Source organism: Pristis pectinata, chromosome 2, assembly GCF_009764475.1.
Source record: "Pristis pectinata isolate sPriPec2 chromosome 2, sPriPec2.1.pri, whole genome shotgun sequence".
In the NCBI taxonomy this organism is placed as follows: Eukaryota; Metazoa; Chordata; class Chondrichthyes; order Rhinopristiformes; family Pristidae; genus Pristis; species Pristis pectinata.
In genome coordinates this window covers 105,962,471-106,106,649 of record NC_067406.1, presented here as the reverse complement: position 1 = coordinate 106,106,649, position 144,179 = coordinate 105,962,471, and the positions used below count along the sequence as shown (strand labels likewise).

At 40.9% G+C, this 144,179-nt stretch overlaps 2 protein-coding genes across 2 annotated transcripts in view; both read right to left on the bottom strand.

Moving 5' to 3' along the window:
* gria2b (glutamate receptor, ionotropic, AMPA 2b) overlaps nt 1-1,826 on the bottom strand; it is a 110,583-nt gene extending 108,757 nt beyond the window's left edge. Inside the window, 2 exon segments of the mRNA XM_052033943.1 lie at nt 866-1,006; nt 1,344-1,826. Of these exon segments, the coding sequence (XP_051889903.1) occupies nt 866-1,006; nt 1,344-1,437 (235 nt within the window). The 5' untranslated portion in view covers nt 1,438-1,826.
* Nucleotides 1,827-29,571: 27,745 nt separating this feature from the next.
* glrbb (glycine receptor, beta b) lies at nt 29,572-143,741 on the bottom strand. Its single transcript, XM_052037880.1, has 10 exons — nt 143,508-143,741; nt 141,738-141,891; nt 102,866-102,972; nt 91,112-91,179; nt 81,159-81,388; nt 80,964-81,046; nt 76,857-76,997; nt 62,721-62,873; nt 60,152-60,477; nt 29,572-30,751 (listed from the first exon to the last, which is right to left on the bottom strand). The coding sequence occupies exons 2-10, from the start codon at nt 141,857-141,859 to the stop codon at nt 30,455-30,457; spliced, it is 1,527 nt and encodes a 508-aa protein (XP_051893840.1). The 5' UTR covers nt 141,860-141,891; nt 143,508-143,741; the 3' UTR covers nt 29,572-30,454.
* Between the last annotated feature and the right edge of the window lie 438 nt (nt 143,742-144,179).

The window sequence follows — 144,179 nt, the reverse complement described above, 5'->3', positions numbered from 1 at the left end:
CTGTCACTACCAATTTCAGCAATGTATAAAATATATAGTCATTTACTGTGAATATTAATGCTGTATGCTTCAGTCGTTCCTTTTCCAGTGAAACTAATAATCACGGCCCGCGTATTACAATGATCCAACCAGGGTGTGAATTAGTATGTTTTTAATTGATAGATATCTCCTCACTATTATTGCTTTTATGTCATGTGTGTATTCTGCACTGTTTCGGTGTTATACCACTGCAGTGGCGTGACGTCAGCGTTATATCACCCACTTTGTGACCTATCTTTGTGACATCAGAAATAATAATGACCGACGTTAGTTTCTTTACTGTGGTATAACCAGGATGCATCGTCTGGGACCCGACCTAATAACCCACTGGTGTCTCCCCGGCTCGTTAGTTATTGCGAAGGTCCTCTCTTTGGGTGCACCTCATTCAAAATATAAAACGGTGCAGGAGACGGTGCCCCTGCCCCCACCCATCCTCACCATCTTTATCCTTCCCCTCTACAGCCCGCTCCTTGTCTGTGGACAGTGAGCCAACTGCCATTGAAATGGTCGTGCCACAAAATATGAACGATGCCTGGGGAAAAAAAATAGTTCAGCACATAGACACATCATGCCAACATCCAAACAATTAGAACGACTATATGATTTTTCTATGGATGACTTTCAACGCTCACGATACGTTATCACCCCAGACATACACAGTACAACAGCCTTGGCACGGAGAAATACAACATCGCATTCAACCGGTCCCCAAGTTGAAGCAGATTGATAATTAACACTGAGCCAGCCGCCCCTGTCGCTCATGCTGAGGGACTCAAACATTCCAATGCATTTCGCATCGCCCGCCTTGGTCGACAAGATTACTTACATGCGTTGGTTATGGCGAAACTGTTTGCTACTTCCAAATTGTCAACATGGGGTGTCAGCCTCAGTTCGTGTGAATTATGCTGGAAAATTCCTAAACGAAATGCACTGTATTCCTGATCTGCTCCTCTTGGGAATAACCCCCCTATTAAGAACAAAACAATATATGTAACTAGTTTTACCCTCACCACTTCAAATAAAGCTCATCAATGTATTATTGGTTTGTGGCCATAATAAGATTACGAAGATCTTGAAAGTATATGTAATTTGAAATTACTGATACTAAAATTGATTGATAATCTCCTCGACAAGTAAACAGCCATTAAAAAAAATCCATGTTAGTCACTCGTTCTTGGTCTAATGCTTTATGACAGAAAATGCAGAGAGGCAAGTACGATCGATAGAATTGGGGTATTTCAGTCAAAAAATAAAATAAAGATTTTATTTGGTAATTAAAATAATTTTACTGAAAGGTAACTCACCGATTTGTACGCTGGTGGGGGAAGAGGCACTGAACGCCAGTCCGCATAACCAAGAAGCCAGGAAGACCGATATATGCTGCATAATCTTTTGCATTTCCGAAAAAAAATACTGCAACCGCGTTATAATCCTTTCCTTTTCAGGATCTGTTGTAAGGTTCAGGTCCTTTACATAACGCCGTTTCAAGAAAGGGGATAGAAAAAAAAGAAAACAGCAAACACCTGGTTGACAAACGCTGCCTTTCTCGGTTGGAAAAAAGCAGCAGCAGGAACAGGAACAGTGGGAAAATGTGAAAAGCAGTTTTAGCACTGCGCTTTACCCAGCAACACCTCTCAGCACAGCCACGCTGCCAGAGACATGTCCTGATTCTTAATAAATCCGAACACACGAAAAAAAACGATCAGCGACCGAACACATGCACGTTTCTCCCTACCAATCCAGAGAGGACTTCACTCGGAAACATGAGGCGTCCATGTTATTCTGAATGTTCTTTCCTTCACCTATTCATTTTAACACTGTCACTTGCGATCTACATATAACACCGCTATCAGAATGACTTATTTCATCTTACCTGCCTGACGTGACTCATGTCGAATTACAGAGAATCGTATCAGTTTGGGGTGGGGGTGGGGGTGAAGAAGCAAATCGTCCATACGCTTCATTGTCCCGCTAATACAATTCAGGTTTATATTGGTAACACACAGTTTAATAATAAATAATCTTCAATTGATACAAATTCACGAAGCTCATATTAATTCCCGTTTTGTTATTGATTTTGCGCAATTAATAATTCATATTTTAATGCCAACGTGAAACACAAATTGTCCGACAGCAATCGTCCAACATTTTCATTCATTCATTCATTAAACATCAACCTCACGGGCGTTCGGATCTATTCCTACGGGCAGCACACCTCTTCAAAATATTAGTCATATAGCCGAGTATGATTTTGTTTTTAATCACACTTCCAAGATGACTTTTCGGAATCCCACTTAATTATTAATATAATTTTAATCATCCATGTTAGCACGGCTTTAATATTGCAACAGTCTATTTGTAACGCTTAGGTAAGATAAGTTATTTGGTAAATAATCAATGTTAGTATAACAGAATTTTTCAAACGCATATTTCTAGTAATTGCGATATACAAAAGTAAAACTAATGAAGATGCTTCTTTTTGCGGATCATTAGTTCAACAGTGGATTAAATCTATTTTTGCAACATTAGAAACAGATTTGATCAACCAGTGATAACATTCATTCTTGCTTATTCAGGTCTCCGTAATGCAGCTATTATAACATATAAATTTTGAACGAAAGAAGGAATAGTAATTGACCAACGTTTGACATTTTCATCGTTCAACATCTCTGCTTAATTTGATCCTTTTAGGAATCTGATATTAACGTAAATTAAAGTCAGATAAAAAGAAAGGCATCGCATAAAGGGCACCGCACCATCATGGTACACGGTTGGGTACTTACTAAGGTGTTGTGTTATGGTATTGAAAGCTTATGGTCACATAGCTAATAACCTAAGAAAAGTGACACACGCATGTGTTTGCCTTTTCCAAAGTGCTATCGCAAGCAGCTATTATAATTTTTTTTTTGCGGAGTCACCAAATTATATGTCTACTCGGAAAACAAATGCAGAGATCCTCTCTTTTTCATGGCTGTGATTTTTATAGTTAAATACAATCAATGTGTGATTGGCACACTGACGTGTTAAGCAAGATAAACCAGATTTCAGATAAAACATGTTTTAAAGTAGCTTTCACCTTTTGACTCGTCAAATGATAGATGTTTAAATAATTGCGGCAATTTCCTAATCAAATAATTGATTGAAAGGGCTCGCAATTCTAACCATGTATTTCTCCTTAAACTTGAATACGGCCCATTTCACTTTACAGTCGCAGCGCATCAAACGTTTCTAATTGTCTGAATGTAGTAGACAGAACCCAGGGGAAGCTCGTTGGGAGGGGACACTCACTGGGAGTGCCCAACGCCCCTCCTTCTTTCCGGATAATCAAGTGCTTTGGTGTATAAAATGCTCCGAACCCCACGCTGACGATTGTAAATGGTGTAAATAACAGCCCTCCAGGCAACAAATGTAAATAATCCAACTAAAATTGAAAAATCCACGCCACACCCAGATTCATTCTTGGCTAAATGCATATTATGGAGTCTAATTAAATTATACCTATTATAAACCGCAAAATGCAATATATATTGACTTTCAAAATATTAACTCATTTCGTGGAAATATACCGTCACATGCCAGGATCACATGTGTAATTGATATTGATCTATTATCATTCATGTTATATCTCTCAGCCAAGATGTTGCGTTAATCAGTAATTTACGGGGCGTTTTTAAGAGTCCTTTACTTATTTGAGGAAACTATTACTGTTTACTTTTCTGATTCATATGACGCATGTTGAGATGTCCTTTCGATGCTATAATATTGTGATGAAAAATTCTGTTTGACAGTTGATGGCCAAAGAGATGCTTCAATGATGTGTTAAGTAATTACTGACTCCAAATAGTGACAGGCCCAGGTTTCAAGTCGGAATTATTTGGTTACAGAAGGCAAGCTAGTGTTTCTCCAGTATTTAGTTTTTGATTAGGTGAGAAGAGAAATCAGGATCTTACCAAAGACAGCCTGGCGTATTTGTCCACTTTCATCAGGTCAGAGCACAAAAAAAATAAAGTTTGCTGGATAAGACCTTCTTAAAATGTCAGTATTAGCCTCTGCTGCATCACAGGTGGCCTTTAAACTGAGTGACTTTCTGATGTTTTGACATATCACCCTCCCCTTGCAAAGATATTTCTCTGGAAGGTTTTTTTTGGGGTGCTAGTATTAATCTCACTCATTTCTGCCAGAACGTTAAAGCAACAGAAGAGGAATCTGACCCAGTGGAACAGAGACAGCTCATCTACATGTTTTACTTTGTCATACTATCCTCCTGGACCAAGCATTCTTGTGGCCTGTTTAGTTATCACAGCAATTTTTCATTCAGTCAATTTTATCTCAAATTTTTCTGCAACAGCAAGATCACTGGTGGTCACCGGCTAATGAGCTTGCTACTCAAGAGATATCACTGGGCTGAAGACAGTTGTGCAGCCTGACTAAGAGGGAGAAGATAGCAGATTCCTTCACATTCAACAGGAGGTGATGAGAGAGATGATAGGATCCAGGCCATCTGCCAACATGTGGAGCTGGTGCTGCCAGTCCCCAGCGATGTCCTGCACTCACCATGCCAGTCTGGATGTAACACTGAGACCCACACCACAGCACGGAGTGGCCACAATCTTCATTCTGGACTGCCCAGTTCCAGCCCTCAGTGACATGGCGGTTCATGCATGTCAAACTATGCAGTGATGAGATCACTATTTCATTGCTGCAGGACTGCCAACAGAGGGAAGGGTTTACACAAGCAGCACACAGCCCAATTGTGTATCTTGATTTTTTTTGAAGGGCAACGTGGTACCTACTTGTGAACATTTGGACTCCAGGACCGAGAGCAGTATAACCCATCAAGGTTCTGGGGAATAGCGCTAAGTGGCACTTGATGCTCCTTTGCAGTACTGAGGGGATCCTGCAATGTCTGCCGAGGTATCTGGGATGTTAAACCAGGCCCCTTCCACTCTCAGAGGAAACAACAAGGGATTCTTTCTCACAATTTTGAAGAAGACCGAGGAAATTAACCGAAGGGTACAGCCAATATTTATCACTCAACAAACATTAATAATAGAACCATTATCTCTTTGGTCTCACATTTCTATTTGTGGGAACTTGTGCAAAAAATGGTTAATGTGTTTCCTGTGTTATAACATTGACAATGTTTCAAAAATGCTTTATTGATTATGAACTGCTTTAGGACATCTGAGATTATGAAAGGCACTGTATGACTTTTGTTAATGATGCACCTCTCCATTAAGTTCAATGTATTAATGAAGTCATTGAACGTTTGCTGTTTTTCTGTCCAGTGAAGCTGCCTCAGCCTTGAACACAGTAGGTAAACCATCTCTTGTCAATTATTCCAACCACTGATTCAGTGGCTACCAGAATTTTTATAAAAGAAATTAACAATATGCACACTGAGCTAAAAGTAATCAACTTATTTTACAAGCCCAAAAATAGAAAGAAGTATTATCTGCAAAATGACAAGATTTATGTTTATCAGAGCCAGAGCCAAAGCATAATGCTGCTTGAAACAACTGGTGGCATTGATGACAGCCCAGATGCACGGTCATTTCATCAGGAATTATATTGGTTTTAATTTGTTGCAACCAGTTTGATTAAATGAGCAGAAAATAGTGGATACATGCCAAGTTTCTAATGCACAGAACTAGTAAGTGATGTTGTTAGCTGAAAGATGATTTTTTTTATATATAAGTGGCACTGCTACGGCTGTGGAAATTTATAAATACTTATCTATAAGTTATCCAAAATGGTTGACCCATTCCACAAGGTAAGTCAGGCAATGCTTTCAAATAAATGCCTGTGACATGAAAGTATTTGAAATGGACATGCAGTGAAAGATTCTTATCCTCAATTTAATTATTGTAACCCAGTCACTACATCACAACGGTGAGTCAGATCTCCAATGGTATGGAGGAGTCTACACACATTTAATTTTGTCAAAGGAGCCAATTAAAAGATTCTGAAAGACACTCTGAGCATTCATTCAGCTATCAACCATGCCCCCCCCCCCATTTTAACCAATACAGTGCAGCAAGTGTTCTAGTTCCTGTAAGCAGTTGGACTGTAGTGAGCTAAGAGTGTGCCATAATGGAGTGATTTTGTTTAAAATTAGCAATTGAAGGGGAAGTACAATTGATATTTATAAATGATGTGGAGATTGATAAAGAATTGGTGCACAGTTTTAGATGCGTTTGCAGATGTAAATGTAGGACTTCCAAACAAATTAATTTCATTAGGCGGAAAGCGCAGTTGAATTAAGTAGTTGCCATGGATAACTATTCGTCTTAATCAGTGGAGTTGACTACATACCAGGATTTATCTTTACATTCCACAGATGTTACATTTTAGCCAGCTAATCTTCAAGCTCAAGAGAGCACTAATCTTTGACACTTTATCTGTATGCTTTGCTTCTAAATTCTTCCTAAATCTAGAACATTCCATAATTTACACATTACTCTTAGTAGATGAGCATGAGGAGGTTGTGGTAAATTTGTCAGCTCTCTTTTGAAGGTGAAAAGAGAATCAAGATTAATTCACCTCATTACCTTTCAGTTTTTTCACTCAGGTAATCCTTATTAACTAGGAATTCCTTCACATCTAAATGAAAGAGTAGATAGACATAAACTGTTTGCTCTGGCAAGTAGGTCAACAAACAAAAGTCTTTGATTGGAAATAAATCTACAGTGGAGATGAGGGACTTTTTAAAGTTAACTTTCTTCATTTAACAAACAACTAACATAATCCTCACTAAGTCATTATGTAAACCAGCATTGTTAATCTCTAATCATTACGAATCCTTGCACATGCTAACTTTCTTTTCTTAAATTCTTTCAGTTTTGGGAGTTTCTTACTTATCCAATTTGCTTTATGCTTATTCGATTAACACTCATGACTCATCTCAGCCACTTTCCTCTATGGAGTGAAAAATCTTCCAAGTCAGCTTGAAGACATCTATTTTCTACCTTCAGTTCAAAATTAGGGTATGTGGGAGGTGGGGGCAGACGAGTTAGAGAAACAATGTGGGCCGAAGGGCCTGTTTTGTGCTGTATGGTTCTAATAGTAACAGAGGAAATGAGACTATATTCCTGACTACATATTGATAAAATCACTCTTTTAATTAAAAAAATCTGCATTATACAAATTAAATTATTTGTGTAGACATTGCAAAATTAATACACTATATTCTCACGATTTGTTGGATTGTTATTGTTTATCAAAAAACTAAAAGATTTGTCTAGTTTTCATTGAAAGGAAATTGTGGACTTGTTTACACACCATCACCTCTCAGAAGATGACACAGTGAGACAACGATGAGGGGATCACAGAGGTGAAGAGAGATTCAAGCTAGTATTAGTGAAAAAAAGCAACAAGAAATTAATTGAATTACTAGGCTGGATAAAGATGAAACTGACAGATTCTTTGAAGCCATTCAAGATGGCAAAGAGATTGTATTGGTGCAGACAATTAAAAGAGAGGCAGATTCTGCTGTAGACATTATATCGGCAAGAACCATGAATCCAGCTAAGTAGAAAGTAAAGTTGATAAATTCATTTTTGTGAAATAGAATATCGCTAAATGGGGAAGGGTAATTCAATAAGTTGGAAGTCATTTTAACATTTAATTAGGTTAAAGAAAAAGGATTCTAATGAAGATAAGTGAATAATAGGCACCAGAATAAGGAGTCCAAGGGATAGGTGAGAAACTGAAATCTTATGGGTTTCTTTTAATCTTTTAATTTGAATTTGGATCCTGTAACAGAAAAGCAGATGCACATATGAAAGATTATGATCTAGAAATTCTTTAACACCTGGACAGGCATGTGAATTTAGTGGTGCTCAGCAATTACAATGGTGTTTCCTGAAAGCTTGCTACTGTAAAATTCTTCTGCACTTGAGGTTTAAGCCATTGTGCTTTCCACACCAGGTTTGTACATTTTATGAATAAAAGCCCTTTCCCTTCAATGGCCTGCCATTGCAAAGCAAAACAGATTGGTCACCAGACTGGGTCAGGCTTGAGTGAGGTGGTGTGGGGTGGGTGGTCACCAGTGAGAGAAGTCTGAAGGGGGAGACTAGCAGCCTCAGTTGGAAGTGTGGCATTTGTATGGGAGCAGAGTAATCTCAAGGGTCAGATCACTGGGAGGGAGGAGTGCAATCAATAGGTGCTGAATGTTAGTTAATCAACACAGAAGTGTCAACGTCAAAGTCAAGTTTATTGTCATATGTACATGTGTGCACATGTGCAATGAAAAACTTACTTGCAGCAGCATCACAGGGCACATAGCTTCATGTTAGGCTGAGAAGTAGTAGGTTTGTGACCCAGTGTTTGGGTTTTGGGGCCTGATGGAAATCTGTGAACCCGTCTGAGGTGAGTTCTCAGCAGCAAATTGAAGATCCTGGGACATGCTTGGATTTGTTCCTTTAGCTGGCACTGAAATAAACTTTACATTCTGTGAAAGCCAGCTCTTAGAACCATAGAACAATAGAACACTACAGCACAGAAAACAGGCCATTCGACCCTTCTAGTCTGTGCTGAAATGTTATACCGCTAGTCCCACTTACCTGCACACAGTCCATAACCCTCCAGACCTCTCCCGTCCATGTACCTATCCAATTTATTCTCAAAACTTAAGAGTGAGCCCGCATTTACTACATCAGATGGCAGCCCGTTCCACACTCCCACCACTCTCTGAGTGAAGAAGTTCCCCTTAATGTTCCCCCTAAGTCTTCCCCTTTCACTCTAAAGCCATGTCCTCTTGTACTTATTTCTCCTAATCTAGGTGGATTTGGAGAGATAAGTCTTGCTTAAATTGCCCATGCTGTCCACAGATCATGGATGTGTGATGAAAAATCACAGAAGAGACTTACAGGTATCCACTGCATGCTTTGAATGCCATTGTGCTTGCCCAGGCACCTTTGTCCATTAACATGTCAGAGGCTTGGAGGAAATGGAAGGAAAATCATGGGCTTTGTGAAACTTGCATTGTCTGGATTTTCTTTAACAAGAGGCTTTCCAGAGAAGTTTAATCACAAACCAGACATTAATATTGCAAAATGCAATAACTTTCTAAGCCCATGAGTTATTTTCTCTGCATTTTAATTTGAATTGTTTGAGACCACATTTTTGTTAGCTTTTACTTCTCTTTTCTAGCAGATGAAAATATAATTTGGACTGAGAGTAATATGTTAAAGCTGTGTCCATTTTTTTTGCTACAATCAACAATTTTAGTTAACTACTTTTACTCATGAAAAAATGTCATATTTGTCTCAGTATCTCCCTTACTCACCCTCAAGGATACTAGAAGATATCAGTAATTGAAACTATGAACAAAAATATTTTATTCATGCAGCATCCTTATATTTTCTTTATATAAATGCTATTGCATTAACTTGCACTGCTCATATGAAGGAATCATTAATGCAGTGACTGCTTTTGAGGTGCAATTTTTATTCAAAGACTTATATAAGACATATATGTAATATTGCTCTTTTAATAAGACAAAATAAATAAACAAAATATCCAAAATAAAGCAGAAAATGCTGCAAACACTCAGCAGGTCAGGCAGATTTAATGGTTTAGGTCCAAGAACTTGCATCGGAACTGCTGCTCGATCTACAGAGTATTTCCAGCATGTTTTATCTTCTGATATCCAGCAGCTGCAGATACTTTGATTTTCAATCCAGAATAACTGTCCAGTCTCTTTGTGCTTTATTTTGGCACAACATCCTCCAGAGATTTGGGTCGGCAGTCTGTTGATACAGATCTGGTGCTTACTGGTTGGTGTTCTCTGGGGCCTGTCGTAGAGCTCTCTCTCTGCAAGGTTAGAGGTGTGTCCTCTGGTATCTCCACATCTGTTTCAAACAAGCCTCCTGATGTGGTACCAGTTCTTTTGCTAAGAGGTGTCCTATTCCACTTACATTTTTCCATCTCCTTCTTCTCAGGCAGTCCCTTGGGATCAAGGACCATTTGCTTCCTCTCTGATTTTGTCTGTTCTGAGGTGAGGAATGTGGCCAATGTGACAACCACAGACTCTTCCACAGATGGGGCTAGAGGTAATTGCTGGAGCAGGTAGGTGGGTAGTTTGTGAGGTGGCGTACTCTTTAGTCATTTACACAGGGCTTTTGTGTGCTCCCTATCTATGGACCTAAAGTTCTCAATACCATCCCGAATGCTCTTTCTCTGTGATAAGGGGTCATAGGACAGGGTTCCCAGGAGTCAGTGGGGATATTGCATTTGCTTCAAGAGGCTTTTGAGCACATCATTGAATATTTTCCTCTGTCTGGCTGGTAATCTCTCATTGTGACAGAGCTCAGAATAAAGTATTTGCTTTGGGAATCTAGAGTCAAGTATACAAATGATGTGGCCTGTCCACTGTGGCTGACTCAGTGTAACTGCAGCCTCAGTGCTGTGGATGTTGTGGGCTGGGAGAGGAATTTGAAGGCCAAAGTGGAGATGAGTTCCATGTGAACAGCAGTTGAGCCTGGGTCAGTGGCAAACGCCATTCCCCAGAGATGGGTGATGGCCTCTGTTGCCCTTGACTAGTTGAATGGAGTGGAGTTCAGATCCCTGAGTCCAGAGCAGAACAGATGAGCACCTCATTGTGCTCCATGTTATGACACAAACAATATTTTTCTGGTTAGGCAAATCAGATCTGACCCAACTATGGTCCTGTATCTATTTAGGACTTTTCTTGAGATCTGCAGGTTTTGTGTCTCTGCACGTCTTCCCTGATCTCCATGTTCACCTCTGGCCAGGAGATACTTCCTCCTATTTTGAAGACAGCTGTTCACACTGTGAGGAGGGAGGCCTTTGTAGCTTGTGGTAATTACCCTTTTGCCTCTGAAGATGAAGTCATCCCGAATGCTTAGCTCCTTTCTCACTTGGAAGTATAGACTAAGGACAGGAATATCCTCTGCTGTGTTTCTTTCTATCCTGTCTGAATCACTTGATTCATCTGCTGGATCTTGTCTGAGAGACTTCTTCAATCTTTGGCATCATTGGCTGAGAGTTTGGAATAGGCCTCTCTACATTCATTAGAACATAGAACAGAAAAATGTACAGCACAGGCTCTTCAGCCCATGATGTCCATGCCCAACACAATGCCAAATTAAAAACAAAATCTCTTTTGCCTGCATACAATCTATATCCTACCATTCCCTGCATATTCGTGTGTCTACCTAAAAGCCTCTTAAACGCCACTATCATATCTGCTTCCAAGCCCATTCCAGGCACCTCCCATTCTCTGTGTAAAAAACTTGCCCTGCGCATCGCTCTTAAATTTTCCCCATCTTACCTTGAATGCATGTCCTCTAGTATTTGACTTTTCTACCCGGGGGAAAAGATTCTGTCAGTCTACCCTACCTATATCTCTCAGAATTTTATAAACTTCAAAGATAAGATCTTCAAAGAAGAACTTCAAAGATAATATATCTTTATTAGTCACATGTACATTGAAAAACACAGTGAAATGCATCTTTTGCGTAGTGTTATGGGGGCAGCCCGCAAGTGTCGCCACGCTTCCGACGCCAACATAGCATGCCCACAACTTCCTAGCCTGTACGCCTTTGGAATGTGGGAGGAAACCGGAGCACACAGAGGAAACCCACGCAGACACGGGGAGAACGACAAACTCCTTACAGACTGTGGCCGGAATTAAACCCGGGTCGCTGGCTCTGTAACAGCATTACGCTAACTGCTACACTACCGAGCCTGCCCCATAAAAATTGTGAGTGCTGCGAGCTATCAGGTCTCCCCTCAGCCTCCAGTGCTCCAGAGAAAACAATCCAAGTTTGTCCAACCTCTCCTTATAGCTCCATACGCTCTAATCCGGGGAATATTCTGGTAAACCCTCCACATCCTTCCTGTAATGGGGCAATCAAAATTGCACACAATCCTCCGTGTGGTCTAACCAAAGTTTTATATAGCTGCAGCATGACTTCCTTACTCAATGCCCCAGGCAATGAAAGCAAGCATTCCACACATTTTCTATTGCATCCTATCTACTTGCATGGCCAATTTTAGGGAGCTATGGACTTAGACCCCCAGATCTCTCTGTACATCAATGCTATTAAGGGTCCTGCCATTAACTGTATATTCTCCCCTTACATTTGACCTACCAAAGTGCAACACCTCACATTTGCACAGATTACACTCCATTTGCTATTCCTCCACCCATATCTACAGTTGATCTATATTCTGCTGTATCCTTTGACAACCTTCTTCACTTTCCACAACTCCATCAATTTTTGTGCACTTACTAACCCACCCGTCTGCATTTTTATCCAAATCATTTATATATATCACAAACAACAGAGGCCCCGACTTCAATCCCTGCAGAACACCATTGGTCACGGACCTCCAGCCAGAATAATACCTTTCCACCACTACCCTCTGTGGGCAAGCCAATCCTAAATCAGAGCTACCAAGTCACCGTGGATACCTTGACAACTTGTGTGCTCTGGAAATAGCTTGACTATGCGAATCAGCAATGTGCAAATGTGACTGAATGATACCAAATATTTATATAGTATGCCTGAACCTTCATAAATATTATCTACAACAATTTTGATTTGGTGAGGCTTAACAGCAATGATCTTGTGGCTTATTATCACTGTGCACATGTGCAGTTCTCCCACTTGTCTGCTGGAGAGACCTCTGCAGTCCAAATATCACAGTGATTAGTTTCTCCTCAGTTTGGGCGTAATTGATATCTGTGACTGTAAGAACTTTGTTTGCATATGCTATTGGCCAACCATCCTGCAAGATTGTTGTTCCAAGCCTCTTTTTTGAGATAAAACAGAAAATGCTGGAAACACTTCGCAGACTAGGCCAGCATCTGCAGATTTTAGATTTTCACCCTTTTCTGAGGAACGTGTTTGTAATGTCGGTTCTCCAATTTTTATGCTTGACACTGCAACTTGTTAACTGATTAATGAACAACCTTAGTTGGTTAGTTTAAACTGCTGACTATTTTCTTGTGTTTGAGATGAGAGACACTGAGACAAACTCCTTATTAAGGTATCACAACACAACCCTGATAGGACTGTCTCCTTGATTTGTTTGACAGATTGCTGATGTACAGCCCACCAACACTATTCCATATCCTCCTTGGTCAGTTGTTTGACTGACCCACACAGCTCACGCAGATGGAGTTTGCCATTTCCCTCATTGCCTTGATGTTGATTGGATCTGGCTCATACCATCTCTGACGATCAACTGAACCATCAAGTTGACTTCATTTTAAACTTTGATCTTTAACTTCGTTTAACTTCAGTTGCTTCTTTTTGCATTTGTTCATCAGAGCTCTCAGTTTTTGATCATGTTCTACCACTGACTCTTCCACTGTTTCTCCTTTTCTAAAGACCTAAATGTTATCTGCTGTGGTCTTTACTCCACCAAGACTTTCAACTGTAACCTGCAGTCTTCACTGAAACTCCTGTGATGCTGTGTTGATTCCGAAAGCCATTCTCCTCCAAGAGGATCAATTAAATGTTGTGCGGAAACAAGTTAAATACGAGCTCTCCTCCTCAAACCCTACATTCTTTGCAGAACTACTCAAGTCTGGCAAAACATAATAGCTCCTCTTCCAATTTAATTAAGGTTTCTCGGGTTGAGACAAATTCTCAATTTGCCACTTGATTTCTCAACACAGGCCAAGTTGTCTACCCAGGGTTAGGTGTATCTATTAGAGCGACTGTCTCTGCCATAGTGAGCCTCTCCAATTCAGCTTTAAGTTTCTTCTTGTGAGCCACTGGAAGACACCTTGGTGAGGGTACTGCCAACTGCTTCCTTTCATCTCTGACAAGGTAGCACTTGCTTCCTGGCTTTGCTGTTCTGTGAAATATAGTTGCATATTCATCTGCAATCTGCATCAGATGTGATTTAGAACCATAGAACCATAGAACCATACAGCACAAAACAGGACCTTTGGCCCACCATGTTGTGCCATCCATCAAACCACCCTCACACTATCTAACCCTTTCCTCCCGCATATCCCTCTATCTCACATTCCTCCATGTGCCTATCCAACAAACTCTTGAACCTGTCCAATGTATCTGCCTCCACCACCACCCCAGGCACCAACCACTCTCTGGGTGAAAAACCTGCCCCTGACATCTCCCCTGAACCTCCCACCCATAACCTTTTGCATTTACTACAATGCAAAAGGATATCATTTGGTCATCAGTTCCATGCTAGCTCCTTGCAGAGCAATCCCACAATTCCTATATATCCTCGCCTTATCTTCCCTGTAGCCCTACAACATATTTTCTCAAATCTCATTTGATTCTTTTGCCACTTACTGACTCTAAGAGATAACTTACTGTGGTCATTTAACCTATCAGAACACCTTGGGTACTAGGGAGGAAAACAGAATACCTAGTGGATACCCTTGCTGTCACAGAAAGAAAGAGCAAACTCCAGACAGACAGACCCAGAGGTCAGGATCGAACCTCAGGCCCCTGGAGCTGTGAAGCAGCAGCACCAACTGGTGCATGACTGTGTAGTGTTGAATCAAACTTCATGTTCTAGTCATGGAATTCCTTTATCAGTTCTATCAACTATAATATACTACTTCCAAATATAAATGTGACATCACTCTGGTTTACTGCAATAAACTCCACGTCATGAGACTCTGAATTCCACCCCTTCAGAGAGCATCTCCCAGTAGCTTCAGAGTAGTCTTGTGTACATCGATATCACATGACACCTTGCTTTTAACTGCACCCTCTCAAGATTGGGAGAGTGTGACACATGACAAGATCAAGTCAATACATCTTGGTGTAGATACACTGAGTGGGTGTTCCTTCCACAGAATTGGCTTTGATTGGCACCAGGTACATCGTCTTCAACTGTTACCCTGAATCTAACTCCGCCTTTGTTCCTGCACAGCTCATCCTATCTAATCCATGGATTTTTAATGTCCTTTTCATTGTGTCACACAACAAAGCAATTGTATCTTTGGCCAACAATGTCAATGGCTTCCATCAGGAATCCATTTATTTTTGTAGAAATTATTTAAAAATCCACATCATTCACTCTCTTTCCTATGTGCAGGACATTTCTATTTCAATTACTTATGTCGTTATTCACAATACTTGCAATATATATGCAAGCTTGGCTGTTTGCTCCCTTTTTATGCGAGTAGTCGCTGATTGGTGTTACAATAGTATTCTAGAAACAGAGTTCTGAGAGGCTGTCAAATAAAAAAACAAATACTCTTCCCAACTAATGGATGGATGTGTGCTGAGAGAGAGGAAGCTGTGTGATTCATTTGGGAGAGTACAGAATGGAACAAACACACATGCCCAAGTCACTGAATTCCAAGAAAAGTAATCTGTCTAAAGAATGGAAAAGTGGTTTTCTGCTGGGTGCTCTGATTTCCTCCCACATTCAATGGTTAGTTAATTGGCAGCTGTAAATTACCATTTAGTGTAGCTCAGTGGCTAAGGAGCAAGCAGAGAGTGAATGGGCATGTGAAAGAGATAAGTTAGAGCAGTGGTTTTCAACCTTTTTCATGCTGCGGACTCCCAGAACATGTCCTTGTTAGATGGCGGACCCCCAAAGCCCACAGAATCAAACAATCGATAATTCATGCATACAACACTTAAATTACTGCACAGAGGCCCTATTGAAATAGTGACTATTTCAATCACCGATAATTACCAGCGGTGTCATTCAGTGTTCAGTTCAATGTGAAGGTTGTGCCTGTTTTGCACTGCAGGGTTTGTCCAAACGTGGTGGTATGTGCGACAAACATACGCGTATGTCATCCTCAATATTCAGTCTTGATCTGTATTTGGCTTTCATGGTAGTGACTGCAGAAAATGCTATTTCGCACAAGTAAGTGGTTGCAAATGGTAACAGAACAGTGACGGCTTTGCCGGACAGCAGTGGATACTCCTGGGAACATGCTATCCAAAACGACAACAGTGACATTCGGTTGAACTGCAAGCGTAAAGTCCTGTCAGATGACAGTTCAGCCGATTCTTCTTGTTCACATCCAGTTAAATCAGTAAGCATGCATTCAAACTGGATTTCGAATTCAATCAAACATGCTCATGTCATCGTCGCTGAAATACTCATGGAAATAATGTGACAGGCTGTTGAATATGGTTCAAAACAGGTGCTCGCAATGGCCTCTGTCTTAGTCTCGTTCACTGTCAGAAAGTCAGCCAGCAACGGAAACATATCATAGATGCCTTGCTCGCATCTTCCCTTCCAGATACGGAGCTTTTTTCTGGAAGGCATTGATTTTGTCATGTGTTTTCAGAACATTTGAGCCAGGTCCTTTCGAATGATAGATTTAAGCTGTTCAAACTGTTGAAAATATCTTGTAAGATAAGCTAATCTGGCGACCCACATCTCATCTGTCAAGAACTGTGCCAATGATCCATTATGCTCATTTAGAAAAATGAGCAGTTCATCTCGCAATTCATGTACACTCTGCACAACGCAGCCTCGTGACAGCCATCTGACTTCTGTATGTAGCAACAAATGCTTATGCTCGGCCTTCCATTTCACGGCATATGTTTTCAAACAAACTGATGATTGAGCGGCCTGGCCTTGATAAAGTTAACTGATTTTAATGCACGTGGAAAACACATCCGCAAGATTTTCATCCATATCCTTCGCAGTCCAAAGCCTCATGGTGAATCACTGCAGTGGGTTGCTGCTACATGTGGAGCTACTACTTTCACTTGTGCGAACTAGACCCGACTTCCGTCCCATCATTGCAGGCAGCACCATCCGTGCATACTCAATACACTGTGTCCATGCCAATGCCGATTGTACAAAAAAAGTGTCAAGCACACGGAAAAGTTCTTCACCGGTTGTATGACCTGGGAGCGCCTTGCAAAACAAAAAGTCTTCCAAAGCCTCTCCTTCTCAGCAATATCAAACGTAAACCAACAACTGCGCAGCACTGGCAAAATCAGTACTTTCATCGAGCTGAATCGCAAATCTGACTTGCTGAAGACGTGCTATCAGCTGGCTCTGTATATCTTCTGCCATATTGCCAATTCTTCTGCTTACTGTGTTATCAGACAGTGGAATGGCTTTCAGTTTTTGACTGGATTCTTTTCCCAGTACATTTCGCACATAGTCTACTGCTGCAGGCTAGTATAAGCTCTTTCTCCAATTGTGTGAGGCTTTCTGGAACATGCTATTCGTAATGCTACCAAATATGATGCACGAAGAGCCTTCTCATTTACAGTGGCGCAGGCTGTCATTTTGCCTTTCTGCTTGAGGTACAGCTCCTTTTGCCGCTCAAAATATTCCTTCAGCTTACTGGCAATATCTGGATGCACTGTTATTAAATGGCGCTTCAATTTCGCTGGTTTCACTTGCACTCGTTGGACAGTGTTTGCAAATACACAACACAGAGAGATTGGTCCTGCATTTGTTCCCACTGCGATGAAGCCATATGAAATGTATCCTGGATCGTACTTGCGTTGTTTTCTCTTTACGGTCACCCTTATCCCCTTCGTCATCAGAATCTTCCTGGTTTCTGGTCAGCTTTTCTCTTCAGAAATTTCTCCATACTCAGCAATACACACTGGACAGTTTAATTACTATTACTGACAAACAAAATTATCAAAACTAATCTAAGATTTACACGCTTGTGCACTTTTTGTTTAACAGTGATGTCACTGTGGCGTAAATGCACGGTAAGTAAGCAATATTATGAAGGCACACCAACAACGTCACTCAGTCTCGCTAACACTACAGTGCACAACAGAATAGTAGTGAGTAGTGAACACTACTGACTACACAAATCGAATATTAAGCGGCAGCTTACCAGAAGGGAACACCGTCTAAGTCTCTAAGATTGTCGCCTATAACAGATAGAATAGATATGGCCAATTTTCTGGGTAGTGGAAAACTGGAGCAAGCAAGTAAGCTACGCCTTTGTAGCAGGTCGCTTTTCCATTTTTTTCTTGGCTTGCTCGCGGACTCCCCAGGTTGAAACCCTCTGAGTTAGAGGGTGACGGGGAATGGGAATGGGAATCAGAATCAGAATCAGGTTTATTATTACTGACATGTGTCGTGAAATTTGTTGTTTTGTGACAGCAGTACAGTGCAAGATATAAAGACATAAAAATTACTGTAAGTTACAACTAGAAATAAATGGTGCAAAAGAGGAATAACGAGGTAGAGTTCATGGGTTCATGGATTGTTCAGAAATCTGAAGGTGGAGGAGAAGAAGCTGTTCCTGAAATGTTGTGTGTGGGTCTTCAGGCTCCTGTACCTATTCCCCGATGGTAGTAATGAGAAGAGGGCATGTCCCGGGTGGTGAGGGTCCTTAGTGATGGATGCTGCCTTCTTGAGGCACCATCTCTTTTAGATGTCCTCAATGGCGGGGAGGGTTGTGCCCATAATGGAGCTGGCTGAGTCCACAATCTCTGCAGCCTCTTTCGATCCTGTGCATTGGATCCTCCATACCAGGCGGTGATGCAACCAGTCAGAATGCTCTCCACCGTACATCTGTGGAAATTTGCAAGAGTCTTTGGTGACATACCGAATCTCCTCAAACTCCTTTCTTTTTCAATCTTTTTATTAGTTTTCAAATTAATACAGATTAATATATCAATGTTTATACATGCAATACAAAGAGGTCAGGAGAACAATCATGACATGGATAATCATAAAGAACAATAAGGTATAAAAAAATCTGTAGATCCAACGATCTGTTAGTGAATGAATATAATACAAAAGAAAAAGATTTATTATAAAATATAAAAGAAAGAAAAAAAATCCCCAAAACAATAAGAAAAAATATGAACAATATATCAAACCAAACTAAGCTAAAGAAAAAAAAATTCAAAAAAAAAACAGAAAAAAAAACTGGACTAAAATTTCTCAATAGAAACAGAGCAATATTATGTCGTCAACTCCGTTCCTCTAAATTGAAAGGTTATTATAAGGGGATCTATATCATGTGTAAATATTGAATAAATGGACTCCAAACTTCCTCAAATTTAAGCGAAGGGTCAACAGTATTACTCCTAACTTTTTCCAAGTTTAAACATGATATAGTTTGAGAGAACCATTGAAAAGTAGTAGGGGGTATTGGATCCTTCCATTTAAGCAAAATGGATCGTTTGGCCATTAATGTAACAAAGGCAATCATATGGTTAGTGGAGGCAGATAGATGGCCAGATTCTATCCTTGGTAAACCAAAAATTGCAGTGATAGGATGAAGTTGTAAATCAATCTTCAATACATTTGAAATAATGTTAAAAATATCTTTCCAATATTTTTCCAGTAGAGGACAGGACCAAAACATATGTGTCAAAGAAGCCACATTCGATTTACATCTGTTACATATTGAATAAATGGACTCCAAACTTCCTCAAATTTAAGCGAAGGGTCAACAGTATTACTCCTAACTTTTTCCAAGTTTAAACATGATATAGTTTGAGAGAACCATTGAAAAGTAGTAGGGGGTATTGGATCCTTCCATTTAAGCAAAATGGATCGTTTGGCCATTAATGTAACAAAGGCAATCATATGGTTAGTGGAGGCAGATAGATGGCCAGATTCTATCCTTGGTAAACCAAAAATTGCAGTGATAGGATGAAGTTGTAAATCAATCTTCAATACATTTGAAATAATGTTAAAAATATCTTTCCAATATTTTTCCAGTAGAGGACAGAACCAAAACATGTGTCAAAGAAGCCACATTCGATTTACATCTGTCACATATAGGATTTATATGGTGATAAAGAATCTCCTCAAACTCCTAATGAAGTAGAGGCGCTGGCATGCCTTCTGCATGATTGCATCATGAAGTGGATTGTTGTGCTGAAAGTCTTCTGCGCCCTAATGAGTTTGTAAGTTAAAAGGCAGGACATGTGATGAAGCCCAATGTTTGGCTCTTCAGTTCAGCACTGAGTCTTAATTTCATCAGCTGGCATGTGGTGTCAGTGGCTTCCTTATTCACTCTCTAAGATAGTGGAAGATGGTCAGTAATTGACATTAACAGCAAGGTTGCTTATTCATGAAACAGATGGCAGAGCCAGCAGACATCCTTAAATTTGTTTTTTTTCCTTCAGCCGCATTCTAGAAGTTTCTACCCCCGGAACATCATTGAAATACAAGCCAGCAGTTACTCATGTGATACAATTCTTAAAGGAGTGACTATATTGAAGGAACAGTTATTGTCCATGGAGCAAAATCATGTATGACACATATATTACAATTTTATCACAAACAGAATACATAAATATGCTTTTTGGATGTGCTGTGTAGCACCTTGTGACTGGGATTGTACTTGAAAAAAATATGGTTGTGGTCTCAAGACTTCAGGAAATGTATGTTCAAAATATATACAAATATATGTCATACGTTATATAAGATAATGTATTTATAACTGCAATATTTGTGTGACTAGGATTATGTCACTCCCACTAACAAAATGTTTTATTGCGAGTATCTCACAGGCTATTTTCCAAGCCTACAATGAAAGCAAAATGATAGATGTTACCAGGAGGCACTTTCCAACTGAACTTGCATGTCAAGACAGGAACTGTCCATGCTTTTGAGTCTCCATGTGTATACCCTGTAGGAATGTGTGAAAAAGGAACGTGATACAAAATCCTGATAGTACTCGCCTTTGGTCGTATGAGAACTTATATCTTCACAGTATCTCAGTCCTCTTCACTTTTATCAGAAATGTTATTAAAATGACTTAATCCAATAGAGTCATTGACACTTCCTCCAGATTTTCTTTTTCATTCATTCACAGAAACTGAGTGCTGGAATTAAGGCATCTGTTGCCGATCCTTAATTGACTTGACAACTTTTCCATCATTTTGGAGAGTAATGAAGAGCCATCGACATTGTTGTGAGTCATACATAGGTCAGATTGGGTAAGGATGGCAGATATTCCCTGCCAAAGAATGTTAATAAACCAATTGTAATTTTTAATTCATTTTTCAGGTTCTGGCATTGTTGGCAAGGCCAACATTTATTGCCCAGCCCTAACTGTCTTGAGAAGGTGGTGGTGACTGCTTTCGTGAATCAATGCAGTATTTCTGGTGAAGATACCCTCACAGTGCTCTTCAGCAGGTAATCCAGGGGGCAGCCTGCAGGCTGGCCTATGCTGAGACATCTCAGCCTTTTATTGCTGATCAGGTAAACCCTGTAAGCACTCTGCAGGCAGCAACTTAAAATTAATATCTTTATACACTTACCTCTTCAGACATAAGAGTACTATAATAGAATTCAGCTAAGTGAAGCTCAGTGGTCTAATAACCCTAAGACAAGTTGCAGATTCAGCATGTCTGTTACTGTGCCTTTTTTTGCAATTCAAACTATGTCAACACTGCTTCATTTCTAACATGACAAATCTGCTAATTCAAGACAACAGGCTAAGCTAAATAAGGGTAAGTTAATACTGTAGTTGCTTGTCTGGAATATCATCGAGAGGTTTTAGCTAAAGACGTCAGGTACATAAATTAAAATCTCACCAATGAAACTAAATGCAAATAACTAAATATTTTAGATTAACAAGTAGTTGTCTATAAATTCTATGGTAAGCCTTTTTATGTGTCAAGTGATAGACTTCTTTGTACAAAGTCTGGTCCAGAATGTCAATCCAGGAACCTCATACACATGCTATGACGCCACTGGGTAGACACAGCAACATCAAATTGTATACAACACTTGTTTAGGTATTTCTTTCTTGAAATTCTAACATATATATACAAGGCTTGCAAACTTCACAGCTTTTCTAAACTAAAGCAGTTTTTAACAAGATGATGAGGCCTGTTTTAACATTATTTAAAGGGTCTGAATCTACCTAATTAGCTACTGGCAGCTGAAGCCTCCATCTGACCCTGATCAGATACTGGTTTAATTCTTCATTGTCAATGACTGTTGTGTGTCCATCTTTTCACTTCCATGTCAATGAATTAAGGCTTCCCTACAACTGTCTCCTTATCTCCCCACTGCACACTCCATCTTGTCACCTCATATCTTCCAGCCTTCCAATCCAATCTCTCCTATCACAACAATCTGCTAATTATGGTGGCATCGTGGGCAAGAATATTATAGGGAAGCAGGTGGAGAAGAATGCAACAATTAAGCATTGAAGGAAGTAACAGCTGATTACTTTGCTGTTCAGCTACTCACAGACTAATGTGTTTCCATGCAGGTTCTAAAAAAAAATTAAATAAGAAAAGTGTCGGGCAAGCTGATGAAAGGAGTAGTTACTGATTTATCTCACTTGGAATGAGCTGTTATGTAAATAAATTCAGCAACATCACCAGCATTGCTAGTGAACATTAAAGTCACAGCAGTTCACAATTTCTGTGTCATTGGAAAACACAAGAGCCTTGGCTGGGGTCAATCATTATGCTGACAACTGCATTATTTGCACTAGGGTAAAAACCTTCTTGCACAAGGCTCACTATGAGGTTCAGTTTGGAAACTGAGCACGGAAACCAAGAAAAACTGACCCAAACTGCATGACCATATAGATCACTTGTGCATAGTTACACTCATAACACTGAGCGCCACATATTCAGAAAAAAATCTTTTAATCATGAATGCCAGTACTAACCAGGGACATGGTGTAAGTCAAATATGATAAAGCAATTTGGAAACGAAAGTCCCATGAAAGATAAATCTTCACAAAAGATCTGTGGGAGCTCTAATCACAACTAAAATGTTCATGGAGCTGGTTTCTGGAATTCCCCTGCAACATTTATATGCTTTCAGTATAGAAATTTCGTTATATTACTTTGAAGAAGTTGGCAGAATCGTTTTTCAATGTGCTACAGTTTGGGCGGTGTGGCCATTTATTCACAGAGACCTTACAATGTTGGCATTTCAGAAGCAATAATGGGTCAACGAGTGCCAGGAGAAGATAGTGAATAGCAGAACAAGGATTATAAAATCAGACAATCTGGACTGGTTTCAGAGATTAGGTTCCAGAGTAAAAAAGGCAGAATTGGCCAGCTGACAGAAGTTGTTGGGTACAAATCCTTCACGAAAATGGTCAGTGATGCATGAAAATGATTCATGCGTAAAGCTGATTTGTAGCCAGCAATGTAATTTTTGAACAAGTTAATTATCATTTTTAACCAACGTGTTTAGCCCTTCCCAGGCTCCTACTGGAGATATAAGCAATATTTCATAGTTTGATATACAATGTTTTGGAAGGGTCACCAGGACACTCAATACACAGAAAAGCAATCTCATTTCCTCTTCCAAGAAGCAAAGAAGGATGTGGCTTTGCTGGATTGCATACTTGCCCATGTACTGAATACATTGGTCTTGCATGCGCCTCAAGTCTGCACCTATGGTCAGCTCATTCTGAAGAAGAATGCCAGTTATTGTGGTAGCATTCATGATTCCTTATTTCTTCTGCAGTTCCCAATGTCACCTGGTATTTGATCCACCATGAGAGGTCAAAGGCTGCCTACTGATCAAAGGTTGTTCATTATTGACTCCACTTTCGGACAAATGCTCACTTATGCAGCAGACACACTATAAGAGGCTCAATGCCACAAGCAACATTACAGAACAAAAATTGTACCAAATCATTACAACAAAACAATAAAAATAAAATTGGATGGGCCACCCAACATTTCCCTAGGTATTGAACTAGGATGTGAATAGGCTAAAGCTGTGGTGCAGTTGTTAATTTATCAGGCTAGAAATCCAAACACCAGGACTAATACTCCAGAGATCTGAGTTCAAATCTCATTTAGCAGCTGTGGTATTTAAATTCATTTAATAATATGGAATTTGGAAAAGTTAATCATGGTAATGATGATAACAAAAATTACCCATTTGTTGTAACGATCCATCTCATTCACTTCAATCTTTACCTGCTCTGGCCTACATGTGACTCCAGACTGTGTGGTTTACTCTTAAATCCCTTCCAAAATGATATAGCAAGCCACTTAGTTCAGACAGACACCTGGGATTGACCTAGGCACTAAATTCTGAGTTCAGTAGACCTTATGTAAAATCTAGACTGATATTTGGGGATTGATGCATTAATTGGGAGAGCCATCCCACAAGCTTGACAAGCAAGGGAAGAATCATAGCTTACAAACAATGTGCTAGACTCCTCCATCACAATCCCTGAGCACATCCTGTCCCATTTGCAGGATAGACTGACCAGGGATGGTATCACAGGCAAAGGCAGGAAGGAGTAACTCTTGGAAACATCAACATTGATACCAGATCTTATGAAATCTCATGGCATAAGACCCAACGTGGGCAAGGGAACCTCTTCTTGATTACCAACTATCATCCCCTGTTAGCTGATGAATCAGTGCTTCTCCTTCATGTTGAACAACATTTGGAAGAAGTACTGAAAGCAGAGAGGGCAAGGACGTACTTTGGGTGAGCTTAGGTGGTGCTACCAAGCCACTCTTGGTACTGTCAGCACTGACTGAGTTGGTCAAGTTTTGAATAACTTAGTGACCAGACAGGGATTCTGACAGGTTCTGAGTAAACAAACATGAGGGATTAATTTATTTTACCTTGTCCTCACCAGACTATCTGTGGAAAATGCAATTATCCACAATAGCATTGGAAAAGGTGATTACTGCAGTACAATTCTTATAGAGACAAGCCCTGCCTCCACACTGAGGACATCCTCCATAGTGTGTGGCACTACATGTTGGAAGATGTTGAACTTTTTAAATGGGAGAACATATTTAGCAACTCAGAACTGGACATCCATGGTGGACTACAGACCATCAGCAGCAGCAGAAATGTATGCCACACAATCCACACTGCCCTACCACATCTGGCCATGAATGGTAATGGACAGCTAAACAGTTAATGGGAGGAGGTGTCTCCAAGAGTATCAACATCCTTGACAAAGGTGGGACCCAACATGGGAGTACTAAAGATAAGGCTGAAGCATTTTCACAACCATGTTCAACTGGATGATTCATCTTGGCTTTCACCCTGAGATTCCCCAGTATCAAATAATTCAGGCTCCTTTCGATTCAATTCACCATGCATTATCAAGAAATGGCTGAAAGCATTTGAATGCATCAAAGGCTACTGCTATGGTACCAGACAATATCCCACAGTACTGAAAACTTTGACACTCAGTCAAATGCTTCCTCTAGCCAAGCCATTCTAGTACAGTTACAACACTGGCATCTACCTGACAATGTGGAAAATTGCCCAGATACATCCAGACTACAAAATGCAGGATGTTCAATTCAGCTAATTACTACCCAATCAGTCTACTCTCAATCATCAGCAGCCTGATGGAAGGTATCATCGACAATCATATTGTGGCATAACATGCTCACCGATGCCCAGTTTGGGTTTTGCCAGGACCACTCAGCTCCAGACCTTATCGCAGCTTTGCTCCAAATATTGAACAGAAATCCAGAGGTGAGGTGAGACTGACTGTCCTTGATAAAACTGAAATCAATCCGTATCAAGTGGATAACAACCCAATGCTTAGGGTTATAACTTACATAAAAGAAAGTAGTTTAGGTTGTCAGAAGTCAATTGCACCAGCCTAGGAGATCATGGACAAGAAACGAAGGAGATCAGTCTGGCCTGAAAAAAATCAGCATCGAGGAAAAAACGATCTGATCTCATCCTCACAAAATTAGCTGTTGCAAATGATATCATTGTATGATAGCATTGATAGCCGTGATCACTGCTCAGTATTTGTGCAGACAAGATTTCAATTTCACTCTGAAGACACCTTCCATTATGCTATGTGGTACTGCCATTGTCTGAATGGGTTAGATTCAGAATGAATCTTGCAGTTCAAAACTGGCCACTGTATAAGGTGCTGTGGGCCAAAGCAGGAACAAAACTGGATTCCCTATAATCACTGAGTTCAGGGACTAGCACATCCCTTATTCCACTATTACCAGTAAACCTGTGACCAATCGTGGTTCAATAAGGAATGCTGAAAAGCATAGTAGGAACAGCACCAGACACAATCAGCATTGAGTTACCACCCTGCTGAGGGTACAACACAGGAGGAAGTGCATGCTGAAGAGTGCAGATAGCATGCAATAATAATCCCAAAGCAAAATCAGATCAAAACTCTGTAGACCTTCCATAACTGATTGTAAATGGTGGTGGACAGTTATAGGAGGAGGAGATTCCATGAACATTTCCATTCTTAACAATGGCTGAGCCCAGCATATGATTGCAAAAAGACAAGGTTGAGGCAATTGCGATGTTCTTCAACCAGAAGTGGCAACTGGATTCACTTCATCCTCCATCTTCACATGTCAGTGTTGAGCCAATTTGATTCACTTCATCCGATATCAAGAAATAGCTGAAACCAATGAATGAAACAAAGGCTATTGGATCCAACAACTTCATATTCATATGTCTGACAACATGAACTTTAGAACAAGTTGTGCTTCTAGTCTGGTCCCATAATAAACAGCCCTGGCATTTATCCAAAATTACTCAAGTATATCCAACCAATTAAGACAGTTCAATCTGTCAAATTATGGCTTCATTACTCAACAATCAATCACTAGAGGAGTGATGGAATGTTGTCAACAGTGCTAGAAAGCAGCAAATAACTTTCTTCTGGACGGTTGGCTCACTTCTGTAAGGACCACTCTCCCTGCTCCCTCTTAAGAGCTCAGTCCAACCTTGTGCAGAAGAGATGAAGTCCTGAGATGAGGGCACAGAGACTATACTCACCCTACACCAGCTTGGTTATCAGTAGGTGTTGATGAAAGGAGCTCATCACTGCCTCCTTCTGAAAGGCAAATATTAAAGGGAAGGATATTAAATACTGGGCTTTCCAGCAATGCCCAAGCCCATGAATGGTGATAGAAAATACCACTGGAGTCTTCATGCTTTCATTGTCTCAAGAGTTCCAGAGGCCTGAGAAGCTCAGTTGAACAAAATATGCTGGAAAGCCCTTTGAATTGTGGTATCCACATCTATGATGACTGCAGTACTCAGATCTTTGCTTAAACTCCTTAAATTAGAATCACGGAAAATTTATGGCCATTTAGCTCTTTGAGTCTTAACCAGTTGAAAAATAAGCTATCTAACTAAATTCCACCTTCCAACACTTGCTCCAGTTCTGAGATCACAGTTCTTCCAGTTCAATTCCAGGTATTTGATGAGGGTTTCTGCCTCTACCACTTTCTCAGGCAGTGAGTTCCAGATTCCTACCACCTACTGGGTGAAAATATTTTTTCACCATCTGCACTTTTACCCAATTACTTCAGATCTGATATTTAACCCTTCTTATAAAGGAAATAGGTCCTTCCTGTTTACTCTATCTAGATCCCTCACAATTTTATACATCTTAATCAACTCTCCCTTCAGCCTACTCTATTTCAATGAAAATAACCCTGAAGTATTAAGTTTTCTTCGAGGTTAACATTTTCTGGAGTGGGCACAGAGAAAATTTATGAGGAAGTTGCAAAGTGTAGAAAATATGTTCACTCAGAAGATGCAAGGGTCTTGAACTCACTTCCAGAAAGGGAGAGGCAGAAACCTTCATCTTATTTAAAAAAGAATTTGGATTTGTTCTTGAAGAAGAGTAACCTGCAGGTCTGCGGCCCTGGTGATGAAAGATGGGATTAGCTTGAATACTGTTTTTACAACCAACAGAGGCACAATAGGCTGTGTGTCCTCCTTCTGTACCACAGAATTTCCAGGTTGCTCTTACTCTCTTTAGAGGGAATAGGGTGATGCTGTCAAGACTTCCATTGCTTATTTCTAATTGTCCTCGAGAAGTTGGTGGTGAGCCATCTTCTTGAACTGCTACGCCCTATCTGATTCTAATGAGTTGTTGTAGCATGGCTGATGCTATTCAAGACCATTGAGGCTCTGTGACTCTCTGTCTGAGCAAATGAGTTAATCCTGCTCCCGGGTTCTCTCTACACAGAATTTCTTTCTCCCTAAGATAATTCTTAATTCTGGAGTTCAGTGAATGCATGGACCATACTCTTTTTACTAATCTTTTTTTTACAGCTCCAAGTGGTGACATCACATCTGCTTGCATAGTGCTCCGTTTTCCACAGTTTTGCCCACTTGCTCAATCTGTTGATAATCCATTGGTAATATAATGCTACCATCTGCACTGCTTAAATTGTCCCATATCTTTGCGTCAATAAATGTTGTGGAACTAAAACGTTCTTTCCCATCATGGAGTAATTTATAATTATGGTGAATAATTGAAGATCCAGCACAAGTCATTGCAGGGCACCTCTGTTACACCCTGTATCTGCCCATTATCCCAACTCTCAGCCTTAAACTAGTGTCTTAATCTTATCGGTAATTTACCTTAAATTCCATAAACTTCAATTTCAGCCTACCATTTCTTAAGGTCTCAATAACTTCTCAAAGACAAGTAGAGTCCTGATCATTGGTGGGAGAGGTGGAGTGGGTGGGATGGTAGAAATTGGAGTACATCATATTAAATCCTGTTTTTAGCAGATTCTACTACTCCACTATTGTTTTGCCAATTAGCTAGATCCAATATCACCATCATAATCCTTTGCAGCAACATTTAACTATACAACTCACACACTGGCTTTGTCCAGTTGACCATGGGCCCTTACTATCTCTTTGCTTCGAAGTCAGTCTTTTTCAAATCTAAAATCATAGTGACTGTTTTACATTTCTCCCTTTTAAACACAGCATTAAGCATGTGATTGATTTTAGATGGCCTGCCTTCTGATGCCCAATTTGATCCATGTTTGATGTGGAGTTGTGCTGTCATTGTGAAACCCAAACTGGCATTGGTAATTAGGCTATTGATGACAAATGGCTTCCATTATTTTGCTGATGATTGAGAGTAGATGATTGGGCAGATGAGTTTTTATAAGGACCCCAGTAGACTGTGTAGTAATCATTCCTTCTGAAAATAAAAATCCAGCTTATGAACTGAATGCTGAATGCTGACAATCCATGTCCCTGCATCAGTAACCAGGTAACTCAACCACTGCCATTGCAGCATCGAGGAGAGGGTAGGCTGGCTAATACTTAGCCATTATACTACCCTGGTCATAGTCTTGCTTTTCAGATATTAGACAAGCATTATTCAGTATATAAGCTTCTTGCTATAGTTTTACCTCTGGAATAAAAGTGGAGCAGCGTATCAGCTTGGTAATTTTGCAGCTAATATTGTCCGGAGTTAATTTACTCCACCTGGAGTCAGTCGGAGTTGCAGTTTGTAGCTCAAAATCTACATAACCCCATAAGTGACAAGTGTACTTCCCCTCACCACGCCGCCCCCCCCCCCTTCCCTGCATCCCCTGGTGACCTTGGTGTCCATTGTAACAACAGCATATTGGGTGCCAGTGATACCCAGGCAGCTTTTTAGGTGAACTACTATTGTACTGTATTCTTTTGGTAATGTGGTATCAAATACTACAATTCCTTGAAGGGATCATCAGAGGAACTTAGTGCTAAATGTGGAATTTCTGGAACAAATCATGTTTATTATACAAAGTAGGTATATTTTGGATAGAATCCTGCAGTATTATATCTTACAGATCACCAACAGCACTTTGCATTGTATGTGTAACTGTGTGTGGCCTGCAATGTGCACAATAAATACATCAATGTCATCAAAACTAATAGAACCTGTTACAAGGTGCACTGACATTATACAGTAGCTAATATATTTTGTCTCAGTGTATGAAATGAAAGCATCAAGTACACAATTTGTGCACATTTATTTACTTCTCTATAACCTCTACTATAAGGACATAATTCATACACTGATACCATCTAACTGCTTTATTTGATTTCAGACAGGTATTGCTGAAGTTGTATATATGATATATGTGTATTTATATTATTCACTGTTAAAACAAAAACCATCACTGATATATATTTTATATTTAACAATACAGCATCTCAATATACTTGGCAATTTAAATATCAAACTTTGACAAATGGAGAAGTCTATACTTTTTTTTCCATTTACAAATGGAAGTGGTATGAACTAAAGCTCACTTTTGATTAAGAACTGAAGGACTGGTTCTGGAAACATAATTTCAAGACAAAACAAACTCCATATACGATTTGAAAGATGTAAAATTTCTCATAAATTTATACCTTTGAAACATTAAGCATGCTCTCTATATATATATATATTATATATAAAAGTATCATCAAACCCGCAACACATTTTAAATGATCTATCACAACATCATAAACATGTTATTCTTAGAATAGGAGAATGATTACAATGTGGTTCACTTTTTATGAACTCCAGAGCAGCCTGGATGCTGTACAACAACATACAGCATTGTTTGGTTAGAATATATGCATTGCAATTTCATGCTTTCATTCAAATTTGACATAAATACGTTTGGTTTCAAATCAGCTTTTAATCACAAAGCATTTAGAATGAAAAATGATGCATGAGAGATTCCATGGTTTGATATTTCTTATACAATGAAAAATAATGACAGAATGTTCATAGATAAGCAGACCAGTATATGACATTAAAAAAGAGGAAACAGAATGGAAACAGAGCTCTTGCATAGAGGTCAATCCGCTTTGCTTCAGTTGGAATGACAGGTTTTGGAGGTGGAGGCTTCTTATTATTTTTTAACTGAAGCTTCCCAAGACCATTGTTAACTTCAATGGGTTTTCCATAGCAATCATAGTTAGACAATTCAAAGTCACGAGGCAAGCTTCCAACAATGCTGAAGTCATTGGATCTCAGGTCAGATTTGGAAGTACAAACCTTTTTGCATCTTGTTTCGGCGACCTAGCAAAACATAAAATGTAACTGTTGATGTTTGGCATCAATGTAACCAATATCACCGTAATCATAATTCTTAGTACCAACATTTAATTATACAATTCACACAACAATACTTTTGTTTAAATTGTGGTAGTAATTTGTAAGAAAGTAAAATATGACAGTGATGCAGTACACTAGCAGACCAACATGTGGCGCCATAGGGTAGTAAAATACAGCTACCATTCTCAGCCAGGCTATTTAGAAACTAAAACATTATTTGAACAGATTTCAGTATAAACTTTTACAGTTTCAAGCTTTCCAAAGTATTGTGCTTAAAGGATAAGACACCGTCTTTAAGCTTAGCGTGCAAAATAATTTGCAAAATTACAGCAAAAAGTTTGGGCAGTTCCCTGAAAAAATATAAACTTTAATTTTCTTACAAAGTGATAACTAACTTTGGGTTTTATTTGGGGTGATTTATTTTTGGAGACGAAACAAGAAAAGAGCAGAGTATTAAAAAAGACATTGTAATAAACAGCAGAATTTATTTCCCGCAAGATTTATGTACATAGAACAGTACAGCACAGGAACAGGACCTTCAGCCCACGATGTCTGCATCAGACATGATGCCTAATTAAACTAAACTGCTTCTGCCTGTATATGATCCATAATCCCTCCATTCCCTGCACAGTCACGTGTCTTTCTGACAGCCTCTTAAACACCACTATTGAATCTACTTCTATCACTTCCCCCAGCAGCCTGTTCCAGGCACCTACCACTCTCTGTGTAAATAAAACTTGCCTCGCTCATCTCCTTTGAACTTTCCCCCTCTCATCTTAAATGCATGTCCTCAAGTAGTTTACATTTCTAGCCTGGGAAATAGATTCTGACAATCTACCTCTCATAATTATATGAACTTCCATCAGATCTCCCCTCAGCCTCTGACTTCCCAGAGAAAACAACCCAAGTTTGTCCAACCTCTCCTTATATCTCAAAGCCTCTCATCCAGGCAGCATCCTGGTAAACCTCTTCCGCACCCTATAAAGGAACAAATCAGAATGTCCCTGTAAAGACACTCTTAAAACACTTAATAATATAAGACGTACAATTTTCATGACAAAAGCTTAGGAGGTGGAATATTGCACAGTATCAGAGCAAAGGAAATTGCAAACACAAACATGTTAGAAATGAGGATCTGCAGATTCTGATCTACATTTTTCAGGATGCAAAATTGATAATTAATTCATTAGCAATATATTACAAAAAGACTCATTGCTAATAATCTTAACTTAGATCATTTCACTTGCAATTAGTTTTTCCATAGTTATTGCTGGTCTTATTTAAATGTCATTTTTAAAAAAATACAACTTATTCAAAAGTTTATACTAATTTAATGGAACCGTGAAACTTTCATGCAATTGTTTTCATGTCTTACAATTACAAATTACTTAAAATCCAGTGATGTTTAGGTTACTCTACCGGTTAGTTATGGAACTTGCTGCAAAGTCCTGAATGCCATTCCACGATAGGACATTTGAAAGAAGTATGTTAAGTCAATGCTTCAGGGTAGGGGGTAATGACAATCTATCTGACTGCTCCTGCAATGGCATGACATCACTCGACACATCCAAACTGTTGAATCCAGTTGAAGCAATCTCACTTAAATCTGCCTACCATTAAGGAACATCACAGATGCTGTATGATAATGACAGTCTATTCATGCTGTACTGGATGCAAATATGAGTACTGCCTTCTGCCTACCATCTCTGGATGCTCCATTGGCTCCATTTAAAAATAGTAAATATCAGACCAGGATTGGGTCCCACATTTCTCAGTAAAATATTTGCATGTTTCCACTTGCCATTACCTAATCTCTATTGTTTCGGCAGGGCAGGGGCAAACATTTGACCTTGGAGAAATTTCTCCTGGGCATCCCTCTGCCTTGTTTGATTAGGATGGAACCTCCAGCCCCAAACAAAACCCTGAGGAAAATGACAGCAGTTTCTTGGGTTTGGCTTAATGAGGGGGTGGAGGAAGTAGATAAGGGGGGGGAGAGGAGTTAGGATCCCCTTTTTATTTTAAACAGTTATATAATTTCTAATCTCATCTGATTTCACATTCACTTAAATCCTGAATTACTTAATATCCTAGCAATTCTACAGCTGAAGCCAGTAATGTTATTCTATCTGTCCCCTAATTGCTCTATTCCTATTGCTGCCTTTCATTATTTTAACTTTGTGCCTATTCTGTGTTCTCTGATCATTTAAATTCATAGTCTCCCTTAGCCTTTCTAATTGCTTTTTTGGCCTATCTTTGCTTCTGCCTTGTCATTCTCTCCCCAAGATCCACCTGCCTGGCAGATTCTTCCACTTTGTCTTTATTCACCTTAAGTGTCTCTACAGCTTTTTATTAGAATACATTCCTCTGGACGCTGAAGAGCACTATTTAGATGTTTCCCATTCCTTTTCCATCTCATTGTTTGCCACTAGTGTTATCTGTTTTACTGTTGCAGGCCGTACCTCAAACAGCGATGAGTCGGAGTACAGGAAGGAGATAGAGACCTTAGTGGGATGGTGTCATGACAACAACCTCAATATCAACAAAACTAAAGAGCTGGTCATTGACTTCAGGAAAGGGGGTGGTGTACATACACCTCTCTACCTCAATGGTGCTGAGGTCGAGAGGATTGACAGCTTCAAGTTCCTGGGAGTGAACATCACCAATAACCTGTCCTGGTCAGATCACGTAGATGCCGCGGCCAAGAAAGCTCACCAGCGCCTCTACTTCCTCAGGAGGCTAAAGAAATTTGGTTTGTCCCCTTTGACTCTCACCAACTTTTACCAATGCACCATAGAAAGCATCCTGTCTGGATGTATCACGGCTTGGTACAGCAACTGCTCTGCCCGAGACCGCAAGAAGCTGCAGAGAGTTGTGGACACAGCCCAGCCTATCACGGACACCAGCCTCCCCTCCTTGGACTCTGTCTTTACCTCTCGTTGTCTTGGTGTAGCAGCCAGCATAATCAAAGACCCCACCCACCCGGAACATTCTCTCTTCTCTCCTCTTCCATCAGGTAGAAGATACAGGAGCCTGAGGGCACGTACCACCAGACTTAAGGCTAGCTTCTACCCCACTGTGATAAGACTATTGAACGGTTCCCTTATGCAATGAGATAGACTATGACCTCACGATCTACCTTGTTGTGACCTTGCACCTTATTGCACTGCACTTTTTTCTGTAGCTGTGACACTTTACTCTGTACTGTTATTGTTTTTTAACTGTACTACATCAATGCACTCTGTACTAACTCAATGTAACTGCACTGTGTAATGAATTGACCTGTATGATCGGCTTGTAAGACAAGCTTTTCACTGTTACTTCGGTACAAGTGACAATAATAAACCAATACCAATACCAATACTCTCACAAGCTTTACTCTCAAACTCCAAAATTACTTTTTCTCCAATCACATACTTCATCACACTTAGGTCATTTTCAATTATTTCTTAATGTTTTGTATGTTATGGTCACTGTTGCCTAGATGCTCTCCTATTTTTACTTCTCCTGTCTGGTCCATAAAGTTTACAATTTCTGGATCCACAGTGATTACTCTCTTATTTATATACTGGATAGAAAGAAGTCTTTTGGAAACACCACTCCATTGCCTTACTTCCCTCTATTAGTTAATTAATCTTGAGATGGGTGAAATCATTAAAATGTTACAGTTGTAATTTCATTAAAGTTTTTGTTGTTTCTCACTCCAACTCCTTTCCACTGTTAGATGGGCAGTGGACAACCCCTATTTATGTGATACATTCTTAATTAACTTTAATTATTTTCCAGTCTTACTGACAGCAGTATGTTTTCTTGCTCTCTCTAATAAAGTCAGCTAACCGCTTCCCTTTCATTCTTTTGAAATGTATTGTATCTTGTGATGTTTCCTTTCCGATCCTGACTTTTCTGAAGCCAGGTCACAGTAATCCCAACAAATCAAGTTTCTGTAATGTATTATTCCCTCCTGTTCCCTTGCTTTATTAAAGTTACATTGTGCATGTCAGAATTATTCAGGAGTTAAGGAATTATGTGGATAACAAGCAGTAATACAAACGAGAACCAGTCTTCAACAAAAAACCTGTTCAAGTGTAAAACCACATGCAGTAATCAGTTTTGAAAATAAAAGAACATCTATGTAAGCAAACAGTATCGTCTGCAGAGCAAAGGTTACTGGCCTACAGTAGGAGGCTCTTCAAGAGACATGATTTGTAAACTGACATGACTGTGGCACATTTTCCTAAGTATCAGCCAAATGTAAGACAACGGGGCTATGTTACTTGGCCTGCATCAAACCAGGCATAAGACACCTTCAGTTAAGTTATTTTGCACCATTGTGACTGAGATCAAGGAAGCTCCCAGACCAGACTTACTTTGTTACTTAGCACAACAAAAATGGTCATAGGCGTATTTGCTCTATCTGTCAATAATTGGAATATTCGTGCACTCAGAGAGTCAGCCCTCACAACATCAATTTTGGGTGTCTGTGCTTCCTGTCCTCAGAAGCTTTTAGACATCCATGTGAATTATTTTGTACCAGCAAAGGTGTTTGAACAAAGGTGCAGGAACATTGAAGGTGTTTGAAGAGTAGTCAGTTACAGTGTGCTCCCATTGTAAATATGTAATTCAATGGGTCCATTTGTCAGACACAAAATATTGAAGTGAACAATGTCACTGCAGCTCCTGAAATTGTATTGAATCACCTGCTGTTATCTTTGTTCTTAAGGGTATAAAAACTTGATGTACTTTGAGTTCGGTGAGACTCTACTGAAAGGGTCTCCAAAAGGAGGCCTGCTTATCATGATGGATAAAGGCCTATTGCATTTATCAGCTTCAGTCTCCAGTGACTTAGTCACAGGATAACTATTTTATTAGCAGTTCCTTTTGGAAATTGGTTTAGTTAGTTTTTTGAGCTTTAAAAAAAAGTTGTATGATTTGGCTATGCCTATTTGGGTCCCTCTGAAAAGACTGTGATATCAGTTCCTTACATTGTATGCCTGACATCAAATGCTTCCTCATAATTTAACCATCCTCAATGCAGGGTCAAATATCAAGACGTCACAAGTTACGCTAAAGTGAGCTTGACTGCACCACTGAGGCACTGCTGAGTTCCTCCAGTAGATTGTTTGTTACTATTAAATATTACTCATTTATACCGCTATTAATTAAAACACACACAATCCAATACAATCCTACACTAAAGGCCCTCACTCTCTTACTCCCTCTTTTACAGTGAGCCATCACTTGACATTGACACATAGTCTCATCTCCATATTCCAGGCAAAGGCCAATAGCAATTAGATGAAGGCCACCAGAATGGATGAAGGCCCCTTTTGTGTTCAATATCTTAAGGCTTGAGGCAAACATCCTCCTCCTCCACATGGGCAAGGGCCACTGAGGCCGAGACTTACTCAAGAACAAGGCTGCCAGAGATCTACCTGGTATGCATGTCTAACCCCCTCATCGATCTCATGAAACCTACTGAATATTGAAAGGCCTGGACAGAGTGGACATTGGAGGGGATGTTTCCATTAGCAGGAGAGTCCAGGATCTGAGGGTACAGCCTCTGAATAAAGGGTCGTCCCTTTAAAATTGAGATGAGGAAGAATTTCTTCAGCCAGAGGGTGGTGAAGCTGTGGGATTTGTTGCCACAGAGGGCGGGGGAGGACAAGTCATCGGGTGTATTTAAGGTAGAGATTGATGGTTCTTGATTGGTAAAGGGGTTAAGGATTACAGGGAGAAGGCAGGATAACGGGGCTGAAAAAAGTGATTGAATGGCGGAGCAGACTCGATGGGCCGATAGCCTAATTCTGCTCCTATATCTTATGGTCTTAGATGAGTTATCTATTCTGATTCTGAAGATTCTGCTTTGGTCCATTCTGCCTTGGACCCAGCTTACATGTACAACTCTATTGTTTTACTCTTTATAGGCTATCAGAAGAGGCCTCCTGCTTCCCCACCCCCACATCCACCAGTGGCAGAGGAAAATCAGGATGAGAAGAAAAGCAGCAGCAAGGACAAGGAGGACAACAATGAAAACAATAACAATGTGTTATTTTACTCAACATTGGCCAAGCAACACCTCAGATCATGGTAATATGGGGGAAGATCATGGCCGGTTAGAAGGACACATGCATGGGGAGAAGCAGCAGGCTGCAGACAGGCAGGAGGCAAAGACAATCTGGTGCGAGAGCTTTCTTGAGGAGAGGTAGGGTGTCCATATCTGTATTGCCCAGGAGGACTCAGATAACGACTGCAAGCAGAATGTGTGGGTTGGATAATTGCCCGCTATAAGTTGTCTCAAGTGTCTGGGGGGAGTTGATGGGTATGTGGGAGAACAACATTCAGTTAATGTAGGATTAAAGTGCAGACTCGATGGACTGAATGGCCTGTTTCGGTGCTGTATGATTCTTTGACGTCTATCTTTCTTAGTGTGGCACAGTGGAGCAGCTGACAGAGCCGCTGCCTCAGAACACCAGCACATGAGGCGCGATCCTTACCTTGGGTGCTGTCTGTGTGGAGTTTGCTCATTTTCACTGTGAGCATGTGGGTTTCTTCCAGGTGCTCTGAATTCTTCCCACATCCTAAAGATGTGCAGATTGGTGGGTTAATTAGAGAAACAAAGGACTGCAGATGCTGGAATCTAGATGAAAAAAACTATGGTGCTGGAGGAACAGCAGGCCAGGCAGCATCCGTGGAGAAAAGCAGGCGGTCAACGTTTCGGGTCAGGACCCTTCTTTAGGACTGAAGATAGGAAAAGGGGAAGCCCAATATATAAAGAGGGCATTTTTTCTCTCCTTACCTTTGACCCATCCTCTGGTGGATCTGTTCTCCCCTCCTCCCCCGCACATACCAATCACTATCTCTTACCTGCATCTACCTATCACCACCTTGTGCCCATCCCGCCTCCCCTCTTTTGTCCACCTATCACTGGTCTGCTTTTCCCTCCTATATATTGGACTTGTACCGGTTAGTGTAACGCTATTAGAATGCTACGTTCTCCCTGTGTGTCTGCGTGGGTTTCCTCCAGGTGCTACGGTTTCTTCCCACATTCCAAAAGGTGTATGGGTTAGGAAGTTGTGGGCATGCTATGTTGGCACAGGAAGAGTGGCGACACTTGTGGGCTGCCCCAGAACACTCTATGCAAAGAGATGCATTTCATTGTGTGTTTCGATGTACATGTAACTAACAAAGATATTTTATCTTCAGTCCTGAAGAAGGGTCCTGACCTGAAACGTTGACCGCCTGCTTTTCTCCACGGATGCTGTCTGGCCTGCTGAGTTCCTCCAGCATCATAGTGTTTTTTATTTGGTTGGTTAATTGGCTACTGTAAATTGCCACTAGGTATGTGGTAGAATATGGGGGGAGTTGATGGGATGTGGGCAGAATAAAATGGGATTAGGAGCAAGTGGGTGTTGGTGGCACAGACTCAGCGGGCCAAAGGGCCTACTTCCACGCTCTATGATGCTATGACACAGGAGGCTCTCACCAGAAGGCCAATAAAGTTCATACTGCTGTAGCTGGCATGCTGTAGGTAGATGATGCAGTGGCGCAGCAGTCAGGGCTGGTTGCACACAGTTACAGTGGCACTGTAAGTCCGACTCTTGCATCTCACAGGAAATTGTTCAGAACCAGGAGAACACAACTTCCGCTCTGGAGGTGATACGCACTTCCCTGCAGCGTCTGGCAAGTACCCAGTCATTTAGTGGATTCTGTCGGAGCAGAGCCTATCAATGTCCCACCACACATCTAGCCAGTTTTACAGAGGTCCAAATTGCCAACTAGGAAGAGGTTACTGCTGTTCAGGAACAGGAAGATGATTATATTAAAGTCCTAATTGAGCTTCCAACTCCTGATAGCTCCTCCAGCATGTCCTCCACTTTATTCCTATTAATACAGATTGTTCCAATATAGAGCACAACAACTGGATTTTTCCTTCCCTTTCTAAATTCCTCTCCAGCTACATTGAGATACTCCTTCCTCCTGCATCATGCAGGTGATGCACCCCTTAGGGTTGTCATTCTTGACTTCATAGGATGCTGCCTCTCCCTGAGTGCCAACCAATATCACAGTCGCGGTGCAGTTGAAGTCTTCAAAAGTTTTGAGCGCATTCCATGGAGGAAAATCCCACAGTATGATAGATTAGTGTTTAGTGGGTGTGAACGAATGATAGGGTATGAAAGAATGAAAGAGATTTGCAGAGTGCAGGAGTTTAGCAGTTTAATTGCATAAAGTTGGGCTGATGTCACTAAAAGATGAGTGAGGGGAATCCACAAAACCCCAGAGTTCCAAATGATGTAAATGTGATACAGGTTTAGAGCAATAGGGGGTCCTCAGAGGTTAGCCAGGGCACACAGCACATCAAGGAAAACTGAGTGGAAGAAATCATGCACTCTTCATGAAGCCTCTCAAGTCCATGGGTTTGGCAAATCAGGAACATCCTTTTAGAGGAATGTGATTCTCGCCACATGAATCTCTCTGTGCTCAATGCCCAAGCAATTCTTTATACCCAAGCACAATAAGAAGTAAATTTGCTTGGCATGTCATTTGGTCCACTGAAAACGGTACAGAAGCAAAGTTTAACTGTTGAGTGATGCGGAGCCTGAAACATAGTTGAGGTTTATTTTCTTGCTTTAATTTTCCACTTTTCCCCACTGAAAGCCAACCCCTGCCTCACTCTGTTATATTTTTACTCCACTTTCACTTTCCTGGCATGTCCAGAAACTTTGCTCTCTCGGGTACAAAAGCAGAGGCTTTGATGGAGCAGAAGAGCTCTCGGAAATGCACCAGGAGTTTGGAATATAGTGTGGGATGCTCCCTTCAGAGACTGCAAGGTTGGAATTAATGAAAAGAGTGTTTGAGGTAGCAAGGTCAGGGGGGGGAAAGGGGGTTGGCCACAGCAAAGCTGGAGTAGAGAAAAGAGTTGTCGGAGACAGTGAGACAAATTTGGCGGAAAGGAATGCTGGAAGCAGTTCAGGCTGAAGTGGAGAGTAGAAAAGTCAGAGACAGTGAGACCAGAGAGGTGATTGAATCAGTAAGGTTGGAGTGGAAGGAAGGAATGTCAGAGGCAGCAAGGTCAGAGGGGAGGGAATGGATGTTGGAGACAAGGAGGATGAAGGAGAAAGAGAGGATGAGACAGGAGGGAAGGTGTCAGAGACGGTAAAGTGGGTGTGGACACAAGGATTGTTGGAGACATGATGGCTGCAGAGGCAGGAAGGGGTGTTGGAGGCAGTGAGCCTGGATTATGGGGCAGGACTATTAGAAACAGCCAAGCTAGGGAGCACAGGAAGAAATACTGCTTTGCTGGAGGGTAGGAGTGAATATATGCTTAAGTTCCAGTGCCAATGGAACTCAACATTGAGAGGCATTATGACATCAAGTGTCCCCATTTTTAATCAATCTACAGAATAATTGTGCAAACAAAAAAAGCTCAGACAACTGTCTAGCTAAACATCTTCCATAGCATAGAAAGAATCAGAAACTCTCAGTAACACAAGTTACAAAATTGCTTCATTAATTGCAGGACACCTGTGCTTTTTCTGAAAGACTGCTTGTTAATAAAATTTTCAAACTGTATCCTAGTAGTGAAGTTCTAAACTTTAAAACATTAGTTTGAATTATATGGGTGTTCAGTGCATTCTCAAATTTGTGAAATATTTCATCATCTATGAGGTGCAACAAAAACATTATTTACTTTTATTAGTCTGGTGAAACTACTAAATGCTTAGTCACTGTTCAAATAGCAGTAATTTTGTGTGGTGCGACAAATGATTTTATGGTTTATAAAGAGCCAATGGGACTCACATCACAGTATGGACAAACAATGATATCAAGCTTATCAATCTCATCCTTTGTTTATCAATGTCAAGGATAAAACTGAGTTGTTAGCTTTGTAATGAGTAAAAACGGCTTGACAGTTAATATACTAGCAACGACATTGACCATAGTGAAATGATCCGATATCTCAAGGGTCATCTGGGCAATCAAGAGAAGCAACTCATTCTGTATCACTGTATCAAACAACAAAAAGATCCTTGTGGTAAAGATCATGGTTTTCAACAGGTTTATTTAGACAACTTCAAATCTGTTAGATTCAACCACAGTGAATTTCAAACCTATCAACAGAAATTGAGGCTCAGTATATTAACGAGATTTATCACAGAAGTGAGGTAGAATTATAGAATAGATACAACACAGAGGAGGCCATTTGGTCTACTGGAGCTCTGCTGTTGAAAAGGAAGCACTCCTGCTAATCTTACCTTCCAGCTTCTGGTCCACAGCCCTGTAGTTCACAGCTCTTCACTTAATTCTTGCAAATGTTATGATGGTTTTTGTCATTGGCAATGAGGGTATTCTGAATAGCAACCAGAATATTCTGGGTGGAAAACATCTTTCTATCAATTACTTTAATTCTCTGCCCCTTGGTTTTTGACCCCTCTGCTCAGGGAAAAGGTCCTTTCAATTTACTCTGTCTGGGCCTCTTATTATTTTGGTACATTCCAATTCAATTCCCCCTCAGCCTCCTCTATTCCAAAGTAAGTAACTTCAGCTTATCCAGTTGCTCCACAGAGCTACAATTTTCCAGTCCCGCCAACATCCTTGCAGCTATCACCAGTGTTCTTTGCAGTGCAATCACATCTGTCTTGTAATGTAGTGACCAGAGCCATACACGGTATTCAAGCAGAGATCTAACTAATGTTATACATAGTTCCACTGCAATGACCTTGCTCTTGTATTCTATGCCTCAGCTATCTCATATGTTTTTTTTAACCACTGTATTCATCTGCCCTCTTCCCTTTAAGGATCTGTGGACCTTCCCAAACACACCTCTGGATTAAATTTTACTTGACATTTTTCTGTTCAACTGTCCCTTCTTGCAGTTTAAAGTTTTCCTCCCCATATCAACATTACAAGGTAAAGAAAAAATGAAGCTTATAGCAGATAGAGAGAACTTAAAACAATGGAGGCCCTTCAAGGCAGGCACGGTAGTATAGCGGTTAGCGTAACGCTATTACAGCGCCAGCGACCTGGGTTCAATTCCCGCCGCTGTCTGTAAGGAGTTTGTACGTTCTTCTTGTGTCTACGTGGGTTTCCTCCGGGTGCTCCAGTTTCCTCCCACATTCTAAAGATGTATAGGTTAGGAAGTTGTGGGCATTCTATGTTGGCGCCAGTAGCATGGCGACACTTGCGGGCTGCCCCCAGAACACTTGACACAAAAAGATGCACTTCACTGTGTGTTTCGATGTACATGTGGCTAATAAAGATACCTTCTCTTATAAAAGAATACAGAAAGAGTACAAAAAAGAAATTAGGACAAAGAGATGGCATGAAATATCACTGATGGACAAGGTTAAGGAAAATCGCAAAACATGTTATATAAAGGGAAGAGGGTAACCAGGGTAAGAGTAGAGCTCATTAGGGATTAAAGGGGCATTGTGGGAATAGAGACAGAGGATATTGATGAGATCTTAATCAATACTTCTCATCCCTATTCACTAAGGAGAATAACATTGTAATTGGAGAATTTGGGGGGGTGGGGATGGTAAAAGTCTAGAAAATGTTCTCATTAAAAAAAGCTGAGGCTTTAGATATCTTATCAGACTTAAAGGCAGATAAATCCCCAGGGGCTGATGAAACGTGTCCCAGACTTTTAAAGGAGGCAAGTGGGGAGATCACTGGGACCCTGATGGAGATTTTTAAATCCTTCTTGGCCACACGTGAGGTGCCACATGACTGGAGGACAGCCAATGTGGTTCTCTTATTCAAGAAGGGCAGCAGGGATAGGCCACATAATTCCAGACATATGAGAATAATGTCAGTGGTAGGGAAGATATTGGAAAAAATTCTGAGTGACCCAATTAATCTACACTTGGAAAAGCAGGGAATAATCAAAGTTAGACAGCAAGAGTCTGTGAAGGGAAGATCCTGTCTGACCAATTTAAATGAATTTTTTGAAGAGGTAACAAAATTTACTGATGAGGAGAGTGTGGCTGATCGTCTACATGGACTTCAGTAAGGCTTTTGACAAGGTCCCACATGGGACACTGGAACAAAAGATTACAGCCCATGGGATCCAGGGCAAGATGACAAGTGAGATCCAAATTGGCTTAGTGATAGGAGGCAAGGCATGATGCTGGAGGGTTCCTTTCATTATTAGAAGCCTATAACCAGGGATCAGTGGTATTTGCTGCTTTGATATACATTAAAGATTTTGATGTGAAAGTTTGCAGATATGAAGAAAATCAGTGGTGTTGTTGACAGGAGAAAGGTGGTCTTAGGCTACAGAGCAGCAGCAGATAAAAATTAATCCTGATAAGGGTGAGGTCATGCATTTTGGGAGAGCTAATAATGCTAGGAGATTTATAGTGATTGGCAGGGCCCAAGGGGCTACTGGGCAGAGGGACTTTGGTGTACATATCCAAGGAAGGTGAATGTGGCAGCACAGGTATATAAGGTGGTTAAGAAGGCACACAGAAAAATGATCTTCATTGATGGGGGCGTAAGATATAAGAGCCGGGAAGTTATGGTACAACTATATAAAACATTGGTTAGACCACAACTTGAATACTATGTGCAGTTTTGGTCACCACACTCTGGGAAGGACAGAATTGCATCAGAGAAGAAGCAGAGGGAATTCTCTAGGATGAGGACTGTGATGGAGCATTTCAATTATGAGGAGAGAAGGGATACTTCCTTGGAGTATTAGAGGTGACCTGATGGAGATCAACAAAATTATGAGGGGCAGCAATAGGTAAGAAACTTTTCCCCACAGCAGAGTGTCTAAAACCAGAGCACATGAGTTTAAGAAAAGGGGTAGGAGGTTTAGAGAGGATCTGAGGAAGAGTTCTTTTCACCCAGTGAGTGGTTGAAATTTGGAACTGTCTAGAGAACGCACTGTGGCAGAGGTAGACATGCTCATATTTAAGAAGTATCTTGCTTAGCACCTGAATCGCTAAGGTATAGAAGGCTATGGGCTAAGAGCTAGAAAATGGAATTAATATGGATGGGCACTTGATGGTCAGCATGGACACTTTGTGCTGAAGGGCCAGTTTCTGTGCGGTATGACTCTATAACAACTTTAGTAATATCTACAGCTTCTTTATCATCCTATCCACTTTTAAGTCTAAATTATTACATACTACATAAAGTAAAGGACCATTTACTGAGCCTGTGAAACTTACCTGACAGTTTTCACATGCAAAATATCTTTCAACCATTATCTTTTGCTTCCTGCTATTGGGCCAACATTGGATCTGATTTTCCACACTCTCTCAGATCTTGTGAGCTTTTATATTTTTATGACCAGCCTGCGATGTGATATCATTCTAAAATACATACAGACCACATCAAATGCATTGCCCACATTGGCCCTCCTTGCCATCTTTGCAAAAAATTCAATTAAGTTGGTGAGTCAGAACTTTCCCTCAATAATTTTTGCTGACTTTGCGTGGTTGTCTGTGCCTTTTAAATGAATGCTTGCTCTGGCTTGCTTTTGCTCATTTTATTCCTTCCTCTTTTAAACAACAGTGTGCCATTAGAGGTTCTTCAATCCTCTGATTCTTTGATTCTGTAATACCCTGTTGTGCTTTGTGATCTTGCTTTCCTTATACACTTTACTGCCCATCTTAGTGACCTGAATGTTCCACTTCAGGGTACGAAATAACTTGTGTCTGACCTCACCAGCTAAATCATGTATTTTCAGACTAAACTGAAACTCTTCTACAGACAGCTGCATTCTCTACACATCACCTGCCAACAGATGTTTTCGCTAACAAAATAAGGAAGCTTCTCTATTTATTTGGAAAGCAATTCTCAAAACTTAATAGAGATATTGAAAAATTCAAATTACTTGCTGACCCATTTTCTGTCAATCCTGAAGCAAGGAATCCATTTTGTTTAAATTATTAATGTGCAATGCTTTGATTCACTTTGCAGAAATATTGCAAAGGAAGTCTGCTTGAACTCTACAGTTGTCCTGATCTGGAAAGGTTTCTGAAACTATGATACAGTAACATCAAGAAGGTGGAGCTTATGAGCGGCACTTGTAAGCAGGGTCACAAGCCTGACATGGCGGCACAACATGGTGGGCTGAAGGGCCTGTATTGTGCCATATTGTTCTGTGGTTCTATGGTTCTATAACAGAAGATCCTGAGAGCAGGAGATTGGCATGAAATGATATGAATGGAGAGCTGGCACAGAAGAGGAGATAAGACCTGGGGCACATCAGCCATGATTGTATTGAATTGCAAGGCAGGCTTGTGAGGCCAGATAGCCCACAATTTTCTTGTGTTCTTGTGCCATAAATAGACAAGCTCTTATTCTGAAAACATGCTCTCTAATTGTAGATAGCTCCAGGAGAAGCAACCTCTCAGTATTTCCCTTGTTACGATCCCTTATAAGTCTCATATATTTCAATAGATCATCTTTACCTTGTACTTATTTTCATAGAAAACACACAAATCCTGCCAAATATATTCGAGAATCAGAGGTCGGGTGAGAATAAGAAACTGAAGGAAATAAATCAATAAATCATACCAGGGAGGTTGGTGAGTTTGAAAGATGATGAATCCCAAGAACCTGATGATCTATATCCCAGAGTTCTGAAAATGAATGGCCTGGTTATCATGGTTGCAAAGTTCTGTTTGATTCTAGAATTGATCTTGTGGATTGGAGGGTAGCAAATATGACCTTACTATTTAAGAAAGGAGGGAAAGAGAAAACAGGGAACTACTGACCTGTTAGCCTAATATCAGTGTTAAGGAAAAGGAATACATATATATTGAAGGGTATAATAACAGAACACCTAAAAAAGAACGATTGCATTGAGCAGAATCAATACGGATTCATGAAGCAAAATCATGTTTGACAAAGCTGTTGGAACTCTCTGAGGAGGTGACTGGTAGAATAAATAATCTGGGGCCAGTGAGTATTGTGTACTTGGATTTTTGGAAACCTTGTAATGAGGTCCTGCATGGGAAGTTGGTTAACAAGGTTAGAGCATGTGGAATTAATGGTAATGTACTGACATGGATTAAGAATTAGTTATTGGGCAGAAAACAAAGAATGGGAATAAACAGATCCTTCTCAGATGTGTAGGCTGTTACGTGTGGGTTTCCAGCTATTCATGGTCCAATTCAGTGATTTAGTTGAGGGGGTGAAACAATACAATTCCAAGTCTGCGTAGGATATTAAACTAGGACTGTGTGTATGGAGGGACATGTAGAGGCTTCAAAGAGATATGGACAAGCTGCGTGAGGGGGAGGGAACATGGTAAATGGAATATAATATGCAAACGTGAGGTCATTCATTTTGTTGCACACAACAGAAAGGCAGAGTATTTGTTAAATAGTGAGAGATTAGGCAGCGTTGGTGATCAAAGGGAGCAGGGTATAATTGCACACAGGTCACTGGAAGCGAGCATGCAGGCGCAGCAAATGATTAGGAGGGCAAGTGCCATGTTAGCTTTGATTACAAAGGTCTGATGAGAGAAGAAAGTAAGTTTTATTGTAATTAAATCGGGCCTTGGTGAGACAGCACCTGGACTATTATGTACTATTTTGTCTCCTTATCTACCTATGATAGAGGAAATGCAGAGAAGTTTCACCGAACTGGTTCCAGGGATAGCAGGTCTGCTGTATGGGGAGGGATTGAATAAACTGGAAATGTATTTTTAGAATTTAGGAAAATAAGAGGAGATCTCATCAAAACTTACAAAAGTTTAAGAAGCTTGACAGGCTAGATGGAGGAAGGATATTTCTCTGACCAAAAAATCTGAGAAAAGGGGGCTCAATTTAAATAATTTGAAATAACAGATAGGCCATTTGGGATATAAATGAAGAGAAATGTCTACACTCAAGAAGGTGGTGAACCTTTGGAATTCTTTAACCTAAACGGTTCAGTCACTGTGTTCATTCAAAACAAGGATTAAAAAGATTTCTGGATATTCAGAGATATGATAATAGTATTGAAAAATAGCTCTGAGGTGGAAGACCAGCCATGATCTTGAGGAATAGTGGAGCAGACTCAAAAGGCCTACTCCAGCTTCTGTTTCTTACGTTCTTATCACCTCTAATTTTTCTAAAGTCCAATGAATATGGGCCCAATTTTCTCAATATTTCTTCATAAGAAATTGCCTTTAACCCAGGAATCAATCCAGTAAACCTTCTCTGAACAGACTCCAATGCAACTATAGCCCACCTTAACTGAGGAGACCAAAGATATGCACAGTACTCCATGTGTGGGTCTCAGGTGTAATAAAGGCCAATATTTAATTTGCCTTGCCAATTACTTGCTCTGAGTGCATGCTAACTTTGTGTGTTTCATTTAAGAGGAAACCCAGATACCTCTGCACAGCAGCAGCATTCTGTAGTCTCTCTCCAGATTAACTTCATACTCCATCTGCAGATAATGCATCCACTTGCTAAAACCCTCCATATCCCTTTTTCAGACTCTTTGTGTCCTCTTCACAATTTATTTTCCCACCCTTATGTTATAACCAAATTTGTCTCCAGTATGTCTTGTCATTAATACAGATTGTAAATAATTGAGGCCCCAGAACCAATCCCCCTTGCACCATGCTAGTTACTACTTGTCAACCCGAAAATGACCCACTTATCCTAACATTCTGTTTTGTTAGTTAACCAATTCTCTATTTATATTACTGTGTTACTCCCAATGCCATGAGCTCTCAGTGCCTTGTACAGTAAACTTTTATGTTGCATCTTACGGTAAGCCTTTTGGAAATCCAAATATACTACAACTACTGGCCCCTACTTATCCACCTTGCAAACTGCATCCTCATAGAGCTCTAATAAATTTGTCAAACACAGTTTCCCCTTCATAAAGCTTTGTTGACTCTGCTTGATTTTTGTTATGATTTTCCACTACATCCTTAATAAAGGATTCCGTCATTTTCCCAGCGACTGATTTTGTTTTTCTCCATCCTTTCCTGGATAGGTTTTATAATCGGTTGGGATCTTTCCAGAACCTGGGGAGTTTTGGAAGGCAGCACCCAATGCATCCACTATCTCGGCAGTCATTCATTTAAAACTTTAGAATATTGCCTTTCTTTCGATATTGGATACCATCCTTTTCTTCCTTAATTAGCCACAGATGCATCAATGGTTTTGTAGTCTTTGTTTCTCAGTGGAATATATCTTTCTTGAAAATTACTAAGTATTTGCTGAAATGTACTTCAATGCAAGTCTACTGTCTTATTTCTTTATCAATTTCCCAGTCCACTTTAGCCACTCTTATTCAAGTTAAAGACTCTTGGTTCAGACCTGCGTTTCTCCTTCCCAAAACTGTCTGTGAAATTCCTCCTCCAAAGGGTCCTTTTCTTTGAGATTAGTAATTAATTCAGTCTCATTACACATGACCAGATCTAAACTAACTTATTTCCTGGTTGGTTCTGCAATGAATTGTACTAAGAATGTATTCTGAATATTTTCAATGAACATCATCAAGGCTGCTTAGCTAACTTGTATCATGGGTTGACTTAAATCTATATGAAGATTTAAGTCAACCCATGACTATTACAGTAAAATGTTTCCCAAGCCCACACTATTTATTGACTTATACTGTGTTATATTGTGCGAGCTATGCTCAAGTACTTGGGGCTCACCATTTCCAACTTAGATTGGGCAGCTCTATCTATCAGCACACACCTGTAGAAATAGTCATGATACACCCCATGTTGGGTAACATCTCCGCTTCCATTACACCACTCATAATCTGGCTTGCCGCTGCTTGTGCTCCAGTGAAACCTCCAGTGGTTGCTGGCATTCTTTGGCTACCACTGTTCAAATGGGGTTACACAGTGTCAAAATCAGTACAGCAATCTACTCTTTGTTCATTTCAAGAGAAGACAGTTCTTGAGAATTGGGAGAGATACAACTATGTTGTTTAAGCCCAAATAAGAGCTTTCAGCAGCTGATGAGAAAAAAAGCTTTGTCAGATATTTATTGACGGTGTGGAGCTGGAGTATAAGGAAGGGAAGCACCTCCTACAGTATTCTTGAACGTTACGGCAATCATGGCACTACTGATGAAACAGAGGTATTGTCTCTCTTCTCAGGAAATCATTCATAAGAACTTCCACATCACTAATCATTCCCCTCCCCAACCCTGCAACTATACCCCCATTTTCCTCTCAATCCCAGCACTCTGTCCCTCTGCTCTAAAATATGGAAAATGAAGTCCCTATCATTCACCACATTTAACAGTCCTCCCATACCAATGAGGGATATCCACCTCAGGGGCAGAATGGAAAGTGGACTGGGAGATACCAAGGACATGATTAAGTAACAGCAACTGGTGGAGGCACATAAGGAGAAAGGCATTATCAGCTATGGAGGAGGAAGCTAATGAATCTGAGAATGTGCAGCTCGGGGTTTTTCATTAACAAAATGGTTTTAGAGCATCAGATATTGCTGCAGGCATTGTGATTGACCTGGGATTGTTTGTTGCAATTGATAGCTCAGCTGGAGAAGTTCACCAGCTGCATGAGCAGCATACTGAAGGATCCAAGTCCATCACAGAGCATATCACAATTCCCCAGACTTACCTGTTGCATGCCTTAGTGGCAGATACTCCAAGGGAACGCTTTGCTTTCTGCACCAATGCTCGCATTTCTACCACAAATTCCACAGGTACCAATGTGGAGAGGTTTTTCCCAGTTTGAACAAGCTTAGTGATCAGTAGGAGAAAACATTGTGCAGGCTGTTATTAGTCTGCAAACTGTCACCAATCATTATTTCTGCTTTTCTTCAGAAAGGTGGTGGAGATTTCCACCCCTTGCTAGAGATGACCTTGTAAAGTTTGACAGTGGTGATCTAGGACAAAGTTTCATAACTCATTCCACCACCCTATCCCAACATGATTACATCCCTATAACAAAAACAGAAATTGAGATTTGGAATCTGAGATTTTCAGGTAGTTACATACTTTTCCATTATATGTGACATTACTTTCACTGATTACGTTTGTCAAATTAATCTTTAAAATACATGCTTTAGTATGGATATGGAATGAATATGAAGCTAGGTGATGTACCGTTGAATGAGAACATGACACAGGGGCTGGATCAGTGTCAGTTTTGAGATTATAAGAGCATAGGAAGAGGAGTAGGCCACTCAGCACCTTGAGTTTGCTCCACCATTCAAACAGATCATGGCTGACCTTTGTCGCCCGTTTCAAGCCCTCACCCAATAACCCTTGATTCCTCTACCTCTCTCACCTTAAAGGATTCAGCCTCCACAGCTTTCTGGGACAAGGAATTCCAAAGACTCGCAACCCTTTGAGAGAAGTAATTCTTTCTTTCCTCCATTTTAAATGGGTACCCCCCACATTTTGAGACTATGCCTATTGAACCTAAACTCTCCCAAGTGGAACCATTCTCTCAGCATTTACCCTGGTAAGCTTCCTAAGGATCTGATGTTTTTCAATAAGATCGTTTCTCACAGTTCTAAACTTATTGAATACAGACCCAACCTGTTCGTCCTTCCCTCATAATTCAGTCCCTCCATGCCCAGGATCATCCTAGTGAACCTTCACTGAACTGCCTCCAATAATAATATACCTTTCCTTAAAAAGAGGACCAAAGTTATTCACAATATTCTTGATATTTAAGATGAGAGCCTCATTAATGCCTTTGTAAGACTTCCCCACTTTTATACTCTAACCGCCTTGAAATTAAAGCTAGTGTTCCCTTAGCCTTCCCGACAACCTGCTGCATTTATATGCCAGACTTCTGTGTTTCATACATGAGGATCCTAAATCCCTTTTTGCAGCAGCTTATTTCAATCCTTTCTCCATTCAAGTAATAATCAATTTTATCATTCTTCTTTCCAGAGGGAACAACTTCACATTTTCCCACATTAAACTGCAATTGCCAATGGTTTGTCCTCCCATCAATACCTCTCTGTAAATTGTCTATACTCTCATCAGTTTATCTTCACAGCCACTTATGTATTAACTGCAAATTTGGCTACAGTACATTCACTTCCTTCCTCTAAATCATTGATATATCTTGTAACCAGCTGAAATCCCAGCACTGATTCCTGTTGTACCTCAGTGATTATAGATTGCTGACCTGAAAATGATCCCCTTTTTCCTGTTTTCTGCTAGTTAGCCAATACTCTATCTCCATTATCTACAGTATATTATCTCCATCACTGAGTGCTCTTCCCTTGCAAAGTAATCTTTTGTGTGGCAACTTATAAAATATTGTTTTGAAAATCCAAATATATTGTATCTACTGTTTCCCTTTATCCACTTCTCAAAGACCTCTAATAATTTTGTTCGACATGATTTCCCCTTCATGAGGCCACGTTGGCTCTGCTTGTTCAGTTTCTGTCTTTTCAAATGTTCTGCTATTATGTCTTAAATAAATAATTTTAACATTTTTCTAATAATGGAAGTTAAGCAAACAAGCCTATAGTCACTTGCTTTTTGCCTCCCATCCTTTTTGAATAAGGATGACACATGCCAAACTTTGGGTACTTCTCCAGAGTCTAAGGATTTTTGGAAGATTACAATCACTGCACCCACTATCTAGAGAGCCAGTTGCTTTAGGGTCCTAGAAGGAACTTTATCTGATCCTGAGGACTCCTATTACATGGCTAAAATTGATGGCAGTCAGATAATAATATCTATCTTACTTCTTGGGACTGTGTAAGTGATATAAAAATATCAGCAAAATGTCCACAGTGACGGAGAAAATGTGCAACAATAGAGGGCAACTGATGCCAAAACAAATCAAACAACTTTGATGCAGCAGTGATCTCTAGTCATTAATCAGTACCCCTCAAGACTACATTTATGAGTTAATTATCAAACAAAGTTCCTTACATCTCAATAAAGATAGAAGTAACATTATAAACAGATACACCTGTCTATCAATAGCATCACAATTCAACTTTTTACTGAAGTAAGAACTAGGTTTCCCTCTGTTACTACAGGATATCTTCATCGAACGCTAAGTTCAATCGACTGAACATTTCCTTTAAAAGGTTCAAAACTATACTCATTCGATGCTATCATCAAAACATCAAAGGAAAGTTTCTATTGGTTGCAGATGTTCATACATTAATGATAACAGATGGCTGCATAAAACCTCTTTCCAAATGGGCTTCAGGATACTGAAGTGTCTCTTGATAATATGGCAGATGCCTTTTTATTTCAGATTCACTTTACTTTAGCAGATCAGAGATCAGAATATGTAAATACTCTGTCAAATAATATTCATTTCAGGTGCTTGGATCTTCCTGCAGAGTACACTCAATAAACATTAATACTAACCTACTATAATGGAAGTTGACATGAGACCAACAGGAGGTAAGATGTTGAGCAAAGTGTAAAGCTTTTGCATTGTTAATAATCTTAAAATTTCTACTTATAAAATCTACAAGAATTAATAATTACTGTAGGTCTTCATAATGTATCTGCTAAATTACAATCTTGGGTAATTTACAGGGAAGTATTCTTAGTTGTGGTATCCTTAAATAATCTTCCTTGAAGAAAAAATATCTAATTAAAAGGTATAAAAGGACATTAGAATTTGTTATGATATTGTCTTATCACATGATCTTTCCTAAAACAAACCTAACACTTAATCTAAAACATCTTCTGATGTGAATCATATGGTGAACAGTTAAATAGAAACAAACATTCATTGAGTTTAATTTGAGTAAATCTGAAGAAGAATGAAAAGTTTGGTTGGAGGCAAGTACACAACACAATATTGTTTGACTACTGAACGTTCTTACAAAAGCTTCAGAAACATTAAATGTGTGCTGCCACACACTGAAGTGAGGTTTTGTCTGTTATGATTTTCAGAGATAAGGAGGAACATTTGGACAAATTAAGAAAGTGCAAAATGTTTGAGCTACTAAATAATTAGAAGCTTGATAAAATAATACCAGCACGCCACTCATAAATGATTCTGAACTTCCTCGGGAGAAATCCAATAATTAAGATATTAGTTAAAATGGAAGAGGTATATCCAGAACTAGTTCTTAATAGATTTTTTTCCATCAGCATATTATTTCACTGACTCTAAGCAATGGAATCTGGTTGTAAAGAACCAATTAGTTATAACTTCTTCTGGTAACAAGATAATGCATCCTTTATCTTTTCAAAAAACTTATTCAGCCAGAAAAAGGCTCTTTCTGAAGAAGACCAGCAAATAAGATGTTGAAGCAACAAACAATCTGCTGGAAGAGCTCAGCAGGTCGAGCAGCATCTGTGGAAGGAAAGGAATTGTTGACGTTTCGGGTTGAAACCCTGCATCGGGAAATAAGATGTTGATACTTAAATAATTGGGACTACCTCTGTAAAAACCCTGACCTCCAAAAAATGCTTAATTAAAAACTTTGTATGTTGCCTTTAATTTTACAAAAGCACTATTTAGTTTTATTGATAGGATGTGGGTGTCAATAGAAAGCCAGCGTTATTGCATTCCAAATTGCCCTTGAGAAAGTGGTGGTGAGCCGATTTCTTGAACTTCAGTCCTTCTGGAGAGGGTCCTCTCACAGTGCTGCTGGGTAGGGTTTTCCAGGATTTAGATCCAGCGACGATGTATTTCCAAGTCAGGATGAGGCATGACATGGAGGGAAAACTTCAGAAGTACTAAATGTATGATTGTCACACAGTTGATTCGTTTAAAGTCAATGTTTTTTTTATGATTTTCAGAGACAAGAAGAAGCATTTGGGCAAGTTAAGAAAGTGTAAGATGTATGAGATACTTAACAAGCCAATGGTAGTGGTATTCCTGTGCACCAGTTGCCCGTGGTGGTAGCGGCCTTGGATTTGAGAGGTGCTATCAGAGGAGCTGAGGTAAGTAACTGCAGTACATTCTGCGATGGTATATACTGTGCACCAAGGGAGGAGGGAATGAATATTTATGGTGATTGATGGGATGCCAATTAAGTAGGCTGATTCATTCTAGATGGTGCCAAGTTTCTTGAGATTTGTTAACACTGCTAATCAAATGCTGCTTAGGTGTCACTCTCACATCACCTCCACAATTCAGTTCTTTGGTCATGTTTGGACAGAGCTCTGATGAGTTCCAAAGTCAAATCAGTCCAAACAAGGCAGCATTGAGTACAGGCAACCCCTGCAATGGGGTTGGGAGTGAGATATGGGGTGGGGATGGGGTTGCATTCCTAGAAAATAACCCCTATTGTGATTTTTCATAACTCAATGCCATATCATCTGCATCTGCATCAAGAAACGTGAGTTGAAAACAAAATAAATTTTGTGTAGATTTATTTGCTTTTTCTCACATAAATTCTGTAAGGGTGAATTTTATTCTGTATCTCAGATTTTTGGGTAGTGACTTGTGAATTCTGTGAGGGCGAATTCCCATAAACTGAACGGTTCTAACACGGGGATCGCCTGTATTGGTGAGTAAATGTCACTTGAATGCATTGTCAACGATGCCTCTCATCACTTTGCTGATGTTTGAGGATAGATCGATTGGCAGTAATTAGTAGGATTGGATTTGTCCTGCTTTTTGTGAACAAAACATGCCTGTGTAACTTGTTGGGTATATGTTAAAGTTGTTACTATACTGGAACAGTTCAGCTAGAGATGCAGCTAGTTCTGGAGCACAGGTCATCAGTACTAAAGCTGGGGTGTTGTATGGTCCCCTGGCCTTTGCAGTATCCAGTGCTCTCAGCCATTTCTTGATGTCACATGGAATGAATCAAAGTGGTTGGAGATTGATTTCCATGATAGTGAGGTTGGGAGATGGATCATCTATTCAGGAAGATGGAAGATGGACAATCTATTCAAGACGATGGGAGATGGATCATCTATTCAGGAGGATGAGAGATGGATGGCCTCTTCAGTACTTCTGGCTGAACATGGATGCAAATGCTTTCAGCCTTTTCTTTAGCAATTGCATTCTGGGCTCGGCCTTCATTGGAGTCTTTTCCTCCTGTTAGCTGTTTAGTTTTCCATTACCATTCACAAGTGTGGTAAGACAGTAGAGCTTAGATCTGATCTGTTGGTTGTGAGTTTGCATGCAGTTTTTGTTGTTTAGCACACTAGTAGCCCAGTATTGCAGCATCACTCAACCGGTGAGCAAATTGGTAAATTGGTTTATTATTGTCACATGTACCAAGGTAGAGTGAAAAACTTTGTTTTGCATGCCATCCATACAGATCACTTCATCACATCAGAGCATTAACTAGTAGAACAAGGGAAAACAATAACAGAGTGCAGAATGAAATGTTACAGTTACAGAGAAAGTGCAGTTCAGGCAGACAATAAGGTGCAAGGCCATAACGAGGTAGATTGTGAGGTCAAGAGTCTACCTTATTGTACTAGGGGACTGTTCAATAGTTTTATAACAGTGGGATAGAAGCTGTCCTTCTGGTAATGGTACATCAGCAATGTTTTGGAAAGTGATTTCCAGGTTTTAGGCCTCCTGATTATGAAGAAGTGGCAGTTTGTTTCCCAGTCATAATGACTTGGAGTGGAACCAGCAGTTGATGGTGTTTCTTTGGTGGTCAAGATCATGCATCTGGAGGAGTGGGTGTTGTCAGGATAGCCTTGGTGAATAAATGTAGTGCATTTTGTGAATGGCGCATCTTACAGTCAAAGTGGAAAGAGTGAACAGTTTGGATGATGTATGGGGTGCTCAAGTGGACGGCTTTATTCTGAATGGTGTCAAGCTTCTTGAGTGTTGTTGGAATGGCACTCATCCAGGCAGATGGAGCATGTTTCAACAGGTGATTGACTTGTGGTTTGTAGATGATGGAAAGGCTTTGGGTGCCTGGAGCTCAGTCACTCACTGCAGATGACACCTCTTCTGACCTGCTCTTGTGGTTATTGGTTCAGTTCAGTTTTGGATTAATGAAGACTCCGAGGATGTTGATGGTGGAGGACTCAGTGCTGGTAATTTGTTTGAATGTCAAGCGTAGTTGGGAAGACTCTTTCATGTTTCATTTTAAGCTGTTATAAAATGCCTGAAAGTTGGATTGCACCTTTTTTGGAGTGCTTAGACATTCTGCTTAATACCAGCACCACCTTGGATGCCCCTCAAAAAATTGTGAAGTTGGTCGAAAACAAGAGTGTATTACACATAGAAACCCAAGCTGAACGGTTCCCGGTGGGGCCAGTCTAACTTCAGCACAGCTGCCAACAGTTTGCTCTGCAGCAATCAGTAAAAGCACGCTCCCCATGCCCTTAAAAGCATGCTCCCCATGGCTGTCAGACAACAGCAACATACACTGAGTGCTATGAAGGAGAGGAAAGTTGCAGGAGAGAGGGATAGAGCACTACAACTTGCAGCATAGGGCATAGAAGTGCTCGTCAGGATACATATCAGGAGGGTAGTCCCATTACTCAATATACTCTCCCCCCCAGAGTACAGGGCTCTTGTCTTTGTCCTCAACAAAGCAGCAGGAGAAGATGAAGCAGATTGAGGAAATGGAGGGAAGAGTCAAGAGAGAGGAGGAGGAGGAGGATGGTGATGACCACAATACCCCATTGTCCATGACACCACACAGTGCCATCACACAGAGTGGTAAAGCGAGGAAACAGGCCAGAGGAATGTGTTTCACAGGGAGATTCACCAAGCACTCTGGCAAGAGACATAAGAAACCTGGTGAGGGGACTGGCATCTGCACTGTCTTAAAGGACTCAACTAAAGACTGCGGTTGGGACCGAGAAACTAGAAACTATGTTGGGAATCTGAAATAAAAGCAAAGTATACTGGAAATGCTAAGCAGGTCAGGCAGCATTTCAGGAGACACCTGACCTGTCTACAATATAGTTAACATTACAGGGTGATGATCTTTCATTCTGAGGTAAGGTTATTGATCTGAAACATTAACTTTGTTTTCCTCTCTTCACAGATGCTACCTGATCTGCTCAGCATTTCCAGCATTTGTGCTGCAAATGTGCCACAAAATAGCACATTGTCAGGCCTGCCCAGCCAAATGTAGAAGATGATAATGAGCATACAGGAGTCACAAGCTCTCACGAGAGGCTGTGCAGAGACAGAAGACCATCAAGTTCATTCTTCACAAGGACTCTGTGACAATCCAGTCACACTGCACCTACTTCAGGTGACAGCCACTTTGGAGGGAAAGACAGAGTTCACAAGACTTCTTTCTGCTTTAATGCAGTGACTGACCCTTGTTATTGGTCCATCTTGGCTATCATGTGCTGTAACGTATATTCTTCCTTCTCCTGCTCCTTGTCCATACACCCTATATCTCATCCAATGTGAGGGCATCCACTTTGGTAGTAAAAAAAATAGCAGAGCATTTATCAAATTAGCTGAAATTGAAAGGTGTTGTTGTCAGGGTGACCTGGGAATCCTTATATACTTATCACTGAAGGCTGGATTACTGGAGGCAATTGCTGAAGGTTCAGCAAGCAATTACTAAGGGGAACAGTATGTTGGCCTTCATTGCAAGAGGTTTTGAGTACAAGAGTAAAGATGTATTTCTCCAATCACATAGGGCCCTGGTGATCCTTCATCTTCAATATTGTAGATAGGTCAGATGTCTCTACTATTGGAATGGATCCACTTACAATAGAGTCAGTGTAGCAAAGATTCACCAGATTCACTCCTGGGATGGCAGGTGTATCATATGAGAGTTTAAGCAGCGTGTAGACAAATGAGGGGTGATCTTATTGAAGTGCACAAAATTCTTATGAGGCCTGATAGATGTTTCCCCTGGCTGGCTTATCCAGAAGCATGTGTTAAGGTCTCAAAATAGGAATAGAGATAAAAAACAATTTCTTTACCCAGAGGGGAGTGCATCTTTGGAATTCTCTACTCAAGTTAAAACTGATAAATGTTTGGATGTTAAAGGAATTAAGAGATATGGGCTTAGTGTAGGACATTGGGATTGAGGTAAAAGGTCAGCTATGATCTTACTGAATGGCAGAGAAGGCAAGAGGGTTAGAATGGCCTGCTCCTTCTAATTCTTATGTTCTTATATTCTGTGCATGCCTCTCACTGCAATAGTAAATTGTGAAGGTAAGAGTGGATCACCTCCATTCTTGAGATACTGGTTTATCTAATATTCTTCTGGAATAGTCCAGGCACCTAAAATACATCTCAGCATTCAGATGGCTTGTTCTATATCATTCTGAATGTAGAGATACCTTTGGCTGTAGTGCCCTTGTGCTTCATTGGATTTGAATCAGGCTGATATGAGCATGGCTGGACTGCCACACAAGATGACTCTATCACTCCCCGTTCTGCTGACATCATCTGTGGTCAAGTTGATTTAATAGAAGCCCAGACAAAAAGGCATCTTAGCTGCTTGATACATTTAGGTGAGAAAGCCTCCAAGGCTAGAAATTCTTCTGTGTGGATTATCATCGATATGTACTACCTGGCTGAATTTCTCTATAAAGCACTTGTTAAAACAAATTGGAGACTAACTGTGTGGATTGAGAAGTCAGTAACTTTCCTTTAAGCTTCTCCTTACATCAGATGAGCTAACTCTGGGAGGGGGCCAATCATGTGAAGTGGAATCAGAACTTCAAGCATCTGTGGGCCTTGCTTCCTCATAAGATAAAGAGGACGTGCCTGTGCAGGTCTTAGCTCATGGGGTTCGACAATGCAAACAGGTACACTTTAACTTAAGCACTTACTTCTCATCTCCATTGAGCTACACAAACAAAACCTCAGGTAATACCCAGAACCCACCAACCTAATCCTAATTCAAACCCTACAACTCTGAACAGTCTCTCTCCTCTTTCAGCAGCATATTAAACCGCTACTACCCATCCCTCACTCCTGCTGACTCAATGCAAAATTAGAGGTCCCAGTCACTACCTGACTTTCCCTCCTATATACTGGGCTTCCCCTTTTCCTATCTTCAGTCCTGAAGAAGGGTCCTGCCCCAAAACATTGACCGCCTGCTTTTCTCCACGGATGCTGCCTGGCCTGCTGAGCTCCTCCAGCATCATCGTGTTTTTCATCTAGATTCCAGCATCTGCAGTCCTTTGTTTCTCTACCTGACTGACACCTGACTCTCCCCACTGTGGACCTCTCTCCCTGTCTGTAATCCATGATCCAGAACCACAGCCGGGTGCACTAAACTTGAAGGCCTTGTTACACAACACCTTGAGCTTCATGTGCAATAGAATTTTGCGAAAGTGGGGCCTCAAATAAAAGATGGCTTGCTGAGTACTACCCACTTAATGTGCCAAATATGCCTCACAGGTACTTGATCCCAAATCAAAGAAGTTAAAAGTTGTCATCATTTTGCAAGTTAGGGGGAGATTGTGTTCACCAGGTCCAGCACACAGCAGTGTTGTTCAAGGAGGCAGCAGTGACCTTCTACCATCTGACATGAGAGTCTGAGTCTTCTAAGACACTGCTGTTCCAACACTGAGGATAATCAGGTTTTCATTCTATGCCCTTTGCAAGCTGCTCCTTTATCATGAGCTCCCAACACTCATACAACTTCTAGTGGATCTGTAGTGGTCTTATGCTGATTCTGAGGCCCTCGCCTTCTCTGAGTCTGACAGTATTGCTGGATACCATCATTAAGTATTGGTGGAGGATCAACTGAGTAAGCAAGAAGGCAATGCATGGCAAAACATTATGCAAATACAAATTCTGTTTATTACTTGAAAAGAAACTAAGATCACTACATTATTGCAGATATCAGCCATTTTACAGGCCCAAAATTATAATCCTAAATCTCATTTTAGTGGCAACATAAGAAATGGGTGCAGAGATGAATGTGTTTAAATTATATCGCCTTGGTTTCAAATCTTTGATTTTAATTAATCATAAGCTTAGGCTTTATATAATGGATTGTTCTTTTAAATGATTGGAGGAATTTTTCACTGCTTCATATAAAGCCTTGTCCACCAGGAACATGCACTGGCATTTAACTGTACACAAACTTCCAATATGGGATTGTGGTAGGCAAAGCTCCTTTCTGGAAGCGTGGATTTGAAAAATTAATTCTCATGGTTTTTCAAGCATTGGTGCATAAACCACCATGGGAGCCACAATGCTATCAGATTTCCATCCACTTGGGCTGAGCAGCATATACTATGCCAAGAATTCTGCATATTTTATATTTTTTGAATTGGTTAGGATGTGGGCACATTATTTCTGACATACATTACAAAAGTAATCATATTGCAACAATGTTTTGCTCTGAGCAGCTCCAGAAGTTATTCACAAGATAACAGAGTTCTAAGAATGATGTAAATATTTGCAATGCGTCCGACACATTGGAACACAAAATAAATCCAGCTGTAATAACAACATCACAGCGATATCCCCTTGGATAACATATAAGATAAGCTATGGGTGAGATCATAAATTGCAAGGGCAAATGTATCCAGGCTAAACTTAAAAGCAAGACTCACAGTTTCTTACCTGTAATGTGCTAATATGAACAGGAGTATCTGTACCATTAACAGTATTCTTAGAGGAAGGTTTAACCCAGTTTCCACATCCTTTTCCTTCAGATGCAATAGCTTGCTCCTTTGCCTTCAATTTCTTTTGGATTCGAGCCCTTTCAGCTTCAACTATTTTTGAGCTGTTCAACAAAACCTGCACAACCGCATATTCCACAAGAGATGCAAACCCAAACAGAAGGCAAGCAATCAGCCAGATATCCATGGCTTTCACATAGGAGACCTTAGGCAGTTCTGCAGCAAGGGACATACACTCAGATGACAAGTTAAGGACTGAGAAGATGCCTGTGAAATAGAAAAATGCATATTAATATCAACATATTTTAATATTATGCTTCTGATTTTAAATTTACATGGATGGTCTATTATTTATTTTGATAGATAACTCACAGATTTGAATGAAAAGAGGTTTTGTTTATATTTGACTTTTCCTATTTCTGCACATTTCTGTTGTTGGCCTGTGACAGGACTTAAAATATCCCCTCCATCTACATTTTAAGGTTAATTTTCATGTGCATATTTTGGTGTCAAAATATTGTTGAGGGTATTGGAACATAGAACATTACAGCACAGCCCATGATATTGCGCTGATATTTTATCCTGCTCTAATATCCATCTAACCCTTCCCTCCCACATAGCCCTCCATTTTTCTATCATTCATGTGGCTATCTAAGAGTCTCTCAAATGTCCCTAGTGTATCTGCCCCCACAACCTCTGCTGGCAGTGTGTTCCATGCACCCACCACTCTCTGTGTAAAAAATTTACCCCTGATATCCCCCTTATACCTTTCTCCAATCAGCTTAAAATTATGCCCCCTGGCATTAGTGGAAAGAGAATCAGACAAGTTCTATATTGAGCAGAATATGATTAGAGTATTACATAAGCAAAGAATGTGCTGCTTCCTACTGGTTTTGTACTCTTTGCTCAAATCTACAAATAAAACATGGAGAGTAACATGGTCCTGACTAACTTGGTCCTGAAATGTGCACAAGTTATTTCTGCCTCCATTTATTGGAGTCCAGCACAATCCTCAGCAAAATGGCATAAATGGATGTTTAGTTCAGCAATCTCAACATTTTTTGGTAGGCTAATGACTCCTGGTGAAGATATGGCTGAAGACGAAGAGAACCTCACAGAATTTCAGAATTTTTATCTGATAACAATGAAATACAAATTTCAAATGGGTATTTTTTTCTATTAAGCAGCGTTAGTTATTTTTAGTCAGGTTCAGTTGACATCAATCAAAATGGTGGATACTCTCGAATGGTACCTTATCTCACTTTTTCTGAAGTGAGCCCAAATATGAGCCCACCTGCAATACTGCCCCCTTAACATTTCTCATCATTAACATATTTTTGTATGCAAAACACCTATGCCGATTATGGAGCCAAACAATTGACTTGCATGTAATAAACATAAGCAACCATTACTGCATTAACAGAGTAAGATATGTTGGACAAAACTGAAATGCCTCCAACTATTATCAGCAGGTAATCCCCACTTGTTCTATCTCATTCTGTCTGTTCTGAATTAATGTGTTATATTCCAGAGCCCACACAATTCCTGCCAGCATTTCTAATCCGACTCAACACACAGTAATAGATTTTTGGATATTAAGGTAATGAAGGGATAGTGTGGGAAAATGGTACTGAAGTATTAGATCTACCATGATTTTATTGAATGGTGCAACGAATGCAACAGATAAAAGACCTTCTCATTCTTACATTTTACATTGCCCATATTTTTAGAAAATGTACTGCTTGGGACTGTGGCTGGGTTCAGAAAGTCAGGCAGAGATATAGTTAAAGGCCTGATCAGTGTCATGTGTTATGGATATAAGGGGTGGTCATTTGGAAGGATCAAGATCTATTTGGTCAGGACTGAGGGGTGGGAGACTTAACTGTATGCTGCCTGAAGTTAAGAAGGTCCTCGGTACAGTAAATTAGAACGACAATTTTTCCTGAACAAGAAGGCTTTTTTTTATAACTGGTAGAAGGATTAGAGGGGAGATGAGGAAATTCTTATCACTCAGTGTGTGGTAGGAATACAGAACTCACTGCCTTAACGGGTGGTAGAGACAGATAACCTAGTCACATTTAAAAAGTACTTGGATATGTATTTGAAGATCCGTGGGCTACTGACCTGGTGCTGGAAAGTGAGGTTACATGGGATAGGTCTTTTCCGAGCAGCAAGGACATGATGACTGAATGGCTTCCTACTCAATGATTTTGTGATTAACAGCACATTGAGAGGATGAGATAGATAGGCTGTAGTACAGCATTCAAAGTAATCCTCAATCATTCACAATTCCCAACTGACTGTGAATACGCAACATTCATACACTAAGAGTTGCTATTTAAAAGTGTTACATTATTCATTTTTTGGAAACATCTAATACATCAAAAAATCTGTCATGAACTTCTTTGTGATCAGATATACAATGGCACATGAGTCGGTAACATTTATAGGATTGTACAACTACTTCCTACATTAACACCAATTTCTGTGACGGTGCTATTGTTCTTTACCTAAAGGCACTCTTGCGGCACTTGCATCAGGGTTTATCCAAAATGACAGCCAAGAAAGGACAACAATCAGAAGAGTTGGAGCGTAAACGCCCATCATGTAATATCCAACCTGTCTTCTTAATGTAAAAATCACTTCCACGCATGTGTAATAACCTTTGATAAAAACAAAGTAAATGAATAATTGTAATACTTTCCAAAATAAGGGAGATATTTAATAGAAATGTTACAATTAGTTTACAATTAATTTAATACGTTTTCCAAGCAGTAAAGACCAGTCTATTGATTTTCACATTTGAACAACGTTGTAACAAACTGTTCAGTATTTTTTTGTTGGAGGATCAACAATAAAAGGGTTGCATATACTAGCAACCAGACTAGAGGTGATTAGGTAACTCCTGTGATAATCAAGCTTGGTGAGCACATCTCTGTAAGTGACTGTGATTGATTTTATGCACATTGTTTATATGTAATTCTATCCTGGTTTTATTGAGAGATGTTACTGTTGTTTACATTTCCTCCACATTAAATGCATTTTTTTCTGACTGCTTTAAATTTGTTGGGTGTATAATTGACTGTTGGCTATAAGGACGAATTACATTATATTTCCTTGATACTGTGAAATACATAGCCAAATATACTATGACAGCTATGTGCTTATTTACTTATGAGACATTGACTGAATTAATTAAAATATCCAACAATAGATAAGAAAACTTCAGTTTGTTGAAATGATAAAAGATTATGAGATATAGGTATAAAATTGGTATCTAACCACCAATGTGAAAAATCACCCCAGTATGTCTGATCCATGAAAATACTGGAGAAGTGATGGATAAGTGTTATACACTCTGTTCAAGTGGATCTCCTGGCTGCACTGCACAGTTAGATATGGTCTTCCTCTAACGATGAGACACATGATCATGATGTTCCTGCATGAGGATATGCTCAAAGGCAGGAGAATGAGGATCTGGTCCCAGATTCTTGTGCCTTTGAGCACATCCTCATCCTCCTTTTACTCTTGCTCTCTCTCTCGGGGGCAATGCCTCTTTTCTCGGGCATATTGCTTCAAGTAGCCTGGTTTTGAAACATGCCACATACACTACAAAGTTCTTGCCTGTTTGCAGAACATTATCTGACTGGTGCAAGAAAGCAGAAATCTCATCTTAAGAAGCCCTTTCATGCTGTTACCTTTGAGGGAATAGAGAATGTGTAGGTGTCAAAAGCATGGAAGTAGTAGATACAAGGTACATGTCAAGCTCATTACAGAAGACTCTCCACTTGCCTGAATGAGTGAGGGTCCAATAACTCTCAAGAAGCCTGGCACCATCCGGGACTAAACAGCTCACTTGATTGGCAACCCATCCACCACCCTAAACATTCATTTTATTCCTTCCACAACTGGTGCACAGAGGCTGCAGTCTATACTTTCTGCAAAATATACTGCAGTTACTTCCCCAGACTATGCCACTTATTAAAAGATATGATTCTGAGGGGTCTGACAGGGGGAATGATGAGGATGTGGGGGTATCTAGAACTAGGGGGAATAGTTTTAGAATAAGATGTTGCCTACTAAAGGTGGAGGAAGAATGACTTAATGGGTTGTGATTCTTTGGAATTCCTAAGCCAAACAGTTATGGAGGCAGAGACATTAAATTTATCAAAGGTGGAGATTAACAGATATTTGAACGACAAAGGAGTCACGGGGTATGAAGGAGCAGGAAAGCAGTGTTGACTGGATCTGCCATGATCTTGCTGAATGGAGATGCAGACTCTAAAGGACTCTTGGCCTGCTACTGTTTCCTATGCTTTTAACCATGCTCCACCTTTCAATAAGATCACCATGGCTGACCTTTTACCTCAGCAACAAATTCCTGTACTAATCTCATATCTTTTGATCCTTTAATGCCTTTAAATCCATCAACCTCAGTCTTGAGTATACTCAGAGACTGAACCTTCACAGCTTTCTTAGGTAGATATTCACTCCCCTCTGGGTAAAGTAATTCCTTCTAAACTCTGTCCTGAATTACTGACCCTTTATGTTGAGACACTGGCAGTTCAAAATAACCCACTCAGGGAAAACATCAACTCTGCATCTACCCTGTCAAGCCTGTAAGAATTTTGTAAGTCTTGATGAGATCATTTCTTGTTCTTCTAAACTCAAACGAATATATACCCTTGTCTGCCTAATCTCTCATAGATTCATAGAGTCATACAGCACGGAAACAGGCTCTTCCTTTTACAACAAACTTTCCTTTCCAGGAATCAATCTGGTGAGGCTTTGCAATGATCCCATTGTCGCAGGCAGGAAGACTAGACGTGCACAATATTCTAGAATTGACCTCATCAGGGCCTTGTATAATTGAAGTAAGGCAGCTCTACCCTTGTATTTAAATTGACTTGAAATAAAGGCCAACATTCTGTCACGATGCAGGGTCTCAACTTGAAACATCGACCATCCCTTTGCCTCCATAGAGGCTGCCTGACCTGCTGAATTCCTCCCAGAGTTTGTTTTTTGCCCCAGGTTATAGCATCTGCAGTCTCTTGTGTCTCCTACATACTGTTTATATTTCTAATTGCTTGCTGCATATTAACTTGCAGTAAAATATGTTCAAGGAACACTGACACCTCTCAATCTCTCACCATTTAAAAAAATACTCCACCTTTCCACTTTTATGAATGGAAGAGGATGACTTCACATTTTTCCACATATTCTATCTGCCAAGTCTTTGCCCATTCACTGAGCATGTATATACTCTAGAAGCCTCTCTGCATCTTCCCCACACTCCACACTTAGTTTTCTATCATCAACAAACTGAGATAAATTATTCTTGATCCCTCATCTAAATCATTAATGTACATAGTGAACATAGTGGGGGTACAGCACTGATCCCTGAGCCTCCCAACTGTCACAGTCTCCCAACCCAAAATTTACCCATTTATTCCTACTCCCCGTTTAACAAATCCTCAAGCTGGGTCAGTATATTTTACCCCATTACCATGCATTTGAATTTCGCTCAAGAATCTTTTGTATGGCTCTTTATTGAGGGCCTTCAGAAAGGCCAAATGCGCCACAACTGGTTTGACCTTAGCTATTCTGCCAATTCCAATCTGATGAAATTCCAAAAGATTTGTCCAGCATGATTTCTTTTTCATGAATGTATCATAAATCCCATCCACTATTGTTTTCCATGTGCCCTGTTACCACCTCCTTAATTCTAGATTTTGACATTTCAACTACTGCTGTCAGGCTAACTAATCTAGATTTCCCTGCTTTCTTTTTCCCTCCTTTTCGAAATAAGTGGGGTTGGATTCTCTATCTTTCAGTCTGTGGGAACGGTTCTGTAATCTGGGATTCCTAAATTTCTCTGTGAATTTTTAATTCCACAATATATTTTTTCTGCCTCAGTCTGTACAAGACCAATGCTCAAGACGAGAGGGCATGGCTTTAAGGTTATGGGTGGGAGGTTCAGGGGAGATGTCAGGGGGAGGTTTTTCACCCAGAGAGTGGTTGGTGCATGGAATGCACTGCCTGGGGTGGTGGTGGAGGCAGATACATTGGACAGGTTCAAGAGTTTGTTGGATAGGCATATGGAGGAATGTGGGATAGAGGGATATGCGGGAGGATTGGGTTAGATAGTGTGAGGGTGGTTTGATGGACGGCACAACATGGTGGGCCGAAGGTCCTGTTTTGTGCTGTATGGTTCTATGGACTTTGGATATTTTTTTTCCTTTTTAAATATTGAAGCTTTTACAATCTGTTTTTCCATCTTGCTAGCCTACTCCTCACATTCTAGTTTCCCCATTTTTATCCATGTCTCAACACTCCTTTGCTGAATTCTGAAATTTTCCCAACCCTCAGGCTTACTGTTTTTTTGGCAACATTATAAATGTTTTCCTTTGATGTAATGCTACCTTTAACTTCTCTTGATAGCCACTGTTGGACCACTTCTCCTGTTGCTTTTATTTGCCTTAAAGGGATATATATTACTTGTAAACTATGTGTGAGTTCCTTACTGTCATTTTTATTGTGGTTTCCCAATCTGCTATAGTCAATTCATACCTCATACCTTCAGAGTTTCCCTTTAATATCCTGATTTCAGATTAAATCAACCTTCTTCCAATCTTTATATAAATTTCTATCATGTTATGATCACTGTTTCCTAAAGGCCCATTAACTACCAGATCATCAAGTGATCCTTTTGCATTACATAATATTAGATCTAAAATACCCTGTTTCCTCACTGATTCCCCAATATAGCAATCTAGAAAACCATCTCTTCTTCACTCCATGAGTTCGCCCCCCACTCCAGTTACTATTAATTTGGTTTGTCCAGTCTATATGCAGTTTGAGGTCTCCCATGATATTGTATTACCCTTGTAACATGCCCCACTAATTTCATGACTTATACTGTGTCTTACATTATCATCACTGTTTAGGGGCCACATGCAATTCTCACCAGCATTTTCTTCCTCTTTTTGTTTCTTATATCCACTCAAACTGATCTTGCTTCTTGATTTTCTGAGCTCAGATTGTTCCTCTCTGCTGCCTTTATCACAGTCTTTAAAATCAAGGATATTCCATCTTCTTTTCCATTTTGTCTGCCTTTCCTAAAATATTAAGTTTCCTGGAATATTTAATTCCCAGCCTTGATCATTTTGCAACCATGTCTCTGGAGAGAAGGAGGATGAGAAGTGACTTGATAGAGGTGTACGAGGATAAGAGGCACAGATCAAGTGGACAGTTAGAGAATTTTTCCCAGGGCAACAACGGCCAACACAAGGGGGCATAATTTTAAGGTGATTGGAGGAAGGTATAAGGAGGATGTCAGGGGTAAGTTTTTTTACACAGAGAGTGGTGGGTGCATGGAAAGCACTGCCGGCAGAGGTTGTGGGGGCAGATACATTAGGGACATTTAAGAGACTCTTAGACAGACACATGAATGATAGAGAAATAGGGGGCTATGTGGGAGGGAAGGGTTAGATAGATCTTACAGCAGCATAAAATGTTGGCACAACATTGTGGGCCGAAGGGCTTGTACTGTGCTGTAGGTGTTCTATGTGCTATGTCTCTGTAATGGATATTAGATTGTACCCATTTATATATGTCTGCCATTCACCTACTTTACTACTAATGCTATGAGCACTCAAATAAAGAGCTTGTAGCTCTGTCTTTGTACCATTTTTCCTTGGTCTGACTCAGGATGCACTGCCCCTTCCTGACAGACTCTGGTTATCATTAGCTATTTTAGTTGTTGCCTGGCACTATCTCTTTGTCTTTTCCCATAAACTCTCTTCATTTCCCTCACCAACACCCCTCTCCTAGCATTGCCCCATCCTCCACAGAGGGTACAATAAGGCAAAAGGAAAGCTTATGATAGATACTGAGAACTTTTAACAGTGCCAAAAGCCTACCGGAAGTAATGGGAAAGAAATTCAAACAGAAATTAGGAAAGTAAAGAGAGGATATAGAATCTGCGTGGTGATTCTCTGGCATAATGTTGGAAAAGCTCAGAAAGACTGGGCTGTACTGTTGGACCATGAAATGTCCAGCAATGGACAAATGCAGTATCATCTGACACAGTGAATATGCCTAGGTCTGGGACTTATGTCTAATGGAAAGGCTTCTGTCAAAACCAAACACTTCTGTTTCCTTTGTTACCAGAAGCCACAGGCATGAAATTCCACCCAAAGCTACTGCAAGTATTACACATGTCCTGCAGATACAATATATAGTAGGACACAGCTCTAGCCTGCTGCTCACGCTGATAAAAAGCAACATAGATACTTGCAAACTGGCAGAACAGCAGCTCATTTTCCGTCCTGGAACCTTGCAACCTAATGGCATGAACATTGAATTCTCCCCCCTCCCCCCCCCCCACCATGCTGCTTCTCTTCTTCCCTCTCCTAACCTCTTTTTTCCTCCTTTTTTTTCCCTTTCTCTCCTTACCTTTGTACCTTTGACCCATCCCCTGGTGCATCTGCTCTCCCCTCCTCCCCCACACCTGCCTATCACTATCTCTTACCTGCATCTACCTATCACCACCTTGTGCCCACCCTGCCTCCCCTCTTCTGTCCAGCTATCATTGCTCTGCTTTTCCCTCCTATATATAGAGCTTCCCCTTTTCCTATCTTCAGTCCTGAGGAAGGGTCCTGACCCAAAACGTTGACCACCTGCTTTTCTCCATGGATGCTGCCTGGCCTGCTGAGTTCCTCCAGCATCATCGTGATTACAGCATCTGCAGTCCTTTGTTTCTATAGATATTTATACTGTTGAAACCTCTAATTGACGAGTTCCCTAGACCTGAAGGCCTGCAGCCTAGGGAATTAAAAGAAGTGCTGCAAATAGTGGATACATTGGTTCTGATCTTGCAAAACTGGTTAGATTCTCGAAAAATCCCAGTGCATTGGAAAACTATAAATGTAACACCCCTATTCTAGAAAGAAGGTAGAGGAAAAGCGGGAAGCTACAGGCTATATGGCCTGATATCTATGATTGGGAAATGCTGGCATCTATTACCAAAAAAGCAATAGAACTTTAGAAATTAAGAATACATTTAAGTGAGTCAACAAGGTTTAATGAAAGGGAAACTGTATTTGAAAAATCTGCTCTCTAAAAACATAACTAGCATGGCGGATACAGGGAACCAATAAATGTCATATGTTTGGATTTTCAAGAGGCATTCAATAAGGTGTCACATTAAAGGTTGACAGAAGAGATTCTGCAGATGCTGGAATCTGTTTATTTCCCTCCATAGATGCTGCCTGACCTGCTGAGTTCCTCCAGCATTTTGTGTGTGTCACATTAAAGGTTCCTGTACAAGAACTCATGGCATTGAAGGTAATGTATTAGCATGGATAGAGGAGTGACTAAAACTAAGAAAAAAGGTAACAGGAATAAATAGGTCATTTTCAGGTTGACATGATGTAACTAGTAGGGTTCTTCAGGGATCAGTGCTGGGGCTTCAATTTGCTGACAATACAAAGATAAGGAGGGAATGCATACTGTGAGGAGGGCACAAACATTCTGCAAAGTGATATAGATAGGTTAAGTGATAAGTCAAAATTATGGAGTATAATGTGTAGAAATGTGAAATTATACACATTGATAGGAAGAATAAAAAAGCAGAATATTGCTTAAATGGAGAGAGACTAGAGTGCTGCCGTACAGAAGGATCTAGGTGTGTTGGTACACAAAGTACAGAATGTTAACAAGTGGGTGTTGCAAATAATTAAGAAGTATCATTGCAAAGGTGGTGGCTTAAAGTAGGTAAGTCATAGTACAACTGTATGGGCTTCTGTGAGACGATACCTGGAGTGCTGCATACTGTTATCTCTTTTCTTTAAGAAGATTGGTGGTATTTGGGAGAGGTTTCACAAGGTTGATTTCTAGGATGAAGGAATCTGATAAGGAAGGATCAAGCAGGTTGAACCAATACTCATTGGAGTTCAGGAGAATAAAAGGTGATCTTACTCAAACATATAAGATTCTGAAGGACCCTGACACATTGATGCTGAGAGGATGGTTCCCGTTGTGATGGAATATAGAATTGTCAAGCATTAACTTTTGCTTTCTTCCAATGAGCTACTTTTGCGTTCAACTTGCCATTTTTCTTAGATCCTTTGGATATTTATTTTTCTGATCAATCTGCCACGTGAGACCTTGTTGATTCTTCCATATTTCTTTCTCATTAAAGAAACACTTTCTCATTAATGTTCCCTGCTACTATCATGGAAAATCCAATCAAGTGAATCACATTCTTATAACAATCAAAGCTGAGTGTCCGTGATTATACTGTGTTTTTCTAAATGATTAACTTGCTGAAAGCATGAGCTGCTAATGGTGCAGCAAGGGAAGCAGAGGATCTGAAACCGCAGCAAACAAGTCAACCAAAAAGTTATCTCCTCAACCATTCAGATTGAAGGACTGTGAAATTTATAGCATAAATTTGCACTGAGAAGAATTGTAAATTAGGTGCAGAAAGTAAAATTTAAAAGCAGCTGAAAGATTTGCGTAAGACACGGTAAATTTATAAAGGAACGAAACTTCAAACCAGTAGTTATTAATATTCAGAACCAGAGAGATTGATAGGTTATACTTGATGCTTACCATATTACCAAAAGGGTACATACTGAAATTGACAACATGTACTGAACAAGTATAGCAACCTTGCAGCAGTCTATGAACTTCAATAGAAAGCAGGCAGAGATATGTCTTTGCAGAGTTAGCAATAGAGAGAAGGAGCTTGACTATAAGCTTTAGATATTTATATTTAGTCTTGCACTTGCCCATCATTTGAGTTGTCGCCTCTCTTGGGCATAAATGATGGCAAGTATCATTGATTCAAAGATTATATTATTTGCAAATTTATCAATGATGTCTTTCATCAGTTTAAAAATAAAGTATCTTCTTCATGTGAGTCAGTGGAATCCAAAAATAGCTTCTTAAAGAAGTATATTCATTAGAGAGATTGGGATACTAACGGAAAATGTATAGATAGATAAATAACATCCAAGATCTAGAATTAACATATATCTGAAGTATGAAAATCTTCTATCTTTTAGCCTTTTTCTCAGAAGGGCTTTTCTCAGAGACAATGGATAGACAAGAAGCTACTGTTCCTTTGACACCTACATATCCATCAACCTTTAGAGGTGGTCCACAATTCCAACCTTTTTTTTGCCATTCTTACAGAAAATACTTGACTCCTGTGGACACACAAAAACTCTTGGAGACTTGAGTCTTTCCTCCATGTTTTCTAGCACTGTGCCCATACAGTTTCCATAACAATCTGTTGCACCAGTCCTTGACTTGATTGACGAGAAAAGGTTGTATTGATGGCCCATAGCTTGGCCTTTTAGATATCTTGCTCAGACAGTGCCTGGGGCCAGAGGTTTTCTAGCTCTGATGTGAGCAGGGGTTGATCCTGTAGCTTCTGCCAGAGTAAGGACCTGGGATGATGCAGCAGATCAATGCGATGTTCCGGACTGAGAGTGTGTGAAGAGGTGGCAGAGAGCATTATGCTGCTGGCCAGTATGATGTTTCAGGTATGAGGCAGTCCAAGGAACCAGAAGTCATACTGAGTTATAGTACATTTACACAGCAAGATAATGGTGAGGCACTTCCGACACACACACACACACACACACACACACACACACACACACACACACACACACACACACACACACACACACACACACACACACACACACACACACACACACACACACACACACACACACCCAGCACAATCCCATAGGTCAAATCAAAGAGTCACATGAAACACACCAAGCATCTGCTTTTAACTCTGAAGCAGAAGCACCCATTCTTAAAACTGCACCAGCCAATGTTAAATCAAAATTAAAGCAAAGACAACAGTGCATGTCTGAAAATAGTCGAACAAACTGCAAGTAAAAGTGCAAACCCACTGCGACTCACATCTGGTGGGTAAAGAAACTGCCAACTCAAGCACAACAGGCATATCACAAAACATGTGAATCATTCACATCCTACATGGAGAAAGTGGAGATATTTTTCATGGTCATTAACATTCTTGAACTGGAAGACAGTGCTGACACATGCAGGTATTGAATACTGCAGTGAGGAATCATAGGAAAGCAAAGCACTTAAGGAAATTGCCTCCTAAATGTATTGCACATTCATTAACTTAGAAGCTTGTAGAAAGCTGCAGATTTTTCATTTATAGAGATAGTTCAGAGTTTGGAAGAATATTTCATGCACAGCCTGTTGAGATTGTGCAGAGCTATAAATTTAGCTCATGCAATCAAATGCTAGGAGAAAGCATGGATAATTACTCAGAGACAGTTTCATATGTAGTTCAAGAGAACCAAAAGATTCAGTTGAAGCTATTAGGCACTAGAAGCATTGTGTTTGATTTGGTGTGTAGGCTTGTGACTTCCGCAGAGGAGCAGCTAAGAATGCCAAGGGATTCTGTCCTATGCCATCCACAAATGTAATGGTAGCTTAAAGAGCAATTCCTAAAGCTTTGGTCCGGAAACAAGGTCAGCATCAAGTGATTTGGGTCATTATAAGAATATTCTATAAGAATTAGCAGTCATTCCCAACATAAGTGTTTTTATGAAGAGTTTAATTGCTGCTCATATCAGAAGAAAGGACACTTAGCAGGTTTGCAAAATGAAACATATGACAGCAGACAAGAGTGCAATCTCAAATGCAACATCAGGACATTCAGAACAAGCTTCTCTGAAGAAGACATAAGAAGAAAATTCACACAATATTACAACCACTCTGTATGACACAGAATATACTTCATATAGAATCTATGCTACAAATAACCCACAATGTCAGACTTTAAGTCCTGACAGATGGAAAATCACTAAAGGTGCAGATCAATGAAGCTGCAGACAGAACACATATAGAATAGAATGGTATCAGCTTAGGAGGAGACCATTTGGTCCATCATGTCCACACCATCTCTTTACAGAGCTACTGACTAGTTGTACTCTCTGGTGCCTTTTCAGTAGCCTTGCAAATTTTTCCTTACCATAGATCTTTTATTCAATTCCCTCTTGAAGGGCACAAGGGAACCTGCCTCCATCAGATCTGCAAATAGTGCATGCAAGATTCCAACCAAATGCCACATGAAATAATCCTCGTGTCACTATTAATTCTCTTTCCCTTCATTATATATTGGTGACATCTAGTCCCTGACCCCTTCACCAAAAGGAACAGCCTCCTAAATATCGATTCAGTCTGACCTCTCACCATTTTACTGATGAGAGGTCGGACTGAGTCAATGTCAGATACTTCTATCAGGTCTTGGTCTTCTCATTCCAAAGAAAGTAGTGCTAGCCACTCCAATCTATCCTTGTAACTGTAGTGCTACATCCGAGAAACCATTCTCATTAATCTCTCCTGGACCATCCACATCATTCTAACAATGTGGCAACCAGAACAGAACAGAGGTAGCTGAGGTCAGACCAGTAGTGTATACAGGATCAGCATGACTTCCCCAGTTTCATACTTCATGTTTCTATTGATAAAGCCCAGAATCATGTATGCCTTATTAACAGCTTTCTCAATGTGCCCTGCTACTTCCAATGATGTATGCATCCATAGTCCATATACCTCTGCTCCTGTATCCCTTTTACAACAGCATCCTATAGTCTACATTGAATTTCCTCATTCTTCTCACCAAGGTGCATCATCTCAAATTTCTCCACATGTATCTGTCCATTCCACCAACCTGTTTATATTCTGCTTCAATTTATCACCATCCTCTGCACTTCACAAAACCACTAAGTTTTATAGCGTGACGCTATTACAGTGCCAGCGACCCGGGTTCAATTCCCACTGCTGTCTGTAAGGAGTTTGTACGTTCTCCTCGTGTGTCTGCATGGGTTTTCCCTGGGTGTTCCGGTTTCCTTCCGCATTCCAAAAGACGTACAGGTTAGGAGTTGTGGGCATGCTATGTTGGCACCGGAAGAGTGGTGACACTTTCGGGCTGCCCCAGCACATTCTCAGTAATGCAAAAAGACGCATTTCACTGTGTGTTTCGATGTACATGTGACTAACAAATAAAGACCAATAAATAAATATCATAATATCTTATAAATTGTAGCTTGCACCCCAAGTCTAGGTCTAGCTCATTCATACAGATCTGAAAACACAATGGCCCCAACACTGATGCATAGAGAACACTATTGTTCACCATTCTCCAATCCCAGAAACAAGCATTCACCATGTCCTTCTTTGCTTGTTACTTAGCCAACTTCGTATCCCTCTCCATTTTCTCTGTTTCTCTCTTTCTTAGTTCTGATGATGGGTCTCAGACCTGAAAAGTTCATTGCGTCTCCTTCCATAGATAACCTAACCTGTTGAGTTTTTCCAGTATTTTACGTTTTCATTTCAAACAGTCCTGGTATGTGTATCACACAGATCTCACCCTTCAACCTTCCAATCTGCCCAAGCCCTGTCTCCCAAGCTCCCAGCTGCTCCCTGCCTGAGTCCACAATGGTCCACCCACAAGCTCCCCAATTCCTGGGACCCCAATTCCCCTTCTTCCCTGATTTCCTGGCACTCTTGCACACTCTGAATCCTGGTTCCTTGTCTCCTTGACATACGTGAACATAATGAACCCCAAATTTCCCAACATCCAAGCCTCCCTGATGCCCGTGACTACGGTCCTCAACCTTCTGAATTTCTCAGTTTATTGATCCCCAATTCCTGCCCCTGAGTGGTTAGCATAATGCTTTACAGCGCCAGTGACCCGGCCACTGTCTGTAAGGAGTTTGTACGTTCTCCCCGTGTCTGTGTGGGTTTCCTCCGGGTGCTCTGGTTTCCTCCCACATTCCAAAGACGTATGGGTTAGGAAGTTATGGGCATGCTATGTTGGTGTCGGAAGCGTGGCGACACTTGCAGGCTGCCCCCCAAAATCACTACGCAAAAGATGTATTTCACTGTGTGTTTCGATGTACATGTGACTAATAAAGATCTTATCTTTATCTTTTATCTTTTGATGATACCTTCTGTAACTTTGCCGATAGCTGATGGAAGAATGAATGGCTGGTAATTAGGAAGATTAGATTTGTCTTGCTTTTTGTGAACTGGACATACCTGTGCAATTTTTTGCATTTTCGGGTAGATGCAAGTGTTGTTATTGCTCTGCAATAGTTTGGCTAGAGGCTTTGATAGGTTTAGAGTGCATTTCTTCAGGGCTACAGCTGGTATGTTGTTTGATTCAATAGCTTTTTCTGTATCCAATTCTCCTAGCCATTTCTTGGCAGGAGGTGAAGTGCATCGAATTGGCTAAAGACAGACTCTGTGACGGTAGGGATCTTAGGAGGAAGCCAAGATGGATCATCTGTTTGGCACTTCTGGCTAAATATGATAGCAAATGCTTCTGCCTCACCCTTTGTGCTTAGAGACTTGTACAGCACAGAAAAGTGCCTTTTGGCCCACCACATCCATACCATCCTTTTTGCCCATCTGCACCAATTCCATTAATCCAAATAAGGTCTGTATGCTTCCATGCCTTGCTAATTTAAGTGTGTCTAAATGCCTCTTAAATGTAGTGATCGTGTCTGAATCTACCACCTCCTGTGGCAACTAATTCCTCTCAAATCTCTCTTAAAGTTCTTTCCTCTCACCTTAAATCTAAGCCCTCTTGTTTTGGTAGCATAGTGATTAGCATTAAGCTATTACAGCACCAGCGATCCGGGTTCAATTCCAGCCTCTGTCTGTAAGGAGTTTGTACGTTCTCCCCGTGTCTGCGTGGGTTTCCCCCGGGTGCTCCAGTTTCCTCCCACATTCCAAAGACGTACGGGTTAGGAAGTTGTGGGCATGCTATGTTGCCGCCAGAAGTGTGGTGACATTTGCGGGCTGCCCCAGAACACTCTATGCAAGAGATGCATTTCACTGTGTTTCAATGTACATGTGACTAATAAAGACATCTTGTCTTATCCTACCTTAGCTTAATACCCCTGACATGGGAAAAAGATCCGGACCATCTATGCCATTGATGGCTCTTATAATTTTATATACCTTTAACAGGTCACCTCTCATCTTCTTTCATTCCAGAGAAAACAAACCCAGTTTATCCAACCTCTCCCCATTGCTAAATTCCTCCAATCCAGGCAACATCCTGGTGAATCTCTCCAGTGCAATCTTTCCGATAGTATGGCAGTCAGAGATGCACACAATACTCCCTTGTGAAAATTGTTCAAATGTTACTAATGAACTGCTTAATGCCTGTATATAATTCTTTTGACACTATTTACTGGAATGTTCAACTTGGTTACTTTAACGTTTCATATGAAATTTTGGTTAATGTAGTTGGATGGAAATGGGTTAATGTGTTTGTATTTCTGTGAGATGATTTCATGGTTATTGAGCTCTTCTATATGTACTTCTGGAATCTCCAAACAGGACATACTGTCATTCAATCGAGAAACAAAGTTCCCCCAGATAAATCTAGAAAGTAGCACTAGGGGAAAACGGATCTTAACTCCGACTGATTTGATTCATACGTCACCTGTTGAAACGAAGTAGAGCTCCCAAACTTGAACTTCTGCAGATTAGTCATTCTCCAAAGTTTTATACCTTCAAAATAATGTACCAAAACAACTTTTAATATTGAGGTGAAAATCGCTTACCAGTGCCTTCATAATACTTTGTGCAATTTCCATACTCAATATCTTCCTCTTTAACATCAAATTGTGGTAATGCAATTTGTTCCATCTGAACAGGGTCTTTAGCTTGCCAAATGAATTTGAGGTCTTCTGTGGTGTAGCCAACTGAGAGGAAAAGTGCACATAATTAAAAAAAATGCAACTGCTGAAAATATGATACAAGAACAGTGTTTTTGATGGCCACAATGGTGGCAAATCTTTGGTAGGCTGCATTTCCTGTTCCTCTTTTGCCTGGATTTGTGAATCTGGTCTATTTCCTAAAGTCACATTGTTTTAACTAGTTAGGACACCATAGCTTTTCACTGCAGGTCTAGGGAAGGGGAAACAATTGATGGGAAAAAAATGACTAAACACTAAATAAATAAATAAATAGATAGATAGATAGATAGATAGATAGATAGATAGATAGATAGATAGATAAATATAAAACAAATATATCTTGAACTTGCCTAAAGCTAAGATTATTCTGAAATCAACTGGAATGGACAATTTAATTATTCTAATCTCTACATACAGCATAGCGTACAAACTATTCCATAACATGTTTCCTTTCCTGCACACAGGCTCTTTCTCTTCCCTCCCTCAGCTTCCACCCCATCAGAATTCATGCATTTCCAAAACCTCCTATATGGCAATACCACAAAACATCTACCTCTCTCCTCCCCTTCCAGTATTCCAAAGAGACATAAACCAATGGCATACTCTGGTTCACTCCTCTATTTCCCTTCCTTTCAGTGCAACCACAGATGAAGTGACACTTCCCCTTTCACCTCCCCTTTCCTCCAGGGCCATGAACACTCTTCAGATGAAGCAGTGCAATGATTTAATTGTACATCTTTCAATTTGGTATCCTGCTTGTGTTTCTCAGGATATTGCCTCCATTATGCTGGAGATATTGAATACTGAATGGGTGACCACATTGCGAAACAGCTTGGATCAGCTTACAAGTGTGACTTTAAATTTCCAGCCATCTGCCACTTTAAATCTCGACCCCACTCTTTGTCCTTGGCCTCCTAACGTGTTACAATGAAGTTCATTGTATGCTTAAAGAACATCTTCTGAATAGGAACATCAGAGGATTCAACAGCGAGTTCAGCAGTTTCACAAAATGGACACTTTCAGCGGCTTTAGTTTTTTTAAATTTCGGTTAATGACCCTGCTTTTGCCATATACACATCCTCTGGTTTGATTTTTGTTTCTTTACTTGATTCTTCATAGTTCTCATTCACCTTTCATCACTATTCTTTTTTCACCTTTCTGCCTTCTTCCCTGTCACCGATCTACCCCATCGTCTTTCACTCTCCTGCCCACTTTTCTTTTTCTTAAAATTGTTCATCTCTAAACTTTCCCAGTTATGATAAAATTCACTAATCTTAAGTGTTAATTCTAATTTCTCACTCCACTGACATAGCTTGCTCTGCTGAGTATTTTCAGCATTTGCTATTTTTATTTTAGATTCTCAGCACCAGCAGTATACAAGCTCTGCACACCTGGAACACATTGATGTTGCTGACACCCAGATTTTCTGAGGACAAATGATTGGACATATTATATGACTTACATCACTTTTTGTGGTAATGAGGTGGTGGGGGAGCCTACAGAATGGCTTATCAAAATGTTTCTCTTCTGTGAGAGGGGGGTGGGCATAAATGGAAATAGAGGGGTGAACCACAGTATGTTTTACTTTCAGTTCTTTTTGCATTTCTTGTTTTTATTTCAAATTGTCATTGAGTTATATTTTAATTTATAAACCTGTCACATTTTTGTAACCAATTTACTGTTTAATAGCAATTTTGTGCAAATATGGTAAAACTGATAATTTGGCACTCTTGGGACTTTGCTGGTGCTGGGCTGCTATATTTTCCATATCATTGGATGTTATTCATTGATTCCCTAATACATTTACATTTTTTTATGATGTCATACAGGATTATAATATATTCTACAATGAACTTGATAGGTTTCGGGGGAGCATGGGCACCCTAAGAGCCTTGGGGAGGCAGGAACCAGGGATCAGTGAGTCTCAGGGAAAGCCCAGGGACTGGTGAGCCTTGGGGGAATCCAGGGACTAGTGAGTCTCAAGGGAGTACAGCAACGAGGGACCAGTGGGTTTCAGGGGGAGTGGAAACCAGGACCCTGGTGAGTCTTTGGGGGGTGTGGGAACTGGGACCCCAGTGAGTCTCAGGGGAGCATAAGAACCAGGGACCTGTGAGTCTCTGAAGTGCTGGAACTGGGGACTGTTGGGTCTCAGGGGAATGTGGGATGTTGAACCTCAGGGGAGCATGGTTAACATTACCTGGTGAGTCTGATTGGAAACCATTGGGAATTCCAAATGGTTGGATAGCAAATTATCTGAGTTTTACTGTATTACTTCTGAGTACTACATCCTTTCCTTATATTCGAAACATTATTGGAGAGATTTTTCTGGTCCTGCAATATCTATGTTTTAAGATCAGAAGAGTGGGCAAGTCAGAATGTATAACCATAAAGGAACCTATAAAACTTACCAAAAGACCGAATTCTTTCCAAGCACTCCATCCCATTTAATCCATTCAGATATTTCCTTCTTGAAACGTACAAAGTTGTTGTGGGGCATGAAAGGGGAGAAGTTGGGAGGATGTTTCTTCTGGCTGGGGCATTTAGAACCTGATGTCACAGTCTCAAAATAAAGGTCATTTATGATAGAAATGACGAGAAATTTCTTCACTCAGTGACTCTTCAGCAAAAAACAGCTGTGGAGGTTTAGTTACTGAGTATATTCAGGAAAGAAATCAATAGGTTTTTAGATATTCAGGGAATCAAAGGATTCAAGGTTAGTGCAGGAAAGTGGCACTTAGTTAAAGTATTGGTATGATTTTATTGAATGAAGAGCTCCTTTTTTTGCTTTTGTTCTAATGTTACACATAGACTTAAAATGTCTTTTTTTTACAATGAACTATGATTAAATCTGTTCATATGTTTCTAATAGCATGTGGCAAATTGTTAAATACATCTATTAGTGACAAATCATTTGGCCCCTTATAGAGTCTGTTTGATAAGCATTTAGCATTATGATACTTTGCATACCAATAACTAAAAATGAAACATTCTACTAACCTAATTATTTTTATTTTAATGGAAAGATCAATGACCAGAAACATTACTCCAAAAGCAAAGCACTGCAAACGCTAGAAGTTTGAAAGTTTTGATGGAAGGTCATCAACCTAAAACTTTGTTTCTCTCTTGACAGATGCTGTATGATCTGTTACATATTTCCACTATTTTCTGTTTTTAATTCCATTATTAGTTTACAGGCTAAGATAAGAAAATATTATCATCCTATCAACAGAAAAAAGCCCACTGGATACTCATAAGAATCCTATGCCCATTACTACTATTAAGTTATCTGAAATAGGTCTGTGCATCTATGAGAATAATACAGAACCATCCTAAGAGCACACTGCATTCATTTATTATTTTATCCTGTAAGTCATTAATTTAATTGATAGGTTTACGAAATAAATTATTTGTAAATTCAGATTTTCATCAAGAAAAATCTCCCAAATTTCCCCTTTTATTAAAGAAGGCAAAATTTACTGGTTTACAATTCAAAGAATGGCTGCAGTCATCCGAAGCCTTATCTAAATTGTCATGAGAATATAGGTGGAGACTTCTGCAGAATTACTGGAACCAAGTCCATTGCAGAGCTTACCTAACATTTACACCTGCACCTTTTCAAGGATGGATCATTAAACAGTGACTAACATCCGGGACGCTGGGTGCTAATTTTTATTTTCTGGCACAGATGGTCAATTGTTGTTGTGGATCAGCAACTAATTATACATGCTGACCACTTTCTCATTCCATGGAAAGTGATCAATCAACAGTTGGTAGTTTACTGCTCTAGCTCAGAGTGAAAATCATCCCTTCTGGCTGCAATTTTCCTTTCCCTCAACCATAAAAAGCACTGCTTTTGAAACATGAGAACTTAAAACAAAAGCTGACTTAGTGCCAACAACACCTCTCTGTAAATCTGCAGTCTCAACTATCAGTCAAAACATCTACCCTGAAACAAATATTCAAGAAACATACAGCTCTCCAGCTGAATCTTGCAACGCTGTGTGTCCATGGGAAAAAGAGTCAAATCAAGAGGGCACGAAAGTGTTATTGACAACCTGAAATATGAAAGAGAACAGAAAACATTACCCACTTTTGAAAGCTATAAAAATAGAATATTTGCAGCAAATGTAGTCAGTGTTGTTCTCAGACATCAAAATTTTATCTCACCTCATGCTGAGCAACACATCACCATTCCGGAATATAAAAAGGAGGATGTTGTCTTGTGTTACATCGTGAAAATTTGCATTCTTTTCATTTGCAAAAAATAAGTCAGGTTTCCATAAGCATTTGAACATAGTTGGATCCACAGTCAGTGTATCCGAACCTTTAAAATCAGTTGGCAGTTTAAGTCGTGGATCATTCCATTTTTGTCTGAGGAATATATTCACTCTGTAGTCCTATCAAAACAGAAGCTGCAAGTCAAGTTAGTTGTACATGAAAGACACAATCATAGAGAATTAAGAGGTAAAAGCTATGGAGCACCAAATCAAAAATAACAACAAAATGCTGGAAACATACAGCAGATTAATCAACAGCTGAAAGAGAAAGAAAGGTTTATCTAGGAACTGTGAATTCAACTTAGAAGAAATGTTAATATTTTTTATTTACAGAGAATAACACTGCCATCCATTTTGATACTAATTTTACAAATTAATGGAATCTATTGGGTGTATCAGAATGACAAATACCTAGCATTGAATCCAATTATCATTTAAGTGTTAACTGAATGCCCTAACTTTAAAATCACTCTTTAATTATTATATTAGGAAGTGAACTTTTCACCTACTGTTAGCATTCCTATCTCTGAGAGGGAAGGTTTAAGGCTTGCTTCAGACAACAATGGTGATGTCAACCAGAATATGTGCTTGTATTTTTGTCCTTCTACTCCTTGGAAGTTAGGAAGCAATGGGGAGTGAATTAGTATTGCCCAGCAGAGCCTGCTTTGAGTGATACATAATCAGCAGAAGTCTTTGCAACTTCTGATCGACAATGTGACAAAATGGTTGAAAATGTATTGGTATTGGTTTAAATTGCCACATATACCGAGATATAGTGAAAAGCTTTGTTTGCATGCTATCCAGACAGATCATTCCATGCAGAAGTACATCAAGGCAGTAAGAAAGGAAAACAGAATGCAGAACATAATGTTGCAGTTAGAGAGGAAGTGTCATGCAGGTATACAAATAAAGTGCAAGGGTCACAACAGGTTGATTGGGAGATCAGGGGCTCATCTTTTAGCATATGGGACGTCCTTTCATGAGTCTGATAACAGCAGGATAGAAGCTGCCCTTTGGTGGTATGTGCTCTCAAGCTTTTGTATCTTCTGCCCGATAGGACAGGGGAGAAGAGAAAATGAGCAAGGCGAGAGAGGTCCTTGATTATGTTGGCTACTTTCCTGAAGCAGCGGGAAGTGTAGACAGAGTCAGTGGAGGGGAGGCTGGTTTGTGTAATGGACTAGGCTGCATTCACAACTCTCTGCAATTTCTTGCGGTCTTGGGCAGAACAGTTGCCATACCAAGCTGTGATGCATCCGGATTGGATGCTTTCTATGGTGCATCTGTAAAGAATATGAGTCTTTGTGGAAAAGCTTTTCTCCCATCCTTCAAACTTTGTCCAGCAATTGTCATTCTGGGTCTCTTTCCAAAAACACGCCCATGGCACAACTTGGAAATCAGCCAGTGGAACACATTTTGCAGCAGTCTAGGTTAGTGCTTACCCTGCGTTCGCTCATTCTCAGGTCTGACTTCAAAAAGACTGTGAGGAAGGACAGGCAGTTGAAAGGGCAAAAATGCAGTCAGTTGGATGGGCTGAAGTGTGTCTACTTTAATGCGAGAAGTATCAAGAACAAGGCTGACGAACTTAGAGCATGGGTAAGTACGTGGAACTATGACGTGGTGGCCAGTACAGAGACTTGGCTGTCGCAAGGGCAGGAATGGCTGCTGGATACTCTGGGATTTAGATGTTTCTGAAGGGACAGGGTCGGAGGTAAAAGAGGTGGGGGAGTGGCATTGCTGATCAGGCACTGTGTCACAGCTGTAGAAAGAGAGGATGTCCTGGAAGGATCGTCCACTGAGTCAGTGTGGGTGGAAGTCAGAAACAGGAAGGGAGCGATCACTCTATTGGGAGTATTCTGCAGACCCCCGATAGCAGCAGAGATGCTGAGGAGCAGATTGGGAGGCAGATCTTGGAGAGGTGCAAAAATAACAGGGTTGTTGTCATGCGTGATTTCAACTTCCCTAATATTGATTGGCACCTCCTTAGTGTAAAGGGGACAGATGGGACGGAGTTTGTTTGGTGTGTACAGGAAGGATTCCTGACACAGTATGTGGACAGGCTGACTAGAGGAGATGCTGTACTGACCTGGTACTAGGCAATGAGCCCGATCAGGTTTCAGATCTCTTGGTGGGAGAGCATTTTGGAGATAGTGACCATAACTCCTTGACCTCTACCATAGCCTTGGAGAGGGATATAAGCAGACGATATGGAAAAGTCTTTAACTGGGGAAGAGGGAATTATGATGCTATTAGGCAGGAACTTGGGATCGTAAGTTGGGAACAAATGTTCTTGGTGAAGTGCACAACGGCAATGTGGAGGTTGTTTAGGGAGTACTTGCATGGGGTTCTGGATAAGTTTGTCTCCTTGAGGCAGGGTAAGGACGGTAGAGTGAAGGAACCATGGTTGACACGAGATGTAGAATATCTTGTCAAGAGGAAGAAAGAAGCTAACCTAAGGTTTAGAAAGCATGGATCAGACAGGGCTCTGGATAATTACGAGGTAGCCAGGAGGGAGCTTAAGAATGGACTTAGGAGAGCCTGAAGGGGGCATGAGAAGTCATTGGCGAGTAGGATCAAGGAAAACCCCAAGGCGTTCTACACGTATGTGAAGAATGAGAGGATGACTAGAGTGAGGGTAGGACTGATCAGGGATAAAAGAGGAAACATGTGCCTGGAGTCAGAAGAGGTAGGGGTGGTCCTTAATGAATACTTTGCTTCGGTATTCACTAAAGAGAGAGACCTTGACGTTTGTGAGGATGGCATACGACAGACTGATATGCTAGGGCATGTCGATATGAGGAAGATGTGCTGGAACTACTGAAAAACATTAGGATAGATAAGTCACTGGGGCCGGACGGGATATATCCAAGGTTATTACGGGAAGCTAGGGAAAAGATTGCTGTGCCTTTGGTGATGATCTTTGTGTCCTCACTGGCCACAGGAGTAGTGCCAGATGATTGGAGTGTGGCAAATGTTGTTCCTTTGTTCAAGAAAAGAAGTAGGGATAAACTTGGGAATTACATACCAGTGAGTCTTACTTCAGTGGTGGGCAAATTACTGGAGAAGATTCTTAGAGACAGGATTTATGGGCATTTAGAGAAGCATAGGCTGATTAGGGACAGTCAGCATGGCTTTATGAGGGGCAGGTCATGCCTCATGAGCCTGACTGAATTCTCTGAGGATGTGACAAAGCACATTGATGAAGGTAGAGCAGTGGATGTGGTGTACATGGATTTTAGTAAGGCATTTGATAAGGCTCCTCATGGAAGGCTTATTCAGAAGTCAGGAGGCATGGGATCCAGGGAAATTTGGCTGTGTGGATTCAGAATTGGCTCACCCATAGAAGACAGAGGGTGGTGGTAGATGGAGCGTATTCTGCCTGGAGGTCAGTGACCAGTGGTGTCCCACAGGGATCTGTTCTGGGACCCCTGCTCTTTGTGATTTTTATAAATGACTTGGATGAGGATGTGGAAGGGTGGGTTAGTAAGTTTGCAGATGATACAAAGGTTGGTGGTGTTGTGGATAGTGTAAAAGGTTGCTGTAGATTACAACAGGATATTGATAGAATGCAGAGCTGGGCTGAGAAGTGGCAGATGGAGTTCAACCCGGATAAGTGTGAAGTGATACACTTTGGGAGATCGAATTCGAAGGCAGAATACAAGGTTAATGGCAGGACTCTTAGCAGTGTGGAGGAACAGAGGGATATTGAGGTCCACGTCCATTGATCCCTCAAGGTTGCCACACAGGTTGATAGAGTTGTTAAGAAGGCATATGGAGTGTTGGCCTTCATTAGTCAGGGTATTGAGTTCAAGAGCCGCGAGGTGATGTTGCAGCTCTATAGAACTCTGGTCAGACCACACTTGGAGTATTGTGTTCAGTTCTGGTCACCTCATTTTAGGAAGGATGTGGAAGCTTTACAAATGGTGCAGAGGAGATATACCACGATGTTGCCTGGATTGGAGAGCATGTCTTATGAGGATAGGTTGAGTGAGCTAGGGGTTTTCTCTTTGGAGGGGAGGATGAGAGGTGACTTGATAGAGGTGTACAAGATGATAAGAGGCATAGATTGAGTGGACAGTCAGAGACTTTTTCCCAGTGCGACAATGGCTAACATGAGGGTACATAATTTTAAGGTGATTGGAGGAAGATATAAGGGGGATGTCAGGGCTAAGTTTTTTACACAGAGAGTGGTGGATGTGTGGAACGCACTGCCGACAGAGGTTGTGGGGGCAGATACATTGGGGACATTTAAGAGACTCTTAGACAGACACATGAACGATAGAGAAATGGGGGGCTATGTGGAAGGGAAGGGTTAGATAGATCTTAGAGCAGGATAAAATGTCAGCACAACATTGTGGGCCGAAGGGCCTGTACTGTACTGTAGTGTTCTATGTTCTATGAAACACACAAATTTCTGGTGAGTTTTCACATGGTAAAGACTGTCAAGCCCATGATGTTTCCTTTGGGTGTGTTGTCTAGGCTACACTTTCAAAATAAAGGGGTTAGCCATTCAGGACTTTGAAAAAAAGACTTTTATTCACACAGAGAGTAGTGAAGCTTTGAAATTCTCTAAAAGTGTGTCTGCATTCTTGCAGATACAGGAGGTGATAAACTGCACCTACCTGTCCCACTCTATTAATGTGCAGTTAATGTAAAACTAGAGGAAGTTGTCACCTCCGATGTGTGCAAGGTATCCAAGGTATTGAGGAAGCTTTCATGATTCCTTCATCAAGCAGCACTTCACCTCTCTGTTCTATCTTATACTCCAACTTAAATGTCGGCATTTTTGGGTAAAGGAGACGAGCTGAAAACATGTCTCATGACCCTCACATCCCAAGCAAAGAGATAAGTGAGCACTACAACCAAATTCATTTGTTCGCCAAAAGTATCACAAACCAAGCCTTCAGAATATTGAAAGTCCAATTTTGGTACTTTAATCAAAAGAACGTTTCTATGTGCATCAGCCTATGGATAAGAAAGGGAAGAAGTTTGATCAGAGCCTCCACGTCGAGCTCAATGTCAACATCCTCCTTTGCATTGGCAAACCCTCATTTCCTCCGAACAAACAGTTGCTGAGCGTTTTGTTGCAAGTCACTGGGTAACTGAACATTCAAGGGCAGGATTTCTGTCATTAAAGGTGATGATCATAGTATGCAATCTTGCAACAGGAACTAGCATGTGCTTAGTGCATCTCTGTTTCGTGTCACTCTCCCCATGTGCATGGACATTATATCTGAGACTTTATATCCCTCAAGCTAAAGGTAAGCTCCTCTTATTGCTCCAGAAGAATGCAGGGGAGAGCCACTTGTTTGCCAGCCCCTCAGACATCCTTTACAGCTGGTTCAGTGGTAAACTTGTTGTTCAACAATATTCCTCTGCAGCCTCCCAACCCTATTTTACCCTAAGGTGAATCAACTACCCCCAGTTAAGCAGTGCTTGGGGGGTCTGATATCATCTGATGTGGAATGACCATTACAGTTCCCTTCCACAAATTCTTCTCTTGCTTATTGGTAATGTATAAGATGAATAAATACCGAACTAGGTCACGAGCCACACCCTATGAAGTGTGACCATCTGAGCTAATGGATGAAAGTTATGAATTCGGTGACAGTGAGAGAGAATATCCTGAGGAGTCATCATCACTGTCATCCTGCTGCAAATCTTGGGAGACATTCAGTTTGGACAAGTGAGTACAGTAAGCAACATATCTGAAAGAGACAGAATCTGCTACCAGGTAGCTGTGAGATCCCATCTACCCATCTCCAAAGTACAAATGTTCCATTATCAAAGTTATGTCCAGGGCTGCCTCCCCACCTTTTTGCCTCTCCCTTTTCTTCAGTACTCCCTTTTCTGTTTGGAGGGAAAACAAGACCTCTCTATGAGATTCATGGAACGTACTGAATCAATGACATTTGTTAATGTTGATCATGAATGAGGGGCATAATTTTGAATGCTGGTGGTGGCTGTACAGAAAGGGTGTATGTGTCAGCAAGATTACTTGATGCAAGGAATGCTGTCTGGACCAAATCTGTAAGGGTAGGTTGATAATATTAGATAATAAGCATGTCAAGTCTGTGAAAGTGCTCCTCTGCTCATCTTTCCTGATCTGATGAGGAATTAAAGCACTTGTGACGTCGAACTCAGGAAAAGAAAACCATATATTTTATGCTAATTCCTGCAGCCATCTTCAAAGGCTTGTTCTTGGTGTCAGACATGGATTTCTTCCTTTAGTCGGTAAGATTTGTGAATTTCCTTCAAACCCAGCATAATGTCCAGAGAGGCCTCAGTGAATCTTGGGGCAGCTTTGACCCAGCTGTGCCAGTTATCCTTCGGTACAGGTAATTACCTTCTACAAATTGGAAGCAAGTTTCAGAAGTGGAGCAAAACATGCAAACACCACTGTACTGTTTCTTTGGCAAATGTAAATAAGGACAACTTTCTATGACGAAGTCTGCCACTTCTAACTGAGTTACTTGTTCCTGATAGACAAAGAAGTTAAATTCCTGCTAATGGAGTACAAAACAAGGAAATTATGCTAAACTAAAAGCAGATAATTGCAGATACTATTGGTGCTGGAACTAACTGGGTTACTCTACCAAAATCCTACCACAGATGAAATGGACAAAATAACTCTTCTGTGCTATACCATTCTATGATTCCGGGTTTGCTGCCTTGGAGTAGTGAACTAGTTTTCCAATTATTCTTAAGGTTATATTTTTTTAATTGGCAACAGAATCATGAGCGATGCTACAGAGTATCCTAATGCAATTAGAAAAGGGACTGCTGAAAAAGAAATTGAGTGGAGGTTGATTTTGATAGTGACTGTAAAATTGTCCATAAAATGATGTGTGCTGCAGCCATCATTTGGAAGCTAGAAAAATTAAAAAGCCTGTCCTCAACAATACTCTTCTTATGTTACAACTCTTCACTAAAATGTTGAAGTGTAAATTCTTTGTTTTTGCCAAAATTAACTTTTTATCAAATACTGCACAATATGCTGAAAGTAAAAAAAAATGCCCGATGCTGGAATTGTGAAACAAAAGCAGAAAATGCTTGAAACACTTAGCAGGTCACGCCGAATCTCCAAAAGGTCACCACAGTTCTGACGAAGGGTCTCCAACCTGACCCGATAACATTGTTTCTCTTTCTACAGATGCAGCCTGATCTGCTGAGTGCTCCCAGCTTCTTCTGCTTTCATAACACTATTCTGTTCCCTTCTGTTTCCCTCTTCCTCCTTTATTTTCAAGAACAAATTCCCACAAGAAAACTCATATTGTCTCGAGGGTAAGAATTTTTCTGGAGCTCCTTCTTTGCAACTAACCAAAGTTTAAAAAAATATAGAAATGTCATTTGTAACTGGAACAACCCTAAACAAAAACATTCTCTAAGAATATGGGGTGCATATAATGAGACACTTCTTCCAGGCTCAGATTATCCTTAAAAAAAATCATGTTACATTTTCCACTATTTCCATTAGTCTGCAGCCTTATGTTGTAAAAATCAAAAGATTTCTATCTATGTTATTTAAATGATCTCACTCAAAAAGCAATAGTCAGAGAAAACAGACCCTAAAGCCAGGACAAAAATGACAATACACATTAAAATTGGACTGAAAAGTACAGATCTAGAACCCTAATAAATATGCATCTATCTTATAGATACAGGTTGAAATTCTCTGGTCTGGCATTCTGTGGTCCAGCAACTCCTGTGATCCAGTATGTTTTGAATAGAGCTGTACTAATTAACTAATTAGTGATCTCAGCCAACAGCATTTCCACCTTATGGAAACTTCAGCTCTCAGTTATGGACAGCTCTTAGAATCCTCATGTAACTTGGGGAGTGTCTATAATTAAAAAGAACAATTCTCCTGCTCAGAGTAAGATGATCAGGGGGCGAATTCTGAGATCTGGCACCAGTCAGGTCCCAAAGGTGCCAGAATAGAGAATTTCAACCTGTATAACCTGGGTATAATGCATCCAGTGTGGCCGCAAAAACACATCCACATTTTCTGAGCTGGATATATGTAGCTGCCATATTCGTTTAGGCATTAGAAGATGTCACCCCTTCTATGCCCACTTGATAGCAACTAATTACCAGTGTGGGTTGGACACTGAAGGGATATATGATCTCATCCCACTTGCTATCCCTCTGAGAAAACAAGGAACTACTGACCTCTTCATCTGACAACAGCAAGAGGGAAAATGCTGGAATCTATAATATGGGATGTGATATCAAGACACGGAGAAATAACATGATTAGTCAAGATCAATTTATGAAAGGAGAATCATGTTTGTCTAATCAACTGAAGATTTTTGTGGATAAGTCTGGGAGAGTAGATGAGCAGAAATCAATGGATGTGGATTTTCAGAAGGCTTTTGATGTCTCATACAGGAGGTTGATGTTCTTTGTTGGAGCATGTGGATTGGGGGTAATATATCAGCGTGGATTGAGAGTTTGTTAACAGGTAGAAAGTAAAGAGCAGGAATAAATGGATCCTTCGCAGGTTGGCAGGCTGTGCCTAGTGAGGAAACAGGGATCGGTGCTTGGGCCTTAATTATTCACAATTTATATCAAGATTTGTCTGAGGAGAACAAATGTAATATTTCCAAGTTTTCAAATGACACAAGACCATGTGGGAATATGTCATGATGAGGATACAAATAGGTGTCAAGGAAATTTAAACAAGCTGAGTCAGTGGGCCTCACATGACAGATGGGAGTACATGAGGTTATCCATTTTAGTTGGGAAAACAGAAATATTGGGTTGTTTTTAAATGGTTAGAGAATAGAAAATGTTAATGTTCAAAGGGACCTGGGTGTCCTTGTACACAAGTCTCAGAATGCTTTCATGTAGATGCAGCAGTTAATTAGAAGGCAAATAGCACGTTGGCCTTTATTGCAAGAAGTTTTGAGAAAAGTGTAAACATGTCTTCTTACATTTATAAAGCGTCTTGGTGAGACTACACCAGGAGTATTGTCTGCAACTTTGGTCTCCTTTCTTAAAGTACATACTTGCTAAAGCAAGAATGTAGCAAAGATCAACAGACTGATTTCTGTATGCTAGGTCTGTCAAATGAGAAGAGAATAAGTAGTCCATGCTTCTATTCTCTAGAGTTCAGGAGAATGAGAGGTGATCTCATTGAAACATACAAAATTCTCAGAAGGCTCAACAAGGTAGATATGGGATGGATGTTTCCTTGGCTAAGGATACCAGAACTAGGGGCACGGTCTCAAAACAAGGGGTGGGCCATTTAGCATTGAAATGAAGAGAATTTCTTCACTTAGAGGTGGTGAATCTCTGGAATTCTCTAATCAGGAGGCTGTGAAGGCTCACTCATTGATTACATTCATTTATATATATCTTGCTATTAAACAAATCAAAGAATATGGGTGTAGGATAGAAAAAGGATGTTTGCGATAAAACACTGACTGTGATCTTGATCAATTTGCAGTGCAGACCTGTGGGGCTGAATAGCTGCTCCTATTTCTGATGTTTTCATGTCCCAGTTATTATCAATTGCAGGCAATGCCTTGTTATGCATTATGGTAGGTGTGGGGTAAAAGTGATAAAGACTTCAGAGAGAGAAAGTATCTCACAAGTGCCACTTGTCTTACTATTTCAGACATTTTAGGTCCAATCTTTCAACTTGATTCCATCCCCAACCACTTCAATAACTGCAATACCAATACAATCATCTTTCTCTTCCTTTTTCTTCTCTGCTTATTATACAACTTCTCATAAATTTAAAGAATTTCTTGTGTTTAAGTTGTTCGCACTGTGTTTAATAAAGACATTCAGTTTTTATCAAGCAGATCTCTATTTTTTGAGTTAATACTGTGAACTTACCATAGTTGTTTCATGGATTGAGCCAAAACTGTTAATAAAAATATTTACTTGTACATCAACTGGAATATCTGGAAAAAAATCAGAAGAACTGTTAATCTTACAGGATAAATAATGATCTTTCAAGAACATAAAACAAAGACACTACACTGGTGTTTATTCACTGTGCACGCCAGCTTTCTTGTCAAAGCATCCAGCTCTGAACAACCCTAAAATGTGGTTGATTGTACCAAAAAGGAATGTTTTTGAGTAAAAGATTTATTCTTGATAACTTTAAAGTTTAACTTCTGTTGATCCCCACTTACATTCTTTGATCCCCATGTCCTGTCTTAACATGAACTAATAAATTAGATTTATATTGTATAATTTGTTCCCTCTCAATCACCTTCTATCTGGTTTGTAAAAACTTAAGCTCATCTGATCTACCCTCAACATAATTTTCTTTATGCTTGAAATCAGCCATATTTACATTGAGATCAAATTGTTCTGTGACCCCTTTCTGCCAATTTTAGTGCACCAGTATCTTTTCTTTTATTAATAAAACTGAACAAAGCATTCCTCTGCACCTTTTCTGAAGATCTGTACCCTACTGTTCTTGCCTGTATATCCCAGCATTTCTTCAAGGCCACAAACTTTCTGGGGCAGCTCTGCCAATGTACTAGTGAAGACTCAGACCACCCTAATCTATACATATGCTGGGTTGCTAACCAGCTCGTAAGGGTTGGCATTGTTTGCACATTGTTGGCATTTGATGCGTCCTACGATTATTAAAGATACCCGCCACGATCTGGTAGACCAATTCAGATTCCTCCAAGTCCTTGTAGACTGATAAAGAAAAGCTGTTGAAGTTTAGGTTTGGATCATTCAATAGGGGACGACTTTGAGTTGCTCAAAGTGACATAAGCCCAGACTTCCACTCAAATGTTGTTAGATGTGAACTCTGGGACTTACTGACAAATTTGTTGGGCGTGGCATGAACCTGTCAGCTCTACACAGAGTCCAGCAATGGGGCCAAGTCTTACTAGAATTCCCCAGCAGGGAAATGGGAAACCACCTCGGATCCTACACCAGCTCTGACATGGGGTAGGATTCAAACTCCCACCAATTTCAAAGGGGCTTTTTGTAGGGCACAGGTTGAGCTAGCAAAGGGAAAGGTAATTACCAATAATTTTTTTTACTTTAACATATTTTAATTATTTTGAAGTTTTGAGCTAAATATCTTTTTAATTAATCTTTAATTTTTGCAATTATTTACCACTTTTAATGGTTTTCGAATGTCTCAATGTATTGGTATTGGATTATTATTGTCACTTGTACCGAGGTACAGTGAAAAACTTGTCTTGCATACTGATCGTACAGGTCAATTCTTTACTCAGTGCAGTTACATTGAGTTGGTACAGAGTGCATTGATGTAGTACAGGTAAAAACAATAACAGTACAGAGTAAAGTGTCACAGCTACAGACAAAGTGCAGTGCAGGTAGACAATAAGGTGCAAGGTCACAAGGTAGATTGTGAGGTTAGAGTCCATCTCATTGTATAAGGGAACCGATCAATAGTCTTATCACAGTAGGATAGAAGCTGTCCTTAAGCCTGGTGGTATGTGCCCTCAGACTCAGAGGCATGAATGCAGAACTCGTGGGATGCTCTGGGAATATCGTGGAGAGGGCAGGCAGATAATCTGCCAATGTTACATGCACTTTAACAATAATGCTGGCCTTGTTAGGCACACCCAAATTCCTGGATTGAGTATGTTTAAAGAGCAGTTGCCAATTTTACATCTCTTGTAAGGGAGTCAGTGGAAATAGAGGAGATAAGGAAAAGCTTCAGTTCCTTGTCAGTCATTTTAAAGCATCACAAAAAAACTATATCACTCTCAGAAATTCTGCTTCAGTCTAAACTTTAAATTCGAGACAATATCTTTTTTCAGCGGCTTTATATTTTGTTCATTGAACATGACACGTGTCTGGTTACTCATAAGTCCATTTCAAGAGTCCATGTGTTAACATTTCCATCTACTGTATACTTCTGACATGGCATTTTGGTGACCTGGAAAATTTTAAATTGTCTACTAAATAGAAACAATGACACCCAATTTATGAATAAAACTACTGATAAGGGACAAACTAAGGCACAAATCTTAGTCCAGTGCTTCTTGTACAACTATACAGCAAATCAAAGGCTTCAGTCTAACATGATCTCAAAGCTTTTCAGAAAAAACCGAAGGGGTACATGGTGTGACCACAGCAGTCTGGAGATCTGAGGGCAGTAGTGGGGGAAAACTCTGTCGGTAAGTAATTTACTTACATGGCAGGAATCATTTCTAGTGAAAAACAAACAAACTGCTGGACAAACTCAGTGCGCTGAGCAGTATCTGTGGGGCGAAAGGAATTGTCGATGTTTTGGGTCAAAACCCTGCATCAGTCCTGGGATAGAGAATAACTAGGGAAAAAGTAGGGCCCACTAGGGACAGCAGGGGCAATCTGTGTATGGAGCCAGAAGGCTTAAGTGAGGTCCTGAATGAATACTTTTCATCAGTATTCACAAAGGAAACAGACTTTGTAGCTGGAGAGTGCAGTAAATGGGAAGGTGAAAATCTAGTGCAGGTCTCCATAAATAATGAGGAGGCACTTGATGCACTGGCAGGCTAAATTGTGGATAAATCCACAGGACTGGATGGGATTTATCCCAGGCTGCTGTGGGAGGCAAGGGAAAAGATAGCTGGGGCTCTGGCTAAGATTTTTAAATCTTCACTGGACACAAGTGAGGTACCAGATGACTGGAGGACAGCAAACGTGGTCCTTCTTTTCAAGAAAGGTAGCAGGGAAAAGCCAGGTAACTATAGACCTGTGAGCCTAATATCATTGGTAGGGAAGATACAGGAAAATAATTCTGAGGCAGAGGATTAATGATCACTTGGAAAGGCAGGGACTAATCAGAGACAGCCAACATGGCCTTAACAAGGGCAGATCCTGTCTGACCAATTTGATTGAATTCTTTGAAGAGATAACAAAGTGTATCAATGAGGGTAGGGCAGTAGATGTGATTTTCATGGACTTTAATAAAAGGATACTGGTTCAAAAGGTTAGGGCTCATGGGATCCAGGGCAAGATGGCAAAATGGATCCAATAGTGGGTTGGCAACAGGAGATAGAGGGTGACAATAGAGGGTTGTTTTTGTGATTGGATGTCTGTGACTTGTGGTGTCCCACGAGGATTGGTGCTGGGACCCTTGTTGGTTGTAATGTATGTGAATGACTTAGATGTCAGAGCTGTTGATATTGCGAAAGAGACTGCAGAGAGGTATCGATGTTTTGGTGAGATGGGCTAAAAATGGCATATGGAGTTTCATCCATTCAAATGTGAGGTGATGCATTTTGGGAGCACCAGTGAGGCTTGGCTATACAGCATGAATGGTGGGGTGCTGAGATGAGGAGAAATTTCTTTAGCCAGAGGGTGATGAATTTGTGGAATTCCTTGCCACGTACAGCAGTGGAGGCCAGATCATTGGAGGCGTTTAAGGAAGAGATAGATAGATATCTAAATAGTCGGGGTATCAAGGGATATGGGGATAAGGCCGGAAATTGGGGTTACTTTTGTGCCCCCCCCCCATTTCTCATTTCTTTTTCCCCTTTTCCTTGGAGCAGACTCGATGGGCCGAATGGCCTACTTCTGCTCCCTTGTCTTGTGATCTTGTGGTTGGGAGTATTGAGGAACAAAGGGAACTCGGAGTATAAGTCCATCAGTTCTTGAAGGTGGCAATGCAGGTGAACAACGTGGTCAGAAAGGCATAGGGGATACTGGTCTTCATGAGTCAGGGCATTAAATTCAGAAGTAGGGTGGTTATGCTCCAACTTCATAAAACCTTGGTCAGACCACAGCTAGAGTCATAGGGACACACGTGACCCAACTGATCCATGCCAACCAAGGCACCCATCTAAGCTAGTCCCATTTGCCCACAGTTGACCCATATTCCTCTAAACCTTCCCTATCCGTGTAACTGTCCAAGTATCTTTTAAATGTTGTTAATGGACATGCCTCAACCACTTCCTCTGGTAGCTCATTCCATAAGTGAACCACCCTCTGTTTGAAAAATTTGCCCATCAGCTTCTTACTAAATTTCTCCCATCTCACCTAAAACCTATGCCCTCTGGTTCTCGATTCCTCAATCCTGGGAAAAAGTCTGTGTGCATTCACCCTATCTATGCCCCTCATGATTTTATACACTTCTATAAATCACCTCCCTTTTTCCTATGCTCCAATGAATAAAGGCCTTACTGAAGTCCATAAAGACTATGTCTACCACCCTCAACGACCTTCTTGGTTACTTTTCTAAAAAAGTAAATCAAATTCGTGAGACATGATCTCCCATGCACAAAGCTGTGTTCACTATCCCTAATCAACCCCTGTCTTTCCAAATGCATGTATATCTTACCTCTCAGAATCCCAGTAACTTACTTACCACAGATGTTAGTCTTACTGGTCTATAGTTCCCAGGTTTTTCTTTGCAGCCCTTCCTAAATAAAGGCACAACATTAGCCATCTTCCAGTCTTCTGGCACTTCACCCGTCCCTCATGATATATCTCAGCCAGGGCTCCCGCAATTTTTTCTCTGGTTTCCCCCAGTGTTCTTGAACATACCTGGTCAGGCCCTGGAGATTTATCTACCTTCATACATTTTAAAACATCCAGCACCTCCTCTTCTGTAATGCGGACTATCCTCAAGACATCCCCATTAACAATGTCAAGTTCCAAATCTTCATGTCTTTCTCCACAGTAAAAACAGAGGAGAAATATTCATTGAGGACCTTGCCCATCTCCTACAGCTCCACACAGAGGTGTCCACTTTGGTCCTTCTGGGGTCCTATTCTCTCCCTAGTTACTCTTTTTCCTTTAATATAAAATCCCTTTGGATTCTCCTTAATCTTCGCTGCCAAAGCTATCTCATCCCCCCTTTTACCCTTCTGATTTCCTTCTTAAATATATTCCTGCATCCCCTATATTCCCCCAGCAATTCACTTGATCCCAGCTGCCTTACCTGACCCATATCTACTCTTTTTCCTGACCAGAGCCTCAATATCCCTCGTCATCCAGGGTTCCCTACTTCTCCCAGCCTTAACCTTCACTCTAACAGGAATATGCAGACCTTGAACCCTTGTTATCCCACTTTTAAAAGCCTCCCACTTCCCAGCTATTCCTTTGCCCACAAACAAAGTACTCCTATCTACTTTTGCAAGTTCCTGTCTAATATTTTTCCTAATATTCTCCTCATTTCTTCCCAGCCTTTGACAGTAAAGCTGTCTCTCTCACTGTCCAGGCCTGTTTCTCACACACATAATGTTCCTCTTGTGACCATTCCATTTCTAACTATAATTGAGGCAACAGTAAGACCAAAAGCAAAAATATAAACTTACTGCTGGTTGTCAAGTGTATCTTGATTCAGACAGACAGACCATCCATGGGTAATAGACAGGGCCTTATGAATAAATGCTAATCGGGATCAAATGACTGGAACTACATTACTTTTGCCTCTACCCACTTTACTACTGTTTATTCCTGACCCAATCTTCAAACCACTGGCAGTACAAAAGCAGGAAGCAAACACTTCTGGTGATTTTAAAAGATATCCACAGCTAATCTCAAATTAAATGGGAGAAGTTCTGTCATTTTTTTTTGTGCCTTGAATAGTTTCAGCATATCTTGGGATAATTCAGGAATCTGAATGGGATCCTGGCTGCCCTCAATCAGTGGTAATCTTGCTCCTCCTATAATAGGCACGAATAGATTCCAGACGCCTAACTTGCAAAGGTCACACATTGATTCCTTCAAGCAGTTAAAGAGCTCGTCCTATCTGCTCCCCACACGTTCTATGCAGTATCTGAAAGCTCCCTTACTCTAAGAAAAAACATTACTCCAAATCATCTTGCTTTCTTAAGGTTTGATCCAAAGGCAAAATTTCATATCCAGTTTTGTGCAGAAAACTGTCAGTCCCAGAACATCTTCTGCACCCTTTCCTCCGAACGTATTATTGCCTCTGCCTTGTCCATTTCAAGTGTGGGTGCTCTAACAACAGGATCCCAATAAATAGTTTAGTTTCCATTCCTTTGGCACTTCAATGTAATCTTCTTGAATTTCACTACACTTCTTTTAATCTCAGTTTTAGCTCCTCCTCTTCTTTTGGCAGTCTGTCAGGGGCAAGGACAACCAGCTTCCCCTCTAGTTCCATGGGTTCTGAGGTGACTGCTGAGGCCAATGTGTTATCTGCCCACTCTGCCACAGGAAGGGCTGAGGGCATTTTAAGGGCAGGTTAGTGGATAACTTGGAGGGTGGTGTATTCCTTCTGCCATCTTCACTGGGCTTCAACGTGCTTCCAATGAAGAGACCCAAGGCTCAGTGGCAAGTCAGGTACTCCTCTATTCTGATCAGTCACGAATCAGGAATTTCCATGAACTGATGAGGATGCTACATATTTCCAAAGAGGTTTTGAGAACATGCAGGAATGTTTCTGTTGCCTGAGTAATCTGATACCCGTGATGGCGCTCAGAGTAGGATGCCTTTCTCTGCATGTGGAAAATGTGGCAGACCCATCAAAGCCAGTAATGAGATCCTTAGTGCTCACTATATGGGCTTGGGAGAGAATACTAATGCTGATTCGCTCATCCTGCTGGTGGATTTGGAGGATTTTGCAGAGCCATGCTTTGAGGTGTCTGCTGTAGCTTAGTCCATGTCTCTCTCTGACTGTGCCGGCAGGCAGGGATCTCTACCGCACGGTAAATCACGGGCTTTATGTTCAGCTTGAAGTCTTGTTCTTCAAGCACTCTTTCTTCAGATTGCCAAAGGCTGCACTGGTGCATTAAAGGTGATGATAAACTTTGTTGTCAATGTCTGCCTCTGCTGAGAGCTAGCTCGCAACATATAGAAAGTGGTCCATGCTTTCAAGGGTGTCATTTTGGAACTTTATTATCAAGGGGTAGTATTGTGCAGTGGGGGGAGGATAGTGGAGACTTTTGTTTTGCGGATGTTCAGTGTAAGGCACATCCACTTGCATGCTGCGGTGAATAGGTCTATGATGATTTAGAGTGAGAGCTTGTTGTCCAAATATACGTTTACACGAGTGTAGGTTGTGTAGTGCAGCTCAATAACTGTGTTTGAAGTATTCTTGGTTCTGGAGTGGAGGTGAAAGAGATTGAATAGTTTCCCATTCAATTTGACCTTTAGATTAGCTCCACTCCAGCAGCAAGTTTGCTGACGGTTAAGTGAACACTATTAAACCAAATAGTGGGGCAGGTGGATTCGAGTGAGAGAAAATATAGAGAGTATAAGAGAAAGGACAAAGCAATAGTGCAGGGTAACAGAATGGGTAAACAGGATCTGTCAGAAAGGGACAATGCACATAAACCAGTAGGTCTAGAGTAAATGAGGAGTCAAAGAAATTAGTATCATTTAATAATTGAAAGCTGTTAAATCCCTAGGATCTAATAACGTACAGTTTAGGGCCTTGAAGGAGATGGCAACAGATTGCATAAATCTGTTCTACCACTTATGCAATTTTTGACAATTAGCATCCCATATGCTAATTGTCAAAAATTGCATAGATGGGAGAACAGATGCACAGATTAGAAGGTAGCAAATGTGCTGGAGTGGGAGAAGAGAGCGGGAGATTTGAAAAAAGGTGAGTCTCTGTGCGTGTGCTTGTGAGTTTCACCTTGCAGGAATCTAAAAGAGGTATATTTGCAAACTGTTACCAGTTGATTGGCTAATTAACAACAGTGAATAAAAGGAAGGTAGGTATAAGCGGAGCAGCCATCGTGGGAGCGGACCAGTGTTAGAGTGGAGCACTTGAGGCTTTGGCTCAAGAGGCTTCGGTGAGAGGAGGCAGAGGCTAAGGTAAGTCTCTGGTAAGTTTCTTTCTCAGATTTTTCCTTTAGTGCCAGGCTAGAGTAGTTAGAATGGCTCCAGGGTCAGTGGTGGTCCTAAGGTGCAGGAGGCAGGTAATTGGGTGACGGTCAGAAGGAAGGAGAATAGGCAGGTAGTGCAGAGTACCCCCGTGGCCGTTCCCCTCAATAACAGGTATACCGCTTTGGATACTGTTGGGGGGGGGGGAGCCACCAGGGGAAAGCCGCAGTAACCAGGTCTCTGGCACTGAGCCTGGTTGTGTTGCACAGAAGGGGAGAAGAGGAGAGAATCCTTAGTTAGGGGGCAGACAGGAGATTCTGTGGACATGAAAGAGACTTCCGGATGGTATGTTGCCTCCCGGGTGCCAGGGTCAGGGACGTCTTGGATCGGGTCCACAGCATTCTGAAGGGGGAGGGTGAACAGCCAGAGGTCATGGTATATATTGGTACCAATGACATGGGTGGGAAAAGAGATGAGGTCCTGAAGAGGGAATATAGGGAGTTTGGTAGGAAGCTGAAAAGCAGGACTTCAAGGGTACTAATGTCTGGATTGCTGCCTGTGCCACGTGCCAGTGAGGGTAAGAATAGGATGATTTGGCAGATGAATGTGTGGCTGAGGCATTGGTGCAGGGGGCAGGGTTTCAGATTTGTTGATCACTTGAACCTATTCCGGGGAAGGTACGACCTGTACAAAAGGGACGGGTTACACCTGAACTGGAGGGGGACCAATATTTTTGCGGCAGGTTTGCTAGAGCTGTTGGGGAGGGTTTAAACTAGTTTGGCAGGGGGACAAGAACCCAAGTGATAGGTCAGAGGTTAGTACATTTAGTGTAATAGTAGCTGCAGTATGTAGAAAGACTGTGAGAAAGGATAGACAGTTGAAAGGGCAAAATTGCAGTCAGTTGGATGGGCTGAAGTGTGTCTACTTTAATGCGAGAAGTATCAGGAACCAGTGTAATGAACTTAGAGCATGGGTAAGTACATGGAACTACAACATTGTGGCCATTACAGAGACTTGGTTGTCACAAGGGCAGGAATGGCTGCTGGATATTCCGGGGTTTTGATGTTTCAAAAGGGACAGAGAATGAGGTAAAAGAGGTCGGTTAGTGGCTTTGCTGATCAGGGACAGTGTCACAGCTCTAGAAAGGGAGCATGTCCAGGAGGGATCGTCTACTGAGTCAGTGTGGGTGGAAGTCAGAAACAAGAAGGGAGCAATCACTCTATTGGGAGTATTCTACAGACACCACAATAGCAGCAGAGATGCTGAGGAGCAGATTGGGAGGCAGATTTTGGAAAGGTACAAAAATAGCAGGGTTGTTGTCATGGGTGATTTCAACTTCCCTAATATTGATTGGCACCTCCTTAGTGTAAAGGGGATAGATGGGTTAGAGTTTGTTAGGTGTGTTCAGGAAGGATTCCTGACACAGTATGTGGACAGGCCGACTAGAGGAGAGGCCGTACTGGACCTGGTACTAGGCAATGAGCCTGATCAGCTTTCAGATCTCTTGGTGGGAGAACATTTTGGAGACAGTGGCCATAACTCCTTGACATTGACCATAGCCTTGAAGAGGGATAGGAGCAAACGATATGGGAAAGTATTTAATTGGGGGAGGGGGAATTATGATGCTATTAGGCAGGAACTTGGGATTGTAAATTAGGAACAGATGTTCTTGGCGAAGTGCACAACGGAAATGTGGAGGTTGTTTAGGGAGTACTTGCATGGGTTTCTGGATAGGTTTGTCTCATTGAGGCAGGGTAAGGATGGTAGAGTCAAGCAACCATGGTTGACAAGAGATGTAGAATATCTTGCCAAGAGGAAGAAAGATGCTTACCAAAGGTTTAGAAAGTGAGGATCAGACAGGGCTCTGGAGAGTTACAAGGTAGCCAGGAAGGAGCTTAAGAATGGACTTAGGAGAGCTAAAGGGGGCATGAGAAGGCCTTGGCGAGTAGGATTAAGGAAAACCTTAAAGTGTTCTACATGTATGTGAAGAATAGGAGGATGACTAGAGTGAGGGTAGGACCAATCAGGGATAAGAGGAAACATGTGCCTAGAGTCGGAAGACGTAGGGAAGATCCTTAATGAATACTTTGCTTCAGTATGCACCAGTGAGAGAGACTTTGATGTTTGTGGGGATGGTGTACAATAGGCTGATACACTAGGGCATGTTGACATGAGGAAAGAGGATGTGCTGGAACTTTTGAAAAACATTAGGATAGATAAGTCACCATGGCCAGACGGGATATATCCAAGGTTATTACAGGAAGTGAGGGAAGAAATTGCTGTGCCTTTGGCGATGATCTTTACAACAGGACATTGTTAGGATGCAGAGCTGGGCTGAGAAGTGGCAGGTGGAGTTCAACCTGGAAAAGTGTGAAGTGAAACACTTTGGAAGATTGAATTTGAAGGCAGAATACAAGGTTAGTGGCAGGACTCTTAGCAGTGTGAAGGGACAGAGGGATCTTGGGATCCACATCTACAGATCCCTCAAGTTTGCTGTGCAGGTTGATAGGGTTGTTAAGAAGGCATATGGTATGTTGGCCTTTATTAGTTGGGGTATGGAGTTCAAGAACCATGAGGTAATGTTGCAGCTCTATAAAACTCTGGTTCGACCACACTTGAAGTATTGTGTTCAGTTCTGGTCGCCTCATTATAGGAAGGATGTGGAAGCTTTAGATCAAGTAAACTGGGCCGAAATTCTCTAGAGTTCAGAAGAATGAGAGGTGATCCCATTAAACGTACTAAGATTTTTTAGGGCTTGACAGGAGAGATGTAGATTTGAGGTTTCCCATGACTGGGGTGTTTAGAACCAGTAATATGAGATGGACTGTGATCTCACGATCTACCTTGTTGTGACCTTGCACCTTATTGCACTGCACTTTCTCTGTAGCTGTGACACTTTACTCTGTACTGTTCTTGCTTTTACCTGTACTACATCAATGCACTCTGTATTAACTCACTGTAAGTGCACTGTGTAATGAATTGACCTGTACGATCAGTATGCAAGACAAGTTTTTCACTGTACCTCGGTACAAGTGACAATAATAAACCTATACCAATACCAATGACATTCTCTAAATAAGGGGTTGATCATTCAGAACAGAGACAAGAGGAAGCTTCTTCACCCAGGTGTGGAGCATCTTTGGAATTCTCCATCCAAGTGGCTCAGTTCAAGATTATATTCAAGATGGAGATCAATAGGTTTTTAGAAATTATGGGAATCAAGGAATATGGGGAATGCCTTCTCAGAACTCAGAGAACTGCAATGGAAGCAGGATGCCCTCGATCCCAAGGGTCTCCCTAGGCAGAAGATATATGTATATATTTTTATCTTAACTGGGGTTCTTTTGTGATTGTGATATTATTTGACTGATTTCAATTCAGGTGTCTAAAATCTTGACTATACACGAGCAATATATTTGAAAATTGTAACATTCTCTCATTTCACTCAGATGCCAACTTCGCAAATTATTCATTACCATACACAGGATAAAAAGAAGCTTCTGCTGTTCATTTCATTTATTATAAAGATCCTTATCATAACAATATATTTGTTTCCAAGTCAATAATTTTCCTTGCTGTAAAGCTAATAAAATGGAATCCCACCATGCATTGTTTCCTGCATAGAGCAACATTTCCAGATAGTCAATAATTTTTGGTCCATTAATTTAATTGAATGAAATTATAGAGGAATAAACATTCTGAAAATGCACTCCATAGGGAGCATATGATAGTGGAATGATTATTAACTATACTGTACTTAAAAACTGCTTAACTGTTATCAAACTGTACAGGAACCTTTTACAAAATCTTTCAGATTAATTTACAGATTAAGTTTACAAATGATATTTATGGAAAACTACCAACCTTTAAAATTTGGCCGTATTCTTGGGTCATATGAGACAAGCAATCTGCTGAGAATGTTACTGGTTGAGTTTGCGGGAGTCCGTGCAAGATCTTCCGCTGACTGTTCTCTGCAACAGAAAATAAATATATTTGGAATGTTTAGTTCCAGTGGCCGAACTGATCGTCAATTGATTTTGTCTTCAATATGGGTGTGCCAACATCCATTCCAACATTTGGCTGATGAGTTTTTTAAAACCCACTAGTCCTGATCATAAAGGATGGGGCATGGGCACTGGATAGAATGGACTTAGTTTGGAAATTAAACAAATATTACGTGCCTAATTTTATAGAAGAAAATACAAAAGAAATCTCAAGAACAGTGGAGAACAACATATCTAGAGAGAATGAGGAGCTGAAAGGCATTGATATTCGTAAAAGAAAATGTCAGAGAGTTATACAGCTTGGAGACAGGCCATTCACCCCAATACATCCATGCTGATCATCAAACACTCCAGGATATGATAACTTGCATCCAAGGTATTGAAAAGGTTGATGATGGAGATTGTGGTTGTCATCTTTCAGAATTCCACAGATTCCAGAATAGTTGCCATGAATTGGAAGGTAGCAAACCTAACCCCACTATTTGAGAATGTAGGGAGACAGAAAAGAGGGAGCTAGACCAAGGAGTCTGACATCAGTAGTGTGGAGAATGTTAATATCTATTGTTAAGGAAATAGTAACAATAATAGTAATAGTAAATAAAAATTAAATTGGCAAAGTCAACATGGATTAATGAAAGGGAAATTATGCTTATTAATTCTGTTACAGATTTTTGAGATTATAACCAGAATAGATGAGGTGACCCTATAGATGTGGTATGTTTGGATGCTGAGAAGGCCCTCAATAAGTTACCAGTGAGGAGCTGATGAAATAAACTTAGAGCACATGGGGTTGGGAGCACAATGCTGATATGAATTGAGGATCAGTTAACAAACAGAAAGAAAGTAGGAATAATTTTCAAGTTGAGTGTGCCCAGTTGGATTCCACAGGGATTACTACAGGAACCCCAACTGTTCACAATCTATATCATGATTTGGATGAAGGGACCTAGTACAATATGTCCAAGTTTGCTGATGAGGCAAGGCAGTGTGAATTGTGGGGAGGATGCAAATAGGCTTCAACAAATGGTAACAAGGTAGTGTATGGGTGAAGACATGGCACATGGAATATAATGTGAAACAAAATGTGAAGTCGTTTATTTTGGTAGAAAAAAAATAAAAACAGACTATTTTTTTAAAGAGATTGTGAAAGTGTTGGTTTCAGAGGAACCTGGGTGTCAGTGGACATGAATCGCTAAATATTAACATGGAGGTACAGCAAGTAATTAGGAAGGCTAACTATACGTTGGACTTTATTACAAAAGGAGTCGAGGTCAAGCATACAGACATCTCACTAGAATTAGATAGGGCCTGATGAGACCATACTTACAATATTATGTAATGTTCAGGTTTCCTTACCTAAGGAAGGATATGATATCACAGGATTGATTCCTGGGATTAGGATTGTCTTGTGAAAGACATCAAGCAGATTGGGCCTATACTCTTCAGAGTATAAAAAAGTGAGACCATATGTAGCTCTTATAGCACCTGACAAGGAAGATGCAGGGATGATGTTTTCTCATGGCTATGATATCTTGAACCAGGATCACTATCTCAAAATAAGGGACTGTCCACTTGGACAGAAATAAAAAATTACTTCAACAAGAGGATAACGAACCTTTGAATTTTCTAGCCAAGAAGGCGACAGAGGCTCAGTCACCAATATATTCAGGGCAGAGACAGATAAATTTTGGATATTAAGGGAATCAAAGGATATCACAAGATCACAAGACAAGGGAGCAGAAGCAGGCCATTCGGCCCATCGAGTCTGCTCCAAGGAAAAGGGAAAAAGAAATGGGGTGGGGAAAAAAAAACTATTCTAATCCCATTTTCCAGCCTTATCCCCATATCCCTTGATACCCTGACTATTTAGATATCTGTCTATCTCCTCCTTGGACACCCCCACTGATCTGGCCTCCACTGCTGTGCGTGGCAAGGAGTTCCACAATTTCACCACCCTCTGGGTAAAGAAATTTCTCCTCATCTCTGTCTTGAAACTGTACCCTCTAATTCTAAGATTGTGCCCTCTGGTCCTGGACTCGCCCACCAAGGGAAACAGCCTAGCCACATCTACTCTATCCTTACCTGTCAACATTTTAAATGTCGCTACGAGGTCCCCTCTCATCCTTCTGTACTCCAGTGAGTACAGTCCAGAGAGCCGACAAACGCTCATCATACTTAAGCCCTTTCATTCCCGGAATCATTCTCGTAAATCTCCTCTGAACCCTCTCCAACGTCAGCACATCCTTCCTAAGATGTGGGGCCCAAAACTGCGCACAGTATTCCAAATGAGGCCTCACTAGTGGCCCGTAGAGCCTCATCAACACTTCCTTACTTTTATACACTATACCTCTCGAGATGAATGCCAACATAGCATTTGCTTTCTTAACCACCGATCCAACCTGGTGGTTAACTTTTAAGGTATCCTGTACGAGTACCCCCAAGTCCCTTTGTACTACCGTACTATCAATCTTCTCTCCTTCTAGATAATAATCTACCCGCTTATTTCTGCTTCCAAAGTGTACAAAAGGACATTTCTCAACATTGAATCTCATCTGCCATTTCCTTGCCCATTCTCCTAAACTGTCTAGGTCCCTCTGCATCCTTTCTATTTCCTCTATGCTCCCTACTCCTCCACTTATCTTGGTGTCATCCGCAAACTTAGCCACACAACCATTTATTCCATCATCCAAATCATTGATGTACAAGGTAAAAAGGAGCGGCCCAACACCGACCCCTGCGGCACACCACTAGTAACCGGTAACCAACCAGAACGAGATCCTTTTATTTCCACCTTTGCTTCCTGCCAACCAGCCAATGCTCCACCCATTTTGGCTACCCTACCCATAATTCCATGACCTCTCATCTTATTAATCAGTCTCTTGTGAGGCACCTTATCGAAGGCCTTTGAAAGTCTAATACACAACGTCTACCGCCTCTCCCTTATCCACCCTACCTGTGATTTCTTCAAAAAACTCCAATAGGTTGGTCAGACAGGACCTCCCCTTCACAAAACCATGTTGACTAGGTCCAATCTTGCCTTGCGCCTCTAGGTATTCGGTAACCTCCTCCTTGAGGATAGATTCCAATAATTTTCCCACCACTGACGTCAGACTAATAGGTCTGCAATTGCCTTTGTGCTGCCTCCCACCTTTCTTATACAACGGAACTACATTCGCTACTCTCCAGTCCTCCGGAACCATGCCAGAATCTATCGATTCCTGAAAAATAATCGCCAATGCCTCCGCTATCTCTACAGCCACCTCCTTCAGAACCCGGGGATGCACCTCATCCGGTCCGGGAGACTTATCAGTCTTAAGCCCCTTTAGTTTTCCTAGCACCTTCTCCCTATTAATCTCAACTGAACTCAGTTCCAATTCGTGAGACTCCTGACTAACGGGCACATTGCTTATGTCCTCCACGGTGAAGACCGATGCAAAATATTCATTCAATTCCCTTGCCATCTCACTATCGTCCATTATAATACCTCCTGCACCGTTATCAATTGGTCCTATGTCAACCCGTGTCTCTCTTTTATTCCTTATGTATTTAAAAAAACTCTTAGAATCCTTCCGAATGTTGTCCGCCAGCTTCCTTTCGTAACTCATCTTTGCTTTCCTAATGACCTTCTTAGTTTCTCTCTGCAGATTTTTAAAAACTTTCCAATCTTCTGTTTTCCCACTAATTTTTGCTACTTTGTACGCCGCCCCTTTTGCTTTTATTTTATCCTTCACCTCCCGCGTTATCCACATCTGTGCCTTTTTTCCATTCAAAACCTTCTTTTTTCTTGGAATATATCTGTCCTGCATTGTCCCTTATTTCCTGTAGAAATTTCTTCCATTTCTCCTCTGCTGTCCCTCCAGCTAACTTACTCCTCCAATCAATTGGGCCAACTCTTCTCTCATACCTTTGTACTTTCCCTTATTCCACCTGAAATATCGATACACCAGTTATCAGCTTCTCCTTCTCAAACTTGAAACTAACTCAATCATATTGTGATCACTTGTTCCCAGTGGTTCCATTACCTTTAGTTCCCTAATCACCTCGGGTTCACTACACAGCACCCAATCCAAAACAGCCGATCCCCTGGTGGGCTCCTCAATAAGTTGCTCCAGAAAAACATCCCTTGACATTCCACAAACTCACTCTCCTGAGTACTACCGCCTTGCTGGGATTTCCCAGTCCACCTTCATGTTAAAATCCCCCATAATTATCTTCACATTGTCACTCTGGCACGCTTTTTCTATCTCAATCTGCAACTTATGGTCCACTTCCTGACTGCTGTTCGGGGGCCTATATATGACTGCTACTATTGTCCTTTTACCCTTGCTACTTCTTAGCTCCACCCATAAGGATTCCACGTCCTCTGACCCAATGTCCTTCCTTTCTATTGATTTTATATCGCTACTAACCATCATGGCCACACCTCCCCCCTCTGCCTACCCGCCTATCCTTCCTATACACTGTATACCCCTTGACATTCAGTTCCCAATCACATCCATCATGAAGCCATGACTCAGTGATTGCAACGATGTCATATTTATTAACCTGTAGTTGTGCCACTAGGTCATCTACTTTATTCCTGATGCTACGTGCATTTAAATATAGTACGTTTAGACTGGTATCTGCTATTGATTTTATTGTACTTCTATTGTTCAGCAGATTATCCTGACTTTCTAACCTGTCCATCCTTCTTACTATCTTCGCTACCTACTATCTTAGACATGTTCGTGTAGACCTCATCCCCTATCCTAACATTCAGTATCCTAACATCCTCATCCCCGATCCTAACATTCTGTATCCTAACATCCTGATTTGTTGTACTTCTATTATTCAGTAAATTATCCTGACTTATCACCAGCCTGTCATTCTTGCCATCCTCAATAGGATTCGTTTCTATACACTTCCTTCCCTCACCTTAGCATCTTGTAACCTAGCATCCTGGTTACCATCCCCCTGCCAGATCAGTTTTAAACCCTCCCCTACAACTAAATTAAACATTCCCGCCAGGATATTGGACCCTTTGGAGTTTAGGTGCACCCATCCTTAGCAAATAGGTCTTGCCTCCCCCAAAAAAGGTCCCAGGTATCCAAGAATCTGAAGCCCTGCCCCTTGCACCAGTCACTCAGCCACGCATTTAACTGCCAGAGCTTTCTATTCTTCCTGTCACTGACACGCGGCATGGGTAGTAGTCCTGAGATTACTACCCTTGAGGTCCTACTTTTCAACCTTCTCCCTAATGCCTTGTATTCCTCCTTCAGGACCTCTTCTCTTTTTCTACCTACATCATTGGTACCTACATGTACCAAGATTTCTGGCTGCTCACCCTCCCGTCTCAGAATATTCTCGACACGGTCCGTGATATCCCGTACCCTAGCACCAGGGAGGCAACACACCATCCGAGACTCATTATCGCTATCGCAGAATCTGCTATCCGTACCCCTTACTATCGAATATAGGGTTACTATGGGAAAGTAACTGTTCCTGTCTGCACTTGTCTGCTTTAGTCTGTGGCTGCTGTAATCATGTGCTCCTGTCTGCGCCTGTCATTTCCTCTTTTTATCTCTCCAATACTGACTCCTTCTTTCTCCACTTGTCTGATCCTGTCCGCTCTTTATATCTCCCGTTTCACCACTCTGAGCCAGGCTCGTTATTGACATCAACAGACTCAGGGGTGGTACCCGAGGACTGGAAAATTGCAAGTGTTACACTCCAGTGCAAAAAAAGAGTATAGCAACAAACTCATTAACTTTAGGCCAGTTGGTTTAATATCAGTGGTGGGGAAATTGTAGAAACAATAATTAGGTAAAGAATTAACAGTTACTTGCACAGATATGGAACAGATCACAGGCAAATCATATCTAACTAACCTGAGAGACTTTTTAAGTTCATTGAAGGTTGATGAAAGAAATGCAGTTGATGTGGAATATTTGCATTTCCAAATGGCATTTAATGAGATGCCACATAACAGGCTTGTTGTTAAGATCTAAGGCCATGAATAAAAAGGATTGAGCAGTGTGAATGGAACATTGACTCAGTAACTGAAATGGAGAGCAGTGGTGAGGCAGAGCGAGGTTCTTTCTCGGACTGAAGAGAAGATTATAGTTAAGTTCCCATGAGGGACTGGGGTGTACAAGGCATAATTTCCAGCTTTGCAAATGAGACAAAACCTGAAGGTGTTGTGGACTGTGGGGAGAACAACAACAGACATGAAAACACTGACAAGTTGCTGGATTGGGTGGATAGATGGCAGATGAAATTTAATGATGAGAAATGTGAAGTATCACATTTTAATAAGAAGAATGAGAAGAGGCAATATAAACTACAGGATATAAATCTAAAAGGGGTACCAGATCAGAGATCTAGTGTTGTATTTGCATAGTTCACTGAAGGTGCCAGGGCAGCTTGAGAAAGTGGTTAAAAAACATATGGGATTCTGTATTTTATATATAGAGGCTTAAAAAGCAAAAGCAAGGAAGTCAGGATTAACCTTCATAACACATTTGTTTAGCCACAACTGGATTATACTGCCAATTTGGTGAGTGTACAGAAATAGGGTACCTTAGTTATCTGGACAGACTGGAATGACTGGGTTGTTCTCCTTGGAGAAGAGGAGGTTGCAAAGGAGCATATAGGCAGAGTAGGTATAGGCAGAGTACACAGAGAGAAACTGTTCCCATTGACGGAGTGGTCAAAAACTAGGGATCTAAGACCAAAGGTGATTTGACAATAGAACCAAAAGTGAGGAAAACATTTTTACACAGCCAGTGGTTTGGGACTGGAATGTACTGCCAATGGAGGAAGATTCAATTGAAGCATTCATAACAGTGCTTGATAATTAACTAAAAGGAAGTTATTTACAGCGGCATGGAGAGAGGGCAGGGATTGTAATTACCTGAATTGCTCTTGCATTGAGCCAGTAAAGGCCAGCTGAATGGGCCTTTTCCTCACCAATCCTCCAGCCAATAGCCTTTCAAGGCTGTTCTTAGAAATAGGTAACTCAAATATAAATGAATATATTACTGATGAATTAGCAGAGTAGAGGCAGGAATAGGCAGTATGAAGGTGAAAGAAATGTTGCTCGTGACAGAGAGGATTTTTTGTTTGGTAGCTCACCATGGGGACAAAGAGAAGGTCAGACTTGTGATCTGACAGGTTAAAGAGAAGGATGGAATTTATAGTGGAGACTGATGGCAATGAGCTTATTCATCCCAAAATTGTGCCTCAGGAAATTAATGCTCACACATACTAGGTATCAAAATATTGAATGTGAAGCCATGCTATTAATCATAAGAAATAGGGAGTGGGCCTTTCACCCCCTCATACCTTCTACATTATTCAATATGATCATGTTTGAACTTTTCCCTTAGTGCCACCTTACAGCACGATTAAATCATGCAAGGAGAAGAATTTACTCCTCATGCCAAGTTTAAGAGATCAACGCCTGATCCTGAGACTAAACCCCTTAGTTTTAGATTCCCCAGCTTCTTTAACAAACCTCTTCATAATCTTATTAGTTTTGATGAGATTACCTTTCACTTTCCTAGAATCCTAATAGTGTAGGCTATTTTGCTCAGCCTTTCCTCATAAGGCAACACCACAGCCAAGGAAGCAATCTCGTGAATCTTTGCTGCAGTGTCTCAAAGTATATCATTCCTTAAAGTAGAATAGTTTTAAAGTACAAATATACAAATCTTTGAATTGCGTTTGCAAGTTGATAAAGATGCTAAAAAGAATCCTTGTCTTTAAATTTAAGATTTGTTCTAGTTTCAGAATTAGATTTGTCACTCTCAATCTGCATGTAAAAATTCTATATTATGATCTGTTGATACCCAGAGGGGCCCTTTGCTATGTGATTACCCATTAATCTTGTCTCATTAACAGAATCAAAGTATCACTGAGTTACAGAAAGATTTACAGAACAGAAAAAGATCATTTTGGCATTGAGCTGTAGACAAGAGCAATCTAGCTAGTTCCACTCCCTGCCTTCTCACCATTGTCCTGCAAACTTTTTTTTTTCCTTTCATATAGTTATCCAGTTTCTTCTAAACCCACGATTGCATCTTTCCCCACTAAACAGACAGTCTGGGAGTGCATTCCAGACCCTAACAACTGACTCCATGTAAAATTGTTTGGTTCTGTTACCAGTTAACTTCATTCTATGTACCCTCGTTCTTGACTCTTCCACCAATGGGACCAGTTTCTTCTAACCACTCCATTAAGACCCATTCATAATTTTAAATAACTCCAGCAGATCCTCGTCGCAACTTCTCCATTCAAAGAGAACCTCAGCTTCTCCAGTCTATCTAGGTATTAAAGTCCTCATTTCTGGAATCATTCTAGTAATTTTCCTCTGCACCCTTTCTAAGGCCTTCATATCTTAAAGTGTGGCCTCTAGACTGGACACAATACTCCAATTGTGTCAAATTGGTGCTTTATTAAAGTTTGTTATGACTTCCTGAACTTGAACTGTGTACCTCTATGTATAAATATTTATAATGTCCAGGATCTTAAATGATTAGTTCAACTGCATTCTCAATCTACCTTGTGTTTATGCATATTTACCCATAGATCTCTTTGTTCCTATGTAGAGTCACAGAGAGATACAGCATGGAAACAGGCCCTTTAGTCTGCCAACTCCATGACGACCATTAAGCATTCATTCTTACAATAATCCTACCCTAACCATCAACTCCCCTAGATTCTACCCCTCATCTATACATTAGGGGCAATCTACAGTGATCAATTAACCAATCAACCCACACATTTTTAGGATGTGGGAAGAAACTGGAGTACCACAAGGAAACCCATGCTGTCACAGGGTGAACATACAGACTCCACACAGACAGCACCAGAGGCCAGGATTGAACCTGGGTCACTGGAAATGTGAGGCAGCTACTCCACTACCTGCACCACTGTGCCACCCTCTAGAATTGATGTAACTACTGAACTGGTGTAAGTGGTGCAAGAATTACTTCTCCTAGTTTACATTGACTGTTCTAATCTGTGTCGTTATCTGCCCAGTTCATCAGCCTCTCTACATTCTCTTGAAGTCTATTATTATCCACCTCATGGTTCAACAATGCTTCTAAATTTTGTGTCATGTGCAAATTTGGAATTTTGCCTATAGAGCCACATCCAAGTCATTAATATGTGTTGAGAAAAGCAGTGATCCTGGTATGACAGCTGGGAAACACCAATATATATTTGCTTGCAGTCTGGAAAACCAGCATTCAATCTGGTTCTCACTTGTATTATCAACCTGACATTTTGCACATGCCTTTTTTTTTGCTTTATTTTATTCTTTATCTCTTTGTTCATCAAAGAAGTTCTGGCTTTAATTATCTTCCTCCCTCATGGGAAAGTATCTGGACTCTTAAACCACGTTCTCCTTAAAGGCTATTCATTATTCAGTGACATTTTTGATTGCTAATCTTTGATTCCAATTTACCCGGTCCAGACCTGTTCCTATCTCATAGAAACTGGCCTTCCTCCAATTGACCATTTTAACTTGAGTTAATCTGAATGTTATGATACCACGATTGGTGCTCGTTAAATGTTATCCCCATTCCCTGATACCTGTTCCACTTGGTCTGCGTCATTTCCCAGAACTATTCAGCAATAACCAGATTTGAAATAACCTTTTATCTGGATAGATCCGCAAATATTGTTCTAGAAAATTGTCTTGTAGTAGCTGCAGGAGGTAGCATTTAAGTTTAGGTTCACAGAGTCAAGATTGAACCATATCAGAAAATTGAATTTCATCCAGCAAGAAATTTAATGATCTCATACATATGGTCAATGAGTACATCATCAAATCCCACCTCTCAACACTTACTCCAATAGCCTTCCCATTTCTCCATGCTAATCACACCCATTTTCATTGAATAAAATTCCATCAATCAGGTCTCCTCACCCACATTTTAATGTTCAATCACATAGATAAACAATTACCATTCATCCAACAACCACAAGTATATCTCACAGCTTTCACACATTGGCAGGCACATCGCCCATACACATTTTATGACATTCATCAATACACTAACTTCTCCTTTGCAGGATAAGATGGCACATGACTTTCGCAAGCAGAAACTAACTGGTGAGAGACAAGCTCAGTCATTATTGGTGCGGCCACCACTGTCTCTGTAGGCAGATATGGCTCAACAATCACTGTAGATGACTGATCCTCCTTATCTAATCTTCCCTCTTACCCAAATTCATGCTTCTGTATGACTCTGTTAATCCAGCGCAATTGAGACTTTGGTGGTGGCAGACCAGTAGATCTTTCAGACTAATGGATGTTATTGCCATTAATACTCTAACACTTCTTCACTTTTTTATTTAGGTGTTGCACAGTGGAATAATTAATTTTCCAATGAACCCAGTAAGTTTAAAGGGAGTGCAGGAATCAAGGTCCCAGTAAGTTTCAGGGGAGCATGGGAAACAGAACGAGGTGAGTGTAAACAAAGTGTGGGAACTGGGACTCCAGCATGTGAAAGGGAGCATGGTAACTGGAGCCTTGGTGAATGTAAGAGAGGGCAGGTAACAGGGCCCTGGTGAGTGAAAGAAGTGAGTGAAAGGGAGCATGGAACAGAGACTCCAGTGAGTGAAAGGGAGCATGGAACAGAGACTCCAGTGAGTGAAAGGGAGCATGGGAATTGGGACCCTGGTGAGTGAAAGGGAATGCAGGTAACAGGGCCCTGGTGAGTGAAAGAAAGCAAGGAACCGTGCTGTGCTGTGTTGTAGGGAGCATGGAAATCAGCACCCAATGATGCTGAATCATTGGGATTTCTAATTATCAGAGTTTTACTGTATTCTCATAATCTCTTCTGATTTTCAAGCTGCAGATAATATCACCTTTCCCTCATCCTCAAAAAACCCATGTACTGTAGCCGCACGCAACGCGCTACTAAAGGAACACCCGGAGGCAGAGAGCGCTGAACTCAAAAAAACCCTTTACTGATTCAAAATCGCGCGCTTAAATCTCCCATCCCATGGGCCCCTGCGACCCGCAGGGCGGACGTGACGTCCGACTGTCCTCGAAGGGTCCGCCCCGAGCGGGTAGTTCCAAACGCGCTCCCGCGTGTCTGCCTGCGGCTCCTGATGACGGTTGGAGTCCCGCGTGTGTGGGCCGCCACAGTACCTTTCTTCTTTCATTTAAAGGAGAAGCCTGACTTGGTCAGGCAAAAGCCTTTGAGTGAGACACACTTCATTTGATCATTGACAACTGAGCATAGTGTAGGTGCTCAGTTCGTGACTGAATGGTTTGGAGACACTCGTAATGCGAGGGCATAAGTTCAGTTACAGAGGTTTTTTTGTGAGGATTTCTGTGGAGTAGCCTATAGACAAAAGTGATTAGCCATGCACAATGCAAAGCCTCCCTGGAAGTCTGTGTGAAATACAGGGTACATACACTTAACTAGCAACAACCTCGTATGTAGAATTGTGCAAAGCCGGAAGCCCACCCTTTGCAACAAACAAGTGGTATCTTTACAGATCTGACCACCGTTGAACATAAAGTTATAGAAGCATAGAAACAGGCCCATCAACCCACCATTCCTATGCTGACCATCAAGTACCTATCTATACTAATCACATCAGCCAGCATTTGGTCCATTGCTTACTATGGCTTGGCAATTCAAGGGCTCATCCAGATGCTTCTTAAATGTTGTAAAAGTACCTGTCTCAACCAGTTTCTCAGGCAGTGCCTTCCAGATTACAACCATCCTCTGAGTGAAAAAATTTTCCTCTGAGCCCCTCTAAATCTTTTGTCCTCACCTTAAACCTATGCCCTCTGGTCTTAGGTACCTTGACCAAGGGGAAAAGTTTCTTGTTATCTACCTTATCTGTACATTATATGTTATGGCTCCTGCTCTAAAAAGGACATGATCTCAGGATTACATACGTTTACCTCCCAAAGAACTGTATCACAGAGATGAGTAACAGCATCCCTTGTACTCATAACAATGATCAGTCAAAATTGAAAATTTGTTGCCTCTTACACTTGATAACGTAAGAACACTGTTGAAATCCTCTCACCCCAGCTATGACTGAAGGGAAATCTTCTATCCCAGAATACTTTAAGTCAATGACGTATTATTTTTGAGGAAGACTACAATTTAACCTGTACATTTTTCTCACCCTTGCTATGGCAGATGTGAGAGGTACTCACCACAGTTGGTTTGAACAGGGGACTGCAGGGGCAGATGGATGGAAAGAAGGACCCCAGATGCCACAATCCTATACGATCCCGGTCACATTTTATTTAGTAACATTTTAGAAATCTATAATCTTCTGTAACAACTACTTTAATATCTCACCGTCGGGATTCTCTGTTGATCAATCAATCCACTATGTAATATAAGATGGAAACAGAAATTATGTTAAGGAATTCACAAGCTAATGGTGAGGAACTCTCTACTCCTCCTTCCCCACACCACACCCCCATTCTCCAGGGCTCACAGCAGATCCTCACTCCTTTGTCAGCCCAGTCTCCAGAGCACAGCATGACAGCATTAATTTAAATTTTAATTTCCACCACTTGCCCTCAGGCAATGCACCTGACTTTCCCATCAAACCAGCTATCTCAGACCTCAGGCACCGATGGTAGAACCCAGCAGTTAGAACACAGTCAAACCCAGCCTTTCCAGATCTCAAGCTGGTCACAGGCATCCAGTGTGGACATCTGCTTTTCACCACAGTGAAAGGGAGCAGGCTTCCAACAGCCTGTCAGTGGGCACAGCCAGCATACTTCACCATGGTATTCAGACCACACAAACCCAGCTGAAAGCACTCCAAAAAATAGCATTAGTCTGTTTACTTGTTATAAAATATACACAATAAGCTTCATCCTGAAAAAAATATTTTTATTATTAAGTTAATTAAAATATTTACTTTGGACACTGTCTCGCTTGGAAACCAGACTATGAAGTTTTAAAAGATGAATATGAAAATGAATGGCTTGTACAATAGTCTCAGCCTGGTTATTCAGACTTTTAAGGTCAATGAAGGTCTAGGAAGCATGACGGATTTTCTGAAATAAATTAGGCACAGTAGCAAATAGGCTATCCTTTCTTCATCATAAAGAAAAGGCTCTACTTTAGTGTTGAAGTCATGTGTAATAAAGATTCTAATTGTCCGTTCTTCTTGTATCCATTCCCAATGCAAACTCTAGAGCTGATCTCAGTTGCTGTAGTGAGAATATTCTATTGCTTGCCTCATGATCAAATGACCTCTGACAAGATGAAAGATGAGTGAAACTCACATTGGCACTGACTCAATGAGATAAAGTGTGGTTTATTCGGGGCTAGTTTTTCACTGAATATGTAAAGGCAAATGGAAACTTTCATGACCATTGCAGCCAGAGCAATCTGCAACTTGATGTACTATGTGTGTAAGGACACTCAAGCATTTGGCCCAGCCAGAGTTATGTTCCTTTCACATTCCTACAATGGCTCTTGTTATATTATTAAAACTGAAATTTAAAAATTTAATGTCAGATGATTAAGACTTCCACTCCACTGGAAATCTATCCCCTAGACTTGCTCATGTGATAATGCTGCAAAGCTCAAATCAGAGCAATGTCAATGTATTAGTAGTGTCATGTGCTGAGGTGATTTACCTTGTAATGCAGGCTTGGATTGCCTGATATGAAAATCAATGGCACTGAATGGTGCTTATACAGCACCTCAATAATGAGAATGGAGAAGTTCAGAGGGGTTCCATTTCATAAAACTCTTTCATGTGTTCCATTTGATTGATTTAAGAGATTCAATGCTGAGGTTGGACATTTAACTGGATCAGCCATTTTGCTTCTAGCTGGCATTAACTCAAAACAATTACTTTGAAAGAATCTCATGACTGCATTAATAGTCATAAGCTGTAATGGTATTTTGCCACTGCACAGACATGTTCTCAGGGCTGATTAGTTAAAACAATCGATTGGAATGTCAAAGGGCAATAATTAATCCCAAAACAGAATGTTTCTTTTCTGCTGAGTGGTGTCAACAGTATTCAGCCTTGTCGTATTCATTTTCAAGAAACGCTCTCAAGTAAGGGCATTGAGAACATTTAAGGTGAGAATTATCTTTTTCTCAAAACTTTTCAGGATTAATTTCAGCATTAGGAGAACAGTAGTGCAACTGACAATTCAACACCAGTCATAATTACCCTTGTGTGATCCTCTGCAACATTTATTCTCATACTATAATGCTTTATTTCCTTTAGCTCAGGATGTCAGGTCCACTGGAGCCAAACAAAATAGTGACCACAGCAGAGTATTGTTTTGCCATGCCCCCTGCCATTTTATATAAATGGCTACTCTGAAATGGATGGTTAATTAGTTCCACATTAATGCATGTACCATGATTTCTGGTGGATCTGTGTAGTCAGGTGTTTCTGAAAATTACCAAACAGTTGTCTCTCATGGAACATCCAGAGTGGGCCTCCCTTCCATGGAACATCCCATAATTCTCATGCACTGGCATTTTTTTGTACCCTTTGTTATTTCCTCCTTCTCATGTAGCTCCTTCTCACCTGTAGGCAGTGTTGTATAAGACACTATGACATTTGTGCTCTGGCCCAATGTCTTATAATACCTGATGGAATCATTGTAAAATGGCATTGAACTGGGATTGACATCATTGTAAGTGTGCCTGACGAGGAAAACTTGCACTTCATGGTAATAATTCTGTAACATGTATCATGGTTGGAAGTGCATGATTCAATTTATGTTATCATTTTCCACTCTGAAGATAATCTAATTTTTATTCATGAAGGGCTGAAAAGATTAGTGCTACATGCTTCAATTTCTACACAATTGTGGCTGAATGCATAAACATTCAAAGGTCATAGCCACAACCTTTTGGTCCAATTTCTGTCATTAAGTCAGAAAAGCAGGTTATGAATGTTGATGACATCATTATGTGTGCAAAACACAATGGGGAATGACACCAGCATTGGGGTGAATCACAACAGCAGGTGTGAACCCCGATTTCCCAATGGGTGGGACCTACACTGAAAAAGGAAGCGGACACTTAAAAACATGCACAAAATGCTCTTCAGGCATAACTTATACATAAAAGGGCACAAATAGGTTTTCCTGATCCAATTTCTTGGATTTTTTCCCCCAAAGGTGTGAATAAATTTCTGAGTTACTGTAACCAGTCACATAGAAAATCATTATATGATTGGGCAGAGGTCGATGTGGTTTAATGAAGAGAAATCAGTGTTTGATATAGTTTTTTTTAAGAGTGTAACTAGTAGAGTGGATAAAGGGAAATCAGTGCACATACATATGTTGATTGTTAAAGGTATTTGATAAGGTGTCAACACAAATGGTTAATGCATTAAGTAAGGTGGGGCTTGTATATGAGCACTGATAGAAGTTTTGTCAAAGGACACTGCAGCTATACCTGCAAAAAGAGTGGGTGAGTGAGTCTACCTTCATTATTAGGATTGGATGGCTGTGCAGGCATTGTGAAATTAAACATTCTGTCTCCACATTCCAGAAGTTGATTATAAGGTGTAGCTTTCCATCATTCAGTGAGAGAATGGAAGCTCAGTGGATGTACAATCTGTGAGAATAGAACAGCCGTGTGACAGAGAGAGGGAGAATCAGACCTCCTGTGGTTTTTGATTGTCTACCGAACTAGCATTGACAATGCCGTCACAAAATGAAGGTGTCAAATCTGAATTTAGCTCTGAAAAAGCTTTTAGAAATGCTGACATGCATGGGTTTGGCTGGTTTCAACAGCTGAAAACAGGTGTTGGTAAGAACATTGAACAGTACAGCATAGGAACAGGCCCTTTGGCCCACGATGTCTGTGCAGACCATGATGCCAAATTAAACTAAATCTTTCGGCCTGCACATGATCCATTTCCCTCCATTCCTTGTATAATCATGTGCCTGTCTTAAAGTTTAAAAGTATTTATTTCCTCCTCTAAAAGGCAGTCTAACTGCAAATGTATAATCCTTTTGAACCATTTTCACACCTAAAACATTACTGAGGTAATTCACTTTAACCACTAAAATTGTATTTGTTCACCTGGAATGATGTAGTGATTTTGTAACATTTGAAACTGTATCAAACAGCTGACACAGGTATCAGACAGGAAAGGGAAAGAGAGCTGACATGCTGTTTGCTCAGATCAGAGGGGAGGAGCGGCGACGACCTTAAGAGTGAAATCAGATCAGAGGGTGTACTTATTGTTTCATGGCAGTCAAGTTTTACTGGAAGACCTTTTCAGCCACAGGGTAACTTGCAGTTAGGAAGAGTGAATGGGTCACTCACCAGGTGATGTCAGTAGATTGACCAATGAGACAGGCTGCAGTCAGGGAGGTGAACTGCTTATTCACTGGAAGTCACGTCTCATTGCTGGACTGGCCCCCAGGATAGTCAAGAGAATATGAAGAATTAAGGTAAGAGCAAGGAGGGGTGAATAGCAAGGTAAAGGTATCTAGTGTCAGCTAGTTGGTTATTGTAATTTCTCAACTTCATGTGAAGGTACTTTAACATAGAATAAGGATTTTTTTGTCATTTAGTAAAAAATCGCTGGTTAGGGCTCCTGCACAACTGCCAGTAATTTAATTACAGCCTGTTGTAAACGTAAGGGGAAGACAAGAGCCCTGCAGATGTTATGAGCCAAGTAGGAGCAAGGCAGGGTGATAATGACAGGGTGAGGTGCTTCTGGATAAGCAGGTGATGAGTCAAATTGCTGGCAAATTAGCTCTCAACACGGGTTGGGTTTGGGTTACCTTTGAAGGAGACAGTCTGTTGTGTGATGCTGAATCGTAGATACGGGGGCCCACATTTAAGCCTTCACAAAGAAAAGCAGTGTGGCCACTGGCATATCAAAAGCAGATACAGCAGGAGGAAAAGCAGAAATCTGTGTGACGGGAACAGGTAGCTGAGGTAGAAAAGAAGTTGAATGATCAGGAATGTGTGGAAGGAGAGGAAGAATATGAGTGGTAGAATTATGGGGAGCCAGACTATAGGCCAGGATGACAACACCTTGGGGAAACTCTGGCTAATGACACCTATGTAGCAAAAATGATACCAACTGATTGGGCACCCTCAGGAGCTCAGGGTGTGTTTGATTGTGTGCTTCTGCTCCCATTCAACACAGTTTAATTAAGGCAGATAGCAGTGGCTCCACCATTGCTAGAGGTGGAGATTTTGGCATTTTGGGCATTTCCCAGAAGTTGAGCAACATGGCTGTTGGACAGGGCTGCAGGTAAAACTGAAATGCAGGGTACTAAGGAACCCTCCCCTACAATCCTCCTGGCTAATGTACAGTCTCTGGAAAATAAAATTGAAGACGTCAGAGCAAGACTGCAGTACCAGAGGGACATCAGGGACTGTTGTGTACTCTGCTTCACAGAGACATGGCTCACTCCCAGCACTCTGGACACAGTGCTCCAGCCCGAGGGCTTCTCCATCCACCACATGGACCAGATGGCAGCATCATATAAAGGCAGAAACAGCGGTGTTTGCTTCATGATTAACTCTTCGTGGTGCATAGACGTGACGGTTCTGTCTCGGTCCTGCTCCCCCGACCTGGAACATCTGGCGGTCAAGTGTTGTCCGTTCTACCTGCTGAGGGAGTTCTCCACTGTCATCCTGGTAGCGGTGTACATTCCACCCCTGGCAGACGTCAAGCTGGCACTGGAGGAGCTGAGCACCATAATCAACAGTCACAAGACAGTGCACCTTGATGCCTTCCCGATAATCACGAGGGGGCTTCAACCAGGCCAGCTTGAAGAAGTCTCAGACAAACTACCACCAACATGTCACCTGCAGAACCAGAGGAGCTAACAAACTCCATCACTGCTATACCGCCATCAAGAATGCTTACTGTGCCATCCCGCACCCGCACTTTGGCAAGTCCGATCTCCTGGCTGTACTTATACTCCTGACGTATAGGCAGAGACTGAGGACCACAGCACCAGTGGTGAGGACTGCGAAGATATGGTCAAGGGAGGCGGAGGAGCGTTTACAGAACTGCTTTGATTCGGTGGACTGGACCATATTCAGGGATTCATCTTTGGATCTGAATGCATATGCCATGGCCGTTACCGACTTCATCAAGACCTGTGTGGATGAGTGTGTGCTGTCGAGAACATATTGAGTTTTCCAAAACCAGAAGCTCTGAATGAACCAGGAGTTTCTCAGTCAGCTGAGGGATAGATCTGTGGTGTTCAAGACCGGCAATCCAGAACCTACAAGAAGTCCAGGTACGACCTGCAGAAGGCCATCATGAGAGCAAAAAAGGCAATTCTGTGTGAAGTTAGAGACACAATCGGACCCATGGCAGCTGTGGCAGGGTTTGCATGCCTTTACTTCCTATGAAACCTAACAGCATAAATGGTAGTGATGCTTTACTCCCTGATGAGCTCAATGCCTTTTATGCATGCTTTGAAAGGGAGAATAACTCTACACCTCTGCAAATCCCCACAGAATCAGGTGACCCTGTGACCTCCGTCTCGAAGGCTGACGTCAGAACATCCGTCAAGAGGGTGAACCTGCACAAGGTGTCAGGCCCCGATAGTTCAAACGGGCATCAATCATACCAGTGCCCAAGAAGAGCAGGGTGAGCTGCCTCAACGACTATCGCCCGATAGCACTCACATCTACTGCAATGAAGTACTTTGAGAGGTTGGTCATGGCTAGACTTAACTCCTGCCTGAGCAAAGTCCTGGACCTACTCCAATTTGCCTACCGCCACAAAAGATCTACAGTGAACACATCTCACTGGATCTCCACTCAGCTTTGGAGCACCTAGACAACTGCAAAACATATGTCAAGTTGCTGTTTATCGATTACAGCTCTGTGTTCAATACCATCATCCCCTCAGTACTAATGAACAAGCTTCAAAACCTGGGCCTCCGTACCTCCCTCTGCAACTGGATCCTCTACTTCCTTATCAGGAGAGCACAGTCAGTTCGTATCAGTAGTAACATCTCCTCCTCACTGACAATCAACACAGGTGCACTCAAGGATGCGTGCTTAGCAACCGCTCTGCTCTCTCTACACTCGTGACTGTGTGGCTAAGCACAGCTCAAACATTATCTATAAATTTGCTGTTGACACCATTGTTGTTGGCAGAATCTCAGATGGTGATGAGGAGGCTTACAGGAGTGAGAAAGATCAGCTCGATGAGTGGTGTCACAACAAAAACCACCTCGCAATCAATGTCAGCAAGACCAAGGAATTGATTCTGGACTTCAGGAAGGGGAAGTCGGGAGAACACACACCAGCCTTCATTGAGGGGTCATAGGTAGAAAGGGTGAGCAGCTTCGTTCCTGGGTGTCAACATCTATCTTGGGCCCAACATATTGATGCAATCATGAAGAAGGCACACCAGCAGCTCTACTTCATTAGGAGTTTGAGGAGCTTGTCACCAAACTCTCTTTCAAATTTCTACAGATGTACAGCTGAGAGCATTCTGACTGGTTGCATCACTGCCTGGTATGGAGGCTCCAATGCACAGGATCGTTAGAGGCTGCAGAGTGTGTAGACTCAGCCAGCTTCATCACTGGCACAACCCTCCCTGCTATTGAGGGCATCTTCAAGAGGCAGTGCCTCAAGAAGGCAGATTCCATCATTAAGGACCCTCACCACCTGGGACATGCCCTCTTCACATTACTACCATTAGGGAGGAGGTACAGGAGCCTGAAGACCCACACTCAACCTTTCAGGAACAGCTTCTTCCCCTTTGCTATCAGATTTCTGAAAGGTCCATAAACCCATGAACATTACCTCATTATTCCTCTTTTGCACTATTTAGTTTTGTAACTTACAGTAACTTTTATGTCCTGCACTGTACTGCTGCTGCAAAACAACAAAACTCATGACATATGTCAGTAATAATAAACCTGATTCTGATGATATTGAACAAACTTGACAGAAAGGAACAGGTTATTGCTATTTACACTGAGTCCTAACATAGTGTATACTTCTGACACTCAGTTGGGAAATGTGATCCCTGAGAATTTAAAGGAACCACGGGAAGGGGCCAGGAGAATCCTTTCTTGGACAGAGCTGTACCTAACAGGGACCTACTGTGGCTTCCTTTGAGTTCACTAACCAGCTGTAGCCAACCTACATGCAGGCTAGAGAAAGGGCACTGGGAGATCAAATACAGTTCCAGGGAGCTCCTTAAATCATTGGCTGTGATTTCTGATGTCACATCATGTTCTCCAGATTTTGACCCTGTAAGTAATGATAAGCACTTAAAATAAAATGTCAATGTTAAAGAAAATGACCTTGCATGTTGCCTGCAGCAGGTTGGTGAGGTCAACCCAGGACCACTTTGCAAAAACAAGGGAAGATGGTGAGATGAAGGAAGTAACTGTAAAGAGTTGACAACAATATTCGAAGGACATCAATCCTCAAAGGAATATCCCATGGCAGCCAAACAGCAGCAGCAGCACACATAAGAGGCTGACTGCTTATCCTACCAATGGATTTGAAGCATTTTGGAGAGACAGTGCTGACTGTATTTCTCCAGTGTTTTGAGGTGCCATCTGTAGGTTATCCAATTCAAAGACATGTCGGGAACACTGCTTCTGGATAGACCATGAACTTGGGTGCTGGGTTTGAAGGCTTGTCCTTCCAGTATTCTTCTCTCATTCAGCCAAAGGCACAGCAGAGGCAGTATCTGCCTTCACTGAAAAGTGGCTCCCAAGATTTTGGAAGTAATCCATATTTCCAGTGAGCCAGTGTTGTGCAGCAGGGGAGATCAGTGGACTTCTAGAGTGAAAGCAACAGAGCACATTTTCTTCTTTTTTCTGTAGACTGACAGCACTCCAAGGGGGATCCTGTTGGAGGTGAGATACAGTTAACACTGTAAGGAAGTTTGAGAAGAGTGTTGGATTGATAACACAGCCATAAGACCAGAAGACATAGGAGCAGAATTAGGCCGTTTGGCCCATCAAGTCTGCTCTGCCATTCAATCATGGCCGATTTATTATTCCCTCTCAACACCATTCTCCTGCCTTCTCCCTGTAACCTTTGACACCCTTACTAATCAAGAACCTATCAACCTCTGCTTTGAATATACCCAATGACTTGGACTCCACAGCTGTCTGTGGCAATGAATTCCACAGATTCACCAGCCTCCGGCTAAAGAAATTCTTCCTCATCTCAGTTCTAAAGGGATGTCCTTTTATTCTGAGGCTGCGCCCTCTAGTCCTATACTCTCCCACTACTGGAAGCATCCTCTCCGCGTCCACTCTATCCGGCCTTTCAGTATTCAGTAGGTTTCAATGAGGTCCCCCCCTCATTCTTCTAAACTCCAGCGAGTACAGGTCCAGCACCATCAAATGCTCCTCATATGTTAACCCGTTCACCCCCGTGCTCATTCTTGTAAACCTCCTCTGGACCCTCTCCAATGCCAGCATATCCGTCCTTAGATATGGAGCCCAAAACTGCTCGCAATACTCCAAGTGTGGTCTGACCAATGCCTTATAAAGCCTCAGCACTACATTCTTGCTTTTATATCACGGCAGGCACGGTAGTGTAGTGCTTAGCGTAACGCTTTACAGCACCAGCGACCCGGGTTCAATTCCGGCCACTGTCTGTAAGGAGTTTGCACGTTCTCCCTGTGTCTGCGTGGGTTTCCTCCGGGTACTCCGGTTTCCTCTCACATTCCAAAGACGTACGGGTTAGGAAGTTGTGGGCATGCTATGTTGGCGCCAGAAGTGTGGCGACACTTGCGGGCTGCCCCCAGAATATTCCACGCAAAAAAAAGATGCATTTCACTGTGTGTTACGATGTACATGTGACTAATAAAGATATCTTATCTTATCCTAGTCCTCGCATTTGCATTTGCCTTCCTTACTACCAACTCAACCTGCAAATTAACCTTGAGGGAATCCTGCACTAGGACTCCCACGTCCCTTTGTACCTGTGATTTCTGAATTCTCTCCCCATTTCAAAAATAGTCTACGCCTTTATTCCTTCTACCAAAATGCATGACCATACACTTCCCTATGCTGTATTCCATTTGCCCATTCTCCCAACCTGTCCAAATCCTTCTGAAGACTCCCTGCTTCTTCAACACTACCTGCCCCTCCACCTACCTTTGTATCATCTGCAAACTTGGCCACAAAGCCATCAATTCCATCATCCCGATTATTAACATATCACGTGAAAAATAGCAGATCCAACACAGACCCCTGTGAAACACCACTAGTCTCCAGCAGCCAACTACAAAAGGCCCCCTTTATTCCCACTCTTTGCCTTCTGCCAGTTAGCCAATCTTCTATCCATGCTAGTACCTTTGCTGTAATACCATGGGCTCCTATCTTGTTTAGCAGGCTCATGTGCAGCACCTTGTCAAAGGCCTTCTGAAAATCCAAGTAAACAATATCTGCTGACTCTTTGTCAATCCTGCCTGTTATTTCCTCAAAGAATTCTAAAGATTTGTCAGGCAAGGTCTCCCCTTAATGAAATCATGCTGACTTTGGCCTATTTTAATCATGATGATGAAACCTCATCCTTAATAATGGACTCTAAAATCTTGCCAACCACTGAAATCAGGCTAACTGGCCAATAATTTCCTGTCTTTTGCCTCCCTCCATTCTTAAAGAGTGGAGTGACATTTGTGATTTTCCAGTCTTCTGGAACCAATCCGTGACTCTAATGATTCTTGAAAGATCACAACTAATGCCTCCACAATCTCTTCAGCTACCTCTTTCAGAACCCTGGGGTGTAGTCCATCTGGTCCAGGTGACTTATCCACCTTCAGACCTTTCAGCTTCCCAAGCACCTTCTACTTAGTAATAGCGACTACACTCACTTCTGTCCCCTGACTCTCTTGGATTTCTGGCATGTTGCTGGTGTCTTCCACAGTGAAGAATGATGCAAAATACTTATTCAGTTTGTCTGCCACTTTTTTGTTCCCCATTACTACTTCTCCTCCGTTGTTTTTCAGCAGTCCAGTGTCCACTCTTGCCTCTCTTTTACTCTTTATATACCTGAAAAAACTTTTGGTATCCTCTTTTTTATTATTGGCTGGCTTACCTTCATATTTCATCTTTTCTCCCCTTATTGCTTTTTTAGTTGCCTTCTGTTTGTTTTTAAAAGGTTCCCAATCCTCTAGCTTCCTGCTAATTTTTGCAATATTGTATGCCCTCTCTTTTGCTTTTGTACTGTCTTTGGCTTCCCTTGTCAGCCACGGTTGCCTCATCCTCCCTTTAGAATGCAGCTGCTTCTTTGGGATGAAATGATCCTGTATCTTCCGAATTACTCCCAGAAACTCCTGCCATTGCTGCTCTACGGTCATCCCTGCTAGGGTCCCCTTCCAATCAACTTTGGCCAGCTCCTCTCTCATGCCTCTGTAATTGCCTCTACTCAACTGTAGTACCAATACATCCGATTTTAGCTTCTCCCTCTCAAACTGCAGGGTGAATTCTGTCATATTATGATCACTGCCTCCTGAGCGTTCCTTTACCTTAAGCTGCCTAATCAAATCTGGTTCATTGAACGACACAATGCTTGGCTGCAGTCTGCCTTTGGATTGGGTCCATGGTAAACCTGCTGATTATCATCACAGCTTGCATTGTTATTGTGGCGCAGGTGTGGAATGGCAACTAAATTTGGGATGGATTCTCCGAAAGAATTTAGGTGTCCCAGTGCATGATTCGCATAAGCCAGTATGCAAGAAATTGGGAAAGCTAACAGAATGCTAGAGGAGTTGAATACAAAAGTAGGGAGGTAAGGCTTCAATAATATAGGGCATTTGTAAGGCTACAACTGGAAATACTGTGTACAGTATTGTCCTCATTTAAGGAAGAATGTTAATGCACTTAAAGCAGTTCAGAGCAGGTTTTCTGGACAAATAACTAAAATGTGTGGTTTGTCTTGTAAAAGTTGGACAGACGAGGCTTCATCTAGTGAGAGGAAACTTGATTGAAAATAGAAGATCCTGTGCATCTTGACAGGATGGAGGATCCTCTTGTGGAAGAATCTCAATCAAGGAGTCGCTGTTTAAAAATAAGGGGTCAACTATTTAAGACTGAGATAAAACAATATGCAAAATTATTTCTCTCAGTAGGTCGTGAGTCTTTCAAATACCCTTCCTCAAAGGATGGTAGAAGCAAGGTCTTTGATTACTATCTTAGCCTGCATTAAATAGATTCTTCATAAGCAAGTAAGTGAAAGGTTACCATAGATTGACAGGAATTCAGAGTTGCGCTTACAATCAGATTAGTCATGATCTTGTTAAATGGCGCAGCAGACTCACGAGACCAAGCGGTCTCTTTCTCCTAATTGAAATGTTATGCTTTCATCTTAAAAAAATAATTATAGCTTCAGTGTATCATGTTCTCCATCCCCAGCAATGAGAAGCTACTTACTCTCTCACTATTCTGATCCCTGCTTATTCTGCTCTTACAATAGTTATCATGGCTACTCCTGAGGGAGCCACTCCTCAGAAAGGTAGAGAAATATATGGGAAAAATTGCTATTCACATTGCTCCTCCTCTAGAAGCCCACACTTTAGGCAAGAGATTGAAAAGGAAAGGATTAGGTAAGAGAGCGATTAGTGAAAAATGATGGCTTGTGCAGAAAAACCCATGTCAATACATTGATCAGATCCAATTGTTGCAAGCTGAGTGAAATACAGTATTTCTACCATTGATACTTCATCAGTTCTTTCCTTTTGTACCTAGAAATGGTCAGTTGGCACAGTGGCTTAAAATAAACCTCAGCTAGAGTTTCATGAGGGATTTTCCTTTGCTGAACGATTGTGGACCTCACTGACTTGATATTTTAGCCTCTCAGTACATCTTCCTACATAATGTATACAATCCAATCAACACGTTGCTAATTATATTGCACTCGGGTGCTGTGACTACCTGGCCACCATCAATGCAGAGCAGTTGCTCAAAGGATTCAAGATTTAAAGGTCAAGGAAATTTGTCAGTAAATGTGACCTTGACCTCCATGTAGAGTTGTCCATGCATGAAATCAAGGCTGAGGGTCCTCTTGCAGAACGTCATATATATCAGTGATAACAGCCTTGGAAAACCTAAGCTTTATTTGCAAAGAGAGAACGTACGGTCTCCGAAGATTCAAGGACCAGGCTCTTTGCAGATGGGAATGTTTCTGCCTCCTGCTGTGAGATTACTAACTACCCATGCCCAGTAGTGGAGTGCTGCCAGTGGTATTGCAACTGAAGCACCAAATGATTGGGTATTACCGCAGCCCGGGGCTGATGGAAGCACTCCTTATTAGTTGTAGCACAGGCTTTGGAATGTGTTTGAACACTCTGCAGTTAGTTGTGAAATTGCCCAGTCAGGCTTCCCATTGTCAGTGGAGTGGCTGGCCCTTGAAGTATCAAGAGAAGAAACAAACAAGCATAAAGTGCTTCTAGTTCTCCTGAGACTGTTTCAGAAATGGTAACAGCATTTGTCCAATTTACGTTAGTACTGGCACAAATGGACATTGCCTGAATAATGACGTCATAGAGTCATGGATTCTTACAGCATGGAAATAGGCCCTTTTGCTCACCGAGTCCACGCTGCCCATCAAGCACCCACTTACTCTGTTCCCACTTTTTATTTTAACCACATTCCCATCAAATCTACTCTGAGATCCTAAATTCATCTACACAGTAGGCGTAATTTCACGGTGACCAATTATACTCCCACTCCGTATGTCTTTGGGATGTGGGAGAAAACTGGAGCATCTGGAGGAAACCCATGCAGTCCCATGTGGGTTCATATATATGCATGGCCAGTTTCATGATCAATACTGTTTTATCCTGAAATGATCACTTGATCACATTTGATCATCTCCTGGCTGAAATCCAAATTGGATCACATAGTATTGAAAATTTCCAGGCAAATTTGTCTGTAGGGATAGATGTACAGGTTAAGTAGCTGTGTAAAAATGTGGCAGATGGAGTATAATATGGGAGGAGATAATAAGAGACTGATTGAAAGCCATTCAACTTTCTGATAAATGAAAGCTGATGCAAGTAAATCAGCGGTTTTGAGCAGTGATGTGGGAGAACAGTCGAACACAGAGTGGCAAATCATCCCACAGTAGCTAAAGATACACAACCAGATGGAGGTTTACTTTTCATTTATTTATTTTTCAGGATCTGGGCATTGTTAGCAAGGTTAGCAATTATTGCGCATCACTTTGTGAAGGTACTTTCAGAGTACTGTTGTGTGGAGAATAATAGGACTCAGAACGAGTGACGAAGGATCGTTAACATATTGTCAAGTCAAGATGATGTGTGACTTGAGGAGGGACCTGCGGGTGGCAAGTTCCCATGAGTGAGAAACCCTTGCCCTTCTTGGTGGTGGAAGTCACAGGTTCAGAAGGTGCTGTCAGAGCAGCCCAGGCTAGTAATTACGTTGCTTTTTTATAGATGGTACACACTGTAGCAACTGTGTAGTGGTGTAGGGAATGAATGTTTAGGTGGTGGATGGGGTAGAGATCAAGCAGGCTCTTTCTGCTGGACGGTATCAAGCTTCAAGCATTATTGGAGCTATGTTCATCCAGATGCTCCCGACTTCTGCCCTATAAATGGTGTAGACTTCAGGGTGTCAGAAGGTGGGTTACTCGCCATACAATACCCCAGTCTCTGACCTGTTCCTGTCACTACAGAATGCATGTGGCTGATCCAATGGAAGCTCTGGTGAATGGTGACCCCAAAACATTGATAGTAGGGGACTTGGACACTGTCATTACTGGCACTTCTGTGACACAAGTGTTACATGTCCCTTATCAGCTCACGTCTGAAAATCATGCAGTTCTTGCTACATTCAGGCTGAGCTGGCTCATTGCTGAGGAGTTATGAATAGAATTGAACTTTGTGCAATTATCAGTAAACATCCCCATTTCTAACCTATGGTGGAAGGAAGGCCAATCATGAAGCAGATGGGGCTAGGATACTGCCCTGAAGAACTGAGTGATATCCTGGACTGAGAAAATTGACCTTCCACAACCGCCATCGGCTTTTCTGTAAAGTATTATTCCAACCACGGGAGTTTTTCCTTTAATGCCCATTGACTTCAGTTTAAGCAAGCTTCCCTGATGTCACACTTGGGTTCAATATTACTTTGATGTCATGGGCAGTCACTCTCACCTCACCTCTAAAATTCAGCTCTTTGGTCCATATTTGGACCAAGTCTGTGATAAGATATAGAGCTGAGTAGTCCCGGCGAAACCCAAACTAGGCATCAGTGAAAGGTTGTCAGTGACTGTGACTGGGACTTACAAAAAGAATGATCGCACGAGTGGTGAAATGAAAGCCAGAAGGACTGATTGATGAGTTAAGTAATTAGAAAAAAGATAATAAAAAAAAGTAGGAAAAGATATAATGATTGCCATCAATAAAGGTGACAAGACACGGTAAGAGCAAAAAATGAGGAGGGAAGAATCCATGAGAAAGATGAATAGAAGGTATTAAAAAGGGAACAAGCAAGGAATAGAGAAAGAATAAGAAAGTATGAAGCTGAAAGGTGGGGGGAGGGTGAAGTGTGAGAAGGAATGAGGGAACAGATTTCAAACAAATATAATTGGAAACAGCACATAAAAAATGGCTGGCTTTCAAAATTTCTTGACCTCACACATACAAGTTAATCCTAAAGAATATCAATGAACATAATTCATTTGTATTGACTTTTTGTAGTTCAATATATTCCAATTCCTTATCCCAGTTCTTGAACTTTGATTGATTTACCACACTTCATTCAATTTTTTAAATAACCTTTCTATATTAAAGTCCTAGCTTTGCTCTTTGTTTCTCCTTCCATTTACAAAACCTCCAGACAGATCATCTCAGATTAAAAGTTTTCATTAACCTCTCTCAGCTAGCATCACCACTACTTGCATCATGATCCACATCCTTTCATACATTCCCTTTACTCTTTCCAACCTTCCCCCTTTGTTTTCCAACTTTGCCAAATCATTGTTCTGAAATATTAACTCTGCTTTTCAGTCTGCAGATATTGCTTGTTTTGCCGAGTTTTCCCAGCACCTTTTGTTTTTAAAACGAGTACTGAAATCCATTCAAGCCACCCGTATGTTTGGAGATTGTGCTCTAATTGGATTCTCCCTTATCCACCATGCATCGAACAATTTGTTTTCTCCCAGCACTGGCAAATGTAGCTCCTCTTAATCCAAGGTTTAGTACACACGTGTTCCCTGCCAATTGCTTCGAAGGCCCTTCTCAAAGATGAGGTAGGCCAAAATCACTTTGCTCTTTCTCTACTGTGTGATGTGAAGACTTCCCCAAGCAGCCAAGACAATTTAATCTATGTGTAAAAATCCAGAAGATATTTTCCTGGAGAATGTTGGGTGCCTGTTTCTACTTCTGGTCTTCCAACAGCTGTCAAATGAACCCAGATTCCTAACATACATGATTAGATTTTGGACTTTGGTGCTGAGATGGTAAATTTCTACGAAGGATCATTCATGCTATAGATCCCTCGACTGAATGAAAATCACAGCCATTTAAAAAGGGAAAACATAGAAACAGAAGGCAGTCATTCAGGCTCTGGAGCTGATTAATTTGAACCATAATTCCATCTACTTACTTTGGTTTTACAAATCTTAATGCTATTATTTGTCAAAAAAATCTATCAGTTTACATTTGGAAATTCTCAATTGCACTGGCTTGTTTTGGGAGGAGACACTGCCAGACTTTTACCATTGTTTGTCTGAACAAATGCTTTCTAATATCACTTCTGGGTGGCTAGCTCTCACTTTGAATTTATATCTTTTTGTTCTTGTTATCCTAAGCAAAGCAACGTTACTCATTTTTTAAAAATCAGTAACAGTGACAGGATTAAGGAGATCATAGCTACGTGGGTATGTAATTAGCTGAAGGAAGGAAACCAGAAAGTTTTCTTCAAACAGGAGATAAGAATGCAGTGGGTCCATGGGTCTGTATGAAAACCAAAGTATTTTTTGGATTATATGTTAATGACCTGCCCTCACTGATGATATATAGGACATAATATCAAATTCTGCAGATTAACTTGAAATTCAGCAGTTTACTAAACAATTAGCAAGATGGTTTTCCGAATTCAAAAGTACATTTACAGAGAGTGAAATGGGCTGACACATGGTAGATGAAATTTAAAGCAAAGTGTGAGGTGATTCATTTTGGAACAATTTTAAAAGAGATGCTGAAACAGAGGGGTCTGGGGATTCATGTTTATGAACCTTTTCTACATTACCACAATGTTTACATTTCAAAAGACTTAAAGTGCTTTGGGATGTTCTGTGAAAATTGCTATATAAACTCAAGTCTCTCATTTTGGAGATGGTAGGACATTGAGAAAGACTTAGTAATAGATGCACAGAATGCAAAAGTAAGAAAATTATACCCTCACAAAGTACTATTTAAGCCTCATCTGAAATATTGTAAATACTGTGCTTGGGCCCCAGCTATTCACAATCTATATCAAAAACTTAGTTGAGGGGACCAAATATCATATTTTCAATTTTGCTGACAAGAGAGGTGAGATTGCAAGTACAGAGGAGGATGTAAAGAAGCTTTTGGGGGGGGGGGGGGGGGGAGGGGTATGGACAATCTGAGTGAATAGGTCAGAGCAGGCAGCACAGTAGATCTGCTGCCTCACAATTCAAGTTGCCCAGATTCAACCTTGACTCAGGTTTTGTCTGTGTGGGATTTGCATTTTCTCCCCGTGACCATATGTCGATGAGTGGTAGAATCTAGGGGGTGTTGATGGAAACGTGGGAGAATAACAATGGGAGTAATGTAGGATTAGTATAAATGGGTGGTTGATGTTTGGTGTTGCCTCATTGAGACAAAGGGCCTGTTTATATGCTGTTTGACTGTATGGCTCAAACAGACAGAATATAATGTGGAAAAATGCGAGGATGTGAGGTTATCCACTTTGGTGAATTTAACACAAAAACAGACCATTTGTTAAATAATGAAAAACTGTTGATTTCAGTGGCAACTGGGAATGTTTGTACACAAGTCACTGTAGCCCAATATGTAGATGCAGCGGAGAAAAGGGGGCAAATGGTACATTAGCTTTTATAACAAGAGGGGTTAATTGTAGGAGTACAGAAGTCTGGTTGTAATTGTATAGTGCCTTGATGAGACCACACCTAGAGTATTGTGTGTAACAGGATGTACTTGCCATTGAGGGAGTCTTACAAAGATTCACTAAACTGGTGTGCCATAAGGAGAATGTGACTGTTCTCTTTAGGGTTGGGAAGAATGAGAGGAGATCTCATTGAAACTTACAAAATTGTTACAGGGCTTGACAGGCTGCGCTCAGGGAGGATCTTTCCCCTGAATGAGAAGCCATTTTCAATCTCTTTCAGCCAACAACACCTCTCTCCTTGCCTCCATCCTATCACACACCTTGGTTCTATTGTAACTTATAACATTCCCAGTTCTGAAGAATCATTAACTCTCTCTCTCCACAGATACTACCTGATCTGCTGAGTATTTCCATTTTTTTCTGCTTTTATTACTAGAATGGTGGTCAGGCTGAGGGAATTTAGTTATGTGATTCACCTTATAATTATAGCATGAATACATGGACAAAGGTCTCTGGCTAATCCTCAGGATGAAAAAAGGCCATACTCTTCAAAGTCACACAGAAGAATTCCAGTCATAGAAGAGAACATTGCTCCCCGTTTACTTCCACACAGTTCAACAATTATATCTCTGGTGTAGCACTGTAGGTTCTCTTACACTGCTATTCAGTAAGGCAAGTAACAACCTTAAAGCTTCTTAATATTTCATAATACCTTCATTAAAGACAAACAACACTTCTAACAAAAATGGCTGATACAACAACTGAATCACAAGTGGTGATGAGTCAGTGTACAGCAGCGAGATAGGACACCTGGTTGGATGGTGCCACAACATCCTCTCACTCAACTAAAGGATTGATCGTTGACTTCATGAGGTGGAAAGGGTGATCATACAACAGTCTACATTGGGGGAAATCAGCGGTGGAAAGGGTCAGCAGCTTTAAATTCCTGGGCGTTAGCATATTGGATGATCTGTCCTGGACCCAGCACGTAGATGCAATCACAAAGAAGGTGTGCCAGCATCTCCACTTTCTTGCAAGGTTAAGGAGATTTGGGATATCACCAAACACTAACAAACTTCTACAGATGTAATATTGAAAATATCCTGACTGGTTGCATCGTGGTCTGGTATAGAAATTCAAATGCACAGGAACACAAGAAGCTGCAGAGAGAAGTGGACTCAGCCCAATACATCATGAGCACGTCCTTCCCAACCACTGAAAGTATCTACATAAGGTGCTACCTCAAAAAAGCGGCAACTATCATCAAAGACTCCCACCATCTGGACCATGCCATCTTCTCACAGCTACCATTGGGCAGGAGGTACAGAAGCCTGAAGTCCCACACCACCAGGTTCAAGAACTGCTACTTCCCTTCAACCATTCAGTTCTTGAATTAACCTGCACAACCCTAATCGCTACCTCAGTATCACTTTGACCACTTTGCACTACAATGAAGTTTGTTTATTTTTTGGTTCTAATTGTGCTCTTTCTTTTACAGTTCTTGTATAATTTTATGTTTTTCTTAAAGTTGTGCCTCTAATGCTATGTGCCTGTAATACTGCTACAAGTAAGTTTTTTGTTGCAGCTGTGCATACACATACTTGTGTGTATGACACTAAACTTGACTTGACTCTAATTCACACTACATTATACAGTAAAACTCTGATAATCCGCTATCTGATGATTTGAAAATCCCAATGGTTTGGCATCTGGCTCACCAGATAATGTTTTCTACGTTCCCTTTCCACACAGTAGGAATCTGGTTCTCACGCTCACTTTCAACTTGCCTGCTTCACTGGAAAATTTATAATTGTGCTATGCAACATCTTAAAAAAAATGTGAACTGAACAAGTGTTGATGTATTAATAGAAATAGCAACCAAGAATCCAGAGAATCTGCCAGTCCAGCAGCTACAAAGTCCCAAGGTGTCCGAATATCAGAGTTGTACTGTGCATACACTTCTTAAAAGGTACATACATCCCCAAATACTATACTGCTTTCCTTTGAAAAACCCATAACAACAATATCCACATTTTAAATTATTCTATCCATTAATGGCTTATATTATACAAGTTCATAATTATTTTCAACATGTATATACATTTAGCTAAACATAAATCTGTTCATTTTTTAATCCTTTCAACTACAACTATCATATAAACTAAACCTAACAATTCAGGAGTATGCACTCCTGGTACCAATAGATCTGCTAATTAATTTGTCCAACAGGTTTCATACATTAAAAAAAATCTCACATCCTGTGCAAGAGTTACATATATTGTTTTCATGGTTAAGTAAACTTAATCTAAATATCAACTGTAAAACCCAAATTTAATATAGTCCAGTAAATCCACTAACTACAACAGAAATAGCAATTATGTTTTTTCCAGAATTTTCCCAAGTATCACAAACTTAGCAATTTCTCACTTTAAGAAGACTAGAAGTAGAAAGAAAAATTGTCTTCACGCACACTCTGTTGTTTCATATTGCAACTCTCACTTCAGCTCCCCTGGTCCTCTCACTGGACCTTTCTCAGTCAATGTTAATATATCCAGCCTGAGGTAACATCATGTATAAGATCTTCAGACTCCTTTAAATCAATTCCACATGGCAACACAATCCTCCTAGGAAAAAAATCCAACGCAATCTGAACCTGGTTTAGGCTATCTGACTGCACTATAAGTATCAGAAACCCAAAGACACCATACCCTCTTCCAAGGACTACAGAGTCTCTTCCACCACAGCAGCATCATCAACTTGATTGGTTTCCTTTGTCTTGCTTTGAGATTCTCACTTTCCTGGACTCAAATTGCTCATTAAGGGCTGTTCTTTGCTCCAGGTTATCTTCTCTGTTTTGTAATGCTGGCTCTCTTGAAGCTCTGCCCTGAAACATCTCCTTTCCATTTCATGATGGCCTCCAAAGATGCTTCCACCATGAGCACTGCTACACAAGTATCTCACTGCCATTATACTGCGGTATTTGCTTCATTTGTCTACTTCAAAGTAGACACATGCAGCTCCTACTGACAGGGCACTCAAACAATCAGCACTCTAAATTCCCCAGTTTTCAAAAACACTTTCACTCTGACACCTTAGAAGGCATGTTCTTCATTAATGTTCCTCACCGTAGCCTCATGTCTGGGAATACCACCTTTCCAACTACTATTGCACACTTATGTTATAGACCTTGGCTCCATACTATTGGATTTTCCAATAATCTTTTGTGCACGCAATCTTTACATGCATTGAGCCAACTTCTCATTTTTCCCTTCCGGAGAAAATTTTGTTGCCTTCTCTTGCCTTGCTGTCCAAGCTCCCCTCCCCTCTTAAGATGGGCTCTCCTCAGATTCAATCTGTACTGCTGCTGGTACATTGCTGCCGATACCATAATCACCACACTTACTTCCATGGAGGCAGTCACCTATCCTCACCACACTCTACTCCTTCAGTTTATCTTTTCTCATCATCCCAGACAGTGAAACAATGGCAATCAATTACTCAATGTCCATGATTACACAATAGAACAATAAGAAATAGTGCAGATGTGGCCACATCTATGACAGCTAGACTCCTTGGTTCCTCTTCGGTTTACCTAAGCAGCGGTTTTCTTTGGCAAAGCCAATGCAACTCTGACGTGACAGGATCTCGTTACTACACAACACTGCAATCCTTTGAGAAAGATGAGTCTCTTAACTGAAACAATTCGATCCGAATGATGCCCCTGACGATATGCATGTGGCTCTGGCCCATCACTGTGATATGTAACTGGACTCTACTGGTAACTCAACAGAAGCTGGAGAGTCTCTCCCACAAAAGTACCTGAAATTGGTTTACAATTAAAAATCTGAGAGATATTTTGAAATTTGAAACCTGCTGGAGATTAGATGCCAGCACATCTGACCGCCCTCTTCACCGCTGGACTTTTTGAGTCCAGCAGTAAACTCACTGAGTTGAGGGGCTGAATGCAATTTGGCCCTTAGTTTTCTGGTAAGAATGTCTGGTGTAAAGGCAGTGACTCATTCACTTAATTAAGGTTGCTGAACTTCTTTAAAAACGCTAAATCCATTTTTTCTTTGTTTCACTTTATATTCATGCTTTTAATTAATTTACAGTGGTTTAATGTATTTTAACTAAATCTATCTGATTTAACTTTTTTATTTAATCCATTTACACTGCTTTTGAATGTACCAAACCCAATGACCTGTGTCCTAATGTTTTGAAGAAGGTCACCATGGCAATGATGGATGAACTGCTTGTCATCTTCCATAAGTCCACTGATTCTAAAATTGTTCCCACAGACTAAAAGGCAGCAAATGTAAACCCACTGAGAGAAAGAGAGAGAAATGGGTAACTACTGATTAGCCCTCACATCAGTAATGGGAATTTGCTAAAAATTATTATTAATGGTGGTAATAGGGCACTTACAAAATAATAATAGGATCAGCAGAGTTAATAAAATCGTGCTTGACGAATCATTTGGAGATTTTTGAGGTTGCAGCTAGTGGAACAGACAAGAGTCAACAAGTGGATATAGTGTACTTGAATGGTAAAAAGACCTTCAATTTGCTGCCACACAGATTATTAAACAAAACTAGACCGCAAGGAATTGGGAGTGATATCCTGGACTGAACTGCGGTTTGAGTAATAGACAAAAAACACAGATTAAGAATAAATGGATCCTGCCATCGCCTTCTCAGGGACAGGAATAAACAAATCTTGCCAGGGATGACAATATCCTGAAAATGAATGAAAATACAATATCAGAATCAGATTTATTATCACTCACATTTGAGGTGAAATTTGTTGTTTTGCAGTAGCAGTACAATGCAAAGACATAAATTTACTATGAATTACAGAACTAAATAGTGGAGAAAATGGAATAATGAGGTAGTGTTCATGGACCGTTCAGAAATCTGATGACAGAGGGGAAAAAGCTGCTTCTGAATCATTGAGTGTGGGTCTTCAGGCTCCTGTACCTCCTCCCTGATGGTAATAACGAGAAGAGGGCATGCCTCGATGGTGAGGGTCCTTAGTGATAGATGCCACTTTCTTGAGGCACTGCCTCTTGAAGATGTCCTTGATGGGAGGGAGGGTTGTGCCTGTGATGGAGCTGGCTGAGCCTACAACCTTCTGCAGCCTCTTGCGATCCGGTGCATTGGAGCCTCCATACCAGGCTGGGATGCAACCAGTCAGAATGCTCTCCACTGTACATCGATAGAAATTTGTAAGAGTCTTTGGTGACATACCAAATCTCCTCAAACCCCTCATGAAGTAGAGCCACTGGTGTGCCTTCTTCATGATTGCATTAATGTATTGGGCCCAGAATAGATCCTCTAAGATGCTGACGCCCAGGAACTTGAAGTTGCTCACCCTTTCCACCATTGACCCCTCCATGAAAACTGGTGTGTGTTCTCCTGACTTCCCCTTCCTGAAACCCACAATCAGTTCCTTGGTCTTGCCAACGCTGAGTGCGAGGTTATTGTTGCGACACCAGGTCAACCAGCGATATATCTCACACCTTTAAGCCTTCTCATTGCCATCTGAGATTCTACCAACAATAGTGGTGTCATTGGAAAATTTATAGATGGCATTTGAGCTGCGCTTAGCCACACAGTCATGAGTGTAGAGAGAGTAGATCAGTGGGCTAAGCACACATCCTTGAGGACCGCCTGTGTTGATTGTCAGCGAGGAGGAGATGTTGTTACTGATCTGCATAAGTTACAGATCATATAATCAGTAATTTATATCAAGCAATACATAGCTTTTGAATAAAATGCTGGAGATCAGTAAAATTACAGAAAATGCAGGATGTAAGCAGTTCAGACATCTTTCATCAGAACCGGAAAAAAGTTAAAAGATGTAACAGATTTTAAGCAAGTAAAGAAGCAGGGAGTGGGAGAGAGGAAGAAATAACATGAAAGATCTCAGAGGATGAACAACAGGAGAAATTTTTGTGGCAAAACGGATGATGGTGCAAAGCAAATATGGGAACAGTCATAAAGAATCAGAACCTGGGGTCCAGAGGAACTTAAATGGGAAATAGCAAAAACATTACCAACAGCTGTTGTTGAAAAATACAGTCTGTGAAAATAATCTGAAAACTTCGTTATGGTCTTGGACCTTGCTGTCTGCCTGCACCACACTTGTTCTGTAACTGCAACACTTTATTCTGCATTCTGTTATGGTTTTCTCTTGTACTACTTCAATGGACTGTTGCAATTAAATGATCTGCATGGATGGCATGCAATACAAAGTTTTTCACTGTACTTTGGGACATGTGACAATAATAAACCAATTTACCAATATCAAGTGAAAAAGGCTGAGGAACCCTAATCAAGAGTTTCTTGGGCTTACATTAACTTCAACGGCACAGTGTAAGAAGTTGGGGAGGGACAGATCATTATTGGAATAGAATGTAGAAGGAAAATGAACCAAAGCTCTGTTTCACACTTGTCTGAATAGAGGTGTTCCATAACGCAGTCACCTCATCGATGCTTGATTATCACCCATCACAACCTTCCAGTGTGGAAGAGACAGCTTCATGGGCTGTGAAAACAGTAGGCTAAATTGAAAGTACAAATAAATCACTGTTTTATCTGAAAGCAATGTTCAGGTCCCTGAATGGTACAAAAGGAGTAGTTAAAAGACCTCTTATGCATGCACAGGAAAGTGTGCCCAAGTATAGAGAAACTATTGAAGAATCCAGTTGTTCTGTAGTTATGGCACACAGACCAACTGTGTTAGACACAAAAAAAAATCAATGGAGCCTGCTTCATGCTGGATATGGTGCAATGTCACCATGATGTGCAGTATACTGTAGTTTCTATGCATGCTATAGTGGAAGACAAAATTGACAGGATCCTGACAGCCATCCCACTAAGTCCTGGTCTGGGATCACTAGATATTTCTCATTGAGAAAGCACTTCCATATTATTAAAACTATAATGAGCTTGAAACACAATAAACCCAATATTAAGCCCCAGGAACATCGCTACAAGAAAGTTTTTTATGTTGCATATCCAGTGATGATCTGGGAATATTATACAGACATTGTTTCACAAAGTTCTAACTGCTGCTGAAATTGACATAAGGTCCATAATAGAAGAACTCTGAAGGCTATATAATCACATAAAAACAGCACGGTAATCAGTATAACTGATAAAGAATTCTGTGCATATTCTTCTTTTATCCACAGGTACTGAAGAGTTAAGGCCAATAAAATTAATACCACAGCCAACCTCAAACTTTCTGACGTCCCACTGCATTGTCTGAAGCACAATCTGATGAAATTCCTTGAGTGCAATTTTTTAAATGAAATGTTAAGCCAAACTTTGCTACCTTGTGTGGATTTAAACAATCCAATAACACTACCTCAAAGCAGATCATGGAGTTCTCCTCAGTATCCTTTCTAATATTTATCCCTCAATGAATATCAATAAAGCAGATATGTTTTGGTCATTATCACTTCACTGTTTAGGGAATTATTACCATCAACCTACTCTCTGCTGCATATCTTACTTGATCATGGTGACCACATTTCGAAAGCACTTCACTGACTGTGAAGTTTTGGATCATCTGAGAAAACAAGCATTTCTTGCCCTAATTCTCCAGCATCTTAAAGCAAAGAATAATTTTCCTGTAAACAGTCTGTAGTTCTACAATTTGATTAGCTATCTCAACCAAAAGTACTATTATTGTAAAAGTTATGTATTCAAGGATGAACGGTACACAGATTACATGCAAGCAATTCACAAAGTACAAATGATAGGCACATATTCCAGCAATAGAAATAATCCAGTGGTTTTACTCTGGAACAACTTTGCATTTGTCCCAACCTGATTCCAAGATTCCTGACTAGATGGGGTAATTTTATCCAAGGAATGCTATCTGATATAACAAAAGCATTGGATAAATTTGGCTGTGGCTGATTATGTGATTAAATGTCATGGATTTGCAATCCTGGCATTGAACTTTATCTCTCAAGAATGCCTATCAGGATTTTGAACATTGAAATTAGTGAGACCCGTGGAATTTTTCATCTGCTGAAAAATGCAGTAATTCCCAAAATGAGTGCTCGGTGGGGAAAAGACTTCAGGAAAGGAAATTTGTAAAATCTATACTATTGTATCCTACATTGTATTTTGTTCAAGTCTGATTCCAAACAATGCTTCTAATGGGTATGAAATTATTTTACTGACTGGAACAGCAGCAAACATGTTAGCTATTATGTCTGTCATACTTATCATGGTGGAAAACTACCTCCCAGGATGAAGGTATTTATCTCAGACTGCAATATTTATTTTGTCACTGGCAGTTCTCTTTAAAGGGGAGCTATTATAGTTTCTTGAATATCTGTATTATCTTATCCAAAGGAATAGGGCAATATCAAGGGATCAAAATTTTAATTTTCTTTATTGTTGCTGAGCTTGGCTAAGAATTCATACCACTAAGGTGCTAAGGTGCATTTATAAGCAAGAGGTGCATCATGGTTGGTAACCACAACATGGTTTTGTGCTTGTTCAATACCTTTGCCATTCTCTTTTCTCATTATATGGCAGATCAGTCTGACACCAGGAAAGATGTAATTCAAGGTGCTGAAACCACAGTTTATTATAATTTAGGAAACAAATATTTAAATTCACAAGGTTAGATTTTAATGCATAATAAAATAAAAGGAATAACGTACGATGGACAGGGATACTGCTTCTTCTTTCCCTTTCCTTTCTTTGTAGTTGCTTCACCAGACAAACCTCGTTCAATACCAAAGCAGAAGATGACAAGGAGAAGGAATGCTTTGATCAGCTCCATTCTCAAAGTGACTGCTCCCGCACAAAGCTAATCTGGAATAGGAAAATTGTCAGCAAATGTCAAATTATTCTGCAAATTCCATTTTTCAAGTGACCAAATAGAAAAAAAACTGAACATACTTAAGCAGATGTGTGCAGGTGCCCATGTCAGAGAATGTGTAACAAGAATGATATCTCAACACCAGAGTCAATATTGATCATAATACGGTAAATCTGCGTTGTTATCACTCATTCCTATCTGAGGCAGGAACAATAACAAGATTTCAGAGGTATCCAGACAGATACCTGTATGAACAAGGTATAGGGAGATACAGAATTCATGCAGGCAAGTGGGATTAGTATGGATAGGCATGATGTGGTGGGCTGAAGGGCCTGTTCTATGCTGTACTAACCTATGACTCTACAACACTTCTTTGTTTCGCGTTTGTATGTTTCACCAATACTAAACACAGGCCTAGCCCTTCAAGATGGTGCCACTGGTGGAACTGCTGCCTGGCAGCTCCAGTGGCCTGGGTTTGACCCTTGACCTTTAGTGTTGTCTGTGTGGAGTTTGTACCTTCTTCCCTTAACTCTGGGTGTTTCTTCTCACGTCCCAAAGACCTTTGTTAACTGGAAGGTTTATTGACGAGTGTAAATTGCTCCTGCCGTGTACGTGAGTGTTAGAATCTGGATGAAGTCGATGGGAATGTGAAAGGAATAGAATGGGATCACTGTGAATGAGTGCCTCATGGTCTCCGTCCACTCGCTGGGTCGAAGGCCTTTTCCGTGCTGGTGTGATTGCGATTATTGCAGATTTGTGAGTACACATTTCTGTTCGGATTTTCAAAGATTTCAACCCGTTAAACACAAGTTCTTAAAAAATCATTGCGTAGTCCGAATGCTAAACACATGCAAAACACGAGATCGTAGTACGAAAGAGATATTTTATTTATACTGCGGGTAAATGTTGCTGCATCCTTTCTCAAATATTTCGTAAATTAAAAAATAACTATCCGAACATTAAACCTCATCCTGTCACAGTCCGGGAGTCCTGGGGACAGACGCTGCACAACACTATCGGTTCCCAACTTGCAGTCTGTGAGGACTGAGACCAGCAATGGTTGTCCCAGCGCTGCCTGCGGTCTGTGGGGACTGAGACCAGCACAAGGTTGTCCCAGCGCTGCCTGCAGTCTGTGGGGACTGAGACCAGCACAAGATTATCCCACCACAGCCTGCAGTCTGTGGGGACGAGACCAGCACAAGACTGTCCCAGCGCTGCTTGCAGTCTGTGGGGACCGAAACCAGCACAAGACTGTCCCACCACAGCCTGCAGTCTGTGGGGACTGAGACCAGCACAAGACTGTCCCAGCGCTGCCTGCAGTCTGTGGGGACCGAGACCAGCACAAGGTTGTCCCAGCGCTGCCTGCAGTCTGTGGGGACCGAGACCAGCACAAGGTTGTCCCAGCGCTGCCTGCAGTCTGTGGGGACCGAGACCAGCACAAGGTTGTCCCAGCGCTGCCTGCAGTCTGTGGGGACCGAGACCAGCACAAGCCTATTTAAGCAGCAAGAGCTATGGCGCCTGGACAGCTCCTCTCACTACTCAGAGGACAGACACCTTTGTGCGGCTTGATTTCGAAAGAATATACTAATTTTTGACTGTTTCTACTCACCCTGCATGTCGGTGAAATTTTATTTTAAGTAGATTTCGTTTGAGGTCCCAGACTGTGCCTTGTGCTGGTCGAACGCTAGCCTTTCGCAGCACTGGCGCCGCCGCCAAGGCAGCTCCTGCCAGCTCACCGCGCCGCCGTCAGTCCTTCCCGCTGCGCCTTGACCACATCTGCCACTATTGTTATTATTTTGTTAAAAGGTATTTTGTGGATGATACTGTCCCTCAAGATGGAGGAGCGCTGTCTGCACTTGCTACATGCGCAGTGGGGACGTTACTAAATTGTGGGGGTGGTGGGGTAATGCATAGCCGCTGATCCTTCACTAACCATCCCTTTATCCTGCCTTTTACTTGTTAAAGGGTTTTTGAAAATTATATTCAAAAACATAAAATGTACAGAAGGCTTGTCAAATGCCGATCAGCGGTTCCGTCAATCTTAATAGTATACGGCGTTGCCCTTGGGGCGTTTTTTTTATTTCTTTCCCCTTGCCATCAAATCTTGATGATAGAAGCAAAGTCAACACTGTAGCATTATTTTATTACGCGTGGAGTCGTGAACATAGGATCCCAAGCACTTTATTATCGCAGATAATATTGTTATTAAAATGTGGGTAAAAAATCTGGAGTATTATTGCGCACCTCATGTCTTAGCGCAATTCTCATGCCCCACAAACGT

Coding starts and splice junctions, on each gene's coding strand:
- glrbb (XM_052037880.1), bottom strand. CDS start 141,859: ATGGAGCTGATCAAAGCATTCCTTCTCCTTGTCATCTTCTGCTTTGGT. Junction 91,180..102,865: donor AATACGGCCAAATTTTAAAG/GTTGGTAGTTTT, acceptor ATTTTTTTCCAG/ATATTCCAGTTGATGTACAA. Junction 81,047..81,158: donor GATGTGTTGCTCAGCATGAG/GTGAGATAAAAT, acceptor TTCATATTTCAG/GTTGTCAATAACACTTTCGT.